The 144,179-nt window shown below is 35.0% G+C and overlaps 1 protein-coding gene across 1 annotated transcript; it reads right to left on the minus strand.

Moving 5' to 3' along the window:
* Window positions 1-1,410: 1,410 nt before the first annotated feature.
* Window positions 1,411-78,001, minus strand: LOC150109959 (ribosomal RNA small subunit methyltransferase NEP1). The gene is made up of 6 exons (XM_090416068.1): window positions 77,827-78,001; window positions 72,147-72,248; window positions 45,702-45,843; window positions 40,138-40,196; window positions 22,427-22,582; window positions 1,411-1,574 (listed from the first exon to the last, which is right to left on the minus strand). The coding sequence occupies exons 1-6, from the start codon at window positions 77,971-77,973 to the stop codon at window positions 1,461-1,463; spliced, it is 720 nt and encodes a 239-aa protein (XP_090272194.1). The 5' UTR covers window positions 77,974-78,001; the 3' UTR covers window positions 1,411-1,460.
* Window positions 78,002-144,179: the final 66,178 nt, after the last annotated feature.

Genomic DNA, 144,179 nt, shown 5'->3' on the forward strand with positions numbered 1-144,179 from the left:
AACTGTGAGCAAACAAAGTTTGCATCTGAAAATATCTTCAAGACTGAATATGGTCTTGTGCTACCTTACTGGGGTTAGGTAGGTAGGTATGGGTTAGGTAGGTATTGTACTACCTTACCCCGGTAAGGTAGTACAACACCGGGAAACTTGTAGCAGGGTGGTGCAAGCTAACAACACTCCTATTGCAGTATCTCCCATAATGCAAAACATAACTCCTTGTGGATATGTATAATGTTATGCATTAAGGGATTGGCCACTACCCAGACTAGTTTTGACCTTTATTGAGGTCTCTTCAGTGGGAGCCAGGCCAAGAGGTGGATATACCACGCAGAAGCAATAGCAAGGTCATCTCTACCTATAGGAGTTGCCAAAAGGTGTGCCACCTTTTTTTATTAAATTACTCTGGATTTAGAGAAAGATGTTGAAAGTTTATTTTTCACTTGGTTAGAGTTACCCCAGTAAGGTAGTACAACACCATACTTAGTCCTGAAGATATTTTCAGCCGCAAACTTTGTTTGCTCACAATTGGATAAAGGATTAAAGTAAATTTATTATAGTCTAACCAAATGAAAAATAAACTTTCTCTAAATCCAGAGTAATTTAATCAAAAAGGTGGCACACCTTTTGGCAACTCCTATAGGTAGAGATGACCTTGCTATTGCATGGTATCTCCACCTCTGGGACTGCCTCCCACTGAAGAGACCTCAATAGAGGTCGAAACTAGTCTGAGTAGTAGCCAATCCCTTAATGCATAACATTATACATATCCCCAAGGAGATATGTTTTGCATTATGGGAGATACTGGGATAGGAGTGTTGTTAGCTTGCACCACCTTTGCTACGAGTTGCCGGTGTTGTACTACCTTACCAGGGCAAGGTAGTACAATACCTACCTTACCCCAGTAAGGTAGTACACCATATTCAGTCCTGAAGATATTTTCAGACGCAAACTTTGTTTGCTCACACTTGGATAAAGGATTAAAGTAAATTTATTATAGTCTAACCAAGTGAAAAATAAACTTTGCGAGTTTATCATCTAGCATGATTTCTATATGTTCTTCATTAACTATTACTCTACCCAATTTTGCATCATCACCAAATAACTGAATATTTCCTATATTATTAATATACAAATTGAATAGAAGTTAAGACGTAGAGAGCCGAGAGGCAGACCACTAGTTACATTCCTTTTCCTAGACTCTACTAATGAATTAATTTCTTCTGATATCTTTCCATCAGACACTCTTACCAAACTATATCCTGCAGTTTTTGTAACAGAATTCTATGAAAAATCATGTCAAATGTCTATGCTTAATATGTTTTGGGCATTCCATTATATACAGAGATCTGTATGCATCAAGAAACCTTTTAATTGGGTAAATGTTGAGTTTGAAACGTCAATCAGCAGTGCTAAATGTGAAGCATAAATATTTTATTTACAACCAAAATACAAATGATGTATCAAAGTACATTCCATGCATCTTCAAATGCAGAACAAAGCTTTGTACACGTCAGTGCTGCAGAGAGAGGATATTCACTAATGGATACTGTTTCTTCAGTATAGTCAACATCAACCTATTAAAAATATAAACAACCATAGACAATATGTATAAATTTTTAAAAAATCTATGCTATCTAGCTGAAGTAACAGAATATCAAAATCAATACAAATAATATTGATATACATATGAAGTACAACAAAATCCAGATAAACATATATCTAAAAGAAGAAAAAAAAATCATGTGCACTAAGCAGTGCACAATACCTAAAAGACTGAAAGAAAAAAAATGATATTTTTAAGTGGGTTGATAACATTGATATTTCCGAAAGCCCACATTTTTAGATTGTTAAACAGTATAGCAAGTAGTACCCATAATGTCGATCACAATCAACTGGTCAACCCCATAAAGATTTTTAGTTGATTACCAAGACTATATTCATACATTCCTCTTAAGACAGCAACTATCAAGCATGAACTTAGTTAAACATTTGTGTAGTAGAATTCAAAGAAAAAAAAGACACTGCTTGCATTCTAATAACACTGTGAAATGTACATCCATTCTCAGAAATAAGTTTACTTGAATAACTCCACTTGATAGACTTACAACTCATATGATATGTTGTATTAAACCCTATTCCACTCCCACTATACAACAGTTTATGAAAAAAGACAAGGTGCACATCTGCCACTTAATAGCAGTCATAATGGTAATGCAAACACATGGTAACTTGTGTTTTCCATTTGCCTATCAGTCAAGCACAGTGTAATAAAAGCCAGTTCATATTCACTGGCTTTTTCTGCCAGTGAATATGAACATAACCACCATATTCACATATGGTGGTTATGTGAATAAAGTTCACATTTATTTTCTTAAAATAAATGATTTGATGTAAACAAAGTTGACTGCAGATGGATATTTATTGGAGAAGTAGACTTTGTGTAAATATCACTGGACACCACAACAAGATTTAAAGAATGTAGAATATGAAGAGTCAAGAATATATGTAGGGAAGCGCTAGCAGTTTTATTAATGACAGCTTGCTGAATACTGAGTAATTCATTGCAAGATTACAGATAAAGAAAGCTCTTTATGAGACTGTCATGAAGCTTATGAGCTGACTAGATGTTCAGAGGAATTTGATTGGTTTGACAGTAATTGAAAATAATTAATTTTATTTAAATTTTATATAATACCATGCGGGCAAGATTAAATAATGCTATTTGTTTACTGTTGGTTGGTTCTTATCACTAGAGCAATATAATTTACTCTAATTTTCTTGAAAATTAAGAGGTGAATAGGATATAACAGTAACCTGTTCAATTTCATAAGTGCATTCGAACTGTATGATAAGCCAAAAAAATAAAAATAATAATAATAATAAAATAAATAAATAAATAATAACAACAAATAAAATAAAGAAAAAAACTAAAATAAAAGAAAGACAGAAAAAACAAACAAACAAAATAATGCAAGAAAAATAAAAAATCCTATCAGAGAAATACCACTACCCAAATTAAATATATCCAAAAACTGAAAAGATTATATTACAGAATTTCAGAAGCAAATAATTTTTTATTTTTATTTCATGAGAAAATTATGATGCCCAGAAACTCTAGTAACGTGACATGACCAATATGCAATAAACGCAAGGAGATCTGACTTATTCATTGATGCATAGAAATTAAATACTTTCCCTTACTTTCAAACCAATTAAATTCCATCTAATATCTATTCACCACATAAATTTCATGGCAACTTCATAATTGGCATTCTCTTTCCTTTTTTTTTTTTGGAAGCTGATGACAAATTACTCAAAATAGCCAGTAATATTAAGCTGAATATGCTTCTTCAAACTGAATTCCTTAAAAAAAAACTACTTTATTATTGTTTTAGTATAGCACTTATGATGTAACCAAAAACAGTATAAGATTTAAAATAATCTAGAAACTGAAGAAACAAGAAATAGCAAGAACAGGTTTTCATGTCATGGGGTCTTTCTTCGGGTAGTTCAATGGAAGTGGCATATGCATCCACAGAACTAGGACAATTGAAGAAATACCCAAGCCATTCTTTGACCAGTTCACAAATTAGTCAATTTCTGGAACAGACAAGTTTCTCTCTCTCTCTTAGAAACTTTGGATTTTCTTGTGAACTCAAGAAAATGGACCATGGAACCCACACTATTTCAGGCACCAAATATAATGTTTTTGGTTTAGCAAGCATGAGATGCCATCTTCACCATATGATTGGTGAAGATGGCAGTTCAGCGGAGACTGAACTGCCCTCTCAGTCTCAAAATGTTAGATAGGACTAAAACAACCTCAACTACTCCCTATAAGTTAATGAAAGGCATTTAGCAGATTTTATGTCCCTGCAGTTAGCCTAGTGGCATTGCAACCATATGCCTGGTGAAGGAGTGTCCTAGGTTCGATTCTCGTCGACTATGTGAGGAGCTTAAGGATCTTCCTCAGCCATAGCCAAGTTAGCCAGTCTTGGGTGCAAACAGCAGGTTTTTTTCTGCCAGTTTATCTGGGGTTTTTCATCCTGTAAGCAGGCAAACCGGACCTGTGAATACACACGGATTACAGCCAGGAACACTGACCCAGCCATAGGCCTGATTTGTCAGCTATGCCGGTTCTGAGCGCAGATAAAATTTGGGAGGATTAAGACGGTGCCGTACCTCCCTGTAAAATGGGGACTCACGGCCGTTGTATTGTCATATGAAATTATTAGCCTTACAGGTTGCCAACTCCTGGAACAGCTTCATTTCCACTAAGCTCTGATATAATCAATAATATTCATTACCATCAAAATGAATATGTACCCTTAAGGTATATGAAAGGTTTACCACTCACCTCTTATCCAACAATCTTCCTCCAAATTAGTCCATTATCTCTCAGGAATCCAATACTGCCGGATCTTATACTTTGGTCATCTCAAGCACTTTAATGGCATCAATCCACCTAAACCGTGATCTTTTTTGGGATCTTTCTTTCAGCTATCCTGGCATCAAATACCTATTTTTGTTTGGTATCCTTTCCTCTCTCATTTTAAGTGACCATATCACTTGAGATTATCTCTGCTCACACATTCCTAAATACTAGCAATGTGAAGTTCCTTCCTAACATTTTTGTTTTCATTATGATTCTGCCACTGATGTCATTAATATCACCTGATGATGTCATTCTGTTCATTAATATCACCTCTGGACTCTAGTTTTTAATCAATTATTTATCGTCTAACTCAACTCTCAGATCCATAGATTCAGACTGGTTTGTACACTGTTGAATTTCTCTCTTATTTCATATACATTTATTCAGCTGGCTCCATTCTCCACCATACCAGTTTTGCTTATTCTGCTGCCTAATTTGCCTTCTTCAATAAAAATTTGTGCCTAAATAGAAATGATTTTTTTTTTTTAAATTTATATTCTTTCAATTATACTTATTTTATTTGTATATATGGAACTTAGGTTTCAGTAATAATAGTTATTGTAAACCCACATACATTTTTGCTCAAGATGTTCAAACTGAATTATATTAACATCTGGGTATGTTGATGCTGTCAGCAGCACCTCAGGAAACTGAAATGTAAGATCAGTAATACCGAGGACAGATAAACAAAATAATTTGACAAAATCTGTTGATAAGATGTTGGTAATGATGCAAGTTTAATTGCAAAGTCTTATATTCTCTTCTTGCGAATATGCATCGGGGAAACAAAATGGAAGCATTTTTTTCGAGAGCTCTACTCCAATGATCTGGGATTTGAACTTCAAAATAACGAGCAGTACTGTAAAATTATCATATATCATCAGCTCACATTCCTGATAGCTTTTCCTATCAGAAACATGGAAAGGTACTCCTGGCTGCATTCTTCTAAGGTATTTTCTACCCAGTTTTATCATATATCACTTCTTTCCCAGATATCCACAATATCCTTATCTTTTGTTTTACATCATTTTTTATAATCTGATTGTTTTTGTGATTGTCCACTTCTTAGCAACCACAAGAATATTTTAGTGCCTTCAGAATATATACTTACTTATACTTATATATACTTATATATATACTTACAGAATATATATATACAGGGGGTGCTTAAGGGTCAAAGCTGTATAACTGAGAGGAGACCTCCACATAGCCTTTAAAGGAATGTGGAGAACCGACCAGGGCTTCTGACCTAATGTCCAATCCTCACCTTCTCGTGGTGCACCCTGTTGGGTATCTACTTTGATACTGAACGAACGAGGAGGGGCTGGCAATTTGGGATTTAGCCGACCAAATTGTATTCTTATTGGTTAAACCAAAATAAAAAATGATGGTACAACATGACAAAATTTCATGCCGGCTGGGGCGTCGCCCGGTTAAACAAGGCCCCCGTTGTTTTCGCCAGGGAACCAGGACGAACAGCGAAAAGTCAGCTACTGGAACAAATCTGAAAACAAACCCCAACTCAACATCACCAGAGTTAAAGATCGGTACTATCAACGTAAGAAGCCTGAATGGCAAAGAAATGGAGCTAGCTGAGGAATTAGATAAGTACCAGATCGACATAATAGGGGTGACTGAAACAAAAAAGACCAAAACCAGTGAGATCTTTCTGAGCAATAAATACAAAATGTTATATTCAGGCAATGACAATCAAGGAAAAGAAGGAGTAGCCATAGTATTCAACACAAAATACGAGGCTAATCTTCTTGAATGGCAGTCAGTCTCAAGTAGAGTAATGTGGGCAAATATGAGAATGGGGAACTGGACAATGAGACTTATTTGTGCCTATGGTCCCACAGAAGGTTCTACTAAGGTAGAAGTGGAGGAATTTTTTGAGGCTTTAGAAAAAGCAACTGACACAATGAAAAAGGAAAAGTTGGTCCTTGTTGGGGATCTAAATAGTAGAGTAGGAAATGATTGTGAGACATACAAAAATATTTTGGGAAAATTTGGAGAAAAGAGCAAAGCTAATAATAATGGCAAATATCTGTTGGATTTCTGCTCAGGACATGGACTGGTTATTACTAACACCATGTTCCAACATAAAAATGTGCACAAATTCACATGGAGAGAAGAGGCAAGGAATAAGAAAAGTCTCATTGACTATGTTATTGTTGATAGTGATGTTTTCTCCCTGGTGCAGGACACCAGAGTGTACAGAGGATTTGAAATTGGAAGTGATCACTATTTAGTCTTGAGTAGGATAAAACTGAATTTCATATTGAAAAGAATAACATGTAAGAAAGTTTTAAAGTGAATAAAAGTTGAGGAACTTTCAGATGTGAACTGTAGACTAAAATACACAAAGCTTATTGAAGAAAAAATGAAAGAGTTTGAGAACAGGAACCAAACCTTGGAGATTCAGTGGCTTGCCTTGAAGAAAACCCTGATTAATTCAGCCAAAGAGGCATGTGGGGAGGTTGTCTGCAAGGATAAAAAAATCAGAGCTCCATGGTGGACACAGGAAGTTAAAGAGGCAGTGAAGGAAAAGAAGAAAGCATATCAAAAGTTCCTGGCAAATAAGTCAGCTTTTACTCTTACAGAATACAGAGACAAATGTAAGAAAGCTAAACAGTGTGTAAAACTAGCTAAACAAAAGTCATGGGAGGACTTTGGCAAGAATATAGAAAATAAATATCAAGAAGGTGGCAAAATATTCTGGAGGTTGTTGAAGAAGCTTAGGAATGGAGGAAAGAGTGCTGTAAAAGGAATTAGAGATGATAAAGGTGACATGAAAACAGGAGAAAAAGATATCCTTGAAGTATGGAGTAATTACTTTGAAAAACTGCTAAATGAAACAAGCAGTGATGACAGCACAGTGATAAAAAACACTGACCAGGAATGCAGTCAGGAATACATATCCATACTTGAAGTAGAAAAAGCCATCAAAGGCTTGAAATGTGGAAAGGCAGCAGGAGTAGATGATATTCGACCAGAAATGCTGAAGTATGGTGGTATAAGAGTCTTACAGTGGCTGCACTGCATAGTTCAGAAAGCCTGGACAGAGGGACGAATTCCCGATGATTGGAGTAGAGCTCTCATAGTACCCATATATAAAAAGGGAAATAAAACTGAATGTGAGAATTACAGAGGTATTTCCCTACTGAGTGTTCCTGGCAAGATCTATGCAAGTATACTTGAGAAACGGTTGAGAAGAATTGTGGAAGAAAAGCTTGGTGAAGAACAAGCTGGATTCAGGCCAAATAGAGGCTGTCAGGATCAGATCTTCACTTTACGACAAATAGTCGAGAAAGCATGGGAATATAACAAAGATCTGTATTTAAGTTTTGTCGATTTGGAAAAGGCATATGACAAGGTGCCAAGAGAGAAGCTATTCAATACGCTGCAGTTATATGGTGTCAATGGGGCATTATATCAAGCAATACTTAGTCTTTATTTGAGTTGTGAGTCAGCAGTTAGAATTGAAGGAAGTACAGGAAGATGGTTCAATGTTAAATCTGGTGTGAGACAAGGATGTACATTATTCCCTCTGTTATTCATTATCTATATGGATCACATTATGAAGGAATGTGGTATTAAACCTGATATCAAAATTGGAGATGTTAATGTCAGCTCTTTGCTTTATGCGGATGATGTTATACTTCTAAATAAATCCGCTACAAGTCTGCAAGATTCTCTGACTAAATTGAATAGCTGTTGTAATAGATATGGTATGAAGGTCAGCAATAAAAAGACAAAGACAATGAAAATAGGCAGAATCATTGAAAATGTCAACTGTGTTGTGAATGGTGAACCTGTGGAACAAGTAAAACATTTCAGCTACTTAGGCACGATTTTTAATGATGATGGTAAATTAAATATAGAAATAGACAACAGAATCAGCAAAGCTGGTATCGTGGGAAGTCAATTGAATAAATTCATATGGAATAAGAAAGAAATTAGTTGGAACACTAAATTAGCTGTATACAAGACTGTGTTCAAACCAATTTTAACTTATGGATCTGAGAGCTGGGTCAGAAGTAAAACACTTGACCAAAGACTAGAGACCGCAGATATGAGAGTCCTGAGAAAGATTAGAGGCGTGAACAGATGGCATCAATGGCAATATCATATTAAAAATGAGGATATTAGGAAAGAACTTGACATTGTCAGCATCCAGGAATGCGTTAGCAGAGCTAATCTCAGATGGTATGGTCACTTAAATAGAATGGGAGAGGAAAGATTAGCAAAACAAGTGTTCTCTGCCAGGTTGGCAGGAAAACGACCCAGAGGAAGACCAAGATATAGGTGGATTGATACGGTACAAAGTGCCTTAGACGATAGAAATATAAGATCTGATAATGTTGGAGTCTTGACAAGTAACAGACTGATTTGGAGGAAAATTGTAGATAGGAAGTTAGTAATGATGTAATTTTTTCATGTAGTACTGTCATATCCTGTACACCCCTTGAGGGTACATGGCAGGAATTTGATGATGATGATGAATATATACTTTCTGTATCATTTCCAAATTCTTTCCATAACTTTTGTTTTGGGCTAATTTTCAGACCAAGGCTGCCCATAAAGTTCTCTTATTTCTCTGAGAGCACATGCTGGCTTAGTCATCAGGAACTAAGTCTGAAAACTAGGTTTCTGCATAGGTTCAAAATTCTGGCAGAAGAATTAGATGAGTACTACTTGTTTGCTTTTCCCAAAATAATATTTGCATATTTCAAACTACAGTTCACATCTGATAGCTATTCAACTGATTAATTTCAAAATTTTAGTGAATGCAATTTCTCTTGTTCTCTGGACACATATCCTCTGCATAGGAATTTCTATAGGTTTTAATGTTGGAAGTCAGACTGACAAAAGAATTAGATAAGTACCACTTGACATAATTGGTATTACCAATACAAAGACAAAAACAGATAGGATCCCTCTAAATAACAACTATAAGATGTTACATTCAGACAACAATACTTGAATCCTACCACAAAGATAATCTTGAATTGCAGACAATTTCAAGCAGAATGATGTAGGCAAGCATCAAAATAGGAAGGTGGATAATGAGACTTATTTGTATATATGGTATTGTGTTTCCACAGAAGGTTGGGCTAAAGGAAGTGGAAGAAATTTTTGATCCAGTGAAAGCAGTTAACATAAAGAGAAGGTAGTGCTTGTAGAGATCTTAACAGTACAGTTAGAAATGAATACCAACATCATAAAAATGTTTGGAAACTTTGAATAAAAGAGAAAAGCTAATAATAATGGTATGTATCTGTTTGATTTTTGTTTAGGACATGGACTAATCATTACTAATACAATATTTCAAAACAAAAATATGCACAACAGCATACATAGGATCTGAAACAGGAGCATCAGCATTTAGTTTTGAGAAAGATAAAAATTAATATCATACTGAAAAGAAAAATATGTACAAAAAGTTTTAAAAATAATCAAAGTAAGCAGCTTTCAGTAGTAAACTGTAGACTGAAACATATTCTAGATCAAGGGTATGTTGAGGACATTATTTGAAACTCCTGTAAGACAGATTCCCCCTCCCTTCTGCAACTGCCATATCTGTTATGTAGGACAGAAAAGTCAATTGAGAAATCTGCCTCAAAGAACATATCAATGATTTAGAAAAGAAACAAGCATATAAGCCATGATTGTCATTTCACGTCACTGAAGAAAAGCATAAAATATTTTGGCAATAAAGAGGCTAGCGAAATGGTATGATGCACAATCCGATGCAGTAAAAACCAAGGTATCATTTAAAACCACCTTGCAACAATGAGCAATGCATATGACATATCAATACTATATTCAACATCTGATTTATGTATAATCAATGTACAGCAGTTATTCATCATTATCAAATTCCTGCAATGTACCCTCAAGAGATCTAAAGGATATGATAGTACTATATGAAAAATTTACATTATTACTAACTTTCTATCTACAATTTTCCTCCAAATCGATCTGTTACTTGTCAAGACTGAAACATTATCAGATCTTATATTTCTATCATCTAAGTCACTTTGTACCATATCAATCCACCTATATCTTGGTCTTCCTCTGGGTCGTTTTTCTGCCAAACTGGCAGAGAACACTTGTTTTGCTAATCTTTTCTCTCCCATTCTATTTAAGTGACCATACCACCTGAGATTAGCTCTGCTAATGCATTCTTGGATGCTGACAATGTCAAGTTCTTTCCTAATATCCTTGTTTTTAATATGATATTGCCATTAATACCATATGTTCGCGCCTCTGATCTTTCTCAGGACTCTCATAGCTGCGGTCTCCAGTCTTTGATAAAGTGTTTCAATTCTGACCCAGATCCCCTTTTCATATATGGGTACTATGAGAGTTCTACTCCAATCATCGGAAATTTGTTCCAATGTCCAGGCTTTCTGAACTATGCAGTGCAGGGCAGCCACTGTAAGACTTTTATAACACCATACTTCAGCATTTCTGGTCGAATATCATCTACTCTGTTGTCTTTCCACATTTCAAGCGTTTGATGGCTTTTTTCTACTTCAAGTATGGATGTGTATTCCTGACTGTATGCCTGTTGAGTGTTTTTTACCACTGTGCTATCACTACTTGTTTCATTTTGCAATTTCTCGACGTAATTACCCCATACTTCAAGGATATCTTGTTCTTCCGTTTTCATGTCACCTTTATCATCTCTAACTTCCTTTACAGCACTCTTTCCTCCATTTTTAAGCTTCTTCAACAACCTCCAGAATATCTTACCACCCTCTTGATATTTATTTTCCTATGTTCTTGCCAAAACTCCTCCCATGACTTTTGTTTAGCTAGTTTTACACAGTATTTAGCTTTCTTACATTTGTCTCTGTATTCTCTAAGAGCACAAGCCGACTTATTTACCAGGAACTTTTGATATGCTTTCTTCTTTTCCTTCAATGAGGGCAAAAACTTCCTGTGTCCAGCATGGAGTTCTGATTTTTCTATCCTTGCAGACAACCTCACCACATGCCTATCTGGCAGAATCAATGAGGGTTTTCTTCAAGGTTTGCCACTGAATCTCCAAGGTTCGGTTCTTGTTCTCAAACGCTTTCATTTTTTCTTCAATAAACTTTGTGTATTTTAGTATACAGTTCACATCTACTCAAATTTTATTCGCTTTAAAACTTTCTTACATATCATTCTTTTCAATATGAAATTCAATTTTATCCTGCTCAAGACTAAATAGTGATCGCTTCCAATTTCAAATCCTCCTGTATACTCTGGTGTCCTGCACCAGGGAGAAAACATCACTATCAACAATAACATAGTCAATGAGACTTTTCTTATTCCTTGCCTCTTCTCTCCATGTGAATTTGTGCACATTTTTATGTTGGAACATGATGTTAGTAATAACCAGTCTATGTCCTGAGCAGAAATCCAACAGGTATTTGCCGTTATTATTAGCTTTGCTCTTTTCTCCAAATTTTCCCAAAATATTTTTGTATGTCTCACAATCATTTCCTATTCTGCTATTTAGATCCCCAAGGATTAACTTTTCCTTTTTCATTGTGTCAGTAACTTTATCTAATGCCTCAAAAAATTCCTCCACTTCTACCTTAGTAGAACCTTCTGTGGGACCATAGGCACAAATAAGTCTCATTGTCCAGTTCCCCATTCTCATATTTGCCCACATCACTCTACTTGAGACTGACTGCCATTCAAGAGCCTCGTATTTCGTGTTGAATACTATGGCTACTCCTTCTTTTCCTTGATTGTCATTGCCTGAATATAACATTTTGTATTTATTGCTCAGAAACATCTCACCAGTTTTTGTCTTTTTTGTTTCAGTCACCCCTATTATGTCGATCTGGTACTTATCTAATTCCTCAGCTAGCTCCATATCTTTGCCATTCAGGCTTCTTATGTTGATAGTACCGATCTTTAACTCTGGTGATGTTTAGTTGGGATGTGCTTTCAGATTTGTTTCAGTAGCTGACTTTTCGCTGTTCGCCCTGGTTCCCTGGCAAAAACAATGGGAGCCTTGTTTAACTGGGCAGCGCTCCAGCCGGCATGAAATTCTGTCATGTTGTACCATCGTTTTGTATTTTGGTTTAAACCTATAAGAATACAATTTGGTCGGCTAAATCCCAAATTTCCATCCCATCCTCGTTCGTTCAGTATCCAGGTAGATACCCAACAGGGTGCACCACGAGAAGTGAGGATTGGATATTAGGTCAGAAGCCCTGGTCAGTTCTTCGGATTCCTTTATAGGCTATGTGGAGGTCTCCTCTCAGTTATATAGTTTGATCCTTAAGCACCCCATAACAGTTATGTTATTAATTTAGAAATTTACCTGCTAAAACCTTCGTTCTATTCACATTTAATTTGAAGACATACATGACAAGATGTACAAAAATAGTAATTAAATAAATATTTTTCTTTCTAATAAATTGTACATGTACCTTCCTAGACAAAATAAATTTCCATTCCCATTTATTGTGTATTTTTTAGAATAATTAGTGTACTTTTGAGTATATTATTGTTTTCTCAAGTTTTATTGTATTTAGTGCATTTACTAATTCTCTATTTATAAACATATTGTTAAATTAAGATAGTTTTAAAAAAATGGTGCCAAAAATCTAGCAGAACAACAGACATAGCATCAAAAGCAAAGGATAAAGAAAAATCTGAAGTACAAAATTTCCAGATTACAAGATATTATTAGACAATCAAACAGGATGTTAGAGAAAGTAAGAAACATTTCTTTACAAAAACTCAGGATAGGAAAAATGAGGAGAATAAGAGGCAGGAAAGTGCAGAAGTTGGTAAGTTATTAATGAATAATAATAATAAGATAAGTGAATTAGAATATACAAAAAAATTACATCACACATCAAGAATATCATCATATTCTTGATGTATTGAATAATTACTTGGAAACAGTTTGAGTATATTATTGAAACAAGCAGTGAAAGCATGGTGATAGAAAATACTCAACAGGAATGTTATCTGAAATATATATCTATACTTGAAGTAGAAAAAAAAATCTATTACAAACACCTGAAATGTGGAGAGGTAGCTGGAGTAGATGACATTTGACCAGTAATGCTAAAATATAATGGTATAAAAAGTTTTACAATGGCTATACTGCATAATTCATAAGGCCTGATCAGAGGGGTCGAATTCCAGATGATTGGAGTAGAGTGCTTATAGTACTCATCTATAAAAAAAGGAATAAAGCTGAATGTGAGAATTACAGGAATTTCTCTATGGAGGCTGCAGGTAAGATTTATGTAAGTATTCTTGATTTATTTAAATTAGGCTGATTTTTAAATATCAACATAATTTAAATAAATATAGTTGTATAAAACTTCCCCAAATATGGAAAACTCTAATATTAATACTTCGAGATCCCAGTTAATATCCTAGGCCACCAGCTGGTGTCTATAGAGAGCATCATCATCATCATCATCAAATTCCAGTCATGTACCCTCAAGGGGGTGTACAGGATATGATAGTACTACATGAAAAAAATTACATCATTACTAACTGCCTATCTACAATTTTCCTCCAAATCACTCTGTTACTTGTCAAGACTCCAACATTATCGAATCTTATATTTCTATCGTCTAAGGCACTTTGTACCGTATCAATCCACCTATACCTTGGTCTTCCTCTGGGTCGTTTTGCTGCCAACCTGGCAGAGAAAACTTGTTTTGCTAATCTTTCCTCGCCTATTCTGTTTAAGTGACCATACCACCTGAGATTAGCTCTGCTAACACATTCCTGGATGCTGACAATGTCAAGTTCTTTCTTAATATCGCCATTGATGCCATCTGTTCATGCCTCTAATCTTTCTCAGGACTCTGATATCTGCGGTATCTAGTCTTTGGTCAAGTGTTTTACTTCTGACCCAGCTCTCAGATCCATAAGTCAAAACTGGTTTGAACACTGTCTTGTATACAGCTAATTTAGTGTTCCGACTAATTTCTCTCTTATTCCATATGAATTTATTCAATTGACTTCCCACCATACCAGCTTTGCTGATTCTGTTGTCTATTTCTTTATTTAATTTACTATCTTCACTAAAAATCGTGCCTAAGTAGCTGAAATGTTTAACTTGTTCCACAGGTTCTCCATTCACAACACAGTTGACATTTTCAATGATTCTGCCTATTTTCATTGTCTTTGTCTTTTTATTACTGTTCTTCATACCATATCTATTACAACAGCTATTCAATTTAGTCAGAGAATCCTGCAGACTTGTAACGGATTTATTTAGAAGTATAACATCATCCACATAAAGCAAAGAGCTGACATTAACATCTCCAATTTTGATATCATGTTTAATACCACTTTCCTTCATAATGTGATCCATATAGATAATGAATAACAGGGAGGATAATGTACATCCTTGTCTCACACCAGATTTAACATTAAACCATCTTCCTGTACTTCCTTCAATTCTAGCTGCTGACTTACAACTCAAATAAAGACTAAGTATTGCTTAATATAATGCCCCATTGACACCATATAACTGCAGCGTATTGAATAGCTTCTTTCTTGGCACCTTATCATATGCCTTTTCCAAATTGACAAAACTTAAATACAGACCTTTGTTATATTCCATGCTTTCTTGACTATTTCTCATAAAGTAAAGATCTGATCCTGACAGCCTCTGTTTGGCCTGAATCCAGCTTGTTCTTCACTAAGCTTTTCTTCCACAATTCTTCTCAACCGTTTTTCAAGTATACTTGCATAAATCTTGCCAGGAACACTCAGTAGGGAAATACCTCTGTAATTCTCACATTCAGTTTTATGTTCCTTTTTATATATGGGTAACTATGAGAGCTCTACTCCACTCATCGGGAATTCGTCCCTCTGTCGAGGCTTTCTGAACTATGCAGTGCAGTGCAGCCACTGTAAGACTTTCATAACACCATACTTCAGCATTTCTGGTCGAATATCATCTACTCTGTTGCCTTTCCACATTTCAAGCCCTTGATGGCTTTTTCTACTTCAAGTATGGATATGTATTCCTGCCTGCATGCCTGGTCAGTGTTTTTTACCACTGTGCTGTCGTCACTGCTTGTTTTATTTAGCAGTTTTTCAAATTACTCCATACTTCAAGGATATCTTTTTCTCCTGTTTTCATGTCACCTTTATCATCTCTAACTCTTTTTACAGCACTCTTTCCTCCATTCCTAAGCTTCTTCAACAACCTTCAGAATATTTTGCCACCTTCTTCATATTTATTTTCTATATTCTTGCCAAAGTCCACCCATGACTTTTGTTTAGCTAGTTTTACACAGTATTTAGCATTCTTGCATTTGTCTCTGTATTCTCTAAGAGCACAAGCTGACTTATTTGACAGGAACTTTTGATATGCTTTCTTCTTTTCCTTCACTGCCTCTTTAACTTCCTGTGTCCACCAGGGAGTTCTGATTTTTTTTATCCTTGCAGACAACCTCACCACATGCCTCTCTGGCAGAATCAATCAATGTTTTCTTCAGAGTTTGCCACTGAATCTATAGAGAATCCACCGAATCTGTCTATAGAGAGTGTCTAACTAATTAGGACTCTAGTCTTTTTTCCATGGAGAACCTGTGGAACAAGTAAAACATTTCAGCTACTTAGGCATGATTTTTACTGAAGATGGTAAATTAAATATAGAAATAGATAACAGAATCAGCAAAGCTGGTATGGTGGGAAGTCAATTGAATAAATTCATATGGAATAAGAGAGAAATTAGTCGGAACACTAAATTAGCTGTATACAACACAGTGTTCAAACCAGTTTTAACTTATGGATCTGAGAGCTGTGTCAGAAGTAAAACACTTGACCAAAGACTAAAGACCGCAGATATGAGAGTCCTGAGAAAGATTAGAGGCGTGAACAGATGGCATCAATGGCAATATCATATTAAAAATGAGGATATTAGGAAAGAACTTGACATTGTCAGCATCCAGGAATGCGTTAGCAGAGCTAATCTCAGGTGGTATGGTCACTTAAATAGAATGGGAGAGGAAAGATTAGCGAAACAAGTGTTCTATGCCAGGTTGGCAGGAAAACGACCCAGAGGAAGACCAAGATATAGGTGTGATACGGTACAAAGTGCCTTAGACAATAGAAATATAAGATCTGATAATGTTGGAGTCTTGACAAGTAACAGACTGATTTGGAGGAAAATTGTAGATAGGAAGATAGTAATGATATAATTTTTTCATGTAGTACTGTCATATCCTGTACACCCCTTGAGGGTACATGGCAGGAATTTGATGATGATTGATGATGATGTCTTTTTTCCATGTGTTTCTGTTAGTTTTGTACTGCCTTTGTGTGTGTGTGTGTGTGTGTGTGTGTGGGTGTGTGTGGTACAAGTCTCATTTTGTACTCACTAACAATGTCTCTGTAAGTAACAGATGAAATACTGGAAGCATTAAATACCCCTTTTAATTGTTTCTTAGTGCTGTTTCACTCCATTAAACTTTTATCATGAAGTAGCAAAGCTGGATTGGTAAGAAGTCAAGTGAATAAATTTATATGGAATAAGAGAGAGAGATTAGTCAAAACAATAAAGTAGCTGTTTGTATACAAGACAGTGTTAAAATCAATTTTAACTTATGGATCTGAGTGTTGGGTTAGAAATAAAACTCTTGATCAAAGACTGGAGACCACAGATATGACAGTCCTGAGAAAGATGACATATATGTTGGCACGGTAAACGCCGAATGGCTATGCACTTCACAACCATATGCCTGGGAAAGGAGTGTCCTGGGTTCAGTACCCGTCGCTGATTTGAGGAGCTTAGGATCTGTCTCAGATATAGACAAGTTAGCCAGTCTTGGGCATAGACAGCATAGTTTTTTCATCCTGCAAGCAGGCAAACCGACCTTTAGAACTCAACTCTTCTACAGAGATAGGATACACCAGGAGGCATAGGGCTAACCACCTTATCCTTGTGTACAGTTGCAGTTAAATGAATAGAAAACCCTTGACACCGCAAGGTAAAAATTAAGAAGAAGAATATAAATTATTATTCCTTATTCTTGTGAACGTGTGTGCAATAACTGTTATTATGAACAAGTGCTATTAAAAAAGTGTCCTTCAATTTCTCTGTTATTTCCATATGTGATTCTGTTTTATACATTTCATGTTGAGGATATTTATACTAAAAGAGTTCAGTTTTTCACACAAAACACCCACATTATTATTAATTGGAAAGAGAAGGCCAGGTAGACCTCAAAAAAGGATATTGGATGGATAATGAGACCGGAACCGACCAATACGGTCTATGAGGGTGGTCTGACAAGTTCTTGGCCTCGAACATAGATGGCAACACTATCGGCAAGAGATTTTTTTTTCTATGTTGGTACATCTGTGATAAGCATCCATGTGAAATTGCAAGTCATTCTATCACGTAGTTTGTTTTATATGGCTGTCTGAAGCAAAAGCAGTGTCTGTACCCTTGAAATGGATCAAATTCAGTATCGTGCAGTTATAAAATTCTCTGTAAAAGAAGGTTTAACACCAAAAGAAATTCATTCAAAATACATAAAAGTTTATGGGCACTCTTCTCTTTCGTTTTCGACAATTAAGAAATCGGCTGCCAAGTTTAAACGTGGCCATACGAGCCTTGAAGATGATCCACGAGAAGGACGTCCAAAAAGTGTAACAACATTAGAAATCATTGATCAAGTGCACAATATGATATTGGATGACTGGTAAATCAAAGTGCGTGAAATTGCTGAGACTATAGGCATTTCAAAAGAACGTGTAAGATATGTTTTGCATGAATCTCTGAACAGTGCTTGGAGCATTTTAATAAGAATAAAACTGATTTTCTGCTTCAATTTATTACTATGGGTGAGACTTGGATTTACCATTACACACCAGAATCCAAACAGCAATTAAAACAGTGGGCATAAGTCAGCTGATCAGTGCCAAAGAAGACAAAGTCAGTTCCATCAGCAGGAAAGGTCATGACATCAGTGACATTTTGGGATGCTAAAGGCATTTTGTTTATTAATTATCTTGAAAAGGATAAAACAATTACTGGGGAATATTATTCCGATCTTTTAACCAGGCTAGACAAAAAAAAAATTGTGAGAAAAGACCCAGTTTGGGAAAAGAAGAAAGCATATCAAAAGTTCCTGTCAAATAAGTCAGCTTGTTCTCTTAGAGAATACAGAGACAAATGCAAGAATGCTAAATACTGTGTAAAACTAGCTAAACAAAAGTCATGGGTGGACTTTGGCAAGAATATAGAAAAGGCATATGACAAAAGAAAAGCTGCCCCAAACTATAACTATATGGTGTAAATAGAACATTATATACAGCCTATTCACTTAACTGAACATAAAATGAGAGTTATGTAGGACAATGATATATAGGATATCCATTCAGAATGCAGCTGAAGTTTTCTATGCTCATGCCTATTTTCATAGTTTTGGTCTTTTTATTACCGATTTTCATGCCAAATTTGTTACAGCTGTTTTATTCAATTTAGTTAGTGAATCCTGGAAATGCACAAGATGCATTTATGAGTACGTTAGTTCATAAAGCAAAAAGCTAAGTCTGACATCTCCAATTCTAATATCAGGCTCGATGCCACTTTCTTTCATAATGTGATCCATATAGATGATGAATAACAGTGGGGATAATGTGCATCCTTGTCCTACCCTTGACTTTACATCAAACCATCTTCCTGTATTTCCTTCAATTCTAACTGCTGAGTGGCAACTTAAATATAGACTATGCAGTGCTTTGTACAGTGTTCCATTCACTGCATATAATTGTAGCATTTTGAAAAGCTTTTCTCTGGGCACCTTGTTGTATGCCTTTTCCAGACCTACAAAACGTTAAGTACAAACCTTTGTCTTATTACCATGATCTCTCTCTCTCTTGCTCTCTCAACTATTTGTCTTAAAGTGAAAATCTGATCTTGACAACCTCTATTTGGCCTGAACCCAGCTTCTTCTTTTCCAAGTTTCTCTTCCACAATCTTACCAAGAACATTTAGTAGAGAAATTCCTCTGTCACATTCAGCTTTATTCTCCCCCCTTTTTTTTTTAAATAGACGATACAATGAGAGCTCCACTCCAACCATCTGGAATTTGGCCTTCTGACCAGGTCCTCTGAATTGTGCAGTGTAGAACTGCAAAACTTTTATACCTCCATACTTAAGCATTTCTGGTTGAATATCATCTACTCCAGCTGCTTTTCCACAATTCAAGTTCCTGATGGCTTTTCTCCTCAAGCATTGATATGTACTCTTTTTTGCATTCCTCTTGAAAATTTTCTAGTATGGTTCTGTCACCACTTGTTTCATTTAACAGTCTTTCAAAGTAATTACTCCAGACATCCAAGATATTCTTATCTTGTCACCTTTATCATTTAGCTACTTTTACACACACACAGCTTAGCTTTCTTACATTTTATTCTTTTAGAGCATCTGCCCTTATTTGCTAGGAACGTTTGGTATGTTTCTTTAACTTCTTGTGTTCATCATGGTTTTCTTATTTTTCTATCCTTGAAGACAATTTCACCATATACCTCCCTAGATGTATATGGTGAAATTGTCTTCAAGATGTATAATTAATCAATGTCTTCTTCAGAGTTTGACAGTAAGGCTCTTGTTTTCAATTTGTTTCGTTTTTTCCTCGATAATGTTTGTATAGTCAAGTCTACAATTTACCTGTAAAAGCTGCTCAACTTTAATTCTTTTAAAACTTTCTTACAACTGTTCTTTTCAATGTAATATCCACTTTTATCCTGCTTAGTACTAAGTAATTGTCACATCCTCCTCTGTACTCTTGCATCCTGAATGAGCATGAAGATATCACTATCAACAATGACATAATCAATGAGGCTTTTCATATTTCTTGTGTCTTTTCTCCATGTGAACTTGTGCATATCTTTATGTTGAAACATGGTGTTAGTCACTAGTCTGTGTCCTGCAAAGAAGTCCAGTAAATACTTACCATTATTATTATTATTATCCTTGCCCTTTTCTCCAAAGTTTCCAAAAATATTCCTATATGGCTGGTGGGATTCATTTCCTACTCTGCTGTTCAGATCTCCAACAAGGACCACTTTTCACATTATGTCAGCTGCCTGTTTAAATGACTCAAAAAAATTCTTCCACTTCTTCCCGGGAAGAACCATCTGTGGGCCATAGGTACAAATAAGTTTCATTGTCCATGCCTACTTTGAAGTTTGCCCAGATAACTCTACTTGAAATTGCCTTCCAATCAAGAAGTTTATCTTCTGTTTGGTGTTGAATGCTACTACTGTTCCTTCCTTTCCTTCATCATTATTGCCTGAAAAATAACATCCTACACTTATTATTTAGTAAGATCTCACTTGTTTTTATCTTCTTTGTTTCAGTAATGCCAATTATGTCCACATGCTACTTTTGCAATTCTTCTGCAAGTTAGATTTCCTCTCCATTAATACTCCTTATATTGATGGTTCCTGTCTTCACCTTCTTCTGACGTTGGGCTCATTCTTCTAGTAATGTTAAGTTGGAGCTTGGTAATATGTTTGGTAATAAGTTTGGTATGAAAATAAGCAATAAAAAGGCAAAAACTATGAATATAAGCAGGAATCTGGAAAACATCAAATGCATTCTCAATGGTGAATATATAAAACAAGTAAAATACTTCAGCTACAATTACAATTTACATGTATAATTTTTAGTGAAAACGGTAAATAAAATTTGGAAACATATAATAAAATAAAAAGTTAAAAACACAACAACATCCAAATGGATGTGCTTTGCATTATGGAATACTAAGGCAATTAATGTGATGCCATTAGCTTCTATATGCAAGCATCTAGTCATGAAGAAACTTCACGATCATTTGCATACACTTGGATAAAGAATTAAACATAAATATTTCTTGAAATTTTTAATTTATGACCAATTAGAAACTTTGTATAAACAAAGATGGTATGGTGGGGTGGGGGAGCAAGCTGAATAAATTTATATGGAACAACAAGAAAATCAGCAAAAACACAAAGTTATACAGTATACAAGACAGTGTTCAACCAATTGTTCTGAGAGTTGGGTTAGAAATAGAATAGATGATCCAAATTCTGGACACCATAGATAACATCAATAACAAAACCATATTAAAAACAAAAATATTATGAAAAAATTGGCCATTATTAATATTTAAGATTGCGTAAAAAAATCTAACATAGTATAGTCGCTTAAACAGAATGAGATATAAACAATTAGCAAAACTTGGTCACACACAATGTGGTTCCCACCCATGAAAAGTTATTGTGAACCTACAGTACATTTGTATGCCATGAGTAGGGTAAGGATTTTTTTTGCCCCATTTTTATCAATTTAATATACATATTTTTGTAATTTTTTATTTATTTTTACATAGTCCAGAGAAACTTTGCTCTAGAGACTACATCATGGAACTTTTTCAAGTTCCATGATGTGGTCAAGTATTTCATCACACCAGGTGATGAAATACTTGACCACATCAAAGTTTCATAATTAACCCAGTTTGGTTTCAATGATGCCCTTTGGCTGAAAAGACTTGGTTCCAATCCTGTCTAGGATATGAAGATTCTTTATCAGTACTTATCAATTAAAGGTAAATCAGATGGTCTCATATAGAGGTGACATGATTTTTGCTTCTGGAAACTAGGGTTCTTTAACCTACAAAACACACAAACTGGCCAGAAGAATACATACAAGCATCACTATAATACACCATGTAGATAGGATTAACTCTCTTATCAGAATATTAATTAGGTTTGAAAGAGGCCAGAAAATTTGCGGATGAGATGTTCCCTAAACTATGAGGCAGTTTGGAGAAACGAGTAACCGTAAATCATAACAAAAAGGATAAGCAATAAAAAAACCAGGTAGGTTGCATCATAGTATGTAGGGTGAACCAGAATGTAATCTCCCCCTCACCCTTAATGATACGCCCACCCCACATAATCAAATATTGTAGATCTTAACTTATTGATCCAAATTTTACTTACTGATCCATGTGCCATGGCACCAACAACAATGACAATAGGATCTTCTGATGAAGGCACTACTAATTCCCTGGGATGAACTACTTTCTTTGAATGGAAAGAAGTTGCCAGTTTCCTACAGCCAACTGGAAGATGGTCAGTAACTGGATTTTTTATAATCTACAAAGACAATGTTCAATGAAGAAAGAAAATTACTAAGCCATCTTTACTTAAAAGGATGTAAATCAATCAAAATTGGAAAACAAATTCTTACAATTCTGACTACAATAATAGAATCTGATGCTGACTACTTTGCAAGAAAGCCTTTTCTTAAAAAATGAATCTAAAAAATATGTGTACTAAATTACTGATTTACTGTTCAACCAGATCATACAAAGTAACTGGAAATTGAAATCATTACTATTCTGGTTGCCTCTGTAACTTTGTGCAATGTTTCGACTACAGGGAGTGTCTGGTGACTGTGAATAACTGGGACCAAAAATTATCCCAGAAAGTAAATTACACAAATGACTAGTGAGAAATGGGGATTTTTTTTCTTTCTTCCAATTTAAAACATAATGTAAATCATTGTTTTATACTGCTATTATTATGATCATTCTTTTTTTTTTTCAAGTAAATATACTAAAATAAATAAAACTGTAAATTATTCTAATAATAATAAACACTTAAATATTCAACAAAAAATTTGAAATGAAAAATGTATTTTTTAGAAACCTACCCAAAAGCAAAAATAATTAACACAGTTTAATAATAAGACTTATTGTTTATGTGACCATAGGTTTTTTAATTACTATATATGTTCATATAATAACGCCTACCAGTTTTGCTAGCAACTGTCTAGCTTTCTCAAGGCTTGAATGGTAAACACAAAAAAATGATAAATGCACAAAGTATAAAGAATACAAAACTGTTAGTAACTATAAGGTAGCTAAGTTGATACGTTTTCGTGACAATGTCAACATGTATTGCAAATCTTTAGTCCATGTCCTGAACATGCATTATATGATTGTTAGCGTACTGTAGTTCTGTCAAACTGAGTGAATTGATTAAAATTTTCCAAGTCTCATTCAATATGGCACCTTGATTTCTGTTTAGGTTGCTGCCTGTTCGTAGGACATCATCCTCTTTATGGGTTTGGTTTCCACCAATATAGTGAGATTGTTAAAAGCTCATAACATCAGAGTTGTATTTAAACCAACTACTGGCATTAGACAGGTATTAAGATCTCCTAAGGATAGTGTTCCATTTTACAAATATCCAGGTGTGTATAACATTCCATGTACGTGTGGCCTCTCTTACATTGGACAAACTTCGAGAAGCCTCGAAATCAGACAGAAAGAACATGATGAAGATGTCAATCATAATAGGATGATCACATCCAGTTTAGCGCATCACTTTTCAACTTCTAACCATTCTATAGACTGGGAGAATAGTTCTATACCTTACATAGACGATGATTTCAGACACCGATTATTCAAAAAAGCAACAGTAGTCTTACGAACAGGCATCAACCTAAACAGAAATCAAGGTGCCATATTGAATGAGACTTGGAAAAATTTAATCAATTCACTCAGTTTGACGGAAGAACTACAGTATGCCAACAATCATATAATGCGTGCTCATGCAATGCATGTTCAGGACACAAACTAAAGATTCGCAATACATGCTAACATTTTCATGCGAATGTATCAACTTAGCTACCTTATAGTTACTAACGGTTTTGTATTCTTTATACTTTGTGCATTTATCATTTTTTTGTGTTTACCATTCAAGCCTTGAGAAAGCTAGACATAAACACCTATGGTCACATAAACAATAATAAGTCTTATATTTTAACACTTCATGCCCAAATATGAATACTTTAAACAGTTTAATAATAATAAAAATTTTCAATATCTACACAATATATCTTACAAACTTGAATAAAATAAGTTGAAAACCAGAATTGGATCTTTCTCTCTGATTAATGGAAACAAAAGCAGATCTAATTAATTACATAAATATGCAAAAAGTGAACTAAACTTTGGTGTATTTGAAAAACTGCCCGTTCTTTTTAACATCTATTCTAAGGTATATAAATAGTTTAGATGCTTTATTTCTAAGTACATACTTGAATTAACAAATAGTATCAAATTTTATTTTTTGAACAAAAAAAAACAAAAACAAAACAAAACAAAACAAAAAAACATTGTCTTCAGAAAATCACAGTCAAAAAAATCTCATTTGAATGAGATTTTTTTAATGAGTTTCAAAAGAAAAATTTTGGCAATGTGGAATGATATCATTATTACAGAATACTGTAATCCTCTTTCTCCTGCTATCTCCAATTTCTTTATGGAACATTTTGAACAACGTATCTTTGACAATATTTCTCCCAGACCTACTCATTGGTTCAGATATGTTGATGACATTTTTGCTGTATGGAATGGCTCTTGGAATGAACTTCAACAATTTCTCACTAAGTTAAATGCATTTCATCCTAGGATCAAGTTTACCCTAGAAGTAGAATCAAATAAGCAGTTAGCCTTTTTAGATCTAATTCTTCGCCAACCAGATGGTAACCTACATTTCTCAGTTTATAGAAAGAAGACTCATACAGGCTATTATATCCATGCAGAATCTCATCACCATCCCAGTCAAAAGGCAGGAACTATTAAAACACTGGTTCATCGGGCCCACTCCTTTTGTTCTTCAGACGATCTTTTACAGAAAGAACTACAATATATAACTTCTTCCTTTCTATCTAATGGTTATAAGAATTGCTTCATTAAGAGAACTTTGAGTAGTTTTAATATGTCTTCCTCTTCAAACACAGAAGAAATAAAGTGCATTACTATCCCTTATGTACAAGGCATCAGTGAACGTATAGCAAAAGCTTTAAAACTACTGAATATTTTTGTTGGCTTTCGACCGTTTAGAAAAATCTCCACCTTTCTCACTTCTCCTAAGGACAAGCTTCCACATCTTAATCATCCAGGTGTCTACCAGATTCTGTGCTCTTGTGGATCTTATTTCGGACAAACGGGAAGATCTGCCTCTATTCAGCTAGAAGAACACCAATCTTATATTGAATACTTTAAACCTGAAAAGTCTGGACTTGCAGAAAATGCCATCTTCACTAGACACAGAGTTCATTGGAGAAAGACAAGAGTTCTTCACAAAAGTCAGTTTCTCATGGAACGTCTTTATAAAGAAACATGTGAAACTCTACTTCATTCTCCTAACTTAAACAGATCCGACGGCTTACGTCTATCCCCTTTATGGGAAATAGTACTTTACAAATCAGCTAATCTTTCCTAACTTTTTATTGTATTGTAATTTTTTTTTTTTGATTTTTTTATTTTATTTTATTTTTTTTTTTTTTAAATATTTTTTTTATTTTTAGGAAAGTTATTGACCTTTTTAGTTATCTTACACCAGCTGCTTAGGTGGCACTTTTTGGAATTGTCAGTTATTGTTTAATTTGAGCTTAATGTACTGAAGATGCCTGTGACACGCAGGTGAAAATTATACTATTCAATAATCTTTGTACGCGAGTTTTTTCCTTTATTATTTTTTTTGTATCGAGAATACTGTAATAATGATATCATTATTACAGTATTACAGTGAAGTAATGTCTTGAGCGAAAAAGAAATCCTAGTTTTTTTGAGGCTGAGGAAACAATGTTTGAGATATGTTTGTGGAGTGAGATCTCAAACCGTCTGGAGATTTGGGTATCATTAAAAAGGATATTGGGAAAAAATGGTTCTTTTTTATGGGACTGGGTTTTATTGGCATTGAAATTTATCACTATTAAAATTTATTACTGCACATTAATGCTAACTGTCAGAAAAAAAAGTCTTACAAGTTTGATCCTAGTCTGACTAGAGAAAATTCTTTTAGACCTAGTCTTTCATTTTTGGCTGATATCCAGGTTAGTCAATGTCTGACATAAGCAAGTTAGGAAGTATCTTCTCTTGGAAACTCAGTTTTTTTTTTTTAACCTAACAACTCAAAAATATCAACAGTTGAGCTCATACTCTTTCAGATAACAATAGAAGTTTAAGGATCATGTGATGCAGCAACTGTCTGTCCTGATGGATCTAAGAATCATTATTAGCCATAAACTCAGCTAGTAGTGATGGCTAAGGATCAGCTACTTATGATTTCTACTATTTCCTTAGGGTTAAAAGGCATTAGATGATGACGATTCAATAATTGTTTCAATTCCATTTTATTTTCTATTTCACATGCAATAGTGATTAGGAAAAGAAAGGACAAGCTATAATACTAAACACAAAGATAAACTCTTGAATGAGAGGCAATTTCAAAGTAAGCAATGGGTATGTTTCAAAAAGAAACTGGAAAATACTGAGTTTAACCTAGGCGCCTATATAAAAGATTCCAGTAGCGATGATTTGAAACAGTAAAACATTTAAAAATCTCTATAATGTTTAGGTTACTGAAACAGCCTGAACGTGTCTCTCAAGAAACTAGGCATATATAAAATTTTCTGTGCATTTGTTCATGTGCTATGTCAGACAAATGGAATGTTTGCGAGAAATTCATATGAAAGAACATATTAAGGACATTGATACGAAAAGATCAAAATAATTAGGCCTAGCTTATAACATTACAAATGAGAAACATCAGGTAATGTGGGATCTAACAAGAATGTCATATGCTGAATTTAATAGCTATATTTATAGACGTCAACAAAATGACATGACATCCAATGCAGTGCAATATATATATATATTGGCATTATCTTAACTTAAAAATTCACTGAACTTTGTCAGGATGGACACACCGCAGAACAATACACTCAATGGACAAAACATTAGACAGGGGTGATAGGAAGCTGACACTGGCATCCCCCCACCCACCCACACACAGACTGAAATGTACCCAAACTGAACACGACAGTAAATAGGCAGACATCAGGGCTTCCCAAGTGGTAAGAACCCTAGGGATCTCGAGGGCAACCGTATCAAGGGCCCCCCACGAATATACTATCAATGGATGTAACCAGCACCCAGCAAACAAGTGGTGACCGACTACATGCCACTGATGACTGGGGTCAACGTAGACTATCCAGGATTGTATAGACCAAAATCGGGACAACGGTGGCACAAATCACATCCACTTATGTCAGAGGTCAAGTAGCACCTTGCATACCACTGGCTATAGGAGTTGATGCCCTAATCATGTACCACTGTTGACAGATCATCAGGCACTGCACCTAGCCTGGTGTCAGGACCATCAAAACTGGTCCTCTGCAGAGAGAGAGAGAACCAGTCATGTGGTCTGATGAATCCTGTTATCAGTTGTACCAAGCAGACGGAAGGATGTATATGTGGCATCAACAGTATGAGACCATGGATTCTGCCCCATCTTGCCAGCTCTGTTCAGAGAGGTGGTGGCAGCTCTGTGATGGTTTGAGGAGCCTTCTCATGTAACACATTAGCTCCCTTAGTGTATGTGGAGAGGTCCTAAATTCAAATTACCAGAATGTGCTGGCTGATCACCTACACACTTTCATGGCCTTCACATATCCTGCAGCAAATGGTCTGTTTCAGCAGGAAAATGCACCACTCCACTGGACCGCAACCACCCAGGCATGGATTGAGGAACACTCATCTGAGTTCAGGATCATCACCAAACTCAGATGAGTCCCCTCCAAGGTCCCTAGATTTAAATCCAATTGAATTTCTCTGGGATGCTATAGAGCGACACATCAGATCCATGTATCTGGGACCAACATCTAAGGTTCAGTTGTGGACAATGCTGCAACAGGCATGGTGGAGTTTGGCATTGACTCCACCAGATGACCTTTGGCATCTGGTGGAGTCAATGTCTCACAGAGAGAATATAAACTATTATTCGCACTAGAGGAGGACCTACTACTTGTTGGTCCTCCTCTTGGAAAAATTTAATCAATTCACTCAGTTTGAGGGAAGAACTACAGTATGCCAACAATCATATAATGCATGCTCATGCAACGCATGTTCAGGACACAAATTATAAGTATCTCTGTCCATTGAGTGTATATGCTATCACTTTAATAATGGTTTTTAGTATTAGTTTCAGTTTTATGAATCATTCTGCTGCTACATGCTTTTTAATTCAGAAACTATATTCTGACAAAGTATGCCACAGAACATAAATTACTTTTTTTAAAGTCATTGTAGTTACACTCAGCAATGAGCTAATAAAATCTTAATTTGCAATTTAAGGGAAAATCACAGTATGTATTTTCTGTATCTATTTCTCAATTCCATTTGCGCACCTATTACCATTCCAACAAAACTGTAAAGATTTTGTTCTGAGTACCCCAAATACGACATATTTCACAGTGGAAACAACCCAAGTTTTTTACCTTCAGCTTTCAAGCTATTAAATTTCTTTAAAAAATACTAGGTATTCAGAAGTCAAACAATCAGGTGGTAAAGGTTTTACAATCATTTAAATTATCTTCCCTTTTTCAAAATCTCAATCCATTCATTGTAGGAACTGTATTTGATTATTAGAATTCTGCATCTGATGTTTACTATGTACACCGTGTTTTCCACATTTATAACATAAAGATCATTTTATAATAACATTTTGTTTTTGCAAGTATTTTTAAGAATTCCAGCAGTATAATTTATTGTTATACTTATTAATATAACATATTAATAAGTATAACAATTTATACTTCTGACAACAGCACAAATCACCACAATCTCCAGAGCTCTTATCACTACCACCCTATTCATCAGTGGAGTTTGGATAATCTTGTCAATTTCAATGCTAGCCAAACACAACTCTCTCCTATATAAGTTAAAGATGCCAAGAAATTATAATCTTGGTTTCATCCTTTATCCAAGTATAAGCAAATAACAACAGCAACATGAAGTAACTTCACAACTGGGCTACTTGTATATAGACGTTAATGACTTCATAAGGCAACTGAAACCAAGATTATAATTTCTTGGCATTTTAACTTATAAAGTGGAAAAACTTTCAACAACTAACTCTAACCTCATTTTTAATACGAGCAAGCAAAGTTTGCACCTGAAAGTTTATTTTCAGGACTGGGGTAACTCATATAAAGAAGTTAAGACTTCACATTACTTGCCTTGTTTGCTTACACTTGGATTAAAGGATTAAACCAAGTACAGGTAACCCTCGTATAATGCGGATGTTAGGTTCCATAGAAATGTCGCCTTATATAAATTGAGTTATACGAGACTTAGATCACATAGAAAAAGTAGGGTTAGGTTCCGAAATCTTTTTTTTAAAATTATATAAACAACAATGACATATCCAACAAAAACAATATTTTTATTTAATTCAGGTAATTCATGTAAGTTAAGAAAACATAAACTATGAGACAAATACGTAGTATAAAATTATAAAAATTACAAATTGTACATAAATTTCATTGCATATAATGCATAAATGTTTTATACACAATAAAATAAAGCGCATATTTTAATCGTTATCACTGTCTTCAGAAATAACATCTCGTAGATGTTCTTTAAGTGTCCAGAGGTCGTCACCACTTGAAATCTCTTGGATATCATTCGTATAATTATCATATTCTCATATGTATGTAACTCACCAGAAAATAAACTGCTCAACTTGAGGTTAACACACGGATGATTTTAAATGCGCTTTCCTGGCAGAAAATGAAGACAATTTTCAACAACAAACACTTTATACAGTAAACCCTAGATGGCGAACCTATGGCACCGGTGCCAGAGGTGGCATGTCTGAGAATTTTGCTGGCATGTCAACGATTAACGGGTGATATCCTTTTATATGCTTATAAATTATTCAAGTTTTTTTTTTTTTAATTCTTACAATATGTACAAGCTGGATTTTGTTTTACACAAGACAGCAGCTATAAAGACGGCATATGATTGGTGCAGTATTAATAAAAGATCGTGCCACCCAAAGACAAAAGCAACCGACAAGTGTTGAGTTGAAATGCTAATTCTCTTCAATCGAATTCCATAACATCTGAAACTGTCATAACAACATTCACCATTAGTTTTAACACATTCACAACAAGGTGTCATTTGTCGTTCTGATGGAACTTCTCATTACTGACTGGCTCAACTCACACAAACGTTTCAATCCTTGGTTGAATTTCATGGCTTCTTGTTTGTGTTTGAGGTGGCAGGCGAACTCACACATTCATTATATGGCATGTTTCAATTCTTGGTAGTCTTTTATTTTAAGTTAGCCTTTGTGATCTGTCATACTGACATCGAGAATTTCAAATGCAATAAAACAAACACTTATTTCATAATTGAAAAATTGGACAATAGTTTTTAGTTAGATACTGTGTTTCAGTGCAACATATGGTTTTGCTCAAGTCTATACAGCATAGTTCCTGTGAGAGGCGACATGTGATTTTTTACTTAGTGCCGTTTTTATTCCATCTGTCTCTAATTGCACTATTTGTTGAGAATGACACAGACTGCAAAAAGCCTCTGTACAGTACCTTATTCAGTGATGCAATAAAACTAAATTTGATACTTATAAAAAAAGTTTCAGATTCTATTCGATAAAAATAGAATCTGAAACTACTTGCGCGATACGGGCAGACACAAATTTAATGAAGATAAAATTTGATTTTTAAGTCCTGCGGTGAAAAAATATGAAAAAATAAATAAATAAAGGATTACTAGAAATTGTAGACCCCGTTGAACAAGGGATGCTACGATTTGTAGACTGCGTTGTATAAGTACCGCGTTATATGAGGGTTACCTGTATATAATTTCTTGGTATCTTTAATTTATAGTATAACCAAGTGATAAAACTTCTAACTACTTTCTCTAATCCAGAGTAATTCAATAATAAGGTAAGACTTTGGCAACTCTTATATGAAAATATGACTTCTGCATTAATTCAACCTTCAACCACTGGGGGTCTGGTTCCCACTGAAGAGAGCTCAATAAAGGTCAAAACCCATTTGGGTTGTGACCCTTCCCATAATGCACAGCATTATACATGTCCACAAGGGGATGTGCTTTGCATTATGGGATACTAAGGCAAGCGATGTGAAGTCTTAGCTTTCTTATATGAGTTGCTACAGTCCTAAAAATACTTCAGGTGCAAACTTTGTTTGCTTACACTTGGATAAAAGATTAAATCAAGTATATAATTTCTTGGTATCTTTAATTTAAGATTAATGACCTAAAGGTTATTTTTAATAATATGTATGATACAGGATAGGTAAGACTTTGGCAACTCTTATATGAAAATATGACTTCTGCATTAATTCAACCTTCAACCACTGGGGCCTGGTTCCCACTGAAGAGAGCTCAATAAAGGTCAAAACCCATTTGGGTTGTGACCCTTCCCATAATGCACAGCATTATACATGTCCACAAGGGGATGTGCTTTGCATTATGGGATACTAAGGCAAGCGATACATCCATGATGATCTGAGAAAATCCATTTTTGTCACTATCCCCAAAATTTCAAGAACTTTTAAATGCTCAGAATATAGACTAATAAGTTTAACAAATCATGTTACGAAATTACTACTGGAGAATAATCCTAGAAAGAGTAAAAGGCACTTTGTCAATAGAAATAGAAGACACTTATTCAGGTTTTCAAAAAAAAAGATAAAGGTACAAGAGAAGGAATTTTCAATTTTAAAACAGTATGTGAAAGTAGTCTTGTTAACCAGAAGAGCACATATATTTGTTTTATTGATTATAACAAAACATTTGATTCAATCATCATCATCAATCACTATGGGTCCAATGCCAGTAGGTGTCTGCTGCCATCTTGATATGATTCTTCCATTGCATTCTGTTTTGGGCAAGATGACTCAATTTGTGTATAGAGTTTCTGCACCATTTGACGATGCCATTGCCCCATTCTCTGTTTGGTATTCCTCCTTTGTTCTTTCCTTCAATCATTCCAAACAGCAACGTTTTTAATTTTCTCTCATCATTCATTCTACATATATGGCCAAATAGACATAGTTTCCTTTTGATTATTTTCTGGATCAGGTTTTCTTTTGGTTGTATTCGTCTGTAGATTTCCTCATTGTTCACTTTCTGTATCCAGCTTATTTTCAAGATCTTTCTATAGCACTTCCTCTCAAATGCCAATATCCTCCTTTCAGATTCTTTCAGGAGTACCCAGGCCTCGCATCCATAGAGCATGCTGCTAAAGATACAGGTTTCTAGAATGTGCAGTTTAGTTTGCATCTGTATAGCTCGGCTCTTCCATATTTTGTGCATGGCTTTTAAAATAGTTGTTGTTCTGGCTATTCTAATTTTTATCTCTTTTTTGGGATCCAAGTCATGCATCATGTGGCATCCAAGATATGTGAAGTGTTCCACATTTTCCAGTCGAAATCTGTCTATTGTAACTCTATTCGGTAACACCTGTTGTCAGAATATCATTGTTTTAGTTTTTTCAAAGTTGACATTTAGTCCATATCTTTTTCCTTCTCTGTATAGTGTTTGAAATGTCTGTTCCAGCCTTGCTGAGTCTTCTTCAATCAGGACGATGTCATCTGCAAAGCAGAGGTAGTTTATTCTCATGCCTCCACCTTCTTCTTTAATCTTATCTAGTGTTCTTCCCAGATGTGTCATGAAGATGATATTGGGTCCCCTTGTCTTGTGGCTTGACTAGTGGTAAACCAATATCCAGTCTCACCTGCTATTCTGATTTTTGCTTGTGTTTGGCTGTTTATATCTTTCAGCAGGCGGATCAATTTATTGTCCACACCATAAGATTCCAAGAAGCCCATGTTATATTTTGGTCAATGTTATCAAATGCTTTTTGGAAGTCCACGAAACAGCAATATATCTTTTTGTTCTTCTTCGAGCTTTCTCTGCTATTAGTCTTAGTGGAAGTATTTGTGGCACTGTACTTCGATCTTGTCGAAATCTGGCTTGCTCATCCAGAAGACATGCCTCCATATGCCCCTTCATTAATGCAATAGTTCTGTAATTGGTGCATTCTAAAGCACTGCCTTTCTTATAAAGAACAATCAAGACCGATTTTTTCCACTCTTCTGGGACATACCCTCATCTCCATATTTCATTACATAGCTTATGTATTTCTTTTGCAACTGATTCTCTCCCATATTTTAGCATCTCGCCTATTATGTTATCATTTCCAGGACTCTTGTTATTTTGGGATGTTTTATAGCCTTATTCACCTCCTCTTCCAAGATGTCATTTTCAAAGATCTCTGCTGGTGGAGAGATTGCTTTTAATTCTTTGATTACTTCTGTTGCAGTATCATTTAGTTGATTTTTATATAGTTCACTGCAATATCTTGTCCATCAATACTTTACCATTTTCATCTTTGACTGCTACTGATCTTGTTTGCCACTTCCTATTGACATTTCTTATAAGTTTGTAGACCTCTCTAGTTTTGTGTTTTCCATAGTACTGTTCAATATCTTTGCACTGGTCCTCCAATCATTTGGTTTTATCAGATCTTGCTGCTTTCCGTACTTCATTGCGTTTTTGACAGTATAACTCATCTACTGCCTCTGAATTATCTCTTTTAAGTTTCAGTTCTCTTTTCTCTTGTACCAATTTTAGAGTTTCCTGAGTTATCCATTTCTTGTTGATCTTTTCTCTTTCAGGAATTACTTCCTCTACTGCTTTTTTTAGCACTGTAGTCAGTAGTTCTGCTCTTGTATTTATATTTTGTTTTTCACTTGGGGTCTTAAGCTTAGTTTCCAATATGTTCTGATATGCTGTACTTAGCATGTCTTCATTTAGTTTTGAGATGTCTCTAGCTTTCTGGAACTTTACTTTGTACTTCTGTTTCAGTTTTAGTCATCATCATCAAATTCCTGCCATGTACCCTCAAGGGGTACATGGCAGGAATTTGATAGTACTACATGAAAAATTTACATCATTACTAACTTCTATTTACAATTTTCCTCCAGATTAGTCTGTTACTTGTGAAGACTCCAATATTATCAGATCTCATATTTCTGTCTTCTAAGGCACTTTGTACGGTATCAATCCACCTATATCTTGGTCTTCCTCTGGGTCGTTTTCCTGCCAACCTGGCAGAGAACACTTGTTTTGCCAATCTTTCCTCGCCTATTCTGTTTAAATGACCATACTACCTGAGATAAGCTCTGCTAACGCATTCCTGGATGCTGACAATGTCAAGATCTTTCCTAATATCCACGTTTTTAATATGATATTTCCATTGATGGCATCTGTTCACCCCCTCTAATCTTTCTCAGGATCCTCATACCCGTGGTCTCTAGTCTTTGGTCAAGTGTTTTATTTCTGACCCAGCTCTCAGATCCATAAGTTAAAACTGGTTTGAACACTGTCTTGTATACAGCTATTTTAGTGTTCTGACTAGTTTCTCTCTTATTCCATATGAATTTATTCAATCGACGTCCTACTATACCAGCTTTATTGATTATGTTGTCTATTTCCGTATTTAATTTACCATCTTCACTAAAAATCATGCCTAAGTAGGTGAAATGTTTTACTTGTTCAAACAGGTTCTCCGTTCACAATGCAGTAGACACTTTCAACGATTCTGCCTATTTTCATTGTCTTTGTCTTTTTATTGCTGACCTTCAAACCATGTCTATTACAACAGTTATTCAATTTAGTCAGGGAATCTTGCAACCTCGTAACAGATTTGTTGATAAGTATAACATCGAAAACATAAAACAAACAGCTGACATTAACATCTCCAATTTTGATATCAAGTTTAATACCACTTTCCTTCATAACGTTATCTACACAGATAATGAATAATAGAGGGGATAATGTACATCCTTGTCTCACACCAGATTTAAAATTAAACCATCTTTCTGTACTTCCTTCAATTCTAACTGCTGACTTACAACTCAAATAAAGACTAATTATTACTTGATATAATGCCTCATTGACACCATATAACTGTAGCGTATTGAATAGCTTCTTTCTTGGCACCTTATCATATGCCTTTTCCAGATCTACAAAACTCAAATAGAAATCTTTCCTGCTGCCTTTCCACATTTTAAGCCTTTAATGGCTTTTTTCTACTTCAAGTATGGATATGTATTCCTGACTGTATGCCTGTTGAGTGTTTTTTACCACTGTGCTATCACTGCTTGTTTCATTTAGCAATTTCTTGAAGTAATTACTCCATACTTCATTTAGTCTTATATTCGCTATCACCAAGCTGTGGTCCGAATCAAAATCAGCTCCTTGGAATGATCTGCATTGTTGAACTGAGGTTCTCCATTTCTGGTCTATTAATATCAGGTCAATCATATTCCTGTGTTTGGCATAGAAGGAGTGCCACGTGCATTTACGACAATCTTTTTGTTGGAATTTGGTATTGCAAATCAAACAGGTTGTTATCTGTGGCAAATTCCAGAAGCGTCTCTCCACGTTCATTTCTTTTTCCATATCCAAATTTTGCCATCCCGTGTTATTTTTGCCAATCTTTGCATTCCAGTCTCCTCCAATGATGAGTATATCCTGCTTCGGCACCTCATCAATTACTAGTTGTAGAATTTTTCAATCCTGTAAAATTTTTCAATGTTTTCATCTGCACTCTCTGCAGTGGGCACATATATTTGAATGGCTGTGATATTAAATGGTTGGGCACTGAATCTTGCAGCCATTATTCTTTCATTAACTGGTTTGTATCCTATCGTTGTGAATCTATTGAATCTATTTGATTCAATAGATCACAAGAAATTAATACATATCCCACAGAACAATGGATTAAAAGGAAAAGATCTATGTATAATTACAAATATATACTGGAATCAAATGGCCTCAATAAGATACAAAAATGCATATTCTGGCAACTTTGAAATCAAAAATAACATGTCTTATCACCCTTACTGCATTATATATAGTGAACAAGTTTTTAAAGATATTGCAGAACTGAAGGGTGTAAAAGTAGGAGGTAGGAAATTCAACAACTTCAGGAATGCAGATGACATGGCCCTTATAGCTGAATCTGAAGATGATCTTCAAAACATAGTCAAAGAAATTTATAACAGAAGCTTAGACATGGGATTAATTATTAACCTAAAAACAACAAGTACATGATTATATCAAAAGAACCAATAAATAAGAAACTAAATATAACTGTTAACCAAACGAAAACAGAACAAGTTCAGTCTTTTATATATTTGGGACAAATGTTTACAGATGGAGGAAATTCCCTTAAAGCAATAAAAAAGAAGATTAGAGACAAAAGTAAACCCGTTATTGATATGGGAACTATGCTAACATCAAGAGACATTGACATAGACACAAGAAAAAGATTAATAAAGTGCTATATCTAGTCAAGCCTTCAATACCACAGTGAAACTTATACACTAAATAAAGAAGCAGAGAAAAAATTGGAAGCTTTTGTAATGTAAACCTTAAGAAGAAGGTTGAAAATATCATGGACAGAGAAAAAACTGAAAAATAAAGATGTTTTAAAGAAAGCAAAAATTAAAAGAACATTAATGAAAATCATTAAAGAACGAAATCTTAAATATTTTGGACATCTAATTAGACAATGGGGAACTGGATAATGAGACTTATTTGTTCCTATGGTCCCACAGAAGGTTCTATTAAGGTAGAAGTAGAGGAATTTTTTGAGGTCTTAAAGAAAGCAACTGACACAATGAACAAGGAAAAGTTGGTCTTTCTTGGATATCTAAATAGCAGAGTAGGAAATGATTGTAAGACATACAAAAATATTTTGGGAAAATTGGGAGAAAAGAGCAAAGCTAATAATAATGGCAAATACCTGTTGGATTTCTGCTCAGGACATGGGCTGGTTATTACTAACACAATGTTCCAACATAAAAATATGTGCACAAATTCACATGGAGAGAAGAGGCAAGGAATAAGAAAAAGTCACATTGACTATGTTATTGTTGATAGTGATGTTTTCTCACTGCTGCAGGACACTATAGTGTACAGAGGATTGGAAATTAGAAGTGATCACCATTTAGTCTTGAGCAGGATAAAACTGAATTTCATACTAAAAAGAAGAATATGTAAGAAAGTTTTAAAGTCAATAAAAGTTGAGCAGTTCTCATATGTAAACTATAGACTAAAACAAACAAACATTATTCTAGAAAAAATGAAAGCGTTTGAGAACAGGAACCAAACTTTGGAGATTCAGTGACAAATCCTGAAGAAAACACTGATCAATCCAACCAGAGAGGCATGTGGTGAGGTTGTCGGCAAAGATAAAAAAAAATCAGAACTCTTATGGTGGACACAGGAAGTTAAAGAGGCAGTGAAGGAAAGAAGAAAGCACATCAAAAGTTCCTGGTGAATAAGTCAGCTTGTGCTCTTAGAGAATACAGACACAAATGTGAGAAAGCTAAGCACTGTGTAAAACTGACTTAAACAAAAGTCATGGGAAGGCTTTGGTAAGAACATAGAAAATAAATATCAAGAAGGTCACAAAATATTCTTGAGGCTATTGAAAAAGCTCAGAAATGGAGGAAAGAGTGCTGTAAATTAGAGATGATAAAGGTTACATGAAAACTGGAGAAAAGATATCCTTGATATCTGAAATAATTACTTCAAAAAATTGCTAAATTAAACAATCAGTGACAGCACAGTGGTAAAAAAACACTCAACAGACATTCAATCAGAAATACATATCCAGACTTGAAGTAGAAAGAGCCATCAAAAGCCTGAAATTTGGAAATGCAGCTGGAGTAGGTGATATTCAACCAGAAATGCTCAAGTATTGAGGTAGAAAATGTTTACAGTGGCTGCACTGCATAGTTCAGAAGATGATTTTGGTAGAGCTCTCATTAGTACCCATATATAAAAAGGGTAATAAAACTGAATGTGATAATTATAGAGATATTTCACTACAGAGTGTTTCTGATAAGATTTATGCAAGCATACTTGAGAAACAGTTGAGAAGGATTGTGGAAGGGAAGCTTGATGAAGAACAAGCTGGATTTAGCCAAAATAGAGGCTGTCAGAATTAGATTTTCACTTTACAACAAATACTAGAGAAATCATGGGAATATAACCAAGATCTGCATTTAAGTTTTATAGATCTGGAAAATGTATATGACAAGGTACTGAGAGAAAAGCTATTCAAAAAGCTACAGTTATATGGTGTCAATGGGGCATTATATCAAGCAATACTAAGCATTTATTTGAGCTGTAAGTCAGCACTTAGAATTGAAGAAAGTACAGAAAGATGGTTTTTAGTGTTGAATCTGGTGTCAGACAAGGATGTACATTATCCCCTCTGTTATTCATTATCTACATGGATCAAATTATGAAGGAAAGTGGTATTAAATGGAACATTTCAAAATTGGAGATGTTAAGGATGGCTCTTTGCTGTTATGTGGCCGATGTTATACTTCTAAATAAATCCGCTACAAGATTCCTTGTAGCGGATTTATTTAGAATTTATTTATTTATTACCTATGGAATAGTATAATAATTAATAAATAACACGTAAGTCCACAGTAATAACTTTAATTAATAAATAAGGTACAGATATTTCATACTAAAACTAATAGTATATCTTCAGTGTTACAAACAGATAGGAATGGAATACAAGTAACGAACATTTGGCGGATCACCTATTAAAATATGTTGTCGCGAGCTAGGAAATGAAAGAAATTAATAAATAATTAATATTTAAGATAATTGGTTTTTAATGATTACATAAAATAAAAGTCTCTCAGATCTTCGAGAGAGTAAGGCAATCATTTCGATTCAAATTCAGTCGGTTTAAAATAGCTTCACAACTTTCTTTAAAGAGGTGTTCATATTTGAACCTGCATCTATGAAGGAGAATTTTATCCCACTGGATATTATGGGTAGTGTTAATACTGTATTGTGCTAGACCAGACTTCTGAGGTTTGTTGTAATCAATATAATATTGATGTTCTTCAATTCTTTTTTCCACAGAACGGCCAGTTTGTCCAAAATAAGAAACATCGCATTCACATGGTATTTGGTAAATGCCAGCCAAAGATAGAGATGAGAGTTTATCTTTTGTAGAAGGCAATAAGGAAGAAATTTTGTTGATAGGAATATACGTGGGAATCAATTGGTACTTTTTTAAAATTTTACCTATAGGTTCTGAGATTCCTGAAATGTAGGGGATTGGAACATAAGATTCAATTATCTGTTAGATTTGATTAGGGTGATAATTATTAGATTCCATTAACTTTTTTGATATGTGTGGTGAGCAGACTTTTTATGAATGTATCTGCCAATAAATGTAGGCTTTCGAAAGACGCTTGTAGATAAGGTACCAGAGGAAGTTCGAGTAAGCAGGATGTCCAAAAATGGTAAACTACCAGAATTTTCCTTTTCCATGGTGAATTGGATACGAGGGTGAAGGCTATTTATCTGTTGTAGCAAGGTGGAAAGCTCATCTTCAGTATGTGACCAAATGGCAAAAACATCATCGACATAACAATACCAAAGAGATGGTTAAGGGTGAATGGATGAAAACATAGTCTCTTCGAATTGTTTCGAAAAATAGTTAGCCAAAGGTGGAGACAAAGGGCTACCCATGGCAGTACCTTCAACTTGTCTGTAGAACTTGTTTTTCCAACTAAAAACCTAAGTCTAATTGTAAATGGATTGGAAAAGTGCATTTTTGATTCTAAACATATGTTTAAATAAACCATTATGCATCACTCACTCACTCTTTTAAAATTCTGGAATAAATCATTCGATTGATTTCAGAATTTTAATTTAATTTAATTTCAATTTGTAATTTAATGACTTTACCTTTAATAATCTTTGTGAACCCACAGCAGCACGAATACTAAGTTTATGGAGAAGTTGTACTGAAAAAAAAAAAAAAAATAGGGCTCATGCACTGAAAAATATAGAACTATTATTATAAAGGTGGTTGAAAAGTAATGCCTACTGCTATATAAAATGGCCTAGTATTCTCAATTTTACTGTAAATTTGTGATTTTTTTTTTTAAATAAATTTAGTTTTTGTTTTATTTTCATAGCAGGCTTTTAATAATGGATAGTCCAAATGATGTTCAGATGCAACAAAATAAGCTCACATATTTTTTTGAAAGTGTTACTACTGATGATGACGAGACTTGGATCTATATCATGAGTGCAGATGCATAATTACCTTCTCTCACTTTGAATACACACACACATGTAACAAAAAGCCAAGGTTTTCCAAGTCACGTGCAAAATTCTTAATGGTCACATTTTGAGATAGTGATAACATTATTTTTAAAGATTTTTTTTCATAACTACTCACTTTTCTAAGAGCTTCTGATATGTTGATTCCACATTATGTTCACATAGAAGAATCATCTTACATATTTCTGATTTCATTTTAAAAAATACCATTACTTTTCATCCAGTCTCTTTGTATATATGTATGTTACCATACTAAGACAAATGCAAATAAGTACACAACATAACATACATTTCTATTTTAATAATTTAAAACTTGAAGTATTCATGTTATACCACTTTATTTGTACTTATGAAGCAGTGACAGTGGAAATTTGGTTTCTACATATGAATTCCAGTGGTAGTAATAAAATGGAATAGTGTCATCATCATCAAATTCCTGATATGTATCCTTTGAGGGTACATATCAGGAATTTGATATGTACCCTCAATTTGAATTTGAATAAATCAATCTGTTACCTGTCAAGACTTTGACATTATCAGATCGTATATTTCGATCTTCTAAGGCACTTTTTACTGTATCAACCCACCTATATCTTGGTCTTTCTCTGGGTCTTTTTCCTGCCAATCTGGCAAAAAACACTTGTTTTGCTAATCATTCCTCGCCCATTCTGTTTAAGGTGACCATACCACCTGAGATTAGCTCTGCTAAAACATTCCCGATTCTCGTAGAAATGCTTAAATGTTGGTTATACACACTTACTAAATAACTTAAGGAAATTACAATGTACAACAGAATATACATTCCTGGATACTAACATTATTAAGTTCTTATCTAATATCCTCGTTTTTAATATGACATTGCAACTGATGTCATCTGTTTACATCTCTAATCTTTCTAAGGACTCTCATATCTGTGATCTGTTTCATCTGTTTACATCTCTAATCTTTCTAAGGACTCTCATATCTGTGATCTGTATCCTTTGGTCAAGTGTTTTATTTCTAACTCAGCTCTCAGATCAATAAGTTAAAGATGGTTTGAACACTGTCTTGTATACAGGTAATTAAGTGTTTTGACTAATTTCTCTCTTATTCCAAATAGATTTATTCAGTTGACTTCCTACCACACCAGCTTTGTTGATTCTGTTGTCCATTTTCTTTAATTTACCATCTTCACTAAAAATCATGGGTAAGTAGCTGAAATGTTTTACTTGTTCTATAGTTTTTCCATTCTATATACTTCTAAATAAATCTGTAGCAGATTTATTTAGAAGTATAACATCATCTGCAGAGAGTAAAGACTTGAGATTAAGATCTCCAATTTTGGTTTAATACCACTTTCCTTCATAATGTGATCCATATAGATAATGAATAGCAGAGGGAATAAAGTACATCCTTGTCTGACACCAGATTTAACATTAAACCATCGTCATGTTCTTCTTCTGTTCTAACTGCTGACTTACAACTCAAATAAAGACTAAGTGTTGCTTGATATAATGATCCATTGACAACATACAACTGTAGCATTTTGAACAGCTTCGCTCTTGGCACCTTTTCATATGCCTTTTCCAGATCTACAAAACTTAAATACAAATCTTTGTTATATTCCCATGATTTCTCAACAAATAGTTGAGAAATTTTATCCCTTGAAATGGATAAAACTGAGTATCGTGTAGTTATAAAATTCTTTGTAAAAGAAGGTTTAATGCCAAAAGAAATTCATTCAAGGTTCAAAAAAGTTTATGGGCACTATTCTCCTTCGTTTTTGACAATTAAGGAGGGGGGCTGCGAAGTTCAAATGTGGCTATACCAGCCTTGAAGATGATCCACGTGAAGAATGTCCAAAAAGTGTAACAACACCAGAAATCATTAATCAAGTGCTCAATATGGTATTGGTGACAGGCAAGTCAAAGTGCATGAAACTGCTGAGACTATAGGCATTATAAAAGAACTTGTAGGATATCTTTTGCATGAAGATTTGCATATGAAAAAGCTTTGTGCAAGATGGGTGTCGCGCCTGCTCACGCAGATCAAAAGCAAACTCGCATGAAAATCTCTGAACAGTGCTTGCAGCGATTTAACAAGAATAAAACTGATTTTGTGCTTCAATTTATTACTATGGATGAGACTTGGATTCACCATTACACACCGGAATTCAAAGAGCAGTCAAAACAGTGGGATAAGCCAGTTGTTCAGTGCCAAAGAAGATAAAGTCAGTTCCATCAGAAGGAAAGGCCGTGGCATCAGTGTTTTGGGATGCTAAAGGCATTTTGTTTATTAATTATCTTGAAAAAAGTAAAACAATAACCGAGGAATATTAGTCCGATCTTTTAACCAGACTAGATGAAAAAAATTTGTGAGAAAAGACCCAGTTTGCAGAAGAAAAAAATCATCTTTCATCAGGACAATACACTGCCCACAAAAGTGTTTTGGCAATGGGAACATCCACCCTAATCCCCAGATTTGGCTCCCTCTGACTTCTATCTCCTCCCAAAACTAAAACTCTTCCTCGCTGGTCAGCATTTTTCTTCGAATCAAGAGGTGATTGCAGCTACAGAGGGGTATTTTGCAGATCTTACTGAGATCCACTACAGGAATGGAATAATGCCGCTGGAGCATCGCTGAAATAAATGTATTAGTTTTAAGGGAGATTATGTTGAAAAATAAAAGTAATTTTGAAATTATAAATTTGTTTTTTCATTGTTAGGCCGAGAACTTTTTAGACCACCCTTAGATAAATACATCACCTGATGAAAATATAGACAATCTGTGTCCTTGATCAAAAATTCATCAGATTCTTTTTGCAAAAATGAATGACTTGTCTTTACAACTTAAGGATATTACAATTAATTTTGATACCATTATTCATGAATATTCCACTTGCCCAACCTCTTCAGCTGTTATAACACTTCCCTCTTGACATACTACACAATTAAACTTTGTAATGCACTCAGGCCATTCTAGCTAGTATAACAAAATGTACAAGTGGTCAGAAGGCACACCTATAGGAATTTCCTCTTCACTCACATTAGCCAATTACAGTTTAGATAATGGAGTTATTTCTGCAATCTGGCCATATTCAGAAAAGCCAATAATTCCTTTCCTAACCAATTTAATGATATTCATTTCTAAATCAAGCTCAGTACGAAATATAAAAAGATGAAAACAACCATCCTAGCTATCCTGCTCTTCTGGTCTCCCCCATGTGGTATGACCATTTTGGTCTATCACATAATGATCTTCATTGTTATTCAGCATAACATGGCACATCACCGAACTCCCCCTCAAAAAAAAAAAAAAAAAAAAAAAAAAAAAAAAAAAAAAGAGTAGAGAGTAGCATCATCAACAGAGTCACCTTGTCTATTCTTTTACTTCTGTCTTACAACAAGAACTAGATATCATAACATCAATAATACAATTAAATGAGCTTAATTCCTGAAGGAGACAATGCATATGAACAACTACAATCCAATTTCCCATATCTTCAAATGTTGAGTGTAGGATTTCTATCCCTTATATCTCTGAACCAGTTGCTAGAATCCTGAAGAAATGTAACCTTAATCTTTTTTTCCCCCTAACAACAAAATATCTATGATTTTAACATCCACCACCATCTCTGCCAGGCAATTACCACGTGTCTTGTAAATGCCATCTTTCATATTTCAGACATAGTTTAGCTTGTAATATATCATATTACAAGCTAAACTACAGAAAACAGACTTCAAGAACACCAATATTACAAATAACTGCACTGATCTCTATGTCTGGTCCCACTTAGCACAGACAGAGTAAACATGTAACGCAGACTCCTTTGGTCAGATGTGTACTTAATCTAGGCAAGTTGTTTTAAATATGAATATTTAAACAAAGCTCCAAAGCTTTACTGCATTAACTTAATCTAAATTGAAAGGATGCTCCTTATCAAAACAAGTTAGAGAGATTCTAATTAATAAACAGACATTACTACTCTTCATGTCTTAGCTAGTCACACATTCACGGCAAAATTCTCATAATGTAGCTCTGGTCACAAATGCGAAATCCATTGTTGAATGTTCTACCTTTTCTTATCAGTCTTACTGTGATGTTTAACTATTTAGTTTTTCAATATGATTTATGTTTTTAGCTTCTTGAATCCACTGTAAAGACCCCCCCCCCATGCAAAGAGCTTCATCTAAGTTGGATGTTCAGATATTGCCACTGAGTACAGCTTACCTGAAAGTAGTTCAACTTCAGTTATTTTTACAACCTTCTCATGTTTTTTTTTTTTTTTCCAATATGGTATTTAATTTTATTCTACTTAAAACTATATAGTGATCTCTTCTTATTTCAAATCTTCTATATATAGTCTCATATCCTGAATAAATGTGAAAAGGTCAATATCAATAATATCACAGTTAATATTCTTTTCATGGGTGTTCTCTCCTTGTGAACTGGGAAAGTCTTTTTATTGGAATATGACATTTGTAATAGTCAATGTCCAGAAGAGAAATTCAGTTAGCACCTACCATTCATTAACACTGCCCCCCCCCCCTTTTTTTTTTCCAAATTTCTCCAAAAGTCAATAACGATGGTAATTACCTGAGGGATTTCTGTTCAGATATATATCCATCTTATATATAGAAATTACTGTGATAAAAGTAAAGCTGAAATAATAATATGATTTGCAGTTAATTTCAGTGATAGTGTAATAGGTTCACAAATATAATTCTTCAATTTAAGTGGTAGCTGATTTTTTAGTGCCTCGTGTGAAACCACTGCCCTGCTTATTAAGTGGCTTACAAAAGTTTTTCATGTTTAAGCTCTATACTAGTGTTTCTTTCAGATTATCAAACTCTTATTCCAACACAGTACTATGTTGGAATTGTTCTACAGGTTGGGAACATTCTTCCTGGATAGACACTGTCATTAAAAAGTAAATAAAATAAATAAATAATGATAATAATAATAATAACAGTAATAGATAAATGTGGTAATGTGAACAGTACTAATATTCAAAAGTATAGTATTAAAAGAATTTTATATCAAAAGCTAAAATCAAACACATATATTAATATCATATCATATACTTATTTTGTATCCAGCAACCAACCAATGCTACACAACATAAACAATAGAGTAACAAATTTGATTTGTGAAAAATACCAATAGTTGTTTCTCATATTTTATATACATGCACAAATACTTACCCATAAGACCTGCAAACCTTCTAAATGTTCTAGGTATTCTTGTCTGTGGATTTATTTCAATCAGAACATTCTTTTCAGTATGTACATATACTTGTAAGAGTCGTGCTCGATTCAAAGGGCTATCAAAAAGCATTAGAAGGCACTATAACAGAATAATTTTATGTAAAATAATTAAGATATATATACTGCCAAACTGCAAAATCATACAGGAAATAAAATTTTTTAATATCAACAAAACTATGAATCCTTTACAAATAAAAATACTGGCAAACAACTTAGAGACAGTCTCATGCTCTGAACCTTCATGGAAAATCTGTGTACAAAAGAACAAGAAACAGAAGATACAAATATTTGTGGTAAATATATATACTTCAACGAATTTCTTTGATTATTTCAGTTTTAGATCTACATCTGTATCTTACAGTAATTTTTTTTCCAGATAAGTCTTATTAGCTGATAGCTTGAAATAAATTATACTTAAAAAGAAATTACTAAATCACTTAAGGAATTGACAATGTAGATAAGAATACAAATTAAATTACACTTTAATAAATATTTCTGATATTTCTTCAAATTTGATGATGATTGCCATCTTCAAAAGGAACTTACAAAAAAAAGGCAGGTGCATGTAGGCAGTACAACACAGTAACTGATAATGAAGTGATGAAGCTATTGTTCTCCTAAAAGTCCCAATGGTGCCTCCCCCCTCTGGCAGGCTAAGTAGGTTTTCTTGGCTGTTGGGCTGAAGGTCTGCTGATGTAAGCCTCCCAAATTTGGGGAAGTCTCATACAACCAAATTTGTTGAGGTTTGGAGAGTTTCTTAGGACTGAGGCTGATTCCATGAATAGTCTTTCGAATTTGTATTTGCTATGGTGTATTACTGAAGCTTTCTTCCACCGTATTCTGTGGCATGTACCCAGAGCATCGTCTGCAAGACCAGAGTGGCTGTACTTGTGAAACCGGATGCAGTCCTTCTGTTCCGAAATTCTGATATTTGCTGTCCTGCCTGTTTGGCCAAAGTAAGACAGTTTACAGCTGCAAGGGACCTGGTATACATCAGGAAGGGCTAGGGGAAGTGGTTGGTCTTTTAGTGGAGGGGATAAGGGATGCCAATTTTCTGTATGGTTTGTAACATTATGATTTTGGTAATTTTTTCCGAGGTGCCTCGGATGTAGGGAATGGTGATGGATTTAGAGTAATCCTTGTTTGATGAGGGGGTGGGAGATGTGGTTTGTTGGTTTCAGCATTTTTTTGGATTTCTTTTTTTTGGGGGGGGGGGGGGTAGCCATTGGCTGAGAAAGTGTTGAGGATGTGATTTAGTTCAGTGATTTAGTTATGTCATTAGAACAGATTAGTTTACCCCTGTTGTATAGTGTTTTCACCACTCCATATTGTTGTGTGTGTGGGGGGGGGGGGGATTGCTGGTGAATGTACCTGCCTGTATGGGGGCTTTTCTATAAACTGAGAAAACCAAGGTTCCATCAGGCTGCTGGGTGACTAGTGTGTCTAGGAAAGCGAGGCTGTTGTTTTCCTCTTTTACCAGAGTGAACTTGATTCTGGGGTATTGGTTGTTTAAGTGTGTTAAGAAGGAGAGAAGTGTATCAGAGCCATGTGGCCAAATAGCGAACACATCATCAACGTAGCGAAGCCATATGGTTGGTTTTTGTGGGGCAGAGGCTAAGGCTTTTTCTTCAAAGGTCTCCATAAAGAAATTGGCCAAGGGTGGGGAGAATAGTGAACCCATAGCTGTCCCCTGTATTTGTTTACAGGATTTTCCCTGCCAAACGAAATAGCCCGAGTTCATTGTGAACTGAAATAGGGCTAGGATATTGGGAGAAAATTTAGCTTGGATTAGCTCTAAAATTTCCTTGAGCGAGACATTTGTGAATAAGGAGGAGACGTCAAAGCTGACCATCATGTCAGTATGTTGGAGAGTAAAGTTTTCTATGCTGGCTTTGAAGCTATTCGTGCACTTTAAATCAAGAGCTTTGGTTAATTTTACATAACGTCTCGTGTACCGCAGCAGACAAAGAATTTGAAAAAATACAGAGTTGACAGTTCAAAAAATTAAAAAAGAACTCTACTGTCAATCCAAAATTTCCTACCAACACCGTAATCAATCTTTCTTCAGTCACCCTGAAGCCTGAAGCACTCAACGTGCTTTCACGTGAGCCACAACTGTACTATTGTATTCCCAGAAAAATACCTAGTGAGGATATTATGACCCAGATCGAATGCAGAATCTGCCACCTTCCGAATCAAATTGCCAACAGTGTAAGACTCAATGTAGCTTGTGTCCTCTCGAAAGCAAGACCACCAAAAACCAACATATCCAACAAGGAATAATAAAGAAATAGTTATCACCAAAGCAGATAAGGGAAATGCAACTGTAGTACTTAACCAAAAGGACTACACAGGTAAGCTTAATGCTTGTCTATTAGATCGGGCTACTTACCTCCCTATCGAATACAATCCCACCAACTCACAAATCAGAAAACTTTACAGGCTCCTTAAGAAAGTCACTTCTTGGCCTATAGAAGTTACTAACAGATTAAAACCGTTTAACTCTATACCCCCCCCCCAAAGAAAATGTGCCATTAAGTCCCATAGTGGATGGCATTGATTCCCCCACATACAAATTAGCTAAACATTTGGCCAAAGCGCTCGCACACTATACTGGCAACACACCATCACACATAAAAAACTCAGACAACTTCAAAGCCAGCATAGAAACCCTTACACTCTAACATACTGACATAATGGTCAGCTTTGACGTCTCCCTCTTATTCACAATTGTCCCTCTCAAGAAAACTTTAAAGCTAATCCAAGCTAAATTTTCTCCCGATATCCTAGCCCTATTTCAGTTCACAATGAACTCAGGCTATTTCGTTTGGCAGGGAAAATTCTACAAACAAATAGAGGGGACAGCCATGGGTTCACTACTCTCCCCACCCTTGGCCAATTTCTTTATGGAGACCTTTGAAGAAAAAGCCTTAGCCTCTGCCCCCACAAAAACCAACCATATGGCTTCGCTACATTGATGATGTGTTCGCTATTTGGCCACATCGATCTGATACATTCCTCTCCTTAACACACTTAAACAACCAACACTCCAGAATCAAGTTCACTCTGGTAAAAGAGGAAAACAAGAGCCTCCCTTTCCTAGACACACTAGTCACCTGACAGCCTGATGGAACCTTGGTTTTCTCAGTTTATAGAAAACCCACCCATAGGCAAGTACATTTGCCAACGATCCCCCCCCCCCCTCACAACAATATGGAGTGGTGAAAACACTATACAACAGGGCTAAACTAATCTGTTCTAACGACAAGGCCCTAAACACTGAACTAAATCACATCCTCAACACTTTCTCAGCCAATGGCTAACCCCCCCCCCAAAAAAATAAAAGAAATCCAAAAAAATGTTGAAACCAACAAACTACATCTCCCACCCCCCTTCATCAAACAAGGATTACTCTAAATCCATCACCATTCCCTACATCCAAGGCACCTCGGAAAAAATTACCAAAATTAAAAAAAAAAACATGACTTCCTGTTACAGACCATACAGAAAATTGGCATCCCTTATCCGCTCCACTAAAGACCAACCACTTCCTTTAGACCTACCTGGTGTATACCAGGTCCCTTGCAGTTGTAAACTGTCTTACTTTGGCCAAACAGGCAGGACAGCGAATATCAGAATTTCGGAACACAAGGACTACGTCCGGTTTCACAAGTACAGCCACTCTGGTCTTGCAGAGCATGTTCTGGATACATGACACAGAATACGGTGGAAGAAAGCTACAGTAATACACAGTAGCAAATATAAATTCGGAAGACTATTCATGGAATCAGCCTCAGCCCTAAGAAACTCTCCAAACCTCAACAAATTTGGTTGTATGAGACCGCCCCAAATTTGGGAGGCTTACATCAGCAGACCTTCAGCCCAACAGCCAAGAACACCTTACTTAATAGCCGGCTAGGTGGCACCATCAGGACTTTTAGGAGCTATAAACAATAGCTTCATTCTCAGTTACTGTGTTGTAGTGCCTACGTGCACCTGCCTTATTTTTTGTAAGTTCTTTTTGACGATGGCAACGTGACGTTGCCGAAATATCAGAAATATTTATTAAAGTGTAATTTAATTTATATTCTTATCTATATTGTCAATTCGTTAAGTGATTTAGTAATGCATAACCAACATATAAGCTTGTCTACGAGAATTAAAAAGAAATTATAATCTTGTTTTTATCTTTTACCAAAGTTCACACTTGGGTATAAAATAAAACCACTACTTTTTACTTCAGGTTTACTTGTTACATTCAGTAACATTGATCTGCTATATTTACCTCTAAAAATTCTGAAATCACTTTGACTTCTCTACCTACTTATTCCTGAAGCTCAACTTTGAGCAATCCAGCTACCTAAAAAAGTGAAGTAATCTTAATGTCCACATCTCCAACTAGCTCCCCCTTTACCAACACCACTGACCAAGTTGGAGAAAATATGGAAGTATTAGCAAACAGCAATGACCCAATGCAAATCAAACTAACCCAAATACTTGATATCTTTCATAGTCTAAGTACTCTTTCCTAACTAGTTCTCCTTCCAGATATGATTTGCATTGGGTCATTGCTAGCTAACACTGAGAAAAGTCACCTCTCTCAGAATATCCTGCCTATAGCCCCCCCCCCCCCCCCCTCAGCCTCATGTATTTTGACACTATTAAGTGGGATGATGATGACCTATGGAACTTCTACATTTCCTTACCATGGTCAGACTGCTGCTTCTACTATTCTGATGCAAGTATCTGCTCTGAGCAAGTCAAAGAAATTATATCCTCTATTGCCTGAAGGTCTTCATTTCCCATTCTACTGAAAAATTCTCATTTACTTTTCAAGTCACAGTTTAAAAAATAGGTGTACCAAACCAGGCTGTGATGAAGCATGACAATTAGCAGCATATCAAAATCCAACTTTGTAAGGACTGACAGCAGGAAATTTATCTCCTGTCAAAAGAGAACTTGTGTTTTTTTCAAAGGTCATTGGATACAACTTCTGATCATCTTTCTAACATCTAGATGGCACCGCTGTAAAAGCACACAAAGATAAAACCCGATTTCCTAGCATCGTTCTTCTCTTCAATTCCTGTATAGATGACTTAGGCAAATCATCATATACTTCCTGTAACTACTAGTACACTTACATTGTGCTCCAGAACTAACACCTGCCCTTTATCATCTCTACAATCTTTTATACTCAGCTGACATTTATCCAAATGTGTGGAAACATGCATATATCCAACCTATTCTAGAATGGAAATAAAATCATTATGGCATATTCTATGACTTCCTGTCTCAGTTTCTCCACAAATGCAAGACAATCTCAGGGCTCTGTTCTATTGCCTACCCTTTTTGTCTTTTATACATAAATAACCTACTCTTAATTACCAATAATCCCATCCACAGCACTGCTGATGACAGTATACTTCATTTATCCTACCCATTTGACAAAGTATGCAGTACTCAAACATCCCAACTTTTTATCAGCAACCAGTGCCCTTAAACGAAATCTTGCCTTTTTTTCCCCCTTTCTTTTTTCAGAATAGAAATCTCAGCACACCTACTCTTACCACTAGTAATAACACAAATTACTAGTAAGGATCAGGTCTCACTTTGTCAAATGACATAATTCCAGCTTCTCCTGGCATAAACACATCAATAGCTTCTTCAACTTCCAAAAAAAATGTTCCAAATGCTGCACAAATCCCAAGTACACCCATCCTTAGACTACTGCTCACATTTCGGATGCTGCACTTAAAACCTCCCCAAAAATTCCTGATGCTATCAGGAGAGCAATATGGCTGATAGACAATCTCCCCACTCACTAACTCACTTCAACTATTATCTTACAGATACTGTTTTGGCAATCTTTTCTCTACAGGTACTTCCCATGGACCTTCAGTGAATTGACATCCACCATTCCTCCACTTTCTGTTGGATTTGTTAAAAAAAAAGCAGCAGTTGTTCAACAATCTTCATCATCAAATTCCTGACATGTACACTCAAGGAGGTGTACAGGATATTATGATAGTACTATATGAAAAACTTACATCATTACTAACTTCCTGTCAACAATTTTCCTCCAAATCAATCTGTTATCTGTAAAGACTCCCACATTATCAGATCTTATGTTTCTGTCTTCTAAAGCAATTTTTACTGTATCAATCCAACTATATCTTGGTCTTCCTCTGGATCTTTTTCCTGACAACCTGGCAGAGAACACCTGTTTTGCTAATCTTTCCTCTCCCAATCTGTTTAAGTGACTATATCACCTGAGATTAGCTCTGCTAACAATGTCAAGTTCTTGCCTAATATCCTCATTTTTAATATGATATGGACATTGATGCCATCGTTCATGCCTCTAATATTTCTCAGGACTCTCATATCTGTGGTTTCTAGTCTTTGGTCAAGTGTTTTATTTCTAACTCAGCTCTCAGATTCAAAAGTTAAAACTGGTTTGAACACTGTCTTGTATACAACTGATTTAGTGTTTTGACTAATTTTTCTCTTATTCCGTATAAATTTATTTAGTTGACTCCCTACCATACCAGCTTTGTTGATTCTGTTGTCTATTTCCATATTTATTTTATCATCTTCACTAAAAGTCGTGCCTAAGTAGCTGAAATGTCTTTCTTGTTCTATAGGTTCTCCTCAGGGGCTCACTTTAGTGAGTATGGGCGTGGCAAACCCGAGGTACCTGATGCTGGACCATGCCTTACTTCATGTAATATACATCTGTTATATTACCTTGCTTCTTTCTTGTTTTCTTGCTCCTTACTCCCAATACTATTAGAGTGTTCGAGTCTAGGGGTGAATCTTTCCTATTCTGCTGTGTCATTTCATCTTATGCACTATTGTGAGGCATCAACCCATCTGGTGCTATAAGGCCAAATACCTCCCCATGAGGACAATGCAAATGATGAATCGAGTAGGAAAATTACAAACTGGCTCATTCGTCACCCAGTATAAAAAAGGGATGCATCCTGGACTTATGCAGAGGGGCTAGGTCAAAAAATATGTTACAGTCTCCACTAGCTACAATGAGACCACTACAGTGCACAATGATAGAGGGATATTAGTAAGAACATATAACTGCAGATCTCTACGGGATGATGATGATAGATTGGAAGAACTGATGAAGGAATTGGACCATATAAAATGAGATGTGGTCCTTTCAGAGATAAGAAGGAAAGAAGAAACTCTCATGCGATTAAAAGATGGATATCTACTCTACCACTGTGAACGTGACAGAAACTCAACTAGTGGTGTAGGACTCCTAATAAATAAAACAATCAAGGACAATGTCCTGTTTGTTAATAAAATAACATCAAGAATAGCTGAACTAAGTCTCTTCATAAATAAATAGATACCAACTGAAAATTATACAAATATACAACCCAACTACGGACCATCCAGATGAAGAGATAGAAGATTTCTATGAAACATTAGACTCCACATTAAATAATTCTAAAGAATTCTACATAATTATAATGGGTGACTTTAATGCCAAGAGTGGAAGCAGAGTTGACCATCTGAACTCAATCGATAATTTTGGATTTGGACAGAGGAATGAAAGAGGAGAAAGACTTATTAAATTCGATGAGAAAATAACCTCTTTATTATGAACAACTTTTACAAGAAGAAAATCAATGGAAAATGGACTTGGAGAAGTCCAAATGGACAAACTTACAATGAAATAGACTTCATCCTCTCCAACAGAAGATATATAATAAATAATACTGAAGTGCTTAATTGATTCAATACAGGAGATGACTACAGACTAGTAAGGGCAAAAGTATGGATCAACAAAAAATGGGAACAGGATAAGCTCATAAGAAAAAAGTCCAATTTAGTGAATCTACAAAACCTGTACCACAATAAAAGCTGTTAGAGAGAATCACTCAAAAATGAAATAAAAAAAGTTAAACACAGCTACTACCATCGATGATACTAATGAAATCTTAACAAAATCCATCTTAATTTGTTCACTACAAATAGAGGTGTAAAAAGGCACCAAAGAGAGGAAAAACTAAGACATGAAGCCTTAGATCTGATGAAGAAAAGAGATATGAAAAGAGATTTGAATGACACCAATAAAATAGAATGTGCAGAAATTTGTAAAACTATAATGTAAAAGGATGAAACATGAAATTAGATCATATAATACTAGGAAAATTAAAGAAACAATAGAAAACAATAGTAATATGAAGGTCCTAAATCATCAGTTGGAACAAAGGAAATAGCTGCTGTAAGAGGAAAAAATGGTAAACTTATAAAAAATAGAGATGCAATAATCAAAAGAATTCAAGAATTTTAAACTGAACTCTATGAAGACAAAGACCAAGACATCCAAGAATCATCTATGCATATCTCGAGTGAGGAAGAACATGATGCCCCTAAGATCTTACAAGATGAAATGGAAATGAAGAATGGAAAGGCCCCAGGAGAAGATTGAATTATGGTAGACTTCTTAAAACTGGGAGGAAGCCCTGTCATCAAACAGCTGACTAAACTCTTTAATAAATGCCTAAAACAGAGAAAACTTCCAAAAAATTGGAACAATTCACTTCTAATATTAATTTTTAAAAAGGGCAATAAGGAAGAAATTAAAAACTATAGACTCTCCCCACTCCCCACCATATATAAAGTCTTCAAAAAAATTATACATAGTAGAATGAAATCTAAACTAGAGGAACAATCCTGTGAACAAGCTGGATTTAGAAAGAACTACAATACTTTGGACCATATTCACACATTAAGACAGCTCATTGAAAAATCAATTGAATACAATAAACTTTATGTCTAGCCTATATAGACTACGAAAGAAGTACTTGATTCAGTTAAAACATATGCAACACTAAAAGCACTGAAACCCAGGGAACTGAGAAACCATATATTGAAACACTAAAACATATTTACAATAATAAACTAATGTAATTAAATTGTATAAAAACAGTGAAAAGTTTCCAATACAAAAAGGCATTCCACAAGGTGACTCCATATCTCCCAAATTATTTACAGCTGCTCTAGAGGAAGTCTTTAGAAGCCTTGGTTGGGGAAAGAAAAGGAATAAACATAAATGAAGAAAGGCTGCATTATCTGAAATTTGCAGATAATCTTGAATATCTGGAAGAAAGGCTAAATCGGCTAAATTAAGCCTCCAGAGTAATTGGATTAAAAATAAATAGAGAAAAAACAAAAATAATGATGAATAAATACATAAACCATAGATCTGTCAAAGTTGAAAACTTGTTCTATTTCATAAATAGAACAAGTTACTTCATATGTATATTTGGGCCAATTATTATCGTTTGAGGATTGCCAAAGAAAAGAGTGAATGAAGACTTCACCTTGGATGGATGGCTTATGGGAAAATGAGAGACATATTAAGTGACATCCCTATGAGTCTAAAAAGGAAAGTTTTTGTCCGGTGCATACTTCCTGTCCTAAAATATGGAGGAGAAAATGGACTTTAACAGAAGTCTTAAACAAAAAGCTGAGAGCAACACACCATTGCATGGAGAGAAATATGCTAAAAATAACATTAAGAGGTAGAAGACAAATACATGGATAAGATCTCAAACAGGTGTCATGGATATTATAAAATACATTAAACAATTAAACAGGCTAAATGAAGATGGGCTGGCCATATTACCAGAGCAGTGATGGGAGATGGACTAGAAAAACAAAAGAGTGGAGACTAATGGGTGGAGCAAGGAGCAAAGAGGAAGACCGAGAAGAAGGTGGAGGGATGAACTGGAACAAACTGCAAGAGTGAGATGGATGGGAGAGGCAGAAAACCGAGTGGCCTGGAAACCATGGGAGAAACCTTTGTCCAGCAGTGGACAGAACCAGAAGATTGAAGAAGAGAAGAAGATGGGTTCTCCATTTCACAATGCAGTTGATATTTTCGATGCTTCTGCCTATTTTCATTGTTTTTGTCTTTTTGTTGCTGACCTTCATACCATATCTATTACAATAGTTATTCAGTTTAGTCAGGGAATCTTGCACACCTATACTGGATTTATTTAAAACATCATCTGTGTAAAGTAAAGAGCTGAGATTAACATCTCTAATTCTGATATCAGGTTTAATACCATTTTCCTTCATATTGTAATCTATATAGATAATGAATAACAGACGGGATAATGTACATCCTTGTCTGACAAGATTCAAAATTAAACCATCTTCCTGTACTTCCTTCAATTCTAACTGCTGACTTATAACTCAAATAAAGACTAAATATTGCTTGATATAATGCCCCTTGACACCATACAGCTGTAACATTTTGAATAGCTTTTCTCTTGGCACCATGTCATATGCCTTTTCCAGATCAAAGCTGTATAACTGAGAGGAGACCTCCACATAGCCTTTAAAGGAATGCAGAGAACCGACCAGGGCTTCTGACCTAATGTCCAATCCTCACCTTCTCATGGTGCATCCTGTTAGGTATCTATATGGATACAGAACAAACAAGGATGGGCTAGCAATTTGAAATTTAGGTGAACAAATTGTATTCTTATTGGCTTAAACCACAATAGAAAATGGTGGCACAACATACTGAGTATACTAATGCAGTAAACTGCCTAATAAAAATGGAAGGGGGATTTAAAAAATTTATTAATTTTAATATTATATAGACTGATATTAATATGAAAATTATGAATAAAAAAATTAATAATGGAATGAAAATAACATATAATAAACAAAAATAAATTTGATATAGCGAGAAATCTTATTTATTAACAGTTATGAAAAGGATAACATTCCTAATATATTGATTTTTAAGAAAGGAAGGATTGTCAACTTTGCAAATGCTTCCCGTAAAGAAATGTAAAAATGTTTTAAATATATGGGAATATTTACAAAAACGCATCAATGATGCAATATTGGAATGCATCCCTGACATCTGAAGATTAAACAGGGTGGGAGCAAAAATGGATGTGCAATTTTATTAAATAAGAGGTTTTTATGAAAAAGATGATGTGGAAGTAAAACTGCATACATAAGGGTGATGTCAGTTATGAAAATAATAAAGCTCAGACCAGAAGACTTACAAATTTTGTATGGAAAGCTAGTGTGAGTATGGAAAGAAACTGGCAAGCTAAAGACAACTTAAAATAATATGTTGCAAGTAAAATAAAGAATGAACATGAAAGAATAACCAGTCAACACAGAGATTGTTCAACTAATGATTCCCTATTTGGAAAAATACTATTAATCTGGTATATGCAACATACAGTAGAACTCAATGCACTGGAGAAAGACACTCAAGTCTGCAAAGAGGAGGTAACACAGCTGTTGCATAAACTGAATATGAATTTGGCAATAGGAACTTATGAGATATCAGCACAGATGCTAAAAGAGCATTCAGCCGAACTGACTGTTCCTTTGACCTGGCTGTATAATTTCAGTCTCGAAACAGGGAAGATCCCACAGGAGTGGTAAGAATATATGATTATCAAATTGTAGACGGTGGTGCAAATGCTGACATGTCTAAGTACTGATTGATTAGTATCACCAGAGTGTAATGAAGATTTTGGAAAAGTTGGTAAGAGATGGCATACAAAAATGGATTGACAGTAAATCTATAATTTGCAATAAGCAACATGGATTCACTAAGGGAAGATCATGTTTGAGCAACTTACTAACATTTTATAATAGGATCATGAATGAGTTGGACAAGGCAATGGATAATACACCATGATACTTTTAGAATTTGCAAAAGCTTTTGACAGGATTCAGCAGTGAAGGCTATTGCATAAAGTTGGAGGATATGGGGATGGCTGAGTGACAGATATCAAAATGTGGTATATGGAGGATGTGAGTCTATAACATTTAAGATCAATGGTATATCCTAGAGATCAGTTCTTGGTCCATTGCTATTCAATCTTTAACGATGTAGGGAAAGGATTTGATTTTTACTTGCTGATGATGCAAAGGTAGGCAAGGAAATCAAGAATGCAACTGACATGCAGTATTTACAGAAGAAGCTCAAAATCAGTCCTCTGGAAGAGCTTACCTTGTCAAGTATTCCAGAACAACTAGAACCTGCAATTTCTATCTCAGTTCTCATCTGCATCGTACATGTGGTGCTAATATGCTTATACGTCCCTCGACTTCTCATGTATGGGATCGATATGAAGAGAAAGAGAGAAACTTAGTAAACTTATAACTTGGGTGTAATGAGATATCTAATGCTCTATTTTATTAGCAGGATTATGCTGGAAGAAAACTGACCAGGCTAGAGATTGTGGACAGTAGATAGAGAGGCGAAAGGATCATATAGCAAAAATCAGAACAGAACTCAGAGGATAATTGCAATGCTTAAACAAATATTGACATGTGAAGAGGCAAAATGACTTCATTATCCTTACAAGGCCTTGATATGACCTCATATAGACTAATGCGCACAGATCTTGTCCAATTGTTTCCAAAGTGATGCAGACAGTTGAGAGAGTACAAAGTATATAGAGTATATATGTGAGAGTGGAATGTATGTTTAAGAGGAGAGACTGAAAAATTGTGAACTGCAAATGCTAGCAGATAGGAAAAAAGGGGAGGGGGATATGATCGAGACCAACCAACTTTTCAAAGATTTATATCATAATACCAGTTCGTTTTATGAAGAATGTGGAGAGGATGAGAGAGCATCCACGAAAGTTGAGAATGAATGCTGTCAAGAAAGAGAGTGAGAGGTAGACGTTTCTCTCATAAAGTGGTGCGTGACCAGAATGGCTTGCCTTTACTGGTTGTGAGTGCAAATAGTGTGAATGATACACAGCCTCCCTTGATGAGGAAGGCTACATATCATTATTATTACAAGAGTTGGATATATTGAAGTCTGAGAAACTATTGCTTTACAGTCATGCAATTTTAATATTAAATCTGATAGAAGGAGGCTAAACTTACATGCACTGACAATTAGGATGAAAGCAGACACTCATCATCATCAAATTCCTGACATGTACCATCACAAGGGGTGTACAGGATATGATAGTACTACATGAAAAATTTACATAATTACTAACTTCCTATCTACAATTTTCCTCCAAATCAGTCTGTTACTTATCAAGACTCCAACATTATCAGATCTTATATTTCTATCGTCTAAGGCACTCGGTACAGATCAATCCACCTATATCTTGGTCTTCCTCTGGGTCATTTTCCTGCCAACCTCGCAGAGAACACCTGTTTTGCTAATCTTTCCTCGCCCATTCTGTTCAAGTGACCACAACACCTGAGATTAGCTCTGCTAACGCATTCCTAGATGCTGACAATGTCATGTTCTTTCCTAATATCCTCATTTTTAATATGATATTGTCATCGATGCCATCTGTTCACGCCTGTTATCTTTCTCAGGACTCTCATATCTGCGGTCTCTAGTCTTTGGTCAAGTGTTTTATTTCTGACCCAGCTCTCAGATCCATAGGTTAAAACTGGTTTGAACACTGTCTCGTATACAACTAATATAGTGTTCTGACTAATTCCCATCTTATTCCATATGAATTTATTCATTTGACTTCCTACCATACCAGCTTTGATGATTCTGTTGTCTATTTCCATATTTAATTTAACATCGTCACTAAAAATCATGCCTAAGCAGGTGAAAATGTTTTACTTGTTCCACAGGTTCTCTGTTCAAAACACAGTTGACATTTTTAATGATTCTACCTATTTTCATTGTCTTTGCCTTTTTATTGCTGACCTTCATACCATATCTATTACAACAGTTATTCAATTTAGTCAGGGAATCTTGCAAACTTGTAGCGGATTTATTTAGAAGTATAACATCGTCTGGATAAAGCAAAGAGCTGATTTTAACATCTCCAATTCTGATATCACATTTAATACCACTTTCCTTCATAATGTGATCCATATAGATAATGAATAACAAAGGGTATAATGTACATCCTTGTCCCACACCAGATTTAACATTAAACCATCTTCCTGTACTTCCTTCAATTTTAACTGCTGACTTGCAACTCAAATAAAGATTAAGTATTGCTTGATATAATGACACACCGACACCATATAACTGTAGTGTATGGAATTGCTTCTCTCTTAGCACCTTGTCATATGCCTCTTCCAGATTGACAAAACTTAAATACAGATCTTTGTTATATTCCCATGCTTTCTCAACTATTTGTCATAAAGTGAAGATCAGATCCTGACAGCCTCTATTTGGTCTGAATCGAGCTGGTTCTTCACCAAGCTTTTCTTCCACAATTCTTCTCAACCGTTTCTCAAGTATACTGGCAGAATTCTTGCTCGGAACACTCAGTAGGGAAAACCTCTGTAATTCTCACATTCAGTTTTATTTCCCTTTTTATATATGGGTACTATTAGAGCTCTAATCCAATCATCAGAAATTCGTCCCTTTGTCCAGGCCTTCTGAACTATGCAGTGCAGCCACTGTAAGACTTTTGTACTACCATACTTCAGCATTTCTGGTCGAATATCTCATCCACATTTCAAGCCTTTGATGGCTTTTTCTACTTTAAGTATGGATATGTATTCCTGACTGTATGCCTGTTGAGTGATTTTTACCACTGTGTTATCACTGCTTGTTTCATTTAGCAATTTTTCGAAGTAATTACTTCATACTTCAAGGATATCTTTTTCTCCCGTTTTGATGTCACCTTTATCATTTCTAACTCCTTTTACAGCTCTCTTTCTTCCATTTCTAAGCTTCTTCAACAACCTCCAGAATATCTTACCAATGTCTTGATATTTATTTTCTATGTTCTTGCCAAAATCTCCCAGGACTTTTGTTTAGCTTTCTTATATTTGTCTCTGTATTCTGTAAGAGCACAAGCTGATTTATTTGCCAGGAAATTTTGATATGCTTTCTTCTTTTCCTTCACTGCCTCTTTAACTTCCTGTGTCCACCATGGAGTTCTGATTTTTCTATCCTTGCAGACAACCTCACCACATTCTTCTCTGGCAGAATCAATGAGGGTTTTCTTCAACGTTTGCCACTGAATCTCCAAGGTTTGATTTCTGTTCTCAAACTCTTTCATTTTTTCTTCAATAATGTTTGTGTATTTTAGTATACAGTTCACGTCTGAAAGCTGCTCAACTTTTATTCGCTTTAAAACTTTCTTACATATCATTCTTTTCAATATGAAATTCAATTTTATCCTGCTGAAGACTAAATAGTGATCACTTCCAATTTCAAATCCTCTGTACACTCTAGTGTCCTGCACCAGGGAGAAAACATCACTATCAACAATATCATTGTCAATGAGACTTTTCTTATTCCTTGCCTCTTCTCTTCATGTGAATTTGTGCACATTTTTATGATGGAACATGGTGTTAGTAATAACCAGTCCATGTCCCGAGCAGAAATCCAACAGGTATTTGCCATTATTATAAGCTTTGCTCTTTTCTCCAAATTTTCCCAAAATATTTTTGTATGTCTGACAATCACTTCCTACTCTGCTTTTTAGATCCCCAACAAGGACCAACTTTACCTTTTTCATTGTGTCAATAGCTTTATCTAGAGCCTCAAAAAATTCCTTCACTTCTACCTTAGTAGAGCCTTCTGTGGGACCATAGGCACAAATAATTCTCGTTGTCCAATTCCCCATTCTGATATTTGCCAACATCACTCTACTTGAGACTGCCTGCCATTCAAGAAAACTAGTTTCATATTTAGTGTTGAATACTATGGCTACTACTCCTTCTTTTTCTTGATTGTCATTGCCTGAATATAACATTTTGTATTTATTGCTCTGAAAGATCTCACCAGTTTTGTCTGTTTTTGTTTCAGTCACCCCTATTATGTCAATCTGGTACTTATCTAATTCCTCAGCTAGCTCCTCCATTTCTTTGCCATTCAGGCTTCTTATGTTGATAGTACCAATCTTTAACTCTAGTGATGTTGAGTTGGGGGTGTTCTTTCAGATTGTTTCAGTAACTGACTTTTCGATGTTCGCCCTGATTCCCTGGGCATTGTTTAACTGGGCGATGCCCCAGCCGGCATGAAATTTTGTCATGTTTTACCATCATTTTGTATATTGGTTTAAGCCAATAAGAATACAATTTGGTCGGCTAAATCCCAATTTGCCAGCACATCCTCGTTCGTTCAGTATCCAGGTAGATACCCATCAGGGTCCATCACCTGAAGGTGAGGATGGGACATTAGGTCAGAAGCCCTGGTTGGTTTTCTGCATTCCTTTAAAGGCTATGTGGTGGTCTCCTCTCAGTTAAGACCCTTAAGCACTCCAAAAGCAAACTATTTAAGAACAAAATGTCCATGTTGGTCCTACAAGTAATTCTTTTGGGCTATACTTTCCAGAAGTTATGTGGATGATTGTCAACTCTTTCAATGATTACCACAAAAAAAGACACTTCAGGTATACCCTACAAGGACTCTTTATTAGTTTAAGTTCATACACCCTAGCATGGAGTATATGGGAAAATATCAAATAATTTAACTTATTCATTACCTTAAAATCTCTTTCTAAACTTCTAATCTTTAATTTGCTTTGAATATAATTTGTAACCATTAAGATCCAAGTATTTCCTCAGGTGATAGCTAGTCACCAGATATCAATGGTTATTTGCGTGTGCACTTCAAGAATATCAATATCCTTTCTTAAATGACAAAAAACTTGTATACAATAGTCAATAAAAGACCTTTAAGTACTGTTTCATATAGAGGATTAATTATATCTTTGCAGAAACAGGTAGAATTTATGTGTTATGGAAATAAAAATAAAATCTCTAGTTCCTTGCCCAGCAGTAGAACCAGACTTAGTCAATCTTCTGAGATACCAATGGAGTCTTATCAAACTTCCAATCAATGCAAACATATCCCAAAAATAAGTCAAAATTCTTACTATCTCATGTGTGTGTGTGTGTGTGCATGAATAACTAACCAAAAATAATTTAACATTATACAAAATGCCTGATCTTCTCCTTTCCTGTGGTAATCGAGCATAAATCAAATATTAGAAGACTCTAGTAGATAAGCTTATACCAATATGTATAAGACATATGTACGTTGGTATGTATAAGAGTATATACATAACTTTTAATTTTTCAGGAAATGACAATATATACTAGAATATTAAATTTTGGTAATGTTAGCATCATCAGGGATCACAAAGAACAATGATATGTGATACAGGCAGCAACACTGAGCAAATGCGGCTGAATAAAGGCAACAGTAGTCAAACCTAGAGTCCTAAACAGTGCCCTCTAGTAGATTAAATTGATCTTAAAATAAACGCTTCCCAAATTTGTTGTTGGATCCCTGGCATTCTCTGTTTTCAGAAAACCTACACATACAGGTAGATACATTCACCAGCAGTTAACCCCCCTCCCCAACAATATAGGATTATAAAAACCCTATATAAAAGTGAAAAATTAATCAGTTCAGATAACAGTGCTCTAACTAGTGAACTTCACCATATCCTAAACACTTTCTTAGCAAATGGCCACAACCCCCCAAAAAATATTAAAACCATCATCATCAAATTCCTGACATGTACCCTCAAGGGGTGTACAGGATATGATAGTGCTACAAGAAAAATTTACATCATTACTAACTTCCTATCTACAATTTTCCTCCAAATCAGTCTGTTACTTATCAAGACTCCAATATTATCATTATCAGAACTTATATTTCAATCATCTAAGGCACACTGTACCATATCAATCCAGCTATATCTTGGTCGTATTCCTGCCAAACTTGCAGAGAACACTTGTTTTGCTAATCTTTCCTTGCCCATTCTATTTAAGTGACCATACCACCTGAGATTAGCTCTGCTAATGCATAGGCACCAAATAAGTCTCATTGTCCAATTCCCCATTCTGATATTTGCTCACATCACTCTACTTGAGACTGCCTGCCATTCAAGAAGATTAGCCTCGTATTTTGTGTTGAATACCTGGGCTACTCCTTCTTTTCCTTGATTGTCATTTCCTGAATATAACATTTTGTATTTATCGCTCAGAAAGATCTCACCAATTTTTGTCTTTTTTTGTTTCAGTCACCCCCTATTATGTCGATCTGGTACTTATCTAATTCTTCATCTAGCTCCATTTCTTTGCCATTCAGGCTTCTTATGTTGATAGTACTGATCTTTAACTCCGGTGATGTTGAGTTGGGTTGTTGGGTTGTGCTTTCAGATTTGTTCCAGTAGCTGACTTTTCGATGTTCACCCTGGTTCCCTGGCGAAAACAACGGGTGCCTTGTTAACCGGGCGATGCCCCAGCCGGCATGAAATTTTGTCATGTTGTACCATCATTTTCTATATTGGTTTAAGCCAATAAGAATACAATTTGGTCGGCTAAATCCCAAATTGCCAGCCCATCCTTGTTTGTTCAGTATCCAGGTAGATACCCAATAGGGTGCACCACGAGAAGGTGAGGATTGGACATTAGGTCAGAAGCCCTGGTCAGTTCTCCACATTCCTTTAAAATATTAAAACCATATAAGCACAATCCTCTCCCCTTTCCTCAAAGCAGAAATTACTCAATATTTATCACCATTATATGTATCCAGGGCACATCCAAAAAAATTAACAAAAATCCTATAGACATATGACTTTACAACCAGTTACAGACCACACAAGATATTGGCTTCTACTATCTGCTCCACAAAAGACCAGCCTCATCCCCTAGACCAAGGGTTGGCAAAGTAGTCGATATCAATCCCTGGTGGCTGATGTGGCTATCCAAGGGATCAATAAATGTCTAGGGTAGTGTTTCTTAATGTGGGGCATATGCCCCATGGGGGGGGGAGCAATTTTACTATTTTGGGGGCTATTAGAAAATATGTTGCATTCGTCACCTCATATACTGATAACTATCAACTATCAGTGTTGAGGTGGGGCATGATCCAAAAAACACGTTGGGGAAACACTGGTCTGGGGGGGGGGTCAATAAACACCAATATTATTGATAACATTTATTTAACATGAAGGGGGGGGTCGATGAGTGACCAAGGATTCCATAAAGGGATCAATGGCCTAAAAATTTGCCAATTCATGCCCTAGACCTACCAAGAGTATATTAGGTCCCCTGTAGTTGCAAATTGTCCTACTGCAGCCAAACAGGCAGTATAGCCAATATCAGGATATCTGAATGCAAGGACTACACCCAGTTGCAGGACTCTAGGCCACAGGATGTGCTGGAAAAAAAGGCCACTCTATTACTGTCATTGCCTGAATAAATGTTATCAAATACAAGTATGAAAGACTATTCATTGAATCTACCTCAGCTCTGAAAAACTTTCCAAATTTCAAAAAATTTGGGTGCATGAGACTTCTCCAAATATTTGGGAAGTTTTCATTTTAAGATTGTCAACCCAATGATCAAAACAACCCAATTCAGCCAACTATGGGGGGGGCACTGTTTAGGACTCTACGCCCAACTTTTGTTGCCTTTATTTAGCCTCATTTGCTCAGTGTTGGTGGTCGTGTGCATATATCAGTTTTTTGTGATCTCTGATGATAGCAATGTAACACTGTCAAAATATAGGAGGGTATTAATTAAAGTTTTTTATAATTAATATTCATAATAATATTCAAACAAAGGTCATGGGAGGACTTTGGCAAGAACATAGAAAATAAATATCAAGAAGGTAGTAAGATATTCTGGAGGTTGTTGAAGAAGCTTAGAAAAGGAGTTAGAAATGATAAAGGTGACATGAAAACAGGAGAAAAAAATATCCTTGAAGTATGGAGTAATTACTTCGAAAAATTGCTAAATGAAACAAGCAGTGATAGCACAGTGTTAAAAAACACTCAACAGGCATACAGCAGGAATACATATCCATACTTAAAGTAGAAAAAGCCATCAAAGGCTTGAAATGTGGAAAGGCAGCAGGAGTAAATGATATTCGACAAGAAATGCTGAAGTATGGTGGTACAAAAGTCTTACAGTGGCTGCATTGCATAGTTCAGAAGGCCTGGAAAGAGGGACAAATTTCTGATGATTGGACTAGAACTCTAATAGTACTGTTATAAAGTCGTTTTATTTGATTTATTCTTATTTAGGACTCTTTAATCTTATTTTTATATCTAGGATTGTTTCCTCTTCGGATACTGGTGAATTTATATTTTGCTGTGCCAGCCAGTATCCTATAGCAGAAAAGATCCTTGCTCAGGGATACAATACTAGAGTCTGAAAATTACCTACACAATATCTTATTTTAACTGCTGCATAGATCTAGATTATTGCAGTCGTGACCTAAATCTATATTTATATTCACTCACTAAATCCTTCCCGCCAAAATAGGTTCTATTTTTATAAGTGGTAATTTGGAATCGTAAGCATTACTCAGGTTCAGGAAAATATGACATGTTTATTGGAATATCTAATACACATTACAAACTCATACATTTAATTATGCTCAATACTAAATAAACTCGAACTAAGAGATTAACACATTCAAAACTAGTTAAAACTTATAAGACACGCTAAACACAGTAATTACACATTGAGATAAAAAGTAAATGATGTTAAGTTAAGCATATTCCTTTCAGTAGTATTTCTCATAAGAACAAACTATCAACCATTCTAATGTTACTAAATTCTACCTTTCATATCGCATCAAGTTAATCCTATCACATACAAGTTACAAAAGATCTCTCCTAAACAATTCTTCTTACTCACAAATCAGGTTAACTTTCTAAATATTGACTGTCCACAGAGTTCCTTACTATAAAGTTCTTAATTTCACAATCATAAACAATCTTCTTTCTTCTAACGTACATTCACACAAAATTAGAGCAATAGCATCTTACCGACTTGTTTCCACGTCATTCTGCACCATGTTGTCTAGATATTTCTCATCTATTTGGCTATCTATATGCCAACGTAGGGGTTATGCTATCTTCATTCTTTCTGCTGGAAACGGACTCAAAATCTTTGCGTTTCAGGAACAACACGATGGGGCTTTTCAGCGACGGCTTGATTCTGCTAGGACTGCAATTTTTTACCTTCAGCTTTGCATAGACTCTAGCTGCATTTCTTTACGGACGCTCACTGCCAGACATCACAGACTTCACCCACCCCTTACACGAAACTGCCCGCCAACTTCCGAACCACCCAACAGGAAAAATGATACGACAAGAGATCAAGAAAAGCCTTGTGTTCCAGGCTCAACCCCCTTTTATTCTCCTATAGAGTGCCCTCTTTTCCAGCCCCTTTTTTTTGCACATGATCGTTACTAATTTCACCCTTTGGCTTATCCTTCATTTCTACGATGCTGATATACTCGGATTCATGGAATACATGGTTACGTGATTTTCCGAATAAGCTATACTCGCTAGCGTTACGCTGTACGCGTGTAGCTTTAGGCCTTCCAGGAATTAATACTTAACAGCCTTACGATGACTCACAAGAGATTTTACATAGCTTAAGTAAGGCTTAAATTTAATTCACATAATCCCTCTTTTTTAAGACATACAAAAATGAAATCTCAAATTAATCACAATAGTTTAAATATATGGTGCTTAAATAAAGAATACAATTTTTTTTTACATAAAGTGAGGAAGTTTCACTTTTAATTACAACTGATGTGCAGGTATTTCTCTATGTTTGCAATTTTTATATGTTAGACCCTAAATGAATGATTTCTTTCCAAGATTCCTTCATTTAGGATCTAACAGTACCCATATATAAAAAGGGAAATAAAACTGAACGTGAGAATTACAGCGGTATTTCCCTACTGAGTGTTCCTGGCAAGATCTATGTAAGTATACTTGAGAAACGGTTGAGAAGAATTGTGGAAGAAAAGCTTGGTGAAGAACAAGCTGGATTCAGGCCAAATAGAGGCTGTCAGGATTAGATCTTCACTTTACGACAAATAGTTGAGCAAGCATGGGAATATAACTAAGACATATATTTAAGTTTTGTCGATCTGGAAAACGGGGTGCTTAAGGGTCAAAGCTGTATAACTGAGAGGAGACCTCCACATAGCCTTTAAAGGAATGCGGAGAACCAACCAGGGCTTCTGACCTAATGTCCAATCCTCACCTTCTTGTGGTGCACCCTGTTGGGTATCTATTTGGATACCGAACGAACGAGGATGGGCTGGAAATTTGGGATTTAGCCGACCAAATTGTATTCTTATTGGTTAAACCAAAATAAAAAATGATGTACATGACAAAATTTCATGCCGGCTGGGGCATCGCCCGGTTAAACAAGGCCCCCGTTGTTTTCGCCAGGGAACCAGGGCGAACAGCGAAAAGTCAGCTACTGGAACAAATCTGAAAACAAACCCCAACTCAACATCACCAGAGTTAAAGATCGGTACTATCAACGTAAGAAGCCTGAATGGCAAAGAAATGGAGCTAGCTGATGTATTAGATAAGTACCAGATCGACATAACAGGGGAGACTGAAGCAAAAATGACAAAATCTGATGAGATCTTTCTGAACAATAAATACAAAATGTTATATTCAGGCAATGACAATCAAAGAAAAGAAGGAGTAGCCATAGTATTCATATTCAACACAAAATATGAGGCTAATCTCCTTGAATGGCAGTCAGTCTCAAGTAAAGTAATGTGGACAAATATGAGAATGGGGAACTGGACAATGAGACTTATTTGTGCCTATGGTCCCACAGAAGGTTCTACTAAGGTAGAAGTGGAGGAATTTTTTGACGCTTTAGAAAAAGCAACTGACACAATGAAAAAGGAAAAGTTGGTCCTTGTTGGGGATCTAAATAGCAGAGTAGGAAATGATTGTGAGATATACAAAAATATTTTGGGAAAATTTGGAGAAAAGAGCAAAGCTAATAATAATGGCAAATATCTGTTAGATTTCTGCTCAGGACATGGACTGGTTATTACTAACACCATGTTCCAACATAAAAATGTGCACAAATTTACATGGAGAGAAGAGGCGTAATAAGAAGAGTTTCACTGACTATGTTATTGTTGATAGTGATGTTTTCTCCCTGGTGCAGGACACCAGAGTGTACAGAGGACTGGAAATCGGAAGTGATCACTATTTAGTCTTGAGCAGGATAAAATTGAATTTCATATTGAAAAGAATCGCATGTAAGAAAGTTTTAAAGCGAATAAAAGTTGAGCAGCTCTCAGACGTGAACTGTAGACTAAAACACACAAAGATTATTGAAGAAAAAATGAAAGAGTTTGAGAACAGGAATCAAACCTTGGAGATTCAGTGGCAAACTCTGAAGAAAACATTGATTGATTCTGCCAAAGAGGCATGTGGTGAGGTTGTCTGTAAGGATAAAAAAATCAGAACTCCCTGGTGGACACAGGAAGTTAAAGAGGCAGTGAAGGAAAAGAAGAAAGCATATCAAAAGTTCCTGGCAAATAAGTCAGCTTGTGCTCTTAGAGAATATAGAGACAAATGCAAGAATGCTAAACACTGTGTAAAACTAGCTAAACAAAAGTCATGGGAGGATTTTGGCAAGAATATAGAAAATAAATATGAAGAAGGTGGCAAAATATTCTGGAGGTTCTTGTGGAAGCTTAGGAATGGATGAAAGAGTGCTGTAAAAGGTATTAGAGATGATAAAGGTGACATGAAAACGGGAGAAAAAGATAGCCTTGAAGTATGGAGTAATTACTTTGAAAAACTGCTAAATGAAACAAGCAGTGATGACAGCACAGTGGTAAAAAACACTGACCAGGCATGCAGTCAAGAATACATATCCATACTTAAAGTAGAAAAAGCCATCAAAGGCTTGAAATGTGGAAAGGCAGCAGGAGTAGATGAATATTCGACCAGAAATGCTGAAGTATGGTGGTATAAGAGTCTTACAGTGGCTGCACTGCATTGTTCAGAAAGCCTGGACAGAGGGACGAATTTCCGATGATTGGAGTAGAGCTCTCATAGTACCCATATATAAAAAGGGAAATAAAACTGCATGTGAGAATTACAGAGGTATTTCCCTACTGAGTGTTCCTGGCAAGATCTATGCAGTATACTTGAGAAACGGTTGAGAAGAATTGTGAAGAAAAGCTTGGTGAAGAACAAGCTGGATTCAGGCCAAATAGAGGCTGTCAGGATTAGATCTTCACTTTACGACAAATAGTCAAGAAAGCATGGGAATATAACAAAGATCTGTATTTAAGTTTTGTCGATTTGGAAAAGGCATATGACAAGGTGCCAAGAGAGAGAAGCTATTCAATACGCTGCAGTTATATGGTGTCAATGGGGCATTATATCAAGCAATACTTAATCTTTATTTGAGTTGCAAGTCAGCAGTTAAAATTGAAGGAAGTACAGGAAGATGGTTTAATGTTAAACCTGGTGTGAGACAAGAATGTACATTATCCCCTCTGTTATTCATTATCTATATGGATCACATTATGAAGGAAAGTCGTATTAAACATATCAGAATTGGAGATGTTAATGTCAGCTCTTTGCTTTATGCAGACTATGCTCTACTTCTAAATAAATCTGCTATAAGTTTGCAAGATTCCCTGACTAAATTGAATAACTGTTGTAATAGATATAGTATGAAGGTCAGCACTAAAAAGACAAAGACAATGAAAATAGGTAGAATTGTTGAAAATGTCAACTGTGTTGTGAATTGGAAACCTGTGGAACAAGTAAAACATTTCAGCTACTTAGGCACAAAAATTTTAGTCCATCCCATCCCAATGGCTGCCTTTAAGGCCCACAACCTTCCAAGCATGCTTGGATTTCATAACCGAAATATGAGGACAGAATGATTAGAAGAAAAAGACATATAAACCACAGTAAAACTTATTTAATTGTAAATAAACATTTCATCCTAAGTATCTTAGGACATGAACAGTACAGTATTTAAACAAAAATTAGGAATAACATACAGTTCAGGCGCATGATTACAATAGAATCTCATGAAAACGTGCTAAAGTAGTAAAAAAAAAAAAAAAAAAAAAAAAAAAAAAAAAAAAAAAACGTTAATTATTTAACACAGTTTTGTATGATAATTTCCTATACTTTAGGAATAGTAAGAACGTAAGAATGATAATTTCCCATACTATTCCTAAAGTATGGGAAATTATCATACAAAACTGTGTTAAATAATTAACGTTTTTTTTTTTTTTTGTACTACTTTAGCACGTTATGCATGTTTTCATGAGATTCTATTGTAATCATGCACCCTAACTGTATGTTATTCCTAATTTTTGTTTAAATACTGTACTGATGATGTCCTAAGATACTTAGGATGAAATATTTACAATTAAATAATTTTCACTGTGGTTTATACGTGTGTTTCTTCTAATTATGAACGCACCACAGGTTTCATTATTTCAAAAAGAGGATAGAATGGTCACTCCTATACCTCAAGGTAGTCTTGGCTGTATCCCTGTGTGTTCATGGGGTCGGTTTGCCTGCTTGCGGGATGAAAAACACCAGATAAACTGGCGGAAAAAACCCTACTGCCCACACCCAAGACCGGCTAACTTGGCTATGGCTGAGGAAGATCCTTCAGCTCCTCACGTCTCCGACGGGAATCGAACCTAGGACACTCCTTCCCCGGGCATATGGTTTCAAAGCACAAAGCCACTAGGCTAACCACGTGGACAATTTTTAGTGAAGATGGTAAATTAAATATGGAAATAGAAAACAGAATCAAACAAAGCTGGTATGGTAGGAAGCCAATTGAATAAATTCATATGGAATAAGAGAGAAATTAGTCAGAACACTAAATTAGCTGTATATAAGTTGAAACTAGTTTTAACTTATTGATCTGAGAGCTTGGTCAGAAGTAAAACACTTGACCAAAGACTAGAGACCACAGATATGAGAGTCCTGAGAAAGATTAAAAGCGTGAACAGATTGCATCAATGTCAATATCATATTAAAAACGAGGATATTAGGAAAGAACTTGACATCGTCAGCATCCAGGAATGCATTAGCAGAGCTAATCTCAGGTGGTATGGTCACTTAAACAGAATGGGCGAGGAAAGATTAGCAAAACAAGTGTTCTCTGCCAGGTTGGCAGAAAAACGACCCAGTGAAAGAACAAGATATAGGTGGATTGATACAGTACAAAGTGCCTTAGATGATAGAAATATAAGATCTGATAATGTTTCAGTCTTGACAAGTAACAGATTGATTTGGAGGAAAATTGTAGATAGGAAGTTAGTAATGATATAATTTTTTCATGTAGTACTGTCATATCCTGTACACCCCTTGAGGGTACATGGCAGGAATTTGATAATGATGATATTCAAGTATACAGTATCATTTCCTGAAAAATTAAAAGCTATTAAAAGACTCATAAGATTAGCCAGTGACCATATAAATTCAAAAGTTTTGTTCAAATTCATACCCTTTTTCTATATGCATATTTTGAGTAAATATTTATTCTACTCTTGTATTTATTTATCATATATGAAATAAGAAAAAGCAAGATAAATAAATTAAGCAGAAACAAAAAAGCATTTACCTGATGTGTAATATCTGGTCGACAATGTGATGGATCCTTATTATATTTCTTTATCTGATTCATGTGATCATCTGTATTCAGCAGTTCAAATTTTTTTCCAACCTAAGAAGAGAAAAATGTAAGTTCTGGATGAGTAAATGTCATCACTTTTATTATTTTTTTTTTTTTTTGTAGTTAGCAGAAAGAAAACAATATGCAAATTTAGAATTGGACTAAAATAGTAGAAAAAAATTTTTTTTCTAAAAAAACAATTATATATATATATATATATATATATATATATATATATATATATATATTTGGTTCCTTTCAGTCAAAAGTATTTGAAATATAAGAAGCATAGCAAATCAGCTCCATGTAGAAGCAAGTTCATATTATACTTCTTCCTCCTAGCTCTACTTGCATACTTTTTTGATAACTTTTCGTTTTCAGTTTATTGTGATGTAATAAACTGATTGCAATGTAAAACAGTCTTGTCAATACATAACTATATTTCTTGGGTCTTCCTAAAAGTTCCTCTTGAACTTTCAGTGCAAAATTTTGCTGTTTAATACTCCACTGAATCTGTACACTGCATGGTAGGGGGCAGGTGAGTAAAATACAGTCATCCATGGATGCTAAATGTCGGTATATTCAGCAAGGAAGTAAGAAGAGAATGGTTTTCCTCTGAAGATGGATGATGTTTTTAAATTCAGATCAGTATGATGAAAAAATATGAATTTGAATATATAAATTATATATTACTACATGCCATCAAAATATCCTATAGGGGGAGGGGGATTCAAGCCAACAAGTTGTTTCTTCATAACTGAACAAATCTCTTCTCACCAAACAAGAAAGAAGTGAAATGTTACTCTAATGGCCCTAGCTTTTCACTGATATATATATATATATATATATATATATATATACACACACATACACACTATATATACATACACACAGTATATATATATATATATATATACATATACACACACTATAAAAAACATTTTTTTTTGCTAATGTTATTGCAATACATTGGTTAGAAAGCCTGGAAGATTGTGGTCCCAAGCTTTCTAACCTACGTATGCTGAATAAAGTAAGATTAACGGATCTGGAATAGCATGTGGCAGCTGAAAAAAGATTACTGCAGTGGTAGAAAACTAATGATGAGAGAACATCAGATGAAACTGATATTCATCTAACTTAAGTTAAGGGGATAATAAATCCCTCATTATTTTAAAGCTGGATACGAAACTCGGAGATTGAAATCTAAGAGTTTCATGCTGAAGAACTACCGGGACTCACCGATAGTTCTTCGCCATGAAACTCTTAGATTTTGATCTCTGAGTTTCATATCCAGCTTTAAAATAATGAGGGATTTATTATCCCCTTAACTTAATTTATGCCACCGGAAAAATAGCCTCTTGGCTCTTTATCATATTCATTTAACTTGTTGAACATTTGGCAAATCGCAGTATGTCCATCAACTTCATCAAGTGAAGAACGTTACCAACACCTCTGAACTGACATTTCATCCTGTGTGAGAGAGAGGGCTGTCATCTGTTATGAATTGCAATTTCTTAGTAAACTGTTTTTAAAACTGAAGTTTTTCACTTAGGATATTTTGGTAATACAGATAAGTTTTTTTGCATGCATATAACAATTATTATTATTATTACTACTATTATACATATATGTTTTTTTTTTTGTTGTTGTTTTTTGTAAAAAAACAGAGAAAGATGGAACAATTTCGTAACAGAACAAGAAAAGGATTTATTTAAGCCACAACCCAAAACCTATAAAGTAATAAAATACATGAATAAAGAAATAAAAGAAAAGATAAAAATACAAATAATAGATTTAGAAAAATGGGTGACCTATTTCCAAAATCTCTGGACAGATGAGAACAATGAATTAAAATTTTATAAGACAAAGAATGACCTAATAGAAAATATCACAATGTTAGAACTGAAAAATATAATAAAGAAGATGAAAAATAGGAAAACGCCAGGAGAAGACAATATAAATATAGAACTATACAAAAATGCAGGTGAAAAATTTAATGAAAGACTTTTGAAATTTTTTAATATGGTTTGGATGTCCGGAAAAACCCCTAACTCTTGGAAAAAAGCACTGATCATCCCAATCTATAAAAAAGGAAATAAAGACAATTGCAATAATTATAGGGGAATTAGCCTGCTGAATACAGGATATAAAATATATGCAAGAATATTAAAAGAGAAACTAAGCAGCATTGTAGAAAACAAATTACTAGAAGAACAAATTGGCTTCCGAAAAGGCCGATCCTGCATAGATCCAATTTTTACTTTAAAATTATTAATAGAAAAGAGAAGAGAATTTCAAAAAGAAACACGTGGCGTTTATCGATTATGAAAAAGCATTTGACAAAATTAGTCGACAAAAATTGTTTAAAATATTAACCAATTTAAACATACCAAACCAACTTTTACAATCTATTCAAGAAATATATACAGGAAATAAAATAGCAGTTAAATTAGAACACACCTCAGAATGGAAAGATATATCAAGAGGAGTATGACAAGGATGTACCCTCTCACCTCTGCTTTTCAATATATATATAAATGAAATATTAACAATCTGGAAACAGCATAACCCATTTGGTATACAAATGACCCCGCAAATGAAGATAGATACACTACTATTTGCAGATGATCAAATAGTATTAGCTACATCAGAAGATGACTTACAAAGATCATTAAAATCATTAAATGATATCTCAAAGCAATATAATATGACAATATCCAAAGAAAAAACAAAAATAATGGCATTCAAAGGAGAAAACCCAATAAGAAGTAAAATAGTGATAGATAATACAATACTTTCAGATTGGGATGTGATCTATCATACGAAGAAGAAAAAGACATAGACACTAAAATATCAAACTTTGTCAAAGTAAATGGCATAATAAATAGTATATTTAAGCCATCCCTGGTAAAAAACACACTAGAATCAGACTATATAATGCCTTGTCAAAACCAACTCTACTATACGGAAGCGAAACATGGACCATGAAAAGGAAAGATGAAAAACGAATTCAAACAGCAGAAATGAAGTTCCTCAGAAAAACAGCTGGATATACCAAGTGGGACCACAAAACAAATGAAGAAATCTTACAATCCCTAAAAATCAAACCAATTAATTACTACATAAGACAGTATAAACAAAAATGGCTAGAACATTTAAATCAAATGGACAACAGCAGACTACCAAAAATATTATACAGATACAAAATAAGTGGAAAAAGAAGAATCGGAAGACCAAGAAAGAGATGGCATGAGACCGGAACAGGCCACATGGCCTATATTCCATGATAGGAAGAAGATTATATATATATTAGACTCATTGTGGGATGTCCATTTCAAAAACATTAATCAACAATTATTAATACCTGTACAATATCTATAATTTCAACTTGAAATCACCTTGATTTTGCATCATCTTCAACAACTGTCCCCTCAGATCATTTCCTATATCATTAATAAATAAATTAAACAACAAAACACACAACTGACTGGCAATCTATTCCACTCATTCACCACTCTAAGTAAAAAATATTTGTCATCAATCCCTTACTAACCACACTCTCACTCAATTTCCATGCATGACCTCTAGTTTTTCTCATTATTCATGTAGTTAAATATTTTGTCTACATTAATCCTATAAACCCCATCTAAGTAACTTATGTCTTTCTATCATATCCACAAATCAACAAGCTTCTGTAAATCCACAAATCTTCAATCTCTCCTTATATGGAATCCTGCCACCATCTTAGTTATCTTTAAATCTGTTCTGCCTCATCCACATCACCAAGAAACCAAGGCAACTAGATCTGTGCACAACATCCAGATGAGGCCTTATCAAAGCCTTATAAAGTGGAATAATAACTTTTCTTTCTGCATGTCAAGGTGTTTTTCAATAACAGCTCATAGGTAATCCTATGAGCTGTTTTAGCCCCTTTTCAATATGACCTCTGAATTTCAGTCCCTATCCACCAACATCCCGCCTCCCCAAAGTCCTGGCTTCATCTATTTCCTGGAGTACAGTTAGTAATATTTTCACTCCAAAATGCATAACTTTACCATATTAAATCTGCATCCATTCTATTTAAATCATCCTGTAAAACAGGAATATCTTTACTGACTATTGTTCTACCTGATTTTGCATCATCTGCAACAACTGTTCCCTCAGATCACTTCCTATATCATTAATAAACAAATTAAACAGTAGTGGCTTAAGTACAGAGCCCTGCAGCACATCACTAGTCACAGACCTTCTAAAGGACCATGCACTTGTATATACTACTATCTGATATCATATCCACATCAACAGCTTCATGTTCATACCTATTTGAGGTAATTTATGTATCAGAATTTCATGCAGTATCCTATCAAACATTTTTGCAAAGTCCAACAGATGACCGTGTAGCGATTACCATTATCCAACTCAGCTGTAGCCCTATTATGGAAAGTAAGTCATTGACACATGATCTACATGTTGAGTCAGACTATCAAACTGGCAATGCCAAATGCCAAAAGGATTCTGCAGTGCCACAGTAAATGTGAAGGGAGTATAATAGCAGATAACATCTGATGAGCAAATATCTGACAAACACCGAAACACTTGTTTAATATCATATCACCTGATTCAGAACTTTGTTGAACATTTATTGTATTTTACAATGTCAGTCAAATTTCACTGACAAAAGAATAATAGCAGCAGCTATAATAGAATAATGATAAATCACTGTTAACTACTTTCTTGTTTGTAAAGAAACCCACCACAAGAACATTATGTCTGTTTGTGTTTGTTCTTATGGTGGGTTTCTTTCCTGAGTTGTTTCAGCCATAAATGAAAACCAATCAATCCTTCTTGACTGCCAAGAAACAGAAATAGCAATCAGCTATGAAATACAATTTTTCAGGAAACTGCTTTTTTTTTTTTTTAAAAGCATATTTAGAGTTCTGTAGATGTTTCAGACAAACTCTGATAATATCTTATAAGTTATAATCAATTTTTTCCATAATTTTTACTTATTATAATCTTTGGTAAAATGTTAACATGGAAGGTTTTGCTTTCCTTAAGAAGATCGCAGGTGCACTGATATGGATTGAGTTTAAGAAGAGACATAACATTGTGTGAACCAGAGAAAGCCCCTGCAATGAGCCTAAAATCTCAACAGATTTTCAAATATGCCTTCTTTTAAATATTGTATCATGACTATTAACCCTAATGACTACATATCTGATGCAAGATACACAGTGCTGAGGTGTCTCAACCTCAGTATTATGTTGAAAACAACAGCTGATTTTTTCAACAATGAATTATATATCAAGAACAAAAATCAAAAGCCATATTTCCCTCATAATGCTATGAAGGAAATATGGCTTTTGAGTTTAAGTTTAAGTTTACAAGTTTGTTTTCCCATTTCGAATTTTATTCATAACTAAAAACATTAAGAATAAATAAAAAAATAATTAAATAAATAAAACTTTTAAATCCAAGTTCCCGAAAAATGACGAAAGTATCAATATTTCCGTAATATTTAAGTGGTATAGTTTAGCACAAAACTGTAAAATATAGTCAATTTTGAGAATTAAAACGTTTTATTCTGATAAACCTAGTGTTATCTTACCGAAGGTAACCACAGACTTACCTTAACCGTTTCAAGGCTGGCTTTTTCTAATACTATTATGAGTCGCTTTTCTTGTTTTTGAATGTGGAGTGGTATATTGTCTTTTTTGCTTTTACCAGAATCTTCATTTTCATCACTATCATCTTCGTGCACCCTTTTAGACGCCATGCTGACTATAATGATTCGCTACACGTGCAGATACGAAACAAAACAAAGTCAACAATTATTGCACCTGCACGCTTTTCAGAGACAGAAAAATAAATAAAGTGAAAAGCGTTCAAAACGGCTTTCGCAGAAAAAGAAAAAATAATAACAAAGCTAAATTTTTTTATTTCTTTATTTTGCTTTCGATCTGCAGTAAAGTAGGTGCCTAAATATTTGTATTCTGCTGTATGTTCAATTTTCATATTATTTATGAATATTTCTGGCTCGGATAGACGGTAGATGGCGATCCTACACAGGACACAAAACAATTAAGTAAAGTATTGTGTAGAAGAGCGCAGTAGATGGCGTACGAACAACTAAATAAACAGTAATATTAAAGCCTTAGTTACTGTGGTGAATAAATGTTGAGGGAGGGTACCTAACATTAAATATGTTATGTTATAACATTACTAAGCAAAATAATATTTCATACCACCGAAGTTCACAAATCCTTGAATGCTGTATATTCTCCCTTCCTGTTTAGTAGATTTTGAGATAGATGATACAAGCGACTTGATGGAATATGGAAAAACGTAAGGAAAAATTATTATGGAACGTATTTTGTCAGGTAGCATAGCTAGCCTATGCCCTCCTGCTATACCTGCAACTATATTGAAGTTATTTGCTTTAATATCCATTGATGCATATCCCAATTAGTGTAATATTTTGTGTTAATCGAATGAATGTTTTACAGCCGAGTTTTGAGATTTTTAAAGTTAAAAAAAGAATCTATACAGATAGAAAACTCTAACTCATTATCGCACTAAAAGTCAACTATCTCGAGAGCTTCCTTCATAAAATAAAATAAATACTATTACTACTACTGCTACTACTACCACCACGACTGTTACTAATAGTTTTATCACTGTGAAGTAAGGCAGTAGTTATGGTTAAGACTATGAAGTATAGCTTCTGTGAATTCTTTGAACAGTCTTTCATATCTGTACGTAGATCTGTATAAAAAGTTTGTGTTTTCCCATTCCATGTTAACGGAAATAAACAGCGTGGGCGAGTTTCCGAAATGAAGGAGAGAGTATTGTATGGTGACTCGTTATTAAGAGGAGTAATAGATGGGAGTGTAACTAAATCGTACTTGCCGGGTGCGAAATTTAAGGATGTAAGTGAGAGCATTAGAGTGCAAAAACAGAGGGTGAAAGAAATAACAATTGTGGCTGGTACGAATGAATTGAAAGGTGATAAATTTTTTATGAGAGAGGACTTGAAAGTATTGTTAAAGGTAGCGAAAGAAAAGAGTGACAGAGTTAGAATGGTGAGTCTGTTACCGCGGTATGACAGAGAGGAGTTTAGAAGGAGGGCCATAATCGCAAATGATATTATGCGCAGGTTATGCGGACGGTGTGGTGTGGAATTTGTGGACGTGTGGAATGAGTTTGATGGGCGAAAGGACTTATACAAGATGGATGGACTGCATTTGAATGGACTTGGTGTGCGGAGACTGGAAAAAGTGTTGCTGAATGAAGTGAAAATGGATGTGCAGAACCAGGGAAACTAGAACTACCAAGGAGGGGGGGGGGGAAAGTGGATATCCAGACATCAGTGAGACAGTTGAGTGTAAAAATGCATATAATGTACCTGAGCCAGCAATAAGGACAAAAAATGGGAATGGGATATTTAGAATAACGCATCAAGATAGGGGTGGGACAAAGGGAACACTGCAATTCATGTATACTAATGCCAGGAGTATTAGGAACAAGAAGGAAGAATTTTTGGCCTTGATTGGCTCTTCCTGGCCACAGGTTATTGGCATTGGTGAAACATGGCTGACGGAAGATGATATAGTTAGTGGGATAGAATGTGTAGGTTATAGTATGTTTAGGAGGGACAGAGAGAATAAAATTGGGGGAGGGGTGTTATTGATGATAGCTGATGAACTGCAGCCAAGGAGAATTGAAGTATTGCAGGATAGTGAAAGGAGCTCATTTGAGGCTATTTGGTGTGAGATTGATACTGGCAGAATAAAATATACAGTTGGGTGCTGCTATAGACCAGGTGATGGAATAGATGGTGGAGATGGTATGCATAAACAAATTGATGAAATGAGTGGAAGGAGGGTAATTATTATGGGGGATTTCAACTATGGTAACATTGATTGGAAGGAGGAGAGGACACATGTGAGGAAGGAAATGGATTTTATTCAATTATTAAGGGATAACTATCTGAAACAGCATGTAATTGAAAATACTAGGGGTGTGAGAGTGCTTGACCTGGTAATAGTATCTGAGAATTTGACTGTAATGAATATGACCATGTTGCCACCTATTGGTGAGAGTGATAATAAGGTCTTGACCTGGGAGGTGGCTAAAGGTGTGAAATTTGTGATTAAGACAGGGTATATGTGGAATTACCGTGCTGGCAAGTATGACAAGCTTAGGAGATTGCTTGGATCAGTGCCATGGCATGTACAACTGCAAGGGCTGGACGTCGATAGAGCATGGGAAGTGATCAAACAGCATTTACAGGCAGTTATGGCTGATTGTATACCTAAGGTCCGAATAGTGAAACAAGGAGGGGTTAAATGGATGAATAATACCATTAAGCTTGAGCTGCAAAAAAAGAAACAACTATGGAGGGAATTTAGAGAAAGGGGTGACCTGCAGGCACACGAACGGTATAAAGTACAGGCTAGAAGGGTAACGAGTGTGGTAAAAACAGCAAAAGCCGATTATGAAAGGAAACTAGCTATGCAAGCAAAAGAGAATCCCAAACAGTTCTTTCAATATGCTGCAAGCAAGAAAAAAACTGTACATGGCAAAATGATTTTAAGGAATGACGATGGTAAAGAGTTCACTGAACCAGTCGATATAGTGGAGTTACTGAGCGCGCACTTTGCAAAAGTATATCATCCAGGTGGTGACGTTGAAAAAATGAAGGAACCATTAGTTTATATGGGAATTGTGATGAATGAAGTGGAGGTGAATAGTCTATTACAGAACCTTAATGTGAATACATCTGTGGGATTGGATGGTATACCGGCACGGGTCTTACATGAAGCGGCTAATGAATTATCAGTGCCCTTGACCATGTTGTTTAATCTGAGTCTCAGGTCTGGCTTAGTCCCGAAGGCGTGGAAAGAGGGGAAAATAGTTCCACTGCATAAAGGAGGATCCAAGACTATGGTTGCAAATTACCGACCGATCAGCATATCAGGAGTCGTTGTCAAGGTCTTGCAGAAAGTAGTCAAGGGAAAAATACAGGAATGGATTAATGAAAATGAGATACTGTACAGAGGACAGCATGGCTTTGTGAAGGGTAGATCATACCTCAGTAACTTGCTCAAGTTTTATAACAAGGTGACGGCTGAACTGGATAAGGGAAATGGGTTTACAGTGATACTGCTGGACCTGGCAAAGGCGTTTGATAGGATACCACATGGAATTCTAATCCGTAAACTACAACATATGGGAATGGATATAGGGTTGGTGAGATGGATAGCTGGGTGGTTGATGGAGAGATATCAAAGAGTAGTTTATTCAGGAGTAGAGTCCAAAAAACGGCCTGTGACTAGTGGTGTGCCACAGGGTTCAGTTCTTGGACCACTGCTGTTTAATCTGTTCATTAACGATATAGGGAATGGTCTAAGTGGGACAGTTCATTTGTTCGCTGATGATGCAAAGTTAGGTAGGGCGATAGTGAATGCAGAAGATGTCAAAGTCTTGCAAGAAGACTTAGATAGATTGGAGTTCTGGACTAAGGAGAATGGATGTCAATTTAATGTGACAAAATCTACGGTTATGCATTTCGGACTGAAAAGATTAGCAGCAGTATACCACATTGGTGGAACTGTACTGCAAGAGATTGATGAGGCCAGGGACTTGGGAGTGTTGGTGGATAGGGAGATGAAATTTAGGGGGCACATTGCGAAAGTAGCTAAATCAGCTCATCAACTCACTTGGTTGTTGAAAAATACCTTGACGAGCAGAGAAAAACAAGTTATTATACCTCTGTACCGAGCCCTGATAAGACCTCATCTCGACTACTGTGCCCAGATTTGGTCACCTCGGTTCCTTCTTGATGGGGAGGAGGTTGAGAGGATCCAGAGGCGAGTGACTAAGATGATAGCAGGTCTATGGAATAAACCATATGAGAACAGGTTGAAGATTTGTGGGTTGCAGAAATTAGTTGATAGGCGGAAAAGGGGAGATATGATGAGACATTCAAATTGCTAAAAGGATTCTATAGGATTAATTCAGGGGATATTTTTGAGATCAGGACTGGTGGTGGGAGAACTAGGGGACACCCATGGAAGCTGGGCAAGAGCGTGGTTAGCAGGGGTGTTAGAGCTGGGTTCTTTACTTTTAGAGTGGTAAATGAGTGGAATAAGCTGCCAGAGTCTGTTGTGGGTGCTATGACAGTGAGCGAGTTCAAGGCAAGGTATGATAGATACTGTGAGAATGTTGAACAGCTGTGTGAACATGATGTTTTGGGCCTCCCTCGATGAGTCTAAGGACTCCTGGAGTAGCCCGTGGTAATAATAGTAATAGTAATAGTAATGTTCTTTCCATGTAAGGTATTCTGATGTGATTATGAATTTGAACAGCTTCACTACGTATTCTGGAAATTATTTTGCTAGAAAGGCTATTGTTTCAGTATGTGGAATATTCGCGAAGCGGGACATAATACCAAAGCTCATCGTGATGTCTGAAAATGCCAATTTAATATCATGTATATTGTGCAAAATTCTGTGGAATATTTTATCGCAGAAGTTGAGTGGCCGATCAGAGGTTTGATATAAATCTTGAGACCTTGTAAGTGAGGCTTCCTATGGAAAGAAAAACAGGCCTAAATGCCTAATTACTTCTGTATAGATTTAGTGTTCCATATATAAATACTCTGGGGTGGGTTATCTTGCAATTAGTAGAACAATATCTTATTCTACGAATGTTGTTTTGTCTACTAGCATATTACACTTATTGAGTTGTTCACTTCCGATCACCTAGAAGTAATTCCATTTTGTGATTATGGGATTGGGTGTCTAGGACTACTGTGATTTTTCCATCGTCAGCTTTTGTAATGACTATGCGGTTATTTACAAGATGCAAGATACTTGTAAACCAACAAAACAATGAAGAGAATAGGGGAAAATGCAGAACACTAAAAAATAAAGTTGACAACCTATGCAAAAAAGCCAAATAAAAATGGTTAGGAGAAAAAGCTGAGGAATGCCAAGAAGCATACCAACAAAACAACCTCAAAGTCTTCCATGATACTGTAAGAGAAATTACAAAGGAATTCTCAGCAAAAGCAGTAACAATGATAAACAACAAGATGACTGAAACTGGGAATATTGAAGTTATAAGAAAAATCTGGTCAGACCATTTTAAGACTATCTTCCACCAAGGAAACAAAATTACAATGCCAACAATAGAAGAAAATAATGACCACCCAAAAATTTTACAAGAAGAAGTTAGATACGCAATAAAACAGATGAAAAACAATAAAGCACCAGGCATTGATACTATCCCTACTGAACTGTCATCATATGGAGGCAGCATATCAATAGAATATTTAACAGCCCTATTCAATAAAATACTACAAACAGGAGAGATCCCAGATGACTGGAGAACTGGAAAGATTATCCCAATATACAAGAAAGGAGACAAAAGAGACTGAAGAAATTACAGACCAATCAATTTACTCACTCACACCGATATAATATTCATACGAATTATACAAAATAGATTAAAAAACACCTAAGAAGAAATGATAGGCATATGACAAGCTGATTTCCGAGTAAACTATTCAACAATAGACCAAATTTTCACATTGCACCAACTAGCAGAGCTCATCTGCGTAGACCATAAAGAACCCTATTGTTTTTTTTGTGGACTTTAAACAAGCTTTCGATAGCATGAATAGAGAAATCCTTCTTAAAGTTCTACTAGAAAAAGCAATAGACAAATATATATACAGTTTCTAATAAAATATTACTCTAAGACAAATGGAATAATTAAAAAGGACACACTCACAACAGAACCTAAAGAGATCCAAAAAAAAAAGAGTAATGCAGGAATGCCTATTATCCCCAAGCCTATTCAACATATATATCTAGATGAAGTTGTAAAGAAGGCAATAGACAATGAGCCTGGGATCAATCTCAACATAAATAATAAATATATATAATATGCGGATGATCTCGTCCTTCTTGCAAAAATCCCAAATGAACTACAAAAGTTGATAAACAAGCTAAACGAAACCTGTAAAACATATGAAATGACAAAAATATACAAAAGACAAAAGTGATGAAAATAGGGAGGAACGAACTACCATCTCAGCCACCCTAAACGGAGAACAAATCCAACAAGTAGACAATTTCACATACCTTGGATCAAAACTAACAAAAACAATAGATGAACTCAAAACAATCAAACACAGAATAGCGATAGGATGGACCACCATGGGAAAATTACAGAAAATCTGGAAAACAAACAATATATCTAAGCAAGTCAAAATCAAATTATATGAAGCAATAATTATACTAACAATCATCTATGGAGCAGAAGCGTGGACAGTTAAGAAAACAGAGGAGAAAAAAACTGCTGGCATTTAAAATGAAATGCTTAAGAAAAATAAATAGAACAAGTTGGATAGAAAATATAGAAAAGAAAACAAACATCACAATCAGACAAGAACTATTCTATAAAAAGACAATAATAGAAAAAATTAGAAAACAAGAACTGAGATCGTTTGGCCACACTGTATGCATGGGCGCAGACAGACTTCCTAAAGTCCTAATCAATACTTTTCCAACTGAAAAAGAAGACCCGGAAGACCAAGAATTACCTGGCTGAAATTAATAAAGAACATCTCGGGATGCAGAACATATAAGGAACTTTTTCGAACAGCAAGGAATAGAGAAGACTGGAAGATCCTGCTCAAGAGAAGACTCAACCCATCTTAGACGGAAGAGAAGAAGAAGAAGAAAAAAAGATGCAGTTATGGCATTTTAAACATTTAAGGGCTTTCAACTCAGAAACCTGTGGTTTCGAATCATAAATAATATTGGTGACTTCAGTTAAATCAATGGACAAATAACTGATATTCTTTCGAATGTTGTGCATGTAGTCGTGATGGATAATATGTTTGGTTGAAATGTCCAAGGGAGGGTCCTTGCTATGACATTAAGTTTGTTTTCTGTTATTGTAGGCCAGAGAGATTATCTATTATTATAATATTGTCGTAGCCATCTATTTGATTACGATACACGGATGACAAATTTGCAATATGGAATCACAGAGCCAGAACTGTATTTATTTTTTATAAAAAAACAACCATCTACAACTCCGAATTAAATTCAGATTAGACAAAAAAAAACGCCAATGAAATTGCATTTCTGGACCATATATGAATAGGTTAGTCAATTTAGAGAAAAATGGCTGGGTACTTAGAGAGATGCACCTGCAGTTTCCACAACAATGCTAGAAGTGTCAAGAACATGTGCAGGATCTTTCAGCATTGGTCTGTGTAATCTTGTCAAATGTTATAGGCGTTAATGAAACCGATGAAGTAGTTACTGAGATAAAATGTGAAAAGCTTAGTATTTTCAGGGAACATAGAGAAGATAGTATGGGGAGAGGGTACTGGTGATAATAGCAGATGAAGTGTAGCCAAAACCAATAGGAGATAGGCAGGAGAGTGGTTGTTCATTTGAGGCAGTTTGGTGTGAGATCAAGGCCAATAAAACAAAATATATGATTGGTAGCTACTATATGCCAGGAGGTATCAGGAATGATCTGAAAGAGATGCAGCTCCAAGTAGTGCAATAAATTCAGGTCGAGTGATTATTATTGGGTTACTTCAACTATAGAGATATAGATTGGAAGGAAGAGAGATCGCATGGAAGGAAGGAAATGGAATTTATACACTTACTAAGAGATTACTAAGAGATTGAATATAATTATTTGGGGATGCATGTTATAGAGGGGAACTCGGAATGAAGAGTATCGGACCTGGTCATAGGATCAGAAGAGCTATCCATAACCAGTGGCTGCATTGCTTCCCATTGAAGAAAGTGATCACGTGGACTTGGGAGACTGAATCATGAGGAATATTCAGTCAAGAAGGGACATATATGGAACTACAAGGCAAGTGATTATGACAAGCTTAAGAGGAAGCTTGAAGCTGTACCACAGCATAAAATCCAGCAAGGAAAGAATGTTAGTAGTACATGGGAGATAGTTAAGGGACATCGACAGGATGTAATATTAAATTGTATACTGAAGATAAGGAGGATTAATCATGTAGGTGTTGGATGAGGAATGTCATTAGTCATGAGCTGCAGAAAACGAAAATGCCGTTGGGGTGTAAGAAAAGTGACAGCAAATTCTTGAACAGTACAAGGATCAGACAAGAAAGGTGACCGATGCAGTAAGAAAGGCAAAATCAGATTAAGAGAAAAAACTGGCTGAGCAGACCAAAGAAATTCTTAATAGTTCTTCTTCTTTCGTTAAGTGGTAAGTAATAGGAAGAATGACTATAGAAGAATAGTCTTAATGAGTGCTGATGATCACAAGGTGAGAGTAGCAGATAAAATATATTCGAGTTACTAAGTGACTACTTTGCAAGAGTACATGATCCAAGTGAGATTAATGCTGTGACAGAGACTTATGTAGGAATAGAGGTGGATGAATTAGAGGTTCTTATATCTAACCTAGATGGGCAAACAGGCAGATCAATATATATATACGTATTTCTGAACAGCGAGACCATATATATTAAGCTTATTAAACTGCACAAATTGGGCCTAGCACAGCATGGAATTGGAAATACAAACCATAGGATCCAATGGGAGAACACAAGCTTTATGCAGATCTATGTACAGATACGAAAGGCTGTTCAAAGAAAGTACTGAAGATATACTCCATAAACCAAACCTTAATCGTAACGATTGTGACTGTCTTGCCATCCAAAGGTTTGGAAAATTATTATACTCAATTGTCTTAAATTGTTTGCGTTTTAATAATGAATTTAGTGAATTATTATTTCATCCCAAAGTTAGTTTTAGCTTAACAAACGCCTAATGAATTGCATAGAGCAGTGTTTCTTAAACTTTAGATATCTGCGTACCCCCCCTTCTTAAATTATCATTATTAACAAGTACCCCTTATCAAATAATAAATAAATAAAATATATTTCATGTAAATTATTTGAATTTATATGTTCATGTAAACAAAAAATATGATTTATTTTTTATAGAACAAAATTTGGAATAGGTTCCTCTTTATATCCCATCCATGAAAATCCACATTTCAACTGATTCATATCATACTTACGAATATTTTTCATCTTCTTCCTAGTTAGTTCTCTAGAGATGTCTGACGACACACCCTTATCAATTTCATTTGATCCAGATGCAATACCAACCTTTTCTTGTTGCTTACAGCTACTTGTATTTGCTATATTGCTCTCTTTTGTGGGTTTTATAAATTCAATCTTTAACCAGTGATCCATCTTAAGAATTTGAAAGCTAAAAAAATCACCATATTTACTCGAATATAACTCGCACTTTTTTCCCAAAATTAAAGCAAAAAAAATCGTGGTGCGAGATATATGCGGGGATTTTCGGAAACTAAAGTTTTCAGAAAAAAACTCTAAATGGTGTGATTACCAAGAAGTATTCGCTATCGCTACTTTAGGTATCGAGAACATTGTGTGCATTGTCCAAGTCATCTTCCCAAATAGCTTCACCTTCTTTCCCATTATTTCAAGCAAAAATTGCCAGTAATTTACAAGACTTGAGATACTTAGAGCAGCTATGAAGAAGTGCATATGACTGGTGCAGTATTAACAAAAGGTCGCGCGAACCAAAGAGAAATCAGCATTTCAACAGTTGAGTTGAAATGCTAATTCTCTTCAACTGAATTCCATAATATCTGAAACACATTCATTATATATTTCTTAGTTTTAGCACATTCACTACGAGGTGGTGTCAAGCAAAACCATATGTTGTGGGTGCAACATATGGTTTTGCTTGAGTCTATACAGCAGTTTCTGTTGTAGGGGAGATGTGATTCATTAGTTAGTGCCACTTTTTATCCCAGTTGTCTCTAATTGCACTATTTGTTGAGAAATATAATGATTCCATGCGTTAATGATGCATAGGTGAAAATTGCCATGCCTAAAGACATTTCGCATACCACACTTTTGAGAAACACTGGTATAGAGGTATTCAAAGTTGACATATGTGCTGTACTATTCTGTTATTCAAACTCTTTACCATTCTTCTTCCCTCTCACTTATGATACATAAGATGCAGTATTGGTACAATAAATATTACTTTTACTTTGTCACAAGTCTGGATGTTATATTATGAAAAGGTATGCAGACACCTAAATAATATTATTCCAACCTAATAACATTCATGTCGCGATTACATCAAGAATTATTTAACCTTCAAGAGATTAGAAGTGTGATCAGTGCATTCTTCAGACCATACAGTAAGAAGTGGAACAATGTGCAAACGATATTGAATAACTATCAATAGGGATTGTAAATTCAGAGAAAACATCAATAAAATGGTCACAACATAGGAGCGGCATTCAGGAAGATATGGAGAATTTTGATACCATGCTCTATTATAAGACATTAATAAGACGTCATTTATATACTCTCTCGAAGTGTTTTCACCCAGATTTCTGACGATCTTGACACCAGGAAGTGAAGAACGTTTATCCAAGATAATATCAGGACTGAAAGACTAAAATGCTCTGAGAAGAGCTTGAGGGAATATCGGTTTTAAACCCTACCAAATTAGAAGAGTGGTATACTTGGAGATGTAAAGAATGAGGAAAACATATTCATTGAGGAGTCTGTTTATCAAATATATGTATCTAAGAGCAAAAAATATTTCTTTTAGTTTTCATACATCCTCTACGGAAAAGGGATTCTGAACTGAGCTCATATCTTGTGCCTGAATGCAAATGCATTGCACCCAAATGCCTGTCATGTCTGTCATTGATGCTTGCTAAACAAATGCACTTTGAGAGCCTTCTTAATCCAATTGGCCCAGCAGTTGTCGACATCAAGAGATGCAGATCGGGGAGATGACTAATCTCACAACAGAAGAGGACCTCTTCGGGCAAGGCTGCTAGTGATGATGAAATTCGGCCCGAAATGCTAAAAGTCTTAAATCGAGACGGCATTCTTTGGATGACTCGAGTGTGTCAGACTGCTTGGATATCTGGGCGAGCACGAAGGAAATGGCAGACAGGCATAATAATACCAGTCTTCAAGAAGTGAGAGCAGAGAGAGAGAGAGAGAGAGAGAGAGAGAGATTGCAGCAACTATTGTGGCATCTCCTGCTCAGGCTGCCTGGGAAAGTATATGCTAGGTGCTTGGAAAGAAGGTGCAGGAGCATAGTTGAGTCAAAGTTCGAGGAAGAACAATGTGGCTTTCCTCTTGGTAGAAGCACAACTGACCAAGTCTTCACTTTAAGGCAAGTCTTTGAGAAATCTTGGGAATATGCCAAGACTGTCTACACATGTTTTTTGGACTTGGAGAAGGCATATTACTGGGTTCCTCAGGATAAGATTTGGCAAGTAGTATTATGGGTGTATGGAGTGGATAGCCAACTATTAGCTGCCATCAAGTCCCTGTGAATGCCAGGAGTTTTGTGTCATGGTAAACAGCACAAACTCTGAACCTTTCACAGTCTCCATTGACCCCTCCTTTTCCTAATATTGGATTGGATTGATAGGCACAGCCGAGACAGTCAGTGGGTCAGAATTGGAAGATGTAGCATTGGACTTCTGCTTTTTGCAGATGACTTAGTTCTGCTTAGTTCTTCCACAGATGACCTGCAGCAGACCCCAGATAGGTTTTTAGCTGTTTGTGCAGAAGCCTCAATGAAGATCAGTGCGGCCAAAACTGAAACATTTGTGGTCTCAAGACAACCATCCCAGTGCACGCTACATGTGAGTGGAGTCCCACTGAGGCAGGTGGAGAAGTTTAAATACCTTGGGTCCATATTCATGAGTGATGGAGAGTGGGACATAGAGCTAGATACTCAGATTGGCTCAGCAAGCACAATATTGTGGGGGCTTGCTGTTCAGTAATATTGAAGCAGGAGTTAAGCCAGAAGGCAAAGCTGGCTGTCTTGAATACAATTTATCTCCCCAGTCTCATCTATGGTCACGAGGGTTGGGTAATGACCGAAAGAATGTGGACACGAATCCAAGCGGCTGAAATTAGGTTTCTTTGAGGGGGTTGCAGGGCTGACAAGACTCAACAGAGTCAGAAGCTCTGCAATTCGGGATACTCTAAATACTCAACCGCTGCTTCTCGTGTTGAGAGATGACAGTTACTTTTGTACAGGCACCTGGTCGGAATGCCACAAGAGAGGCTCCCTAGCAGGCCTTCTTTGCCAAGCTAGATGGTGGGAGGCCACATGGAAGGCCAAGTACTCGCTGGATAGATTATATCCAAAACCTTGGGTGGACACGTTTGGGAGTCCCACCAGAGCACCTGAGCTTGGTGGCAGAGAATCGTAACCATTGGAAGTTTCTCTTGCAACTGCTTTTCCCACAACCCAATTAGGAAAGGTGGGCCTTGAAGATGAATGAAATGCATGAAAACCTACTATCTGACCTTTTATTAATACTCCCACAGATGGAAGTGATGGACTTTTAAGTTCTTCATGTATGAGATTAATATCTAAAAAACAGCTAATGACTTTTATTCCCTTATACATAGCAGGAGAGGTCTTATAGCCTTATCTGCCTCTTGGAGACTGAGTGCACAGTTCAGTCTACACCAGTAGCCAATCAGATATAGCTGGCCCAATTTCATCCCTAATCATAAGCAGCAACCGATGAAGATACTTGCAAACAAGGCGTCTCTCTCTCTCTTGTTTGCAAGTCTCGGGTTTCTCGACCATAACAGGATATGTTATTGTCTGAAATGGTGTAGGTTCTGCAGTTCATTCCTTGAGTTTATGGGACTAATTATCCCAGTTTCCTCAAGAAAAAAGAACTCGTTTGACTGTGCAAGAGATAGAACTTTCTAATTTTCTAATATTCTTTACTGCCCACAGTAAAGAAAGTGAAGAAAGTGCAAACGCCACTTCCACTGAGCTACACAGGACTAACAGATTATGTAACTTCCTATGTAACTCAGTGGAAGTGGTGTTGCACTCCTCAGAGCTAAACTGCCAAAGGATAGACTTTAGTTCACGTCTAGACCCCGATTAGAGAAACTTTTCTAAGCCATTTTTCGATCGTTTCCCAAGTTAGTCGATCTCTGGCACTGTCCAGAGTGTTTTTTCTCGCCGAAACTCGAGGTTTTCGTCGAGTAAACTAAACAAAATTGACCGTAGGTACCAGACTATTTTCAGACATTATAAATATTGTGTTAGGGTTATGGACCACGAGATGGAAGCAATTGTTGAGCTGCTTCTTTACTGCGGACTGTTTAAATTAGTGATAGCCTTGGGCCATCTGTCTCCAATTGGCTACTAGTGAAGAGCGAACTGCCTACTTAACCTCCAAAAAAAGTTAGATAGGGCTAAAGCCGTCTTGCCTACTAACTACATGGTGATAAAAGGCGTTAGCTCATATATATATATATATATATATATATATATATATATATATACACACAGTAAAATCCCTTTTTTACGTTCCCGCAATTTACGTTTTCCTGCCATTTACGTCATTTTCTGTTGGTCCCGTCTTAAGGCCTATTTTCACGATGTATTGTTTTCCCGCCATTAACAACTTGATGTGGACGTTATTTCCCGTGATTTGCGTTTTTTTTTTCTCGGTGGCAATAGCGATTTTCGAAACGATTTCAGCGGAAATCTGCGCATTTCTCTTCTCAGGTGACGTTTCTTTCGGCTGTAGTTTCGTTTCTGCTGTCATGGTGACTTGCGCGCATGCAGCAGTACTGTAGTGATGAGCGGTACCGTGATTTTTCAGTCACAGTACGAATTGATATTGCAGAATTTCTGCAACGTAATTTAGCTGTGAAAGTTGCTTTGCGGTGGTGGTGGATGATCCATGTTAGTAACATGGAGAAAAAAGACAGAAAATGTATTTTGGTAGAAGAATAGATAGCAATTCTGCGAAGTATAAATTGGCATGCCGGAACACGTGTGCATTTAGCATAAGATCTTGAACTCTCCGTTTCCACTTTGAACACGATAGTAAAAAAACAGGTCAAGCATTGAACTCAATGCAAAGCAATCTGGCGCTAAGTCAAAAAAAACGAAAAGCAAAAACAATCAACAATTAAAGATTTTTTAAATAGATAAATGTAAGTACATTGTAAATTCATTTACTTTCAGTTATTAAATTTAGTAATCTAGTATGTAGACTCACATACTAGCACTAAGTCATCTTTTAGCCTTTTTTTTAATGTTTTTTTTACATTTCCTGCTATTTGCACTTTTTTCCATCAGTCCGCTGAAAAGTGTAAAAAAGGGGTTTTACTATAGCCTGTGTAGCTCAGTGGATGTGGCGTTTGCACACCACGGCGCTTGGCCGCACGAAGGAAGACTTGGTTTAGAGTCTAGTCGGCGACTAGAGGAAATTTTTCTAAGCCTTTTTTCGACCGGTTCCCGAGTTAGTCGATCTCTGGCACGGGCAAGCGGGTTTTTCCTCCCAGAAACTCGGGGTTTTCGTCCTGTAAACTCAAGAAAATCGACCGTAGAAGCCACATTGTTTTCAGACATTAAATATATTGTGTTAGGGTTAGGGACCACGAGATGGCAGTACATTTGAGCCGTCTCTCTTCATTGTGTACCGCTTAATTAGTGATAGCCTTGGGCCATCTCTCTGATTGGTACCAGTGGAGATTGAACTGCCCACTCAGTCTCCAAAAGTTAGATAGGGCTAAATGGCCTCGCCTACTCCCGTATACGGGAATAAAAAGGCGTTAGCTGATTTTATATATATATATATATATATATATATATTGTAAGGTTTTTGTCACGAAGACTTGCGAATTCTCTTTAAACTGTGTACTGGTGGCGAGGAGGTCTGGTCGTATCGTCAGACCAGAAACTCCGTTTGAGGTATGGAGTGTGGATTGTGTCGAACCGTTAGAACCTCCATCGGGAAGAGGACATCGATTCATAATATGTGCTGTTGATTTATGTACTAGATGGGCCAAAGCCATACCTGTCAAGGAAATAAGTGCTAAAACTACATGTAATGTTCTGATGAGGATTTTTTACTCAGACGAGATTTCCTAAAATGGTCTGTACCGACCAAGGTAAGAATTTCACATCTAAACTCACTCAAGCTTTTGAAGATCTGCTAGGCATAGCTCCACGTTTTTCCACTCCAGGACATCCTGAGAGTATGGGCGCTGTCGAACGTTGGAACAGAACTTTAAAAGAGATGATGAATAAGAATATACAGGAGCATGGAAGAAACTGGAATTTAAATCTTCCTTATCTTCTATTCGCATACCGAGAAGTACCACATAGCACTACTGGGTTGTCACCTTTCCAGATGGTATATGGAAGATTACCTCCAGGCCCCTTATCTTTGTTAAAGGAAATTTGGTCTGGTGGACGATACATCCCAACTATTGCCTCTCGCTCAATTGAAAATTATTTATAAGAGCTTCTTGAAAATATAAGAAAAGCTCATGAAATTGCATCCGAGAACGCCAAAGGGTCTCAAGAACAATACTCCTCCAGATATAATCTTCGTTCCAAAGAAAAATCCTTCATTGTTGGTGAAAAGGTTTTAGTATTGTTGCCTTCATCCTCTCATAAGCTTCTAAATACTTGGACAGGACCTGCTACAGTCGTCCAACTTACTAGACCACATTCTGTGAAGGTTGAGATGAAGGATGGAAGTATAAGAGAGCTCCACATAAATAAGCTTCGACCCTATATTCAAAGAATTAATCATGTCGGTGTAGTTTTCGAGCTAGATGAAGATTTCAGGACACTCCACTATGCACCTGCTGACAAGATGAATAAATCAGTCGAAGATATTAGGAAACACCTTGAGGATATGAAAGCTCTCTTGATGGGAGAACAAAAACAAGAACTAATTTTTTTTTCTTCCTCCGGAAATATGCAGATGTTTTTAGTTCCAAACCTGGTCATGCCAAAGTTGACAGACACTCCATCAAAGTTACAGAGAACTGTTCCCCTAAGAGACTCAAACCCTATAGGGTGCCAATCACTCTACAAAAGGAAGTAGATCGAGAAGTCAAAGAACTGTTAGATATGGGTCTCATTGTGCCAAGTGTCAGTGAATGGGCTCATCCCGTGGTTTGTGTGGCTAAGAAAAATGGAAGTGTCAGACTATGCATTGACTTTAGATTCCTAAATAGTTTTACTATTCCAGATGCTTATCCAATGAAAATAGCTAGAGATTTATTATTTGAGGTAGGACAAGCAAGATTTATCACTGTAGTTAACCTCACCAAGGGATATTGGCAAATCCCTATGGAAAAGGAAGCAAAGCCCTTCACTGCATTCGTGACACGTTCTGGTCACTATCAATGGAACGTCTTACCGTTTGGAATGAAGAACGCTGGAAGTACATTCCAGAAATCATTGGATAAAGCACTAGCTCCTCATAAGGCATACTGCGATCTTATATCGACGATTTGGCTATATTTTCTAAAACATGGTCTGAACATCTCACCCATATAGATGAAATCTTCAAAACATTAAGAGAGGTGGGTTTAACAGTAAACGTAGAAAAATGCGAATTCGGGAAAAATCAAGTGAAGTTCCTAGGTCATTTGATTGGATCCGGTCAACATTCCCCGGACCCAGAGAAGGTCGAGGTTATAAAAGGTTTAGCGACACCAGCGACAAAGAAGGAAGTAAGAAGTCTACTTGGGCTGGCTAGCTACTACCGTGACTACATATCACGATTCTCCCAAATTGTATTACCACTGACAAATCTGACTAAGAAAAGTGTCCCAAACAATATTCCTTGGACTACTGATGCTGATGAAGCTTTTACGAAACTCAAAGAAGAGCTTATAAAAATGCCTTCTTTGCATATTCCAGATCTCGACAAGCCGTTCCAGTTGTATACGGATGCATCAGCAACAGCAATTGGCGCATGCTCAAAACAACGAACAAGGAAAAGAATTGCCCATTGCTTTCTTCAGTAAGAAACTAAATTCCTGTCAAATGAAGTGGTCAACCCTTGAAAGGGAAGCTTTTTGCGCCTTGGAGGCGTTGAAAAAATTTGACACATGGGTATTTGGTGCTGAAATACAGGTAATTTCAGATCATAACCCTCTGACCAATCTAACTGAAAGTGCCCCTCATGGTGCCAAGTTGTCCCGATGGGCTTTAGCACTACAACGTTATAATATGACCGTTACATATAGAAAGGGTAGTCGTCATGGTAACGTCGATGCCCTTTCCAGATTAAAAACTCATATATAATTAATTAATGTTATTGGCTTGTTTCTTAATAATGATTATATATTTACTTCATGTTTAGTTAATGATGATTATATAGTTTTTTTTGTTTTGTTTGTTTGTGGGAGCTGCATCGCACCATAAAGCTCTCACCTCATTTCTTGTATTTTATAGTCAATTACTTGCCTGAGTTTTCTTTTAGATGCAACATCGACACTCCTGTGATGGATGTGCTTCCCCCAAAGGGAGTTGTAATGATTTTTGTCACGAAGACTTGTGAATTCTCTTTAAACTGTGTACTGGTGGCGAGGAGGCGCGGCAGTCATAACAACGGAAGTAGACGACGCTTAGGACTTCTTTTAGCAAAGTTTCCGGCGAGTGGTATCGATTTTTTTTTTAAAATGTGCCCGAAGTGAGAGAACAAGTACAACATTAGTGTTTGAAACAAATATAATTTTCTAGTTAGATCATATACTACAGTATAATAGGTCATCGGCATTGCAAAAAAGAGCTATGAGTTAATTTCAGCGAGCATTCATTCTGCGTAATGATCAAGACTTTCACCAGCTTTACCATTCATCACGGGTCCGAGTTTTACTTATATATATATATATATATCCTGTTGGGAAAGAAGTGAATGACACCTCTCTATGGAACTGGTTCATCGTACCATGCAATGTGTCTGTAGTATTTATACTAGCTACAACGTGTTTGTAGCCAGTATAAATTGAAGGAATATGATGCATCTAGAGTCAATAAAACTTGTTTTTGCTTGAAATGTCTGCAAGGAGGGAACTGATCGAGTTTTACAAAGGCATTGTGAGGATGTTTTGTAGCAGGTCAATCTGTTCGGCAAATTGGGCCATCGCAGTTCAACAACCAGTAACACCATACTGAGGCGGAAGCAGAGGGAGTCAACCGCAAGTGCTATCTGCATTGGACGACCCACAACAATTGCCGTCTTTGACTGTAGGTTGCTACAAAGGATAATATGTAAAACCACCATTCGTCGGCTGACACGTTGATGATGGAGTTCTGGACATCGACTGGATCACGAATCTGCACAAAAACATTAAGAACTGAGGGTCAACAACATCGGTTTATATGGTAGTACGTTAATATGCAAGACTCATATTACCTGAAACGGCATGCAGCGTCATCTTTAGTGGTGAAAAGATCGTGTGCAGTGGAACGTGAAGCTTGGAAAGCTGTGTTATGGAGAATATGAAGAATCATCCTACACCCTCTACCGAGCAGGTGGACTGATGTGGATGTGTCAAAATATAAACATTAACAGTCATAAACTGTCTGTAACCATATGCATATCGTAACATGGACGAGCTGTTGCTCTTAGGTTACACATATGATTATCCAAAATTCTGTACTATGATATCAGTTTAGAAGTTATAATAATAATAATACGAAGAAGAAGAAGACGAATCACTCCCAAAACAAGCAACTAAATCTGGACCAAAAGGGGTGGAAAGAGAGAAAAAAAACATATGAAAGATGGAAACAGCTAACTCAGGGGTATTCAGCGCATGAGGTCTTTGTTATGGCCCTCCAGCCATTTTGAAAAAATAACTACTTAACATTAAAACGAGATTAAATAAAAAATAATTTCAATAAGCCCGCGGGACATTAAGCTATATTGCGGTATTTAGAATTGTAAGATGCTTTCCAGATTCACAAGGAACGCTATGCATTTTATACTTTACATAAAATCCAATAAAAATAAATATTACCGTATTTCATCATCATCACGAAACATGGGCTTACTGCCCTTTGATGTACGATGCCTGCTTCACTATCTTCTTCCACCTTTCCTTGTCCAGAGCACAGTGTCGCAGTTTTTGTAAACCCATTACACTCCAGTCTTTTATATCGCCTATCCATTCTCTGTATGGTCTACCTCTTCTGTTTCCACCATCCAAAATAACAAACGTAAATGTCTTTATCTTCTGGTCATAACTCATTCGACAGATGTGTCCAAATAATTGCAGCTTGTTTTATAATCTTCTGCATTAGGTTCTCTTTTGGTTGTATCTACCGATAGAGCCCTTCATTGGTGATTTTGTGTATCCATCTTATTCTTAAGATTTTTATGTAACAAGTACTTTCAAATGCCAAAATTCTTTTTCTTGATTTCTTGTTTATTACCCAGGTTTCAGATCCATACAGTACACTGCTGAAAATGTATGTTTCCAGTACTCTTAGTTTTGTTTGCAGGCTGATCATTTTACTTTTCCAGATGTTATCTATAGCCTTCAGATTTGTTCTTCCCTTTGCAATTTCTGATATTTATTTCTTTATTACAGTCCAAATCATATGTCAGTTTGCTTCCGAAATATGTGAATTGTTCTACATTTTCTATATCGGTTCCATCCACTTGTATCTTTTGTTTCATGTTCTTCTCACCAAATGCCATTGTCTTTGTTTGTTTGTTTGTTTTTTCCAAGTTCATAACCAGTCCAAATCTCTTCCCTTACTTATTTAACAGTTTCATTGTTTTTTTGTAGTTCTCTTTCGTCTTCTTCAACAATAACAATGTCATCTGCAAATGTCAGATTTTTAATTCTCATTCCGTGTACAGATATTCATTTGGCATCTTCCTTCAGTTTGTCCGTTGCTCTTTCTAAATGTGCGTTGAAAATGCTTGGTGATATTGGGTCCCCCTGTCAATTACCTCTGCTTGTTTTAAATAATTTCCCCAAATAATCACTTATTCTAACTGCTGCAACAGTATTCTGATAAACATCTATTAATATAGCTATTAGTCTTTTTTTATCAATTCCACAGAATTGCTAATGTCAGTTTCTGGTCAATACTGTCAAATGCTTTCTGAAAATCAACAAAGGAAGTATATATGTTGTTTTTTCTCCTAACTTTCTCTGCTATTAACCTCATTGTCAAAATCTGTTGAATTGTAGTTCTACCCTTCCTAAATCCTGCTTGCTCGTCTGCAAGGCATGCTTCCAATTGTGTTCTCAATCTTTCTGTCAATGTGATCATCATCACTTTACCAAGGCGACTTATCAAGGCAATTGTTCAATAATTTTTACATTCTAACTTATTTTCTTTCTTGTATAATGTCACTAATATTGATTTCACCCACTCCTCTGGCATTTTCCCTTCTTTACATACCATATTACATAGTTGGTGCATTTCTGAGACCACTTTCACCACTGTATTTAATAATTTCTCCAGTAATGTTATCGTTACCAGGACTCTTGTTGTGTTTTAGCCTTCCTATTGCTTTTTCTACCTCTCCTCTTAAAATGTCCATATCATGCTCATTACCTGGTGGTGATATGTGCTTCAATTCTGTAGTCAGTTTCCCAATGCTATCTGAATCTATTTTTTCTTCATATAACTCACTACAGTATCTTGTCCACCACTGTACAATTTTTTCTTTATTCATCAATACTTTGCCTTTTTCATCTTTAATTGTGGTCTGGTTAGGTTGCCACTTTCTGTTAATGGTGCTGATCATTCCGTATACCTCCCTTGTTTTATGCTCTCCATAATACTGTTCTATATTGTTGCAGTGGGCTTCTAACCATTTCCTCTTGTCCATTCTGACTGCTTTTTTCACCTCATTACACTTTCTTCTATATTGCTTTTCTATTTGTTCTGATGTATTATCCCTTATTATCTTCAACATTCTTTTCTTCCGTACTAACTTCAGTGTTTCTTGTGTAAACCATTTCTTCTTGATCTTCTCTTCTTCTGGTATTGTTTCTTCAACTGCATCTTCTATCGCCTTCATTACTCTTTTCACTCTTAAATTCGAGTTTTTTCTTTCTCCACACTTTTAAATTTCTCTTCTAACACTGTTCTGTACCTTCTTCCTATTTCTGCTTCACTTATTCGTACCATATCTCTGCTATTCTGATGTTGGAATTTATATTTCTTTTTTAATTAAAACTTGATGTTTGCAATCGCTAACCTATGGTCTGAGTCTATATCTGCTCCTTGAAAAGTTCGACATTGCTGTACCGATGTAATCCATCTTCTTTTAATCATAATCATATCAATCATGTTCTTGGTTTTCCTATCATTTGATCGCCACGTCCATTTTCTATACTCCTTTTGTTGGAATCTTGTGTTACAGATCAGCATCTCGTACTCCACAGCAAGTTCTAACAATTTTTCATCTCGTTCACTTCTTTCTCCGAAATCATATTTTCCCATGACTCTTTCCCAACCATCATTATCTATTCCAACTTTGGTATTCCAATCTCCTTCAATAATTAGCAGATCTTGCTTTGGTATTGTTTCTATTGTCTCTGTCAGATCTTTGTAAAATAATTCAATATCTTTATCTGTGCTGTCAGATGTGGGTGTATATATCTGGACTATTGATATGCTGAATGGTTTTGTCTGAAATCTTGCTACTATGATTCGTTCATTGACTGATTTGTAGAGCCTAACAGTGCCTCTGGAGCTCTTTTGCTAAGAAGGAAGCTAACTCCTGCTTCGTGCATGGTGTCATGTCCTGACGATATTACTTTGCACATCTCTCCAGATAATGTCCATCGCATCTCTGCCAATCCTAGTATATCCCACCGATATCTCTTCATTTCCTCACGAAGTAGTTCTAATTTTCCTGACATCCAGAGTGTCCGCACATTCCACGTTCCTACTGATAACAGTTCTGTTAGTTTCAGTTTCAGTTTCCTTTCGGTATCCCACTTTTCGATCCAACCCCGATTGGTATCGCAGGCCTTGTTTATCCGGGTGACGCCCAAGCCGGCATGTTTTATCCGTTGATCCTATTGGCATCAGATAACAATCGTGTTTTTTCTTGGCAGTCAGAGCATCGAGACCCATCTGACCGACCATCCTCCTTTATCCAGGCTTGGGACTGGCATGAGACCCAGAAGGATCCCATGGCGGAGTTATTACCGTATAAGACGCACCCGCTCTTTTTTACACATTTTGTAAGAACAAAAACTTTATCTGAATATTATAATGAATTTACAGTATTTCAAATATAAAGTAATAAGTAGTTCTTATCATTTTTCTCAGTTGTGGGTGGCCCGAAATGCCACTCTACAGCACTGTTTCCATGTTCTTTAGCATACGCAATCACACGTAGCTTGTATGCAATATTGTAGCAATGCCGACGTTTTTCAGCCATAATTTGCCAAGAAATTTAGAGAAAATTTAACGGCAGAAATTTAACACCGTTCACAACAACCCCGACAATAATTGGAAAGTTTAAACGAACAGGAACACAGTTGTAATCGTCGATGACAGCGCATGCGCATCCACTGAACTCTGCGTAACTGGAATGCCCTCATACAAACTCGGAACAGAGAAAATTTCCAGAAATGAAAGTAATAAAAATCTTAGTATCGGCGTATAAGAGCACACCTCTGAAAAACCTATTTTCTTTGAAAATAGGTTTTTCAGACCTATTTTCAAAGAAAAAAAAGTGCGGCTTATACGCCAGCAAATACGGTAAATAGACATGCTTCTTCAGCCATCTACCAGCGCCAAGTGGTACTTAAGTACTAGTACTAACGTCGCAGGTAAATTAAGGGTGAGGTAGTAGTTCGTTCGAGTGCGCTGTCTAGTGCCTTCCATATACATCTCGAAGGTTCTCGATACTTCGTTATTTCCATATAAATACAAGAGGATCTCATCCACAGTCAGTCAGTGAGTCGTGAACAGTGTGATATTCGTGATATAAGCACACGCAGGTTTGTCGTGTCAGCCATAGGTATTGTGGTTTTATATTGCCAGACTTTTTTCATTAGTGGGAGACATATTCAGTGAATAATAACCGTTACACGGCCATTTTGGATACTTTTTTTGGTTTACCTTCCATCACTATGCGTCTACGAGTAAAAAGCGTAAATCAAGTGATTCTTGTCTGGCTTTTAATGGAAAGTGGAACAATTTGTACTTTTTTGTGCCGATCGACGATAAGCCAGTGTGTTTAATTTTTCGTAAGTCAGTGTCAGTATCAAAAGAATAGAATATAAAACGACACTGTGAGACAAAGCATGCGTCCAATTTCGATTGACTTCAAGGGCCGTTTCGTGTAGACAAAGTGAACTGCCTCCTAACTGAATTAAAATGCCAGCAGAGTACGTTTAAAAGGCAGAGGGAAGACAGCGAAGTGTGCGGCAAAATAAGTTATGTAATAGTGAAAAAATTGCTAAAAAATCAAAAGCCTTCTTGGACGGCGAATTTGTGAAAGAGTCTCTCATCGCTGCTGGGGATATTCTGTGCCCAAATAATAAGGAAGTGTTTTTAAAAGGCGAGTTTATCTGGGGTAACTGTAGCATGACGTATCGAAGAACTTGCCAATGACATTGAAGGAACTTGAAAAAAACGGTCGTCCGAGTTTACATCATATTCACTTGCTTTAGATGAGAGAGCACAGATGTGAAGGATACAGAACAACTGGCTATCTTTGTCTGTGGCATTGATCAACAATTCAATGTAACAGAAGAATTGCTAGCGCTCGTACTGAAGGGATCAACGAAAGGCACTGATATTCTTGAAGCTCCCAAGAAAACGCTCCAGCGTTTCGACCTCAGCTTTACCACTGTGGTAACTGATGATGTCCCTGCTATGGTGGGAACGAATGAAGAGTTTGTTGCGCTGCCACGGAAAGAACCGGAACTAGAAGGAAAAGATTTCGTCAATTACCACTGTTTAATCCACCAGGAGAATTTGTGCGGGAAAAATATTGGATTTGAGAATGTCATGAAAGTTATTGTGACTGTCGTCAACATTATTAGAGCAAGAGGATTGAATCATCGTCAGTTCCAAGAGCTTTTGACCCAAGAGTGCGAAGCGGATCATCACGGCGATGTGGTTTATTATAGTGATGTGCGTTGGCTTTTCAGAGGGAAGGTTCCTAAAAGTCTTTGACTTAAGGAGCGAAATACAGCAGTTCATGCAAACCAAGGCGAATCTAATTGCAGAATTTAACAATCCGTAGTGGATGACAGACTTTGCCTTTGTGACCGATATCTCGTTGCATATGAATGACCCTTGCTTCATGATATGTAAATACAATCACAACTTTAAAAAATATAATTGAATGAAGAAAACATTCATTTTTTACAATGTCAATGCTTTTCCTTGACCAGCTTGTCGATGGTGACATCAATGTTGGAAGTCGCTATGTGCAGAGTATTCTAGAGATGGTGGTCCATAATCTGAGTTCTTGTTTTCGATTTCACATGCTTCATTCTGGAGAATTGCTCACATGAGTATGTGATTCCTAACAAAGCGCACATCCTCAAAGCATGCCAGTGAAGATTAGCGAATGCGACCTCAGAAATGTAATCTTTGTAAATGTAAGCAAGGGCACATTGAATAATTTTTCACTCAGTTGTTTTGGAATTCAAGTAGCTCCATTTGTACAGGTGCATTGTAATATGCAGCTACAATTTAAAGATCAACTGGTTCATCAGCTGTTTGATCACATCAAAGCTTTTGTGGCTTTGATGTGATCAAACAGCTGATGAACATTTTGATGATTTTTCAAGCTGATGAACACTTGATTTTTCAAGCTCAAACTTTGGTAGCACAACTTGCAAAAAAAGACTTAACTTATTTTCAGTTTCTCGCTGAGTCCAACTGTTCGTCTCTTGTTGAAACACTACAAAATTAGCCGTGTTGTGAAGTGAGTTCGAAGAGAGAGAGAGAGAGAGAGATTTAGTGATTTTCGTAATCAACAGTCTTCTTTAGATTTATTTTCAGTGTCATTCAATGTCAATGTTGCCGAAATGCTTGGCTCTACCTGTTCAAATGGAGCTGCTTGAATTCCAAAACAACTCTTCTTTGAGAGGAAAATTATTCAATGTGCCCTTGCTTACATTTTACAAAGACTACATTTCTGAGGTCGCATTCCTAATCTTCGCTGGCATGCTTTAAAGATGTGCGCTTTGTTAGGAATCACACACTCGTGTGAGCAATTCTTCTCCAGAATGAAGCAGCATGTGAAGTCCAAGACAAGAACTCAGATTACGGACCAACAGCTCTAGTATATTATGCGCATAGCGACTTCCAACATTGATGCCAACGTCGACAAGCTGGTCAAGGAAGAGCATTGACATTGTAAAAAATGAATGTTTTCTTCATTCAATTATCTTTTTTTCAAGTTTTGATTGTATTTACTTATCATGAACCTGACTCCTACCTACGCTCTTAAAGCTGAGTTTTGTTTATTTTTATAGGATTTTATGTAAATTATCAAATGCACAGCGTTCCTCGTGAATCTGGAAAGCATCTTACAATTCTAAATACCGCAATATAGCTTAGTGGCCCGCGGACTTCAGTGAAATTTTTAATGCAGCCCGCACTGTCTGAAAGGTTGAAGATCTCTGTGTTATATACTCTATTTCTATATTTTGTCCCTTTTAGCCTTGAAGGTTAGTCTACACTTAACTTGTTGTTCTCTTAAATCTTTCCCCTTTTTAAACAAACAAAATCTTTGGCCGCTCTTAGGTTTAATCACGTGTAGGATACTTAATGATTAGGGCTTTGTCTTAGAATGAGACGCGGCCATTAAACATATCTTCTGAGACAATCCACCTGATAAGCATTGACAAATTTATTTTTTAACAGTGCCAGCCAATACCGAGGATAGATGAGACTCTTATCCAGGATGGCTCTCTCAGTATGATACACAGTAACTAAACTACAGTAAATTTCTAACTTCTGTTCACTATATTCTTGCAAGCAGTCGTGGTCTGCTTTGTTAAATTATACACGTGGGTTCTTCCCGCTAGGTTCGATAATAATTTTATGAGTGGCTGTTCGAATTCATATAATAAACCAGATCAGGCAGGTACTAAGAAACATATTTATTAATTAAAGAAATGGTACATGAAAGTCTTATTTCTAGGTAATCTGAATCAAATTTTAGTAAGATCTCTGGTTCATTACTACTAATGAAATACATGAACAAATTTGTTTGGACCACCTCTATATGTAACCTAACATTATCTCATCACAAGTTATCACACATTCTACACTCATGTAGTCACCAGTTATATCTCTTAACACAACACAATTAATTCATACAAATTAAATAGAGCCCTTTTTTAAATAACGAAACCTGTGGTGCATTCATAATTAGAAAAAACACACGTATAAACCACAGTGAATAGAGCCCTTCTAGGCAGACAGTTCTCAAACAAAGACGGGTCTGTGCCAAGTTGGAGGCAGTTCCTAAAGTTCCATATAATAAGTCCACTGCACAAAATGTTCTTTGGAAAACACACAATTCCTTAACCATGAATATATAATACAAGAGTCTACATTACCATCTTTGAAATGATACTCGTTCCTTTCTTCTGCCTTGTCTGGGCATAAAGGCTTCTTCTCAGTCTGCTGCTTGTCTGGTCACCTTCGACAACTGTATGGCTAGATTCTCAGCGGGAAGGGTGATATCGCTCAGGAACTTAGCCAGAACGGACGCCATCTACTTGGTTTTTTCCATCGCACGATATAGCATAGCTATCCTGGTCCAAGGAAATAGCTAGCCCTATTCCATATGCTGCAGCAGACGACTCATATCTTCCACGGCAAGCCTGGAACTTCTCCGTAGGTGCGGACTGGACCAACGTCCGAGAGGTCAGGAAACAGGAACCAAAAAAAAGCCTCGAGTGGGGGGTTGCTTGACCTTTTTGTTTTCATGCTCTTCCTGGCATTTCTCGTATATCGCGATGCCCGCCAACGCGGTCACGTGGGTTTTCTTCACGGCGTCCAGCTCCTTCCACTACATCGCACCTGCTTTTGACGTGTTTTCTTAGAAAGCACTCTAGTTTCTCTTTCTCATAATTTCTCACCCCCCCCCCCCCACCACCACCCCAGCACACGTAACACTGGACGATCAAAAGGTGACCCTTGGACTCTGGCTTACAGATTTTGCTATCTCATGATACATAAAATGGGGTTCCTAAATTAATTCAATACATTAAATAATTTCACTATTAGACCCTTATACATAACAGGTTAGGTCTTACAATTTTCTTTCATTTGTTATATAATTTCTTACTCCTATCTTAGTGTTATATACATATACAGGGTGTTCGGGATAAATTTGACATATTTATAATTAATTATATTTTTCCGTAAGTTACATGTATTAACACACACTTCTCTTCATTTAAAAGTTTGGACCCTTCTTCATTCATATACAAGATGTCAGAAAGGATGGATAGCTGGAACCCACCTGAATCATGGAAGAGAATAACTTGTATCATGATGATTCGTGCCCGCCATCAAAATAAGGATATTACGACTGCTGCCCAATGCTCCCTGAATACAGTAAAAACAATCAGGCATGAACTAGAGACTTGCAATGGTGACTACGAGGATGTAGCAAGAAGAAAGATCCCTAGCAGACGATCTGATTGCGTTCGTACAGCAGAATTCCTCGCAAATCTGCAGGAACAGGTGTTGAAGAACCCTGGCATTGGAATTCGGGCTTTGTTCGTGGAGTTGCCAACTGTAGTCAAGCCCTGGATAACAAGGGTAGCCAATGGTAGGCCGTATGTATGGCAGCAGGATTCGGCCCCTTGCCACACCTCTGGGAAAAGTCAAAAATGGTTGTCTGAAAATTTCTACGACTTCACCAGTCCAAATGTTTGGCCTCCAAACTCCCCAGACCTTAACCCCATGGATTATTTTGTATGGGGCGCAGTTGAAAAAGACACCAATCGCACTTCCAGTAATACAAAAGCCCAGTTAATGGATAAAATTAAAACAGTTTTTGCGGCCCTTCCCAGGGAGACTGTAGCATCAGCTTGTTCGAGGTTCCGAAGCAGAATTGAAGCTGTGATCGATGCTAATGGTGGTTATTTTGAGTAAATCTTGTTGATAGTATTGTAATTAACTCTGCCTGTAATGTTTTTTTTGTCAATTCATTAAATTTAATAGATACAAAGAAGATTTTCTTTTTCCTTACGAAACTGTCAAATTTATCCCGAACACCCTGTATATACATTTCCAGTTTATAGCCAACACACCAAATTCTCTTCCTATTTTCAAAGAGAGTTGTTCCTGAATAAAAAAATGGTAATTCTTTTTCTTAGGTTATTCAGGACACAACACTCTGACCTAACTGATGAGGAGAAGAAAAGAATTGATTTAAGGAATTAATAATAATAAAGTTTTGAGAACAGTTGTTTAAAAGGTGTGCCTTTTATTGGATGGAATTGCACTACCTGAATACCTGAAGGATGTCATTTTGAAATTGACGATTAACGTTCGTACTGGGTTAAATTACCAAAAGATCCATCTTCTACAGACATAAGTGTATATCAATTAAAACTTGTTTATTTAGGACAAATGACTATCATTTCCGGTCGGTTTTCCTGAAAAGCAGGAAAACTTCTTCTCTACTTCTTCCTTATTACCAAAGAAGAAGAAGAAGAAGAGAACAGAGAGAGAGAGAGAGAGAGAGAAATCCTTCATTGAAGCAAACAGCAGCATATATTGCGATTGGAAACTTGCTTACTAGCTAGCTGATAATGCATGCAACATGTTGTTAACCGATATTGCATGTAACATGTGTTAGCATCATGTAAGATGCTACTAACTCTTGTAGGTAGCATTATATATTAAAAAAAAAAGCCAAAGAAGGACGGGAAAGTTGTGTCAACTACTTCAGGAATTTAATGTGATAATAATGGAAATGTCGCCAGGGCTACCAGAATATTAATATGCCGAACTTTGAAAAAGAGCGGTCAGTCTTTCGTAAAAATATTCTTTTCTGGCTACATGCTGAGTGTAGTAAGAGCCGGGATTTGGCATGAGGTACTAGATAATACTAACTGATAGAGGGTCACCGTCTAGCTTAGCACCACTTATTTGCTTAATGGATGCTCATTATGCAAAAAAAAAAAAAAAAAAAAAAAAATCCATGTTTGGACTTTAGGATGACGTCTTGGATTCTGCTTTCTTCATTTCTTAATGAATAATTCAAAAGCACAGCTGATAAACCGATTTTCTGCAGACCGGCAGCCAGATGCCATAAAGGAAGGAAAGAAACCGAACGTAACTGTTTAGCTAGCGAATATTTTTGACCACAGTCGGTTTCCCGACGAGAGTCTGATTAGTTCCATGTGGAAGAGGAGCAGCACCAAAGTTCCGACTTGTAGTTAGGAGAAGTTTTCAATGTGTATAACTTAGCAATGAGTTGGTTATTTCGTATTCCATGTCCATGACAATTTCAACTTACCTTTCTTCAGGCATGAAAAGCAAAAAGATAGAGATTGCATAGAGACAAAAAATATGCAAGTTACAAAATCTTCAAAATACTTCACAAAATATATGTGGCTATCTTTCAACCTCAGTAATTTCTATTTCCATTTTAAATTTGCAAACGCGACACTACTTGTCCTAATAGAAACTCATCTTTCAGATTCTTCAATGTTGCTTTTTTCCATTTATTCCCCATCTTACATTTTCCATTTGTTTTGTTATAACAGCGCTATCACGAAAGGTTAATTAAGTTCACTATAGTATTATGGTTTGATTAAAGATTAGAAAGTGGAAAGTTATAGTTTGGAGATTTTTCTAGAATTTCTTACTACAGTGTTAATTCTGTTATTAAAGGATCCCAACTATAGCGAGATTGCTTCTTTTCTTCATGCAAATCATAAACAAAATAAATGAGCACCACCCATCCACATACCCACTTAGACACACACACACACACACACACACACACACACACACACACACACACACACACACACACACACACACACACACACACACACACACACACACACACACACACACACACACACACACACACACACACACACGAAATATATGTGTTATTAAAAATATATTCTATACAGGAGTTACGCAGAGTAAGCTATCCTGTTCTATTTCGAAAAGCCAATGCTATACTTAGCCAATTTTCAATGGCACAGTTATCGTCATTAACCTTTTCTCTTGTAAATACAGCAATACGAAGGTAATCAGCTATCATTCTCTCCTTGTTAGCGATATATCTTCCTCTTTCACGAGTGATTTTTAGCTCTCGGCAAAAGACTCTCGATTTACCTCCCTGCTGTTTACTCTGCTTATTTCAAACATTTTCTTCGCCCCAAATGACATTTCTTTTCCAATGTTTTTTCTCATTTACTTTTTCGTTCTCGATGATTTCAGCTCTTTCTTTGTTCTGATTATTGGAAGTGTGGAAAAATATCAGATAATAAAAAACGCACTTATGCATGCATAAATGTTAGTTATTTTCCAATATTTCTGTAGTATAAAAAGAAGAGATTGACTTATGAAGAACACTGGAAGATACATGAAGCTTTTCATGTTTCAGATTATTATGCCAAATACCTGTTCTGTAAGAATGAATTTTAGGTTGCTATAGCAATCATGAAGATCGAATTACATTTTAATTTTGTTAATTTAAACTATTCTCATTTACAGACATTTTTTTCTACTGTCAGGTCCTGATATACACGTTTACAGTAACAAATTAGTTACTAGTCTCTAGTTACATTTAGGCATGTGCATCATCAAGAATGTAGTTTCGATAATAGTTCATGAATTCATCCCTTGTTTAGACTGTAGCAAGAACGGGAATTAGAAAATGCTCTAGCAACAGTCAGGTGACTAGACACTGTTTGATAATGTGAGTGGCTGCTGAAGGATTACAAGAATTAGGCAGTGTAATGGATGGACTGCATCTCAGGAAATAGCAGATTTTTTTTTTTTTTGACAATCCTACTCCTTTGCAATTATAAACTAATTCATTAGTTAGGCTGTTAGTAGATTAAGGATCAAATATGTCGCCCTATACAATGAAGCACAACCTGTCACGAATGGGATAGTAGAAAAGAGTACAGTGAACGAACTGTACTCTGTATATGAAATCTCTGTATATGTCGAATAATATATGAGGATTGGAATGGTTCGATTTCTTAAAGAGGTAACTAAGCCTGAATAAACATTAATATGCTTGTTAACTGCATGTATTTTCCGAATAGTTAGTCTGTTTTCTGGGAATAAAAATTCTTCCACCTTCTTACCAGGCGCCTGACTGATTCAACTAAAACTTTTAATAAAGGTTCTTCATGTCCCAATCTCGATTTGAAAATAGGTGCATACGTGAAATGATACGTGTATGATTAAAGAATATTATTATTGAATGCAAAGACGTGCATCATATGATTCTCACTATTTATCCATTTGTAAATATTGTTTATATATTTATATGACATGGCGCATAACTCAGTGTTATGCGCCATGTCAAAAGACACCGGTCAGTCAGAAATGGTTAAGAAATAAAAATCGGTTTGGCACTTCTTTGACCTCTTAGGTCAGCAGATTCAAGTGCGTACTTGAACGCTATGGTGGAATCAGCTGTTTCATCAATCTAATTTGGACAATGGATGCGATTAAATCAGCACAAGGCAGCATTCTTGTTATATGTAAAGTGCTTATGGCATTATGGAGTCCATGTTCCGAAGAAGATAAGGCTGTTCTGAGGGTTAGTGACTGTTTTTAATTTTGTTAGCTAGGCCTACTAAATTGATGATTTAGTATATCTACTAATGAGGCAACGATCTCTGGGAACGTTATCCAAGAACAAACAAACAAATGACTCCTCTTTCTTGAAACCTGAAAGATTATCGATTTGATTTTTACTTATGGGTTCCTGAGCCACTGATATTATGAATGTAATAGTTTTTGGGAACAGAGAGAAGAGGTTGTTATACTAATTACTATGACAACAGATTTTGAAGATTAACCTAAGGTCTTGATCGCAGACTTCGCGCTTTTAGCTGGCATTACTGAAACAGAATGCATGAATTCTCCACTTATTATTCAAGTTTGGAGTAAACAGTAAACTATACTTTTTAAATAGGGTTCCCGTCTCAACATGGTTTTAATGGACTAAGATACTGAATACAATCTAATGTTCAGAAAACTGAAATGAAAGCAATTATCCTATTTACTCTACTTAAAAGAGCCAGCTTGTTCATTGATAATTAGTGACCTCACTAAGAGCACAGCTACTTCCTGATCTGGCTTACACAAAAGGCCAACGAGCTAATGGACTTGATTTTCCTGGTCGTCGCTTGATTCTGTTGTAATAAAAATTCACATTAGCTACTTATTAGGAACAATAGTAGCGCATCAGACTTAGAAATTAAACTACTAATTAGTACGTCAACATACTGGGATATTTAATCTATTAATACTTTGATCACATAATATAACTTAATGGTATATATATACTTTACATTAGCTAAGTGTAGGAAAAACAAAAAGAATATTAGTGTTATTTACATCAGCTAAATCTACATAAGTGAAAATTCTTTTTTCAAATATTTTAAGAAATCCCTAAAAATCCCAGTGATTTTGAATGAGATCATAAAATCCATCTGTAATATAAAGAGAAAATATCTGTATTTCTGTATATCACTAAAAGAAGCGTTTATCGAAGATTATGACTGCCCTTGCTTGCAGAAAAGGAGAGTAAACTGTAATAGATTTGTAATTAGGTTGGTTATAGTTGTATTCTCTTATGCAGACGAGTTTAATATTAGTATGCTTTTTCTATATTTATTCTCAAAATATCATAGAACATAATAAAATTTATATTGTGCGCATTACCTTATTTTAATCTCCTCAAATCCGGTGGCTTAATTTTTTCATTTGTTCCCCATTTATGAAATCCCATATGAAAAATAGTCATGCGTATTCGATTATATTTAACAAGCACAGTTGTCTCCAATTGTTATGAAAAATTAAATAATTTTATAATAAAACTCACATTAGGCTACTTTATTCTAATAATTTCATTATATTCATAAGTCGAATTATTTAAGAGTAAAATTAAATCTACCCGTAAATAATCCAAACCCAAAGCTTTTGTTTCAGATAGCATACTGGGCAAGTTTTGTTTCTTTTTTATTTTTATGCTTAATTTTTTTTTTTTTTTTTTTCAAATGAAATGTTCAAGAAATGTCAATTTGGGGGAAAAAATGCAACCCTAAAAATAAAAAAAGAAACAGCATTTTCCCACTATGCTGTCTGGAACAAAAGCTTTGGGTTTGGGTTATTTACGAGTAGATTTAATTTTACTTTTAAATAATTCTACTGAAATTACTAGAAATAATTTAATTATTAGAATAAAGAACAGAGTTAAATATTAAACTAATTTAATTATTGTAATAAAGAAAAGAATTAAATTATTATAATAAAGTGCAAAATATAGTTGATCGTTTATGCTTATTAAAATACTTAAATTGTCTTGGGTCAACCTGTGATCGGGTAAAGGTGGAGTTGGCTGCGAACTCAAATTGCAGAGTCTAATGGATAGAAGGAGAAGGGGGGGGGATTCGAAACATATAAGCTGATAAGGGATAATTCCTATATATAATGTGGGTGCAATTTTTCATAGAATGTCTGGAGACAGGGGAGAACAAGAGACCATCCCTGGAAACTGTATGAGTATGTGAGCAGGGGGCTTGAGGAGAAGAGTGGCAGATTCGTTAACTGAAAATGGGAGTGCAGGCAGAGTGAATGCATTTCAGTCACGTATGATGAGCTTGCGTGTGAGAGGTAGACCTCGCACGATGTGTCTCTTGACTCTATGGAGGTCTAATGATGATTATAATTTTTTTTAATAATAATAATAAATTTTTTTATTGATTTCTAAATTATTTACACATATACAAAATCATCTTGAGTGACATTCCAACTTATAATTTTACAAACTTCAACACTAAGTGTTGCATAATAAGGTTCATTTCTACATTGGATTCAATTAAAAATTTTAGTAATACTTTTTTGCCTCTATTTTATTTATTTACATAAAACATATGTTCTTCTAATATTAAAAATGAAGATTATAGAGAATTTTTTAAACAATCAAACAAACTTTATTATTTATATACAATATTTATAACACATTACACAATTGTGCATAACAGATACATGTATATAATATTTTTTCAAATAATAATAATAATAATAATAATAATAATAATAATAATAATAATAATAATAATTGTTTACAACTTATGTTATTGTAATATTAACAATGATGATTATTACAGATTTTATTTTATTTATTTATTTTTTATTTTTTGCATTTTTACACTCTATGAGTTTTTTTACACTCGTATGTATACAATAACAATAGATATAATTTCTCTATATAATATTTGTTTTTAATAATAATTTTTTATTATCATACCGAGTATTTACGTATGTACATTTTCTGCTGTGTACAAAATTCTGTACAAAATTTAATGTACCTTATTTTTTTTTACATTTTTTTTCTTTGAATATAAATACACATAATTTTTCTTTTTTCATATCAATATCGACATTTATTATTATACACCATACTAACAAACTTACAATAATTTCCAGACTATGATTATTCCATGTAAAAAGACATGATTTCATCTAACATAAAGAAACTCCTATATCACGGTATTTGCGAATCCCTACTCAGATACGGTATAACGGTCTACGCAAACACATCAAACAGCCACCTAACAAAATTAGAAATATTACATAGGAAAACTGTGTCAACGGTGATTTGGAGACCTTATACACAATAGCCAATATCCGAATCGCTTATAGCGATACACAGAGCGATACCTGAGCATTAAAAATCTGAAACACTTCATAATGTTACTAAGGAATTACTTCAACATCACCTATTGTAACAACAGAGACACAAATCGCATAACACGATAGGTGTCTTTACATCCCTAGACCCTTCAACAACTCATACGGTTCTTTTGTGAGATCACATCTGATACCCATGCTACTCAACAACCTACCAAGAAATTTAAAACAGATAGAAACTACAGAAATTTAAACACGAACTCTGGAAACTATACCAACACAGTTAATAGCATTAACATAGCATTAGCACTTATGTAAGCATCACAAATCACCAGCATCCAGCGTGTACATTCCATCCATAAACAGTATCAAACAACATAAATAGTGAAGGCTAATCCTACTATTTTCATAAAAGCTAACCCTAGCTTCGAAGTAGGTGGGATTACCCGCCTCATTCAACTAATCCTCATAATCGTAGACTGCAAATTATTGTAATGCATATGTCAAAGGTGTATAATAATAACTGATGATACTGATCTCAAAGAAAATTGTGTATTTATATTCAAAGAAAGAAAATATTAAAAAAAAAAAGGTACTTAAACTGCATACAGAATTTTGTACAGAGCAGAAAACGTAATACGTCTTAATTGTATATATGTAAATAATCTATGATGATAATAGAAAAAAATTATTATTATTAAAAAATTAGATCTATTATTATTGTATATGTAGAGTGTAAAAATGCAAAAAAAATCTGTAATACTCATCATTGTTAAAATTATAATAATATACTTTGTAAACATTATTTAATTATTATTAAATAACGTTTACAAAGTATATTATTATAATTTAAGTTATTATTATTTATAGTTATTATTATTATTTAAAAAAATATTATGTACGTGCAAGTATCTGCTATGCACAATTATGTTCATGTAATGTGCAGGTGATCCTTGTATAACGCGGATGTTAGGTTCCATAGAAATGCCACGTTATATAAATCGCGTTATGAGAGACTTAGATCACATAGAAAAAGTAGGATTATGTTCCGAAATCGTATTTTTTTAAGTATATAAACAGTAATGACATACTCAACAAAATATATTTTTATTTATTTCAGGTAATTCATGTAAGTTAAGAAAACATATAAACTATGAAATAAATACATGGTCTAAACTTATAAAATTAAATTTTACGTGAACTTCATTGCACATAATGCATAAATGAAGTTTGCATAAAATTTATGGTAATCAATTATGGTATTTGTAATTTATGGCATTTATGGTAATATAATTTTAATTGTCATCACTGTCTTCAAAACGAACATTTGATAGATGTTTATTTATGTGTGGCCGGACGTCGTCATCATTTGAAATCTCTTGCACATCATTTGTATAATTCTCACTGCATACTTCGGCTGGTTTAGTTATAACTAAACCAGAAGTCAGTAATAAGACCTTGCTTACCACTATGCTGCAATTTTTTATTAAGTTCATAATATGGAGCTAAAAAAATATCCAATTGTCTCGTGAATTTTCCGGAGCGCTCCATTGAGGGATCATTATCCGTAAAATAACTTTTTTTCCAAGTCCAATCCATCCTGCTAATTTCTTTCAACTGAATTCTTTAACGGATTCATCACAATCAGAATCGTCGACAGGACTTTACCCGTCATTTGGTTCGACGTCATCTATTAATTGTACCAGTTCCTTCTCATTTAAATCTATTTCCCCATCAATTAATTCACTAATTTCGTTTCCAATCATATCGCAAAAACCCTCTAAGTGGCCATTACTATAAAAATAAAACTTTTACATAAAAAAGCGTTACATATTGTATGTAACTCACCAGATAATAAAGTGCTCAGCTTGAGATTAACACTTATGATTTTTAATGCGCTTTCCTGGCAAAACAACAACAACCCAATTTTCAACATTAAACACTAACAATTGACGTACATGCATGCTAAAGGGTATTTCTCCTAATATAAATTCGCTACTTATAACATGCGCGATACGGGCAGACGCAAATTTAACGAAGATAAAATTTGATTTTTAATTCGCTGGGTGAAAAATATATGAAAAGATAAAGGGTTACTACAGATTGTAGGCAGTATTTTTAACGCAACCGCATTGTATAAGTACTGCTTTATACGAGCGATAAGTACCGCTTTATATATATATATATATATATATATATATATATATATATATATATATATATATATATATATATATATATATATATATATATATATATATATATATATATATATACGTATATGACAGCTATTTCTTGTCTCAATAAAATGTTGCTTTCAAAAAAAAATTATTATTATTGATAATAATAATAATTTATAACGAGTCGGAGTTTTTGTTAATTTGTACCTCACAAATTTTATTTGTTTTTATATTTTTGGAGGGAGGAAAGCTGAAATCATGTTTGCAGTGCCCTCTATATCGTCAATGGATTCTTGTTTCTTTGTATCTTACAAAATAAACCACTACCATCATAATTTCAGAACAAGCACAAAATGAAAATGTCAGCTACCCACTAGAAGTAGTACAGGGACAGTTCTTTGTTTTATTTTTGAAAAGCCGAAATCAAGTGTATAAGAGTCTCTACGGTAATGATTGACAGTATCTGGTCTACCTGCAGTCATAACATGAACTCCTACACACAAGAGTAGAACAACTCCAATCGTTTTTAAAGCATTAATAACATTGTAAACCTGATCACAAGTGAAATAATTTCTTTATCCAAGGAATTCCAGCGTTTCTTCTTGTAAACAAAGAAGATGATGCCTATTGCCTCATGAAGTATTCATTCTGATTCTTTCTGAATGTTCTGTCGGCAAGCATGACTTTGCGCCCACGCTTAGAACAACGTGGGTAAATCTAAGGACGGGCCAAATCTAAAAGGGTGGCGAAAACGCACTAATAAAGCATACATCAATTATTTTTTGTTGAATAATTTTTAAAACAAAATTTTAGTTAATTTGATGTTTAATTACACATACACATGCGCTTTGGTGTTACTTCTTGTGCATAACACAACAAGCAATTTATCTGTATCGCTGCGTTGACTGTGGTTAGCTGAACAGCACTCATATATGCTTCACGAGGTATACTGAAAAGATTGCTGTTTGCAAATAATGAGCATCTCATGTTTGTACCCGAGAAAGTGTGCATCAAACACACGAAGAAGACCAATAATAAGTAATTTAATGTGAAACATGATATTATGTCATGCATAAAATATAAATCCTTCAACGCCTGTTTATTACGCCGTAGGTGGAGTTCTTTTAGCCTACTCTAGGAATTTGGGGAACAGTGCTTGTGAATTTTTTATTTTTATTTTTTTTATGAATTTTTTATTTGTGCATTATTTATGACAGAAAAGAACATATTTTGCCTCTGATAATTACTTATGATATGTAATACGATACGTGAAAGTTCTGTTTACAGTTTTATTTAATTATTTTTCTATACGTGTAATAAATGTAGTAATATATATGAGACGAGTGCTTCCATTATGGTTTGTTAAATAAATTTAGCAGTGATTGAAGAGTAGAAGAAAACATTGAAATCGATGCGAAAAAGTCAATAAAAAACTTGAAATGTTTGAATGCTAAAGTAGATGTTATTTGACCAGAAATTTTCAACATAGAGGTACACTTCACTGCGACTATAGTATATAATTCAAAAGGGTTGGTTAGACAATGAATTCCCAATGATTGAAGTATGATGTCCATTGTAAGTTTACTCCGTAGTAGAGCTTACAGACATCATAAACCACTTAGTACCTATTTATATGAAAAGAAATAAAACTGAATTAAGACTTACTAGGGAATCTTCTTGCTTATTGTTTCGAGATCAGATTTATGCCTCACACAAGCACGCACGCACGCACAGTGGTGGTTAAGAAAAATTGTAGTAAACAAACTCGAGATGAGCAGGAACTTTAAGACAACTAGTCCAAGAGAAGCCTAAGAAATAACTCAGACCATAATCTCATACAAGTTTCATTTCCAGTGAAACGCACTTCCACAAGCTTCTGGACCTCGTATCTTTTGTCATTACATTAACATCAAAGGAACATTGCTAAGGTTTCTATAATCAGATTATTGTTAGTACTCTCCAGATCCAGATACGTGCTGTGATTGTATTGCCAAAATCGTCTATTGTTCGAATGGCCTTCCCTGTGCCATTGAAAATTCTTGTCCAAAATCTAACCAATGATTTTCCAATTTGCAATTGTAGTCCAAGAAAAATAAAACAAAAAGCAGCATATGGCAGGTGCCTTGAAAAAACAATAACTCCAGCTTCATTCATAGCTTATACTAAGGCCCCGACCAATTATAAAACAACTATTAACAAATCTAAGTGTCTGAATTCCAAAGACCTATATGCAGAAACTTATTTCTCGCACAAATGGCAGTTGAACTTCAGATTCCTTACAAAGGCCGCTAGGTGCAATTGTTGTCCATCCTTGTTCTCATCTCTCTCTCTCTCTCTCTTCTCTCTCTCTCTCTCTCTCTCTCTCTCTCTGTTACCCTGATGACAGTAATGTAACAACGCCCACAGAAAAAGACCTATTAACATCATTCTTCACCTCCCATTCCTGCATGGATGATTAAGGCAAATTCTGGCAGAGAAAAAAAACTATTTTTTCCCTTCTCTTCTTAATTCGACAACATTCAGCTTTGTCTTCTTCAATATTTATCTCTATGCTTGCCAGCAGCAATGTATACTTTTTAAGCATTTTCAGCCAACAAAAAAACATGACATTCTTTTTTAGTTTAAAACATTGCTTTTTATCTATCCCGCTGTAAACTCTGTATAATAAATCTCAAATCCATCCAACCTGAGAATATCACTTTTACATTTGGATGGTGCAATAAAACTCACTGTAAAATGTGTTGATGCTTTTGATGGCAGGAAAGAGACTCCAGAAGGCCACCGATATCTAGGTGGAATGATGAAGTTAGTAAAGTGCCTTCGAAAATTAAAATGTTAGATTGATAGGAAGCTAGGAATAATGCAAATGTAATCATGTAATACTATCATGGTATCTTGTACACTATTTGAGGAATACATATTAGGAATTTGATGACAACAGTGACGATAACTCAGGAAAAGTTGACAACAGTGACGATAACTCAGGAAAAGTTGACCACAGAATGCATATCTAATTCAAAGTACCATATACAATATATGTAATACTAATCAGGATTTAATAGGATTTAACGCGCACACATGCACAGTCACACACAAAATCAGTTCGATATAATGTACAGTGATTAGGATATTTCGTAACGTTACTGAATGCATTCGTTTTTTGGGCCTTTTTCACGATGAATGATGAAACGTTTGTCACTTACCGATTAATGCAACGCATTCCTGGATTATCAGATTCTCTGTATAGCTAATTAACATACATTTGCCAAAGCATCATAGATTTTAGCATCGGTAATGAGTAAAAACATCTTGTGCAATATTATATCCAGGTCATTGTACTTAACATTAATCCAGTCGTTCACTGTATCATTAAGTATCAACTGATTAAAAGAATGAAACATTAGACTAATAACTTATCCTTATACACAAAGCCATTCTTAGAACATTCACTTTTTAGCAACGAGCAAGTTGTTTACTTTTGAAAGTGTGATTGCTTGGTGATTAATTTTAATAAAATGTATTTATATTCTAAGGAACTTTCGTCGTAAATTCTGAGTCGTAGAGTCTTAAACTCTAACTAATATTGACACAGTATTGATATCATATATTAAAAGAGAAACCAACACCTGTCTCTAACAAATTAAAATTCTTTCTCAAGTTGTCTGTGGTGAGAATCATAAGTGTGTGCAAGAGAATTAAAAAAAAAACACCTAATAATTAATTCTAATATTATATTACAACAACATCTCAAGACATAATTATAACAAGAAACTATTCCAATTAACTAAGACATCTGGAATAGGAGTTACCAGACGTTCAAGGTCATCGATTAATACATCTGAGTGACACGTTACGAGCTCTTGCAAAATCTCAAAATTGTCAATTAAAATTAAGAACTAAAAATAAGAAGCCTACAACTTTCTACGTGTTTTCATTGAACGACAGTATATTACCATGCCATCAATTCACTGAGCTTTAAATTCTGCACGAATGATTAGGTTATTCATCATCCTCACGAAGCTATACGAATTCTTCATATTAATCATTCTATCTTAGAGCGACAAGAGATAAGCGATCCTTTTAGTACGATTTCTCAGGTTTTAGATCTAGCCGTATGAGGACGCTTTATCGAATACCAAACAATATACAGTAGCAGGTAAACATGTTTCCTCTTTGTTTTGATATAATGTTATATTATTATTATTATTATTATTATTATTATTATTATTCCTGACACCTCCAAGGAGTCCGAAGATTCATCGCGGGAGGACACCTACAACTGTCTCAATCTCTACTACGAATTATCTCAATCAACGCCATCTACCGCCCACCTCCACCACCACAACTAGTATTTTTTGTCTGTAAATTGCGTGTGTTCTGAAGGGCTGATTTGTCTGTATGCGGGATGAAAAACCCGAGTTTCCGGGAGAAAAACCCTACTATTTGATATAAAGTTTGCGATATAATGTTTATATCGCCGAAATGAAGCCTATTGGCTCTTTATGTTTAAGTAAATGTTTCCTCTTGTAAATTTAAATGTTCACTTAATCGTTTTAAATTTAATGTAACGTCGAAAATATCATTGGAAAGCAATTAGAAATTGTATTTGATAAAGCATATTTATAATGAAAACAAATGAAAAAAACTAAGGATTTCTACGGCAAATTAATATTGTTTTCGCAGAAAAAAACAACAACACTTTCCTAAATATAAATGCTTTAACCATAAATCACCTTTTATTCCCCAAGAAGAGTAGCCAAAGCTGTTTTATGCGACTAACTTTTTGAAGATTAGTTGACAGCCAATTTCTAGCCTTAGGGGTCAATTATAGCTGGTCTAAGACTGTCAAAATTTACCCAAATCCTACCAAGAATTGCAGTCTTGGTAGGATTTGCTAGGAGCTGGTGTTCTATCATTATGGAAACAAATGTCTTTTGAGGATACTCAACTACCCATTGATTTGGAAACATTACTATATTTGATTTGATTTCATAATGTTATCAGTGATTTGATATTACTAATTATTTTCTGCAGTGTTGGCTGGATTCATTAAATCACGATTACAAATTTGGATTATTGTTCAAATAATCTGTGCATACATTTAGAGTGGCGAAGAAATTTTCAGTGTTACTTTATTTACAAATATATTCTCAGAATAATAAATCTGCTAGGTATTTTATACAAGTTTAGATAAATTTCAATTTCTCAAATTCGGCTGAAGTGAAGATTCTAAAAATAAGAGAAAAAAATACAGTAATGTTTCTGTCAGTTATGTTAGATGTTAGAAATATCTTCTTGAAAGAAATATGAAATATCTACAAATAGGTGTATATCGAGAATTGACTCTATGCTGCTATTCTACATGGAAAGAACTAACGGACTTCAAAAGAATGTTTAGTGGTTTATCCATTTTTGAACTTGATAAAAGACTGCATTTCCCCAATTAAGTTCTGGAAAAGTATCAGCCAAAGGATATATAAAATTGACACAAAGAAATGCACAGAAAATCCAAAAGATGTGGAATGGATAATCAGGATTTCAAATGACCTAGAAAGGATTGAAACTAGTAGCAGAACATTACAAAAAGAGTGGCAAAAGTCTTTTTTTTTTGAAACGGAAAGGATTTACGTAAACCAAATATCAACTATGATATTCAATGATGTAAAGAATCTGGCTGGTCCGTGGAACATTAGACATCCACGATATGAAGCAAGGAATCACTTTATACTCTCTTCCACACTGATAAGTGGATAATACGCTACTGAATACGCTACTGGATAATACGCTACCTCATTCACTAGCGTATTATCATCAAAAAAGAAGAAAAAAAGCAGGATATTCAAAAACGCGAGGTATGTGCCAAGTAAAGAACTCAAGGAAATCCAGAAATAAGCAGTGAAGAAGAGCAATTTAGTATGCATTAAGAATAGTGTGGTGTAAGTTACTTAGAAGCCTCATAGTGAGGCTTCTAATAACTTACACCACAAGTGTGATAAGAGAATTGAGATCTATGAACATTTATATTTTTCTCAAACAAAACAATAAAAAATATTAGATTTTTTTGCAGTTTAATATTTGTCTAAAAGCAAAAATATTTTACTACATAAAAAGGTATTAAGAGTGATTCAATATGTCAAATTACAAAATACAGAAAACACGACATGGTGCTTGCCGAAAATAAAGTACTAATGGAAACAGCACTAGGATTTAATTGTAATTTGTTGCATACAGATAATTACTGTACTGTACTGCTGAAAAAAATGATTCGATAGATCCTTAACAATGATGCAATAAAACAATTACTACTAATGGATTAATATAAAATCCCCGGTTCAGTAACATTTCATACAGATAACAATTACAGTTAGATTAGTAACGAAAAAAAATTAATTAAATTAAAGATTGTTATCGTTCACGGCTAAATTACAATATATATATACAAACGCGAGTTTTTATTATTTAGAAAACATAAATAAGCGTAGTTTCCACATGTTTTATTGTATTGGTCGCAAACATGACATGTGGAGAATTAATTTTGCAGCCCATTGTTGCTCTAATGTAATTTTTTTATATTCGTATGGGATTCCTCCCATCATTCCTCGACCGTCCCTTAGGACTGGTTGAGCCATCTTAGTAAGGGATTAAGTATGCATTTTATGACTGTAGATCCGTGTGTGTGTTCACTGGCTGTTTTGCCTGTTCTGAGGGATAAACAACCCGAGTTTTGAGTGAAAAGAACCATCTACCTCCGTATGAGACCGGCTAACTCACTTTTAATCGGAATAGAACCCAGGTCTTTCCGATCAAAGGTCTTCGTCTATTCCGACTGAGCTACGGTGGCTCTGCTCTAATATAATGAATAGCTATTAATGTAAAATATAATTAACATAATCAATATTATGTTAGTTGAATAACATATTGTTAAATTATTATTGTTACATTACATGTTGTTAAATTGATCGAATAATCATAATCAACATAATAAGAAACTCGCTCCGCGTGTGAGAGATGTTTACGGAGGAAGTGAAATTTTTTCAGATCACGGATTAGATGGCATAAATAGAGAGCTTGGATATGTGGCGGAGAATATTTACATCACAGAGTCTTAAAATTAATAAATAACTGTTGGAAGAAATGTGAGGTTCCACCAGAATGGTAAAAAGTTAAGGTTATATTTATATTTAAGAAATATATTTCCATTTGAAATTACAAAATATATTTTGTAATTTCAAATAAATTACAAAAGAATACGTTTATTAAATACAGGTTACAAAATATACAGTAAAATCCTGAATAAAATGTTTAGAAATATTGCAAGAAATCTACTCTCAGAAGAACAAAATGGTTTCAGACATGAAAGATCATATGTAGACAATTTTTATTTGCTAAAACAAATTATTGAAAAAAAAAAGATTATAATTTAATTTAGAGACTCATATGATTTTTATAGATTACAAGAAAGCTTTTGATAAAAATACACTGAAAAAAAACTATGGAATATAATGAGAAAGCAAGGATATCCATTAGATTTAGTACACACGCTGTACAAAGTTTATATAAAGATACAAAAATACAGTTACAGTTAGGTAATAAAAATTAACAGAAGAGATAAATAAATGAGGTTGTCAGAAAGGGATGTAGTTTATCTCCAGTTCTCTCTCCAATATATATTTATCTCCAGCTCTCTTCAATATATATATATATATATATATATATATATATATATATATATATATATATATATATATATATATATATATATATATATATATATATATACAGGGTGTTCGGGATAAATTTGACAGTTTCGTAAGGAAAAAGAAAATCTTCTTTGTATCTATTAAATTTAATGAATTGACAAAAAAACATTACAGGCAGAGTTAATTACAATACTATCAACAAGATTTACTCAAAATAACCACCATTAGCATCGATCACAGCTTCAATTCTGCTTCGGAACCTCGAACAAGCTGATGCTACAGTCTCCCTGGGAAGGGCCGCAAAAACTGTTTTAATTTTATCCATTAACTGGGCTTTTGTATTACTGGAAGTGCGATTGGTGTCTTTTTCAACTGCGCCCCATACAAAATAATCCATGGGGTTAAGGTCTGGGGAGTTTGGAGGCCAAACATTTGGACTGGTGAAGTCGTAGAAATTTTCAGACAATCATTTTTGACTTTTCCCAGAGGTGTGGCAAGGGGCCGAATCCTGCTGCCATACATACGGCCTACCATTGGCTACCCTTGTTATCCAGGGCTTGACTACAGTTAGCAACTCCACGAACAAAGCCCGAATTCCAATGCCAGGGTTCTTCAACACCTGTTCCTGCAGATTTGCGAGGAATTCTGCTGTACGAACGCAATCAGATCGTCTGCTAGGGATCTTTCTTCTTGCTGCATCCTCGTAGTCACCATTGCAAGTCTCTAGTTCATGCCTGATTGTTTTTACTGTATTCAGGGAGCATTGGGCAGCAGTCGTAATATCCTTATTTTGATGGCGGGCACGAATCATCATGATACAAGTTATTCTCTTCCATGATTCAGGTGGGTTCCAGCTATCCATCCTTTCTGACATCTTGTATATGAATGAAGAAGGGTCCAAACTTTTAAATGAAGAGAAGTGTGTGTTAATACATGTAACTTACGGAAAAATATAATTAATTATAAATATGTCAAATTTATCCCGAACACCCTGTATATATATATGTTAAAGATATATATGTATATTTATATATATGTATATATATATATATATACATATATATATGTATATATGTATATGTATATATATATATATATATATATATATATATATATATATATATATATATATATATATATGTATATGTATATATATACATATACATATATATATGTATATACATATATATATGTATATATATATATATATATATATATATGTATATATGTATATGTATATATATATATATATATATATATATATATATATATATATATACATATATATATATGTATATATGTATATGTATATATATACATATACATATATATATGTATATACATATATATATGTATATATATATATATATATATATATATAAAAGTAATACAGAGCTTATCAATTCTACCTATGCAAGTTGCCACAAGGTGCTTTGACTTTATTAATTAAGAATCTCCAGATGACAGAAAGATGTGAAAAATTTTTTACCTTGGGTATAATATGTATTAAAGATGCCAAGTAATTTTATAACCTTGGTTTTAATCCTTTTTCCCAAGTAAGCAAACAGACAAAGTCAAATTTGGTTCAAGACTTATGGTGGTGGTGGTGAGTAGTATGGTGGTCACTTCTGACCAGATTAAGATCAAGATAAGATAAGGAGTGAGTCGTGACGTGATTAGGTGTTTATCTGATGACGTCATTGTGTGTGTGTGACGTCATGAGTTTGGAATGTTTGGAATTTCCCTGGGGGGTATATGTGTCAGTGACGTCAGTTCTTGTGTTTTGGTTCGCGTATGGAATTATGGGTGATGGTAGAGATAAGGAGATTCGTGTCGTGATTGGTGTGGCAATTCTGACCAGATCAAGATCAAGATAAGATAAGGAATAGTGTCGTGGGTGTGTGTTGTTATCAGATGTAGATAAGTGACGTCATTTGTTAGTTGTAAATAAGTGAAGTTATTGTTTTGAATCGAAAAGGAATATTTAAAGTAAAGAGCCAACAGGCTTCATTTCGGCGATGTAAAACTTTATTTAAATTAAGGGGATATTAAATCCCACATTGAGTTTCTTATTCGGTTTTAAAACAATGTGGGATTTAATATCCCCTTAATTTAAATAATGTTTTACATCGCCGAAATGAAGCCTGTTGGCTCTTTACTTTATATAATTTATGGGTGCACCTTTTTGACAACTCGTATAGCAGAGTATATAAGTTCTTTTCGCTATACCCTTAGTATTATACTTCGGTTTAGCTACTCACTGATGAGATCTCAATAAAGATTGAAACCGGTCTGGGTAGTGACCTCCTACCATAATGTATAACATCACACATCTCCTAGGAGATGGGTTTTACATTATGGAAAATGCTAAGAATACCGATCAGAACTTTCTCCATCTTTGCAACGAGTTGCCCTAGTTTGTACTACGTACTTGAACTACGTGCTTTAGCTTACGCTAGTAGTCGCCGTTACGTTTATAGTTACTATATTCGGCAGGAAGCTCTTTGATTCCAATCTTTGAGTTTCTTATTCGGTTTTAAAGCAATGTGGGATTTAATATCCCCTTAATTTAAATAATGGAAAAGGAATATGTATTAGTGGATAAGGATTCGTGTCGTGATTGGTGGGAACACTTTTAACAAGATCAAGATAAGATAAGGAATCGTGACGTGGATGTCAGTTGTTTTCAGATGAAGATAGAGTTTTGGAATGTTTGGAAATTTCGGGGGAACATATGTCACTGTGATATCACATGGTGTTTTGGTTTGCCTATGGAATTGTGGGCGATGTGTTTGAGATAAGATATCTTGGAATTTTCCCAGGGTGACAAACATCCGTCATTGTCGTCAAGTTTTGTGTTTGGTTGTCTATAGATGGCAGTAGTAATTTTCCAACACAGTTTGGGGTATTTCTTTACTGTTAAACACTATGGGAATTCTTAGAGTAGAGTCTAAATGGCGGCAACGTTTCGACCTTTTCAGAATAATTCACTCAACCACACACCTTAGACATGAAAAGTCGCTAGTGTATGCATGGTGATACTCTAATATATATACCCTATGATTATTCTTATGGAAAAAAAAACTATTCAGTATTAGAATTAGAATTGCACTTGCAACACAATACAACATACTGAACATTGTATGAAAATGAAGATTGAAATGAAAATGTTTAAATGCCCGATCAAAGCTCAGAGTCGAAAACCTATTTAAGATTAAACTTTGGAATTTTCTCAGAAAGATGTTTAAGGACTGCAGCTGGTCTTAGCAAGAATCTCACAAGAAAACAGTGAAGCAATCAATAATGAATTCTGTTGGATCTCTCTCTCTCTCTCTCTCTCTCTCTCACACACACACACACACACTGAATTTTCATGAATAAGCTGCCGTCTCTAAACTCCTAACATCAACAAGTTTTCAGTCAACTACCTGTGTTTAAACTACATAAACTGAATTTTCGGAGGACTAAAACGGACAGTGAATTTCAGTCTATTCTCACAGTGGTAGCCTAGTGAATATAAAGAATAAAACTGCATCGTTCTGTGATATTTGTCTGAATGTGTTTTTTTTGTATTGGTCTGCTGATTTTTAAATATTTCAATAAATGGAAAAGTGGATTTCTAGATTCTGGATAAGAAAGAATTTCCTTTTCCAAATCTAACAGTTCTTCCATCACATAGCAAAGTGTTCTATAGTTTGGTGTCAGGAAAATTACGTCTCCGTAATCTGCTGACTAGCTAATATACTATTGAATTCCGGTTTAGCATTTATGAGATAAAGTTCGAGGTGCGAGAAATCGTAGGTGGAGAGACCAGCATTGCTGGAAGAACTTAAGTTGACTTAGAGATTAATTTCTCATGAAATTGTCATAACTTGTGAAGGTTTATTGCACAGACTCAATGTTATGTAATAATCCAGATCCTGGCTTTTTAAAGTAATATTTTAGTGTTTTTTCTTTATTTCTGGAATAGCCTGAGTTAGACTATCTTTAAAATAAATAAGAAGGGTTTTCCTCATAGAAACCCGGATTTTCGTGCCTGTAACTCAAGAAAACAGACCATGCAACTCACACTATTTCAGAAAATAATATATACGAGTATAGGGTTAGAGTTAATTACTAAGAGATGCCTATGAAATCAGTGATAGTCATGGATCAGCTATCAGTGAAGGCGAGGAATGGAGATTGGTTGGTAAATCAAAAACGTCCGTTAGCGCTATCAGTTCAGGAATAAATTAAAAGAGTTTATTTATTTTTTCTGTTCTTATTGAATACTATTGTGAATATTATGTATTATGAAGAATCAACTTTAATATACTTTATTTATCAATGCCTACGTTATTTTAAAAACCAAATTTAATTACTGAAGATATATAAAAATAGATTTTATTCTAAACGATTAACAGAATACAAAGAAAACAAAACAATGATTTGATGATCGTAATTTTTCCTGCTTAAATCGAAATGTCTAACCCTGCTGGAATAAATTACATTATGATGTCAAGAATTATAACGAACTCCTCCCTAGCAGAATTTTTAGAAGTGCTCTTTTTTCAGCTCATTGGCCAAATTTAATGGAATGAGCGAGCAAAAATTCTAAACAAGAATTACCATCAGATTTAATCGACTTAGTTTGGATAAGAGGCTAAAAAAGAAAAGAAAGTCCCAAATTCCAATAAAACTAAGGCGATTATTTGAGTAATTTATTGTTTCGTTAAAAAGCCACTCTATTTTCTACTTTTGAAATTTTTCGTAGTGAATACATGAAAATGAATTAATGCTATAGTTGGGTTAGTTTTTCACATTAGACATTTTATTTATTTATTTCTTATTGAATAAAATATTTGCTGTTGAAATAAACTGGTAACTGTGCAGTTATAAGGCCGGAAACAGTTTTAATTTTTACATTTTAATTTTTTTAAAGTAAATATTGAAATAAATTCCCGCAAAGGGAATAGGTGGAACTCTCTCATCCCTAACCAACTTCTGGTAATGGTAGAGAGGCGGTCTGCACCCCCAGTTGTGATTGTTGGTAGTTGAGTTCATGGCTATAAAGCAATTTGTAGACGTTAGGGATGAGTAGAGGACAGCAACCTACTATAGGAGGAGGGAATCTTATTATCTGCTCCACAGCTAACTAACACGATGGCCTAGAAACTGAAAAAAAAAGCCTAGAAAAAGGTTTCTTTAGTCCGAAACTAGAATCAAACCTATCTAGTGTCTAGCGTTAATTAAAAGTCAGTGCATTGGTAACCTTGTGGTGAACCTTTCATTAGCACTAGATAGGTTTGATTCTAGTTTCGGATTAAAGAAACTTTTTCTAGGCTTTTGTTTCAGTTTCTAGGCCATCGTGTTAGTTAAGCTGTGGAGAAGGCAAGTAAGATTTCCCTCCTCCTACAGTAGGTTGCTGTCCTCTACTCATCTTAAAAAATGATGAGTAGAGGACTTTAAAAGGACTTTAAAAAAAGTAAATAAAACAGTTAATGTAGAAGCAAATATCACACCGGTGAGCCAAATTAATGTAGTGGAATTCTAGTTCATTACGTTTGCTGGAACAAATGCCGAATAGCTGTTTCAAGCTTGTTTACAGTCTTAGAGAGAATTGAATTTGAGTAATAACAGTTGCCAGATATAGTTAGTCGTAACCATAAACGTATCTGTCATAAAGATCAGGTAGAAAGAAACCGCTTGTAAGGCATTTGTTGAAGCGAATGCGTGTGGGAGAGAGAGCGAGAGAGAGAGAGAGATGGAAGGAGTCGGTTGATCTCCTTTTAGAGCAGCATTAATTTTAAGGGAGGTTTTATTGGGACACTACACAGAATGAGGGAACAATATTCTCCAGTGTAGCAATAGAGAACAGGTTCCACTTATGAAAATCAATGGATGTTATGCTTTATGCCAGTGATGTTCAACCTTTTTTACTACGTGAGCTACTTTTCTATAAAAAGTAGGCGATCTAGTATCTTATATAGATCACGTTCCTCCAACCTGATATCTGATTACGCACAAATAAACAACTTAAAAAATACAGAACTAAAACTTTATTTGTGTATTTAAAAATTTATTTATCACTTTTAATTATTTTAATACAACAACAACAACAAAATATATATATATATATTGGAATAAAATATTTATTTCTTTATTTTGAAAAACCAAAGTTAGAAAAAACAACAGATTGATTACAAACTCACAAGTTACAGGAAATGCTGGTTGATTAAAAAAAATAAAAAAGTTAATGTAAAATTTGGCATTGTTTGGAGCTCGCAATATTTTCATAGTCAAGTTGATATGAAGAAGTGGCCAATTGCAGACAATCATCCAAATGATCATTTGTAATTTGGTTTCTTAATTGATTTTTTATGACGTACATATTTGAAAAAGCGGATTCTGACAAGTATGTCGATCCGAAACACGACAGAATTTTTCGCGCAATATCAGTTAATACTGGGAATTTTTCATGTGCATACTTCCAAATGACTTCATTGTTTATTGATTTTAAATGTAAACTATTCTGAATGTATATTATCTCAAGTTCTACTTCAGCTTGGTTTATATCAAACACCCACTAATTTTATTTGAAATTTCTGTGGTGTTCAAATTTTCTTGAAATGGATTATTGATAAAAGATACAATCATTTCAGTTTTATTAAAATCTTTAAATCTTGAATTTATTTCTTCCTCAACTAATTCTATTTCACGAATAAATTCTTTTAAATCATAGCGAAGCATTTCTTGAATTTGTTCAAAAATTTTTAATAAATAAGGTATATGTCTAAATTCGCGGTCATTTATATTTTTCTTTAATAAAAGTAAGTATTGTTGGAAAATTTTTATTGAACTTAACGTGTCAATTAAATTTTTATATCTACCCTGTAACTCTAAATTTAAATTGCTTAATTTCATACAGAAATCTACTAAAAATGATAAGTGTAACAACCATCTTTTATCACTCAATTTTGGATTAATATCTCCTTTTTCATCAAGAAAAATTTTTATATCGTTAATTAATACAAGAAATCTTTCTAAAAATTGACTTCTGCTGAGTCAGTGAACGTTATTGTACAACAGAAGTTCCCTGTCATCATCTGCCTGTAATTTAAATAACCGCCGTTGCAGGGCTTTTCCTCGAACAGAATTTACAATTTTAAATGTAATATCCAAAACATCTTTTGTGTTTAATCTTTTACTACACAGTACTTGTTGGCGAATAATACAGTGGTACGTTAAAAAATCTGGATATTTCTCATCTTTTTTACATAATGAAATGAAGCCTGATTTATTACCTATCGTTGCAGAAGCACCATCAGTAATAATAGACAGTTTAAAAAGCGGAAGTTTATGTTGTCTCACAAATTCATCACATGTCAAAAAAAGTCTTCTCTCCTAGTCCTTCCCAATAATGGTATAATTTTCAAAAGTTCTTCTTTACTTGAATAATCTTGAAATACAATTAACTGAGCAATATCTGTGATGTCGTTTGATTCATCAAATTGTAATGAAAACGCAACATACTGGTGAATGTCCGACATTAACCTGGCCTGGAAACTTTTCTCTTGCAATTAGAACTCTTCCTTTAGGCAATTTGAAACCTTGTCTGCGGCCTAGAAGTAGTCTCGCTCTAGCGACGACTCGAACCGAGAAGCTCCTTTCTGGAAGCGGAAAACTCCTCTCTCAAGCAACGTGGATCCTGGCAGTCTCTCTGACGGCGACTCTGGGCCTGGCTGCCTCCTCTCTGACAGCAATTCTGGAACCGGGACTCCTTCTGCTTGCTTCAGTCCCTTTTTATTAGGCCTCCTCTGAGACCTCGCATGAAGTTTGGCAATCCCCAAAGAATCGGTATCAGTCTTTCATCTTAAGTTTCAAGTTCGGCACGCCTTTTGTTCTCCTCCACTTTCTTTGGATTGTAAGTTGCCGGCCATCAGAAAGTTGTTTTGAACTCTTTCTGACTGACTTCGGAGATATTTACACTTAGAGCCTACAAGCCTTTTTCATACATACAAGTTTCAATAACAATCTTTCTAATGCCGCCATGTACAGCTTCGGCGACAAAAACATTGCCTTTGTTTTTAACTCTATAACATATTCTTATTAAAGCAGTATATACAGTTAGCTTCAAAAGAGTTATTTACAAAAACATCTAATACAAACTATACCGAGACAAACAAAGTTTATTTTATTACAATATTCACATGGGACTTAACCTAAGTAAAAAATCGATGTAATGTGCTTTGGAATATTTAATATTTAAGTTTCAATCGAGTTTTTACACTTTGCTTATAATCGTATTCACTCAGCTCGCTGTTTGACTTCCACTGATCCAAATTAATTCATTTACCCGGACTTATAAGAAAATTACTGATTTGACAATTTTAACGAAAAATAAATAAACAATAGCAATGCACTTAAAGCGAATTAAAAATAATACAAAATAATAATAAATTGAATATTATGTTTTCAGTTTTGATTAAATTTGTAAGGAGGAATACAAGAGATCAACCAAAAATCGCTCCGCGATCGACGGGTTGAACACCCCCCCCCCCTGCTTTATGCAAAGAGAAAGGAAATCTGATCTTATCTGAGAAGTGGACATTTAAGTAGGTCCTACTCCCAAAAGGTTCTAAGCCTTGCATATTTAAGTACTACACATGAACTAAGTTTATTGTTGTTGTTTGCTGTTTGAGAATTACCTCGTAACACAGCCTGCACCTCATAAGAGACCAACTAACTCACCTTCAGTTGAAAAAAAACCATTTTTATTCTCTACTTCTGATTCTTCCTCACTTTTGTCTTAACAAATCTACTGACATCATTTATAATTCAATCAGTTTCAACAAAATTTGGATGAATACAGTCGAAGAAACTCTATTCCAAATTTTCCTCTTCCAAAAAAACAACCCCTCTATAAGCCGCTGGGTTTAACTGACTTCGACCAAGACTGTTTTATTTTCTTATTTTCTTTATTTCCACTTATTGTATAAAATAAACGATAGCTCCTAAAAGTCATGCGTATAAAAACGAGACAAGTACCGAGAGAGTAGGATATTGTCTGTAATAAATTACAGCCTGTTTTTAAAAACGATGTTTTAAAAAATGTTTTTAAAAATGATGTCAGCCTGTTTTTAAACAACAGACTGGCATCATTGTGTGAATTATTGAAAAAATAAATTTTGACTAGAAAATTCGAGTTAATACTGTATCAATAACGTCAATAATACCATTAATTCTGTTACCCAAGTATCCTCTTTCTAAAATAAACTCAACGTCTACTTTAGTAAGTGCTTTTTTTGCATATGTTTTTAAGAAATTACTCTTCCTTTACGGAAGTGAATTAAAAATTACTGTCTTGCGTTGCTTTATAAGTGGAAATACAAGATATGAGGATATCATACCTACCGTATCCTTCCTGGAGATCGCAGAATTTGTTTTCTTTATTAATATATTTGAATCATACTAGAGTCCTCTGATAAGTCCGTTTCAGTCCACTCCATTATAAATGGATCTGCTATCTCTGACGAGAGAGAGAGAGAGAGAGAGAGAGAGAGTAGAAGCGAAGTGTTCTCTAATATCGTTCAAGCAGCATCATTATCCGTTTAAAGGGTTTCTTCTTCTTCGTCGTCAGTCATTAGTAAGTGCACACACATTAGTGCACACATCAGTCATTAGTGCACACACACACACACACACACACAAGGACGCGAGGGTATAATTTCACATTGCTGGGTATGTGTATTTGCCTACATTCGAAGACACGTGTAAAGGGCGTACCACGACCTCTAGTAAGATCTCCTGCGGTTTCAATGGGGACACACGCTCTCTCTCTCTCTCTCTCTCTCTCACACACACACTTCATTTTGCTCTGTAGATGCACTTGGATACAACCAGCATGTGCTAAAACCCTGAGGCATACAAAGATTCTTTGTGTGTAGGGTGCGTGGGGTGATTTTTCTGTTGGAGAAAGAAAAACGAAAAAAAAAAAAAGTATAAAAATATACATTTTTTTTTTCCGTTTTCCTTTTCTCATTTTTTCGTTTTTCTTCTCTCATTTTTTCGCTTTTCTGAATTTTAATAATTTTAAACCATTTTTAACCTTTCCATTTGTAAATACATTTTTATTTTTATTTTTTTCCTCTGATTACGATTTAATTTTCATCCAATCTAGCTCAACTTCATCAGAAAAAAAAATCTCAAAACAAATGTACAGGGCACTTTTTTTGTCACTTACGTAATGTTATCGGTGGCAGTAGTAACTCTTGACTTCCGCTATTGTTTTTTAATTATTTTTTAGCATCTTTCTTGGAAGGCTGAAAAACTCTCATTCCGGAGAAGCAGAAATTAATTGCAGATATTATAATCGCGAGTGCTAATTTTACTGGGATGGATTTAGCCCTAATGAAATTTAGAGCTGTTTGTAATCCTTCTTTTTTATTAATTTATAATTTTTTACGATAATCAATTTAGCCTGAAAGTTACGGCGCGTAAGTAGCATCGGTTGTAATGTTCAAAATCGGTTGATTGTTGCATAGCAGCTTCTAATAGGTTTACAACGTTGATTTGATTTCTAAAAACTTATTATTAGCGTTTCATTACGTTAATGTGACAAATTAAATAATGAAATTAATTATATTATTACATAACTACATTAAATAATCCAATTCATTAATGTAATAAATTAAAGCAAGACCGCAACATTGACGTCTGTGAAAAGGATATGTAGTGCTGGACTAACCCATCTTTAATTTGTGGTTATGTCGGCCAAGTTGTTAGCATATTCTCATGCAGGTTGAGATCCCTTCGTGGGTATGAATGTTTGTATTTGGATGGGAAATGAAATCCACTGCCCAACTTTATTGGTTGTGTTAATCTCTCAGGTAAAATATAAAAATGTATAGAATTAATAGAAAAAAGAAATCCCTAGCCTACTCACAATACTAGTGTATTATACTCGTTTACAAAAACCTTTCAAGGGTGCGAGTAACATGAAAAATGTGATGTGCTATTTTTTACTATTATTGATTCACTTTATATGTATTATTTCGTAACCCATTCGACTGGAGGAAAATGTTTAGAATCGGTCTAAAGCCCTGTTTAAACTCCAGAGCTTTCTTCATTTTTTCTTCCAGCAAAAAATATGAACATTTTTGTTATTATAATATGTTATTCTGCAGACAGGCCACTATATGGCTTACTGGACTTAATAGTAACACTTTAGGAAGCTGTCAGGTCATTCTAGAGAATTATCTTGCTGCCTCTATTTTGACAGATGCGATATAAACAAGTAGTAGTAGTCTATAGCTCTCTCAATTTCGAATTAACGCAAACAACTATTAAAGTCGAGGAAATAATAATTAAAAAAACTTACATGTATGAGGAAAGAAAAAAAAAGAAAGCAAAATTTCATCCATAAATTTTCTCGATTCGACAAATATATGTGATCTCAGCTACATCCTGAAATCAGCAAAATCACACCGTACCGTAACTACTCCAATTTCATATTCTTCAATCACTTCTAATCTCCAATGTTTTTCCTCCCCCCCCCACACGACTGGAGGAAAGTGTTTAGAACACACACACACACACACACACACACACACACACACACACACACTCATTGGAAATTCTAAATAACTAAATTAATTACAGATTATCCAGCCTGAACGTTTTTTAATTTTTAACTTATTATATTTTATTTATTTATTTAATTTTTTACTCTTCAAATTTCTCCAAATTGTTCACGAACAACTGTATCGAATAAAATGGATTGGCATATTTAGTTAATAATTGAGAACGAATTTTTGTATTAAAATCTCTACGTAAAACTGAGGATTAACCTAAGTCCAGGTCATCCACTTTACAATGAATCTATTTCGTAAGTAGAATCGTTCTAGGTGAGTTTCGATTAGGGAAAGTAAACCACTGACTAGTTGTAATGTCACGACCATGAATTTTTTAGAAGTTCGGAAACATAAAGCCATAATCCAAGAGGATATACAGAAGACCGAGAATAGATGACTAGTATCTTCATAAAACATATCTTTTCGTATCCGAAGTATTTTCTACCACTAGTTCTTAAATAAATCACTTAATTTCCCCCCCTTCTCTCTCTCCAGACACTTCATCCTTTCTTGAAGGCAGAGACATCTGTGTATATTGTTGATGCTGTTCTTCTCTAGGAATTCAGATTTCACTCTAGTGTCGATCTTTTCTTTAATGAAGCACGTTCCCACAAACTTCCTTCCAGTTGCATAGTTAGGTTGTCTAGTATTAAAAGAATGCTAAGTTTGTAATTTCTTTATCGGAAGAAATAATTCTTGGATTATTGCTTTTACAGTCATTTGACTCTAAACATTTTTAATGAACTCAGTACAGTCACCCTTCGACTTACGTCCGTTCGAAGATACGGCCGTGATCCCATAACGGAATAAATAACGTTTTCGGCTATACTTTCGAACAAGACGCAAGCGAGCGTAAAGTAAAAAGGTTTCTATTTAGCAACAATGCATCATGCGCAGTGGCAACAGCGCATTTAGTGCAACCTCCCTCGGCAGTCGGCTCGTGTCTTCAACAGTTCCTCTGTTGATTTTGTTTTAGAGAAAAAGGTTATTTGTGTATTTATAATTGAATATTTCGCAATATTTTATGCAACATATCCCCTACACGCACAATTAAAAAAACTAGTGAAGAATCACATAAAAAAAGGCGAGCAATTGATCTCGAAATAAAGTTGCAAGTTATAAAGCAACATGAAGCTGGTAAGCCCATCAATGTGATTGCACATGACTTCCGATTGTCTCATTCTAAAGTGACGACCATTTTGAAAAATAAGGATAAAATTGTAGAGGCTGTGAAAGGATCTGCTTCCATTGAATCAACGACAATGACGAAGCAACGACAAGGCTCCATCGGTGATATGGAAAAACTAATTGCATCATGGATAAAGGATCTGAACCAAAAGCGCATACCCCTTAGCACTATAACCATAACCTTAGCACTATAACCATAACCGCTAAGGCACTAAGTCTCTTCAACGTGTTGAAGGAGAAAGCGGGGCCCGATTACGACTTCGAATTCAACTTCTTCCGGTTGGTTCAAGAGATTCAAACAGCGTTTTGAGCTGCATAATGTGAAAATATATGGTGAATCTGGAAGTGCCGATGAGAAGGCTGCCGAAGAGTTTGTGGAGAAATTGGATAAAATTATTAGAGAAAAATTATTTGCCACATCAAATATTTAATATGGATGATACGTCCTTGTTTTGGAAGAAAATGCCCGAGCAGATATTCATCCAGAAAAAGCTAAAATATATGCCTGGTTTCAAAGCTCCTAACGACCGCATTACGATTCTGTTAGGGAATAATGTGGCTGGATATAAACTGAAATCATTTGTGATATGGCACGGTGAGAATCCACAAGCCTTCAAAACATTAGGAAGCATACCCTTCCAGTTCATTATCGGAGCAATAAGAAGTTGGATGACTCAAAATTTGTTTCAGGATTACTGTTATGTGAGTGAAATGGAAAGCTATTGTGTGAAAGAAAATGTAGAATTTAAAATTTCATCCATTGTAGATAATGCTCCAGGTCATCCACTTTACAACGGTGATCTTCCCCTCAGAGTTCAAGATCATGTTTCTCCCTCCAAACACCACGTTACTGATCCAACCGATCGATCAGGGAGTTCTTGCAGTGCTAAATGGCTATTATCTACTGAGAACATTTTCTCAAGCCACTTCTGCCACAAGGAAATTATCAGACTCTCATGCAATTCTGAAAAGCATTCAATATTTATCATGCTATTAAAATATTGCTGTGACTTGGGACGAAGTGACCTCTCAATGTATGAGTGACATATGGAAAAATACATTAAAAAGGTTTGTGCACGATTTTGGAAGTTTTGGAAAAAAATGAAGACCTTTGTAAATTGAGTGAAGAAATAGTGGGTCAAACAAACAATCTGAATCTTGAAGTGAATGATCACGACATAATTCCACTCATGGAAAGTTCCCCTGAAGGGTTGACCAACGAACAATTGGTCGAACTGGGGGAACAATGTCTGTTGCAGAAGAGCAAGAACGAGAAAAGGAAGAGGGAAAAGAGAAACAAGAAGAGATAGTTAATCAATTTACAGTGAAGGGTCTTGCAGAAATGTTCCCTGCAGTTAGCGATGTTCTCAAATTGTCTGAAGACATGGATCCGAATGTTGAACGCTACTTATTAGCAGAAAGGAAAGTAGATGATGCGTTTGCTTGCTGCAAACAAATATATGATGAAAAGAAGAAGTGGAATAAGCAAAGCACATTTTCATCAAAAAAAAAAAAACAAAGGTTACACCAGAAGAGCCGCAGCCTGGTCCTTCATATAGGGAAGGTAATGAAGATGTGATTGTGGAGGAAGATTTGGTTGATTATTCTCCTGTTTTATAGTGGCAGTAACTCACAGCACAGTTTAATAAGTTTAAAATTTTAAAAGGCAGTATACTTATCACGGTTAAGTCCCTAACCCCTATAACTCTGTTGTTTTAATGTATCGACTTACGTTCTGCCGGATGGAACGGAACCCCCGATGTAAGTCGAGGGATGACTGTATTTAGAAACTTCTTAAATATATGAAGATATTTATCATTCACTCCATTTTTAAATTTATTCCCATATCTAAGTAGTAATTTTGCAAAAACAGTGTATCGAGACGGGCCAAAGAAATATACCGCAACTAAAGATTTCTTCAAAAATTTTTATATTCATTTTCTGTCCATAATAAAATTCAAAATTTTTCTATGCAAATATTCAGAAATTCAAATCTGATTTAGAAAATTTTCCTATTTTTGAATCGAACCAAGGAACTTGTATCATGCCTAAATGCAGACATGGACTTATTGATCGCTTGCCAAAGTTGTTATCTATCCCCTCCACCAAATCCTGCTCGAATGGTTCTATTGTACACAGTAAAAGCTAGTCTTCGGATTCCAGTCTTTTCCTCCAATTCTTATGTTAATCAACTCGATAAATACCATCTCTTTCCCAGAGTGATAATATTCAATGTTTCTGATGTTTCCCAAGAGCGAGATCAAAGCATCGTTTTCCTATCTGAATCACCAAATCCATTGGCATTTTCCTAATTGTTATGAAGGTTTGCATTTCAGAGCTGACTCCTGTTTTGTGTTCCTTTGTATACTGTTCTGCATTACTAATGTTTATCGTTCAATTTGGAAATTATCCATCTTGAATATATTCTTAAGAATGGTGACAAATCTTTACCATCAAAATACCTTAAATTGCTCTCAATTGGAGCCATTTGGAAGTTATAGAGAAATCCATTACTATCTGGAAACTTTCAAATTAATAACAAAGCCAAAAATGGATTTTCTTGAAATTTTGTATCACCTTCATTTGGCCAAATATCATGAAAATTTAAGTATTATTACTATTAATACTTTTATCCAGAAACATATTAAGAGAACTTCCATTCATAATGTTTTTGTGCTTTTAAAGTGAATGTCGCTCCAGATGCACATTACGTATAATAGTTGAGGGAAGTTTATCATTAAACTTTGCAAGTAATGCTTGAGTACCTCCGATTCTGTTCCTTCACCCACTTTTCTTTATAATCACGATGTTCTCCAACTGCAAATGAGAAGTGAAATTTTGCAATGTCACCACAGCAAGCAGATATATCTTATTTGACAAATGTTGTGCACTACGGATCTTGTATATAAGTCGAGAATATAATACTCATACACTTCTGTAACCCTAGTTTCGAATTTCAAAACATTTAGCATTGGGAATCGCATAACCCTGTTAATTTCAATGCATGGATCAGTCCAGTCTTATTTTTTTTCACATAATACCTTTTATATTCATTCCTAGTTTAACAGAACTAACAGAACTTTATAGACAATTCAATTTCTCTTTGTAACCTTCAAACTTTCTTCGCAAAGCTATCACAAGTATTCCCCCCCCCCGTGATAATCAACATTAGGTTTTATATCGTATCTGCATTTCAAGTTTATTTCTTACTTAAATTACTTGAATGAAATAAAACGTATAGAAATAATTTATTCGAAAACTGTAAACTGACTTTTTTCTTTCTTATTTTTTCGATACGGGAGTAAGTGTTTATATCATATGGTCGTTCACACAATCGGGATATACCTTATTTTTTTCACGTCTGATCTTAGTGCAAGAGAACGACCAGTTTAATTCAACCACAGTTGCTGGGGCCACACATGCTAAGAATTCTGTATGCACCTGAAAGGAACCAAAGATGCACTTTGTCTTTGGTGGAAGGAACATAGCAAGTTAGTACAGAGAGAGAAAGTAGAAAATTTGAATTTTCGTACGATAGGAACATTTCTTTCAGAAACACCTTTAGCATCAGGAAGAGTTCTGTAATTAACGTTAGACATTATCTTATGTCAAAGGTGTTTCCAAAGTTCGAATTCTATGAAAATCCAATTTTTTTCTTATTAAATCGTGAATTTTGGGGTGCGTGCGTGCGTGCGTGAATTCTGTATTATTATTTACGTGCAGAATTTTGTATTACTTTTAAGTGCGTTACGCGAATTATTATACATTTGTTAATGATTCATTGAATAGTCTTCGAGGTAAGTTGCTATCCCTGCAAAGAAGGATGACCTTGAACCCAAAATGCCATTTCTCTACTTGTGTTTAAGTTAATCCCTCAACAATGAAGAAAGATACTGCAAGTAATCTTTCATTCAAAGTTTCAGCGTAATCTCGAGTTCTATGGGTTTCCACAGTTACATTTATATATATATATATATATATATATATATAAACTTTAATGATATTATTAAAAATGGAAGTTATCCTCAACGCATTCCTGCCAAATAATGAGCTACTTTACATTTTTTAACGTACAGTCATAAGTGCTTACAGTATGAAAACAATCTGTAATAACAAAGATCAGCAATATTTTCAAAATAAAGTAGAAGTATTTGGAAATATGATTGAGGAATAAACAGAATGCAGAAATAACAACGTGGCCAAAAAAGTAAATCGGATAATTATTCGTTAAGTCGCTTAAAAGATTAAAGTTCTCTCAAAATCATTACTAATCGGAACATCAGCGAACCAAAGCACGTGATGATGTGAATAGAAGTGAAACCCCCCCCCTCTTAGTTATCCATATTTTCTATCTAAATAAGGCTTTCAATGCGATAAAGTGGTAACTTCTTTTGAATATTTCATTTACAATATAATATTTTGGACCAAATAATACTTTCGGTACAAAAGAACTGTAATCCTCTTTGGCACACGATGTACATTACTATATTTTCAGTGGGTTGCAGAATATTGAAAGGTCATAACTCCTTTAAATATTCTCATATTAAGTGGTAACTTTTGTAGTAATAAAATAGTATTAATAGTAATAATAATAAAATAGTAATAGCAAGGTAGTAATAAAATAGTATTTGTAGTAATTCCTTATAGCTTATTAAAATGTGTCTGTGAATCGTAGGCGAGATCAAGATCGAAGCTCTCTTCATTGAAACAGTAAAACTGTATAATATAAGAAACAAATACATATCCTTAAATAAATGGTGTATTCGCTAGCGAATTCCCTTTAAGTTTAGATTGGAATTCCGTGATGGTAGAATTTCTTTTCATGTTAAACAGCCATGAACAAATGGTAACGGATGGAAACAGAATTAAACCTCCTTATCATTTCCAAAATCAGGTTTATAAGATAAGTTACCTGGCCATATTTCTTTGTATCTAATAAGTAAACCGAAAGAGCGATTGAAATGCGAGTGTTAATGTCAGTAAACTGCATGTCATAGACACTGCTCAAAACAATTAGGGATATTTTAGTTTTTGTCAGATAATTATACATTTCTGCAAATAATTATAACTATTGGGTACTTTATACATGAATAAATATTTCTTACTTACGGATAGGGTGTAATTGATGAGATATTGTTTAAATAATCGATATTTATTATAAATTGTGTTAGATTTGTAAATTATTTTTATAACGTTATAATATACAAGAAAACTAAAATATTCCGTGATTGTTTTGAGCATATATATTACTTTTTTGCCAGATAACCACCAAACCATCAACTTATCTGCCTATGCTCCAGTTATGCATTACTTCTATTGTAGAAAATTTATTTTTTAACTTCAACTTTTAACTTTTGACTTTTTATATCCACACTATTCCTGATTATTATATGCCGTAATAATTTTCAAATACTTTTGCGAAACTCAGGGGAATATTAAAACAACATAATTAGTGGCAACATACAGGGTTATTCCCTTGACTGCTAAGATAGACGTACAAGAAGATAAAAATTCCACGTGAAGTTTTGTATAATTCAGAGATGTATGTCACTAACTCCTGGCAAAAAAAAAAAAAGAAATGAAATGAAATTGTTTATAAATAAACATGTAGGAGTTATTTAACCGGTGATAGAATGGAGGGCAAAGGATAAATCTAAACGCATATAAAATAATCATATTTGAAAAAGTGAACTTTAAAAAAAGAATAACCGAGATGTACAAAGTATAGTTATTAATCTACCGAGGGATCTGATAAGATTTAAGAATTGAAAAATGGAATTCCCGATAGATGACTGATTTAAGAATAATATTTGGAAAAGCCAGAGTAGGAGGTCACAAAAATTTTCAATAATGATTTTTTTAAAAAAAAACTTTAGATCATACAAATTTCATTCTCCGCCATCGCTATACGGTCATGCTTGCGATAATTCTCCTCCAGCTTCTTCAGGTTTTCAGCACAAAAAATGTTGAATCAATCTGAATCGTTCACCTGTTGAGTTATCCTAAGTTTAAAAAAGTGCTGGGAATCCAATGGAGGAATATCCTTTAAGACTGCCAGTAATTTCCATTGAGATTTGTTTACCTCGTTTCGTTTAATTTTTTTTTTCGATTTAATTCTCCCTTTTGAAAAATGCAAAATCCACAAACGTACTAGACTTACTGGATAGGAAGAATAGGATAGGTTAATGGTTCTATATAAATTTTTTCAAGAGACTTGCGTGGAGTGAGCAGACGTCTTGTCACAGTGGAGAAATTAGTCTCCACTTTTCCATTTCTGAGTTTGGTTTGATTGACCAAATCAAGAATATTATTATTTTTTTACTTCTGTTATCTTTTTGATGGTTGATGTATATCCAAAATATTATGTATCTACAATACTTTCTACAGTACAATGAGTCATCGCTTGCCTTAACAGTTTAGACGTTTCTGAGTTATTGTTGTTTTCCAATTTTATGCACACTCTTTTTCCTTCATGTTTATTACGAAAACAGTTAAGAATGAAGTTACACAACTTCCACTAATGTCCGAAGATTTATACCATGGTAAAAATAATCTAATTCGAACTAGAAACGAACCACTCCACTACTGACAAAAATGGAAAATATTACTATGGATTACTATGGAAAATATGCCCTCTAGCGGTTGGTTTAAGAAACGTTTAAAAAGTCGCCTCGAGTAAATCACCAAGATAAAACATATAAGCAAATACAGTAGGAGTTTGAGCAAGTGCAATAATACAAGTGTGGTAAAACGTTCTTGTGCTACAACAGCTAGTCATCTGGCTCTGGGGGTAATCAAATGACCAGCTACTGACCAGAAATTTGACAAACGATTTTAATTTGCAATCATTTCCGTATCTGTTATTGCGATAATATATGTAACGAAATCTATATTAAAAAGCAGAGAATGAGGATGCGTCTCATGATCGCGTTATTTCAATGTAGCCAAATATTCAATCTAAACCAAAAAAATATTTACCAGATCAACATTAATTAGGGAAAAAATTCACTCTATAAAATTCATGTATCAGATTAGAATTTTTATTATTAAAACTTTCCATTTATCGATTTAATAAGTGAGATTTCATTGGAAACAAAATAAATTTATTAAAATATTTATATAATTATTTTAAGTTAATTAGAGTAGGGCAGGGATTTTCAAGCTGTTGGAAGAAGACGCTTTCTGGGGGGGGGGGGAGGTGAGAAGCAGCAGTCTGTGTCATTGTTTATTTAGAACACAATTCCGGCATATATTCGATATTACATCAACTTATTTCAATACAATGCAGCACTAAAACATGCCGTGTTTAAAAAAATATATGCCGAAGTTGAATATTATTGTCATTAATACTAAATTAGAAAATCAAAAGCTGTAATTTAAAATAACTGTCTCTGTGTGTGCTGTTTTATTATATATACAGTATGTGTGTGTGTGTGTGTGTGTGTGTGTTATAACATTTTATGTTTTCTAAAATAAAGCAAAAGAAAGAGAAAAAGAAACAGAAAGAGAAGAATGAAGATGGAGAGAGAGAGAGAGAGAGAGAGAGAGAGAGATGAGCCCAAAAAAAAAGAGGCGAGATAAAGACAGAATAAGAGAAGTGAGTGAGTGGTGTATAAATATTGCGTTATTAGGATCTACTACATATTGTTTTTATATTTATATGATAAGAGAAGAGATTTTAAAATATATTTACTGTTCATATTAATACGACACGATACTTTTTATGTTCAAATGAATTTTTTACAACAACCAACCTTCTCATAGAAATATTGAGGACATCCACAGCGAGAGATACCTTTCAGATATGAGGTGTCCTTGTTTTAAAATTTTCGTGTACTCAAACTTTAAGTGAGATTGCGACACACGAACAAAAACATTTTCGGTCAGAAGAAAAATTTTAGATCATGTTTTTCAGAGTTCAGGTTTGACCCACTTCTATGCCTTGTTTATATAAGTCAAATGGGCACGTGAAGCTTTTAACACAGAAAGACGAAAAAAAAGAGGTGAAGGGATCACTAAATAAGGATTTTAGAATTTATAGTAGGTTTCTTAATATTTTATTTATTACTTATTTAAAATAATATATTCAAAATAAATAAAGCCATCACAGTGCTTTCTTTGTTGTTTCTGTATTGAGTTTCTCTGTTATTAGACGAAACAGATTTTTTAAAAAGAAAGGGTAAAACAGGTACATAACGTACCTTTTATAATTACATAATGGTAATTATAAAAAAGTTTATCAAAATATAAAATTATTTATTACATTACTAATTAAACACAGCATGCATTCTTCTGTGTTAATAATGGGAAATGATAAAAAAGCACAATAAGCTTATTGTTAGAAGATTTGGTGTAGCTTATTGTAACAAACTGGGAGATTTCTGAAATGCAAAAATTATAATTCATAAAAAATTATAATTTTTTAAGTGTTCTGAACAAAACGATGATTGCAATTAATGAAGCTGAATGAAAATAAAGAATAGGAGTTCAGGTCGTAGATATTTTTAGTCCATCAATGAACGGGATGGCG

The sequence above is a fragment of the Typopeltis vanoorti genome, chromosome 1 (assembly GCF_054136105.1).
Source record: "Typopeltis vanoorti isolate ZY-2024b chromosome 1, IOZ_Tvanoo_1.0, whole genome shotgun sequence".
NCBI lineage: Eukaryota > Metazoa > Arthropoda > Arachnida > Uropygi > Thelyphonidae > Typopeltis > Typopeltis vanoorti.

Excerpts from the sequence above, each read along its gene's own strand:
- LOC150109959 (XM_090416068.1), bottom strand. The coding sequence starts at position 77,973 with ATGGCGTCTAAAAGGGTGCACGAAGATGATAGTGATGAAAATGAAGAT. Across the intron at positions 40,197-45,701 it reads AAGGTTTGCAGGTCTTATGG|TACAACTTCTCCATAAACTT; the intron begins GTAAGTATTTGT and ends TTTTTTTTTCAG. Across the intron at positions 22,583-40,137 it reads GTTCACAAAGATTATTAAAG|ATTATAAAAAATCCAGTTAC; the intron begins GTAAAGTCATTA and ends TTGTCTTTGTAG.